Genomic DNA, 139,734 nt, shown 5'->3' on the forward strand with positions numbered 1-139,734 from the left:
TGTTGTGTGGGATGCACACATGGGTGTGGTGTCTGCAGAAGCCAGAGCGGGGCACTGGATTCTGAGCTGGAGTTACCAGCATTGTAGTGGGAACAGTGGGTGCTGGGAACCAGACCATTCCTCTGCAACGGCAGGAAGCAGTCAAATGCCAAATGATCACACAAACATATTATTTAAGTCACTGCTTGGCCTATTAGCTCTAGCTTTTTATTGGCTAACACTTACATCTTAATTTAACCCATTTCTTTTTTTTTTTTTTTTTTTTTTGGGTTTTCGAGACAGGGTTTCTCTGTGGTTTTGGAGCCTGTCCTGGAACTAGCTCTTGTAGACCAGGCTGGTCTTGAACTCACAGAGATCCGCCTGCCTCTGCCTCCCAAGTGCTGGGATTAAAGGCGTGCGCCACCACCGCCCGGCTAATTTAACCCATTTCTATTAATCTGTGTAGCACCACGTGGTTGTGGCTTACTGGCAAGACCCTGTTCTGCATCTGTCTCTGGCAGGGCTCCATGGCTTCTCCCTGACTCCGCCTTATTTCTCCCAGCATTGAGTTTAGTTTTCCCTGCCTACCTATGCTCTGCCCTGCCACAGGCCCAAAGCAGTTTCTTTATTCATTAACCATTAAAAGCAACACATAAACAGAAGGACTTCCCACACCAGTGGTGATTCAAGGTGTGTCCTGAAATCAAGTATTAGCATTTAAGAAATATCTTTTAGGTGCACAGAGCTTGTTTGAGCTGCCAAGGCACTAACAATGGATACCCAGAAAGATGTCCAACCCCCAAAGCAGCAGCCGATGATATATATTTGTGGAGAGTGTCACACCGAAAATGAAATAAAGTCCAGAGATCCAATCAGATGCAGAGAATGTGGATACAGAATAATGTACAAGAAAAGGACTAAAAGATTGGTGGTTTTCGATGCTCGGTGAAAACGTGAAATTCAGGAGTGTCTTCGTCAAACATTTGCCCCACTGATGCTTCTCTGTGTAGCTTTACGACTACAGCCGTGTACCTATGGCTTCACTTTAGAAATGTGATTGTATTTTAATACTTGTATAAAGGAAGTTTTGGTTTAGCATATGACTTTTAATTTATTGTGCCTATAATCTCTCACACAATGAAGATTAAAGTTGTTTCCCCCCCCCAAAAAAAGAAATATCTTTTAGATTTAGTTTATCTATTTACTTATGTGTGTGTGTAAGTGTGTGCGCGCATGTGCCCGTCCATTCATGCGTGTGTGTGCACTTATGCAGATGTCTCATGAAGCCTGAAGAAGGTTTTGGATCCCCTGGAGCTGGAGTTAGAGACAATGGGTGCTGGGAACTGAACTCAAGTTTACTGTAAGAGCAATGAGTGCTCTTAAAAGCTGAGCCATCTCTTCAGGCCTTAAGAAATATTTTAATCATGATCTTTGTGTTTTAAATTCCCTGAGCTTGTAAGTTAATTGCTCATATATTGGGGTGTGTAGGCCCACCCCCTGGCTTGGACAGCACTCACAAAAGTAGGAAAAATAATGCGTTTGTCATGGACCCAGGAAGAGGTCCAGGGCTCACCGACACGGGGAATGACCAGATGGTGCAGGGAATTCTGCTTGGGAGGTGCAAGGGGCGCATCACTAGGGAGGTGCCGTAGGAGAGTCATAGGACTCCAATGACGGGGGACGGGGACACAGGGTGGGGGAGGGGAGACGACTGACACTGGATGGGACGCAAGACTTTCAGTTCCCAAGCTCCTCTTCAAGAAAAAGCCTGCAGTTTAAAGCCGTGTCCACCAGGAGGCGCAGAGCCCCCTTTGTGTCGGTGTGGCATCCCATGGTTCTCTTCAATCCAGGCACACTTGGCAGTACTGGCCCTGGAGGGACCCTCTTGGTTGAAAGTGCGGAGGATACGGTGAGAGAGACACCTGCATGCCAGAAACTTCCCTGCCCTCTGTCAGCAGGCATCAGGAGAACTGAGGCCTTTCCTGCTGGCTGTGGTGAAGCCCGCCTTCTGGCCTCTGTGAAGTGAGTGCACCCTCCACCCTGCTGTCATGGGAAGCTGAAGAGAAACGTCAAGAGAAACAATGTGTCCATTGATTCAAGGAGTAGTTCTTATGCACCTATTATATAACAGGCATTGTCCTAGACAGTGTGGACATAGTGGGCATGGCAAGATAGACCTGAGATCCCAGCACTGGGAGGCTGAAGCAGGAGGATCAAAAGTTTCAGGCTAGCCTGGGCTACATATGGAGTCCTCAAAACAACAACGGCAACAAAAACAAGAGCAGCAAAGAGAAGCGAAAGGAGAAAGTGTGGGCCATAGAGGCGACCACGAAAGAACAGATAACCAAGTCTGGACTGTTATGTGAGCAGTAGTAAGCACTGAGCAGGAAGTGCCATGGGGCTGTGGCAGAGCTAGTGGTGCTCCCCCTGAGATGCGGAGCTTACAGCAGTGGGTTTCCACCAGGACCACTCCCCGCAGCCACAGTCCCCTTCCGCTTGGCCTGTGGTTCCCCGGCAAGTGACAGACGCTACTGTTGATCTCCACAGCAGGCAGTCAACTGTGGTCCTACTGAGTGTGCACCGTGGTCAGAAAGGCGCGGGGCGGGGGAGGGGGGACCACTGTCCACTTTCGGCTGGAATCTCCAGCTAGGGCCCATTCCAAACCCCGCCCTCTCAGAAAGACCACCATAAGTCCAGACTCCTTCCCCAAGCTGCTAGCTGTTCAAGATTGGCCTACAGGGTTTTTAAGCTCCCACCTCTAGGCCAGCCATGTGATTCTTTTTTTTTTTCTAAAGATTTTTATTTATTATGTATATAGGTTTCTTCCTTCATGTATCCCGCAGTACAGAAGAGGACACCAGATCTTATTACAGATGGTTGTGAGCCACCATGTGGTTGCTGGGAATTGAACTCAGGACCTCTGGAAGAGCAGCCAGTGCTCTGTTCCTCTGAGCCATCTCTCCAGCCCCCTCTAGGCCAGCCATATGATTCTTCTTCTACTCCCTTCCCTCACCTCATCTCTGGGACTGGAAAGACCACCCGGGAGTGCTTGGCCCAATAAACCCGGTCTTTTTAAATTCGGCTTGATCTGGCTTACTGTGTCAGGGGAGAAACTTGTTATTGGGTACAGAAACATATTACTCCACAGCCACGTCTCCCCTAGCATTTGAGAGCCTGACGTAGGGGGATTGCAAATTTGAAGCCGGCCTAGGCTACATACAGAGACGGTGCCAAAGGAAACCTCGGGCAGGGGGTGTGACCCCCAGAGCCTTGCTCTGTCTTCTGCACAGTAAATGAATGGACGAGTAAACAGAGAATTTCCCAGTTCCATAAGCTGGCTGATGCTCCAGTCGAGGAAATACAGAGCCTGGGGAAACGGAGCATCTGGAAAGTCCCCCGCCTCTGTTGTGACCCTTGAAATCCCAGCAGTTCTGAGAAAGAAGCCATTCCCCCTCAGTCACGGGGCACGTGCTCCTAGTAAGGTCAAGCTCAGGTTCTCAGCCTGGGACTGGGCATGGGGCTGCCCGACAGAGCCCTGGGGTGGAGGACTGGGGCTGCGCAAGGCGTGTGAATCACCAGAAACCTTCTGAACATCAGGGACTCGCCAGAGAGGAGGAAGAACAGAGACACCACGGGAGCTCAAGGGTCCAGCATCTGCCGTCACCCAGAACCCTTCAGAACGCGCCATCCTACCCCAGCTGAAGTTGAAAGTGATTGCAGTAAGGGCTATGTTTTCGCGGCAGGCGGTGACTCACCAACTCAGGTCTTATCAGTCACAAATGAAAGAAAGGACTTTGACAGCAGGTCCTGTCCTGAGCCAGGGCCAGAAGGTCCCAGTGAAACAGAAACAGGGCTGGATGTGTGGCCCAGTTGGTAGAGTTCTCGTCTAGCGCTCAGGAGACCCTGGGTTCAGGCCACACAAACGGGGCACTGAAGCACATATCTGCCAGCCCAGCACTCCAGGGGTGGAGGCGGAAGGACCAGAAGTTCAAGGTCCTCCTCAGTTATAAGACAAGTTATAGGCTAGCCTGAGCTACTGTGCCTTCTTTTGGGCAGGGAGATATCTCAGACATGCTTGTTCCTCCATTCCACCCCGCAGACAGGGCAACGTGCCCACACCAGAATCCCGCTTCCACGTCGTCTCCTCAGGGCCAGCCAGCAGAGGTCAGGCACATTGCTTATTTCTCAACCTCGTAAGGTTCATCCAGGGCCTCCATGAGCCAGCAGGTGGGGAGAGAACCCGTGAGGACGGATGGTTTGAGGGCCTCTGGCTTCTGGTACGTTCCGACAGGCACTACCATTGCCAAAGTGTCTATTGTTCCCAGTTCCCCTCGTTGGCTCCCACAGGCTGGCCACATGCCTTTCATTAAGACTTTCTTACCCAAGCGGTGGTGGCGCACGCCTTGAATCCCAACACTCAGGAGGCAGTGCAGGCAGATCTCTGTGAGTTTGAGGCCAACCAGGTCTACAGAGCGAGTTCCAGGACAGTCCAGCTACACAGAGAAATCCTGTCTTAAACAACAACAAAAGACTCAGTTTCTCCTGCCCATGGCCCCATCCACACAATCTTTCCAAGTTTCTCCTGTCCTAGGACCATCTAGGGGTTGTGACAACCTAAGGACAGGAACGTCACTGTCCACGTCTGCACACCCACACCTGCTTCCTTGTAAATGCTCTTGTTAGTGGAGTTGCTCAACGGGCTGCAAAAAGGGCCTGTTTATCTGGCAATCAGCGGCAAACGGTGTCTGCCCAGAGATTTCTGGCTGTCCATCTGTGGGCTCAAAAGTGGACTCCTTCTTCCTTCAGGCCCAGGAGAGAACTGCTCTGTAGTTTGCCATCTGAAATACATTTCTCAATTTCCCACCCAACTGTCTTCATCTTGGGCTCCACCCTTTAGACTTCTCTGTGAAGGTGGCAATGAGTGAGTTCCCTTAAGATTCCCCAGCACGGCCGGGCTGTGGTGGCGCACTCCCATAATCCCAGCACTCGGGAGGCAGAGGCAGGCGGATCTCTGAGACTGAGGCCAGCCTGGTCAACGGAGTGAGTTCCAGGACAGCCAGGGCTTCCCTAGCCCCAGTTCTGGGGGATTTTTCTAAGAGGAGCTGATGGTGGCTGTCCTCTGCAGGGAGGGGGGTACAGGGTTGAGGGGCCTGCTCTCCTTTTCCAGTCTGTGAGCCAATCTGTGCGGCATTTCTCACAATTCCAGCTGACACATTTTCTCATGTAAGTCAGCTGGAGTTGGCGTCTCTCCTATAGGATGGAGAGGGGCAGGTTATATGTGTAGCCTTGTTGTTGTTTGGTGTCCTTCAAGTTCCCTCCTGAGCCATTTCTCCCTGTTCGTCCTGTGACTAAAAGTTCCCAGAAGGAGAGAGTTGCCCTTTGCCTGGGATGAGACAGAGGGATTGATGCCTTGAAGCCCAGGTTTGAGTGGGAGGAGTCAGGCTGCCCAGGAATAATTGAAGTTTCTCCCTGGTTGAGGTTAAAGACCTGGCATTCACATGAGGGTCTAGTCTTAGTTTTAATCCATAGATCAAGAGTTTAAGAGTTGGGTGTGGCCGGGCGGTGGTGGCGCACGCCTTTAATCCCAGCACTTGGGAGGCAGAGGCAGGCGGATCTCTGTGAGTTCGAGACCAGCCTGGTCTACAAGAGCTAGTTCCAGGACAGGCTCCAAAACCACAGAGAAACCCTGTCTCAAAAAACCAAAAAAAAAAAAAAAAAAAAGAGTTGGGTGTGGTGGCTCATACCTGTAATCACAGCACTTGTGAGGCTGAGGATTGCTGCCAGTTTGAAGCTCTGTCTCAAAACAGCAAGAGTTGATGGGTATCTGTGTACCATTGTACCACTGAGAAACTAAGCTCAGATGAATGACCTCAATAGACATCGTGTCCCCTTTAGTTAATCCTTTTTCTTCTGTATGTGTGTTTGTCTGTGTCAGCGCATGCCACAAGTGGAGGAGCAGAGATTCCGTCTGCAGCCTACCACGTTAGCCGTTAGCCGCAGGGGATGCTGGGACTGGGTTGCAGGAAGCCATGGGTTCCACCAAGAGCACCGAATTACATCAGGTGCAATAGTGCTGACCTCTAATCCCAGCACTCACAGGGTGGACGCGGGGTGAAGAGACCGCCAGAGTGATATGATGAAGGGTTTTACTGTGGCTGAGAGAGAGAGAGAACAGCCAGAGGCGTCTGGAAGAGCCCAGAGCAGAGAGAAAAGTCGGCTGAACGTGGCCAGCAGAGTGGACCTGGCCAGGGCGAGAGAAGAGTGGAGCTATCGAGACAGCAGGAGACAGAGCAGGAGAGTAAGAGGGAACAGGCAGGACTAGCAGAGAACAGAGGAGGGCAAGCAGCTGGGGCGGGGTGGATGGAGCTCTGGAGAAGACTAGGAGAGGGGTCTTCAAACTGTCTAACAAGTGCTTGTGAGAAGGAACTGGGGAGCCTAGAGGCAGCATGGGCTTTGGCAGGCAGCCACAGGTACCCGTCAATGGAGAGTCGTATGTCCCTTCTGCCAGAGGTGAGGGAAATGACTTCCTGCAGATGGGAGCAGTGTTCACAGGTACCCAGGGAATGCTGGCTTTTATCCAACCCAGAAATCCTCCTATAGTTCAGACTGAACTCTTTTCCGAGTATTTGGACTCAACCATCAGAAGTTCAAGGTCATCCTCTGCTATACTCTGAGTTTGAGGCCAACCTAGGCTATTAGAGACCTTGTTTCAAAAAAAAAGGTGAGCCTCAAGTCAGCCAGGTCCCCCACCAGTGGAGTCCCTGCTCTGTAAGATGCCGCATGGCTGGCCTGGCACTGGTGAGCCAGGTTTATTCTTTGTGTACTTTCCAGAGATGAGGCATGTGGTTAAAATATTATTAGAAAATTCACAACAAGCTGAGTCACAGCTGAGCTGCCCTCGGTGGCTTTGCTTTCCCTTATCTCAGGGGGAGACACATGACCTTGGTGGACTGACCAGCCAGCTGCAGTTGTTGGAAGTCTGATGGGTTCCAGCTATCCCACCGGGAGGAGTCAGAGTGGGAGGAACTAGAGGCAGCTTCAGATAGATAGGGTTCCAGAAAGAGGCAGACTGGCTCCCCGTAGTTGTGACGCAGACAGTGCGGAGCCACTGGGGCCGTGTCCTGGCTGAGAATAAAGGGTTTCTCCTTAACCCTGCCCGTTCCAGCAGGAAACTGTTCCTGCCTCATCTCTTCCCTAGAAAACAGGGTCGCCCTCCCCCCACCCCCGCCAGAGCCCGAGTCACACCTGAAACTCCAGCTGCAAAGGATTTGGGAAATGGACTCCCTGATCCCCAGGTCCTGAGGCGGAGCAAGGAAGCTCCACAGAGGCGGAGTGGTCTTGATGGAAGCGACAGCTGAACTGGTAGAGTGTGCTTACCACTCACAGAGCCCTGGGTTCCATGACTTGAAGCCCCTAAACTGGGCGTGGTGTCCTCACCTGTAATCCCAGCACTCCAGATGCGGAGGCTGGGGATCAGGAATGCAAGGTCGTCCTCAGCAGCTTAGCGGTCTGGGCTAGCCTGGGCTAGTAGAGACCCTGTCCGAACAACAAAACAAACAACAAAATTTACTTTTGACAGTATTTCTGTAAGCATGGTTTTAGGATTTGTGTTAGTCAAACCTGCCATTCCTTCCTTGCGTGAGGCATCCAAGTGCTCTACCCACCGAGCCATCTCACCCACCGTAGAGTGCAGAGAGAGGCAGCAGAGACAAACCTAGGAAGCCTTGTGATGGAAGAACAGATGGTTTGCTTGTTTATTTGGGGCGGTCTCACGTAGCCCAGGCTAGCCTTGAGCTTATAGCTGAGTCTGACCTTGAATTCTGATCTTCTCTGGGATTACAGAAGTATGCTCCCTGTTCATGTCATTGGAGCATTTTATGTTTTTGAGCCTCGATTTCTTGATGTGTGTTCTAGCAAGGAGCGCTTCGTGCCTTTTACAGTAAGCGTTAAGAGAGCAGTCACTGTTGGGAACCAGGTATTCCCCCAGGATGCCTTCAGCGGCTCAGCACCAACAGCTGCGTCATCACTAGCCACCAAAGGCAACACTCGTCCCCTTAAAAAAGTCCCCACAGGCCGGAGGGATGGCTCAATCGTTAAAAGCCAGGCTCACTATATATATACATATATATGTATATGAAGTCCCCACCATCACGCCTGTCTCTCTCTTGTCCCAGATTGAGATGGGCTTTCGTAACTGCCCCCCCACCCACAGTGAATCTCTTATGCGGTGAGATTTGATCCACCAAGGTGCTCTTCCTCAGAAACCCACACCCTATCTATCTATCTATCTATCTATCTATCTATCTATCTATCTATCTATCTATTTATATTTATTTGGTTTTTCGAGACAGGGTTTCTCTATAGCTTTGGAGCCTGTCCTGGAACTAGCTCTTGTAGACCAGGCTGGTCTTGAACTCACTGAGATCTGCCTGCCTCTGCCTTCTGAGCGCTGGGATTAAAGGTGTGCGCCACCACCGCCCGGCTCTTTTATTTTTTTTTTAACAATTGATTTATTTGTACTTTATGAGCATTGACGTTTTGCCCGCATGCGTGTCTGTGTGAGAGTGTCGGATTCCCTGGGACAGGAGTGACGAACAGTTGTGAGCTGCCTTGTGGGTGCTGGGTCCTCTGGAAGAGCAGTCTGCCATCTTAACCGCTGAGCCGCTGAGCCATGTCTCCAGCCCCCACGGTCACACCCTTTTAAACCCAGCAGTTGGAGACAGAGACCGGAGGGTCTCCGGGAATTCAAAGCCAGCCTCGTCCACATAGCAAGTTCCAGGCGAGCCAGGGATGTTAGACAGAGAAACACTGTCTCAAAATAAAACAAAACCCCAAATTCAAAACAAAACAGTCCTGGATAGACAGACTGGAGTCACGGTCTGACTGACGAACTTGAGCATTTGGCAAACGCCTCTTGTTACTGGGACCAGTGTCACAGTGTGGCTCTGCCCAGCTTGCCAAAGGCCACACACCCACAAGCAGCTGAGGGACGGACATTCTGGAAGCCCCTGAAGGGGAGGGGGAAGCAGCGGGGAAGGAACATTCACTCTGGGACACCTCTGGGCAGGAGTGTACGGTCACTGTCTTCAGGTCCCCTTGGTCACTGTCCTCAGGTCCTCTTGCTAAGGACTAAGGACGAGGCGGGCACTGGTTGCTGAAGGTAGGTGGCTTAGACAACCCAGTGAGAGCTAGACCTTGAGTCTGAGAAGTTCAGGAAAAGGGTGTGGCCCTGGGAGGAGGACATATTGTCAGGTAGCTCTTTGCTCGGAGGTCATGGAGGGGCCCAGGCTCATTTCTATATGCAAATTCCTCTGCTGGGATGTGGACAGACATTTGGCCAGCCGCGCCGCGCTCACACACAACAGTTTCTTCTTATCTTTGTTCCTCAGCACTGGCCCGAGACAAGCCTCTTCATTTCACTCAGGACCAAGTTTACTAGGTGCCCTGTGCTCAGGGCTGCACAGCCATGCCACACAGAGGGTACATGTCCACAGGGAGAAAAGAATTCTTTATTTATGAATATACTGTTGCTTGTTCACTTTCCTGACTGGGTATTTCAATAACTGCAAGTTTTTGACTATTACAAATTGTGCTGACGAGACATCCTTGTGGGTGTCGCTTGAGGCCCTTCTTGTGGGCGCTGGTGGCATTCAAGAATACCTTGTTTCTGAGGTGATATGGTTCCTGCTCCTGGTAGCATCAGCATTGGGCTGGGACTGGTCCCCATCTGAGTCCGTCCATGTGGTGGGCTTCAGGATGAGAGGCCAGGACTATAGTTTGCTGAGTTAGAAAAGCTGGACCAAAAGAAACCACCCAGGCACCCATGACCTGTTTACACCAAGCTTGGAAACAGCCAGGACCACCCAGGCACCCATGACCTGTTTACACCAAGGTTGGAAACAGCCAGAACCACCTAAGCTGCTGTGGTCATGCGGGGAGCAGAGGAAGAGTTCTGGGGACTTTGTCTTCTTCATCCCTCTCTCCATCCCCCACTTTTATCCCTTCCTTTCCCCATTCTTCCCTCTCCACTTCCTTCTGATCAGGGTGAAATTCTAGCTGTTAGACAAACGCCAGCATTCCTCAGGAACTCGGGAAGCGGGTTCCCTCTACCAAAGGAGCCATTTCTCTTACCCCTGGCAGAAGGGACAAACGGCTTCTGGAGTGCCTATTAGCCAACCAAAGTGCATGTGGACCCCAGGCTCCTCGCCATCACAGGTACCTGCTACACATTTCCGAGTTCATGCCAGCACCTGTCTCTTCTTACCTCCTCCCTTACTCCAGACTCCCCTGGTTCAGGAGCCCCTTCCCCCAGGCACTCATCCTCCTTATAACCCTGCTACCCCAGCCAGGTTCCTCCTTTCATCTCAGTCCCCTCTTGTTGCGCTCTCCTGCTCCTCACTGTTCCTCTCTGTCCTCCTCTCTCACCCCCCCGCCCCCGGTCTCTCATGACAAGTCCAGTCTGCTGGCCATGGTCGTCCACTGCTTCCTCCCTCTGCTCTGGACTCTTCCAGAGACCCCTGACTGTTCTCTTCCTCATATCTACGATTGAAAACCTTCCGCTCAGCAATATCTCGGGTCAGTCGTGTTGTCCATTTATACACTTCCTATTTCTTTTCTCCGTTGTAGGGTGCGGGGCTCATTGTTGTTGTTTATTTGTTCGTTTGAGACAGGAGCTCACTGTGTAGCCCTGCTTGGCCAGGAGCTCACTGTGTAGCCCTGCTTGGCACAGAACTCACAGACACCTGTACCTCTAAAATTAAAGGCACAAACCACCACCTTTGGATTTTGAGACAGGTTCTCGTTACTACAGCCCAGGTTAGTTTTGAACTCTTGATCTTATATTAACCTCTTACATATGAGATTATAGGGGTACGCCACCTGGCCTGTTCTATTCTGTACATAGGTTAGCAAGCTGTGTTCTTTTTGTTGTTGTTGTTGTTTGTTTTGTTTTGTTTTTCAAGACAGGGTTTCTCTGTAGCTTTTGGAGCCTGTCCTGGATCTAGTTCTTGTAGACCGGGCTGGCCTCGAACTCACAAAGATCCACCTGCCTCTGCCTTCCAGGTGCTGGGGCTAAAGGTGTGCACCACCACCGCCTAGCTGCAAGCTGTGTTCTTATTTGTGCATGTTGGGCTTTGTTTTTTAGATTTTTATATATATGTGCTTGCCTGCATGTGTATCTGCACACCATATGCCTGTGTGATGCCCATGAAGGTCAGAAGACAGTGTCAGATCCCCTGGAGCCTGGGTTACAGATGGTTGTGAGCCACTACATGTGGGTGCTGGGAATTGAACCTGGGTCCTCCGGAAGAGCAGCCGGTGCCTCTATCTCTGGCATGCTGGGCTTGAGGGTGTGCACACTGTGATGTCTTAATGCCTTTGAACAAGGGGTCCTTGGTGCTCATTTGTATTGTCCCTAGACATGCCCTGTGGCTGGCCCTGCTCCTCAGACCCCCAACTCTGTCTCTAGGGCTGTAGAGTAGGACTTGGTCTTGGGGGCCTTGGACTCTGATGGGCGGTGCAGTCCCACGGCAGCCCCCTCTCGTGGGCACTGACAAGCAGGCATGTCTGCGGCAGCATCGCTGAGTTGCAAGAAGACCCCAGCCCTGCCCCTCCATTGGCTTCTTTAGGATGTGATATGATACACACCAGAAAATTTATCATCGTAACCATTTTCTGGTTTTTGTGTTTTGGTTTTTCAAGACAGGCTTTCTCTGTGGAGTCCTGGCTGGCCTGGAACTTGCTCTGCAGGCCTGGCTGCACTTGTAAAGGTGCACACCATAAACATGGCCAAAGCTAGTGCGTGTGTCTAAAGCACGTTTATGCATATAAGTGTTTTGCTTACATATGTGTGTGTTTATACATGTGTATGCACATGTGTGTGTATGCACATGTGTGTGTATGCATGGTGCCAGCGAGGTCAGAAGAGGGCGTTAGATCCCTCAAATTGGGATTATGGGTGATTTGTAAGTCACCACATGGGTGCTAGGAACGAAACCCAAGTTCTCTGCAAGAGCAGCCAAATCTCCAGTCCCCAGAGCTGGTTTTTTTTTTTCCTTTGTTTTAATTTTTAAGGTAAGATAAAATGACAGGAAAGAGCCAGGTATGATCGGGCAAGCCCTTCTCTCCAAAAAAACCCAAACGGTAACAAATCCCTACTGAGGAACTATTTGAATTCAGTTATGGCTGCCAGGGTGGGGGGTCACTTTAGGGGGGTTGTGCTGGTGGGCTGATGGCCCTTGGACACAAAGGCAGCACTACTTACAGTGGGAGGGGCACACGATGGTGGGGTGCGGAGGGGAGTGGAGGGGTGGAAGGGGAGATTCGGGCAGGAATGTGGTCAAGATACAGTGTAGTGTATGTATGTACATGTGTATGTCAAAGAATTAAATACAAATATTAGAAACAAAAACAGAAAAATCCATGGTGACCCCATTCTCTGCAGAAGGGTCTGGACACACGGCTTCCACCATCAGTGCCGTGTCCAGGGACGCACGGCACACATCCCCTCCTGTTCTTCTAGCTCCTTCCATCTCCAGGGACCCTCGCCATGGCCAAGGGGGGCTGTGGAGGAGATACCACCCCCCACAATCCAGTGTTTCCCGCCAGGCTTTGCTTTCGGTTTCATCTACCGGTCAGACATGTGGCTCGGGGACTCAGGTATAATAAGGAAGTTGTCAACTGAAACTGTGCTTGTTTCTCCTCCTCGCTCCCGGTAGCTGAACCAAGCTTCCTATCTCCGGCACTGCCCAGAGGAGCGGGAAGCAGCCTGGGCGGGCAGCGACAGGTGGAGCAGTTGGGCCAGCCCTGCCCTCTGGTTGGCTACCTGTGAGCTCAGCTCTGGGAAGCAATGACATATATAACCCAGAGTTCTGAGCCCCTCTGAACATTTCCAGCCGCCTCTAGCAGCTGCTTCTTCTCCCTGGAGACATCAGACCCAAGCCTCAAAGGACTTCTACTTAACAGGGGGCAATGCCCCGCTCCAGGAATCCCAGCCTGGGGAAGTCCCGGGACAGTGGCGACTTCCGTGGTTTGAGGTGGGTTGAATCCTCTCCTTGTGAACCTGAGTGATGGGGTGGATATTTCAGGGACCCAAAGGAAGCTAGACATAAGAGTAATAGACCCTAAGTCCAGACCTGGCTCTGCTTCTAGCTTGCTGATCCTCCTAGAATCTTCTTTCTTTCTTTCTTTCTTTCTTTCTTTCTTTCTTTCTTTCTTTCTTTCTTTCTTTCTTTCTTCCTTCCTTCCTTCCTTCCTTCCTTCCTTTCTTTCTTTCTCTCTTTCTCTTTCTTTTTTCTCTTTTTTTTAATTTTTGGTTTTTGTTTTGTTTTGTTTTTTCAAGACAGGATTTCTCTATGTAACAGTTTTGGCTGTCCTGGAACTCACTCTGTAGACCAGGCTGGTCTTGAACTCACAGAGATCCACTTGCCTCTGCCTCCCATGTGCTGGGGTTAAAAGTGTATGCCATTACCGCTGGGCTCTTTTTTCTTATTTTTATAAAGATGGAAAAGGGGCCAGCAGGATGGCTCAGCAGGTACAGGTGCTTGCTGCCTGACAGACAGCCTGAGTCCAGTCCCTGGAATCACAGAAAGGAGAAAGGAAGGATGGCCCCTCTGACCACCACATACGTGTCCCATGTGCCATGGCACCCCCCCACATACCCGCACCCCTCCACCCGACACATACAGTGCCTACCTCACATCACACCCCGCACACACAGACATACACACACACACACATACACACACAGATACATGTACACACATGATCACATACATACACATGTAAGAGAGAATTCAGGCCAGTCTAGCTGACCCACCACAGTGCTCTGGGTTTTCTGAGGGATCTCCTGGGATCTTCGTGTGTTCAGGAAAGCACTGTGTGCTGATCTCTCTGGAACTGCAGAGGTTGAAGCCCTGGCAGGAGCCCCTGCCCACCCGCCTCTGCCCCTGGCCCCCACAATGTACTAGGACCAGCTGGGAGCATCAGAGAAGGATGCTCCGATGTGAGGGATCCAGAAATCGCCAATAGATCTGGGGTAATTGGGGTTTGGGGGCTTTCTTTCAGTTACGTAAAGGAAGGGAGTGGAACTACCACAACCCTGGTTGAGTTCCCTCAGACTCCGCCCCTGTGCAGGAAGGGTCCTCAGTTTCAGGAAAACCTGCCAGGATGGGTCTGGAGGATTCCCACGCTACAGTGGGTGGACTTGGCACTTTGCAGGGCCTGTGTGTTGTAGGAACCCAAGAAAGACCCCACAGAAAAGATGGAGACCTTGAACTGTCACATTTGACAAGTGGGGCCAGGCGTGGCGCAGGACAGGCCCGGTGTTTCAGGAGAATGAGACCATCATGTGTCCCATCCCGGGCACAGCAGCGGAGGCTCAGGGGTCTCTGATGAATGTGGAAGGCGGGAGCTGTGAGAGGAGCCGCACCGTTGCAAGAGTCCAAATGATGGATGCACAGTTAGCTTCTCCTGGCTCTTGCTTGGAGGGTTCAGAGCCGACTGAGAGCTGCAGGCCGCAGGGACCCATGAGAGACAGCGTGAGCTCAGCCTAGCCACTGGCCGTGGGGTTGTGAGGCCCGCTCTGGGTTCACAGTCTTGTGTCTGGGGTGCATGTGTCCATTGCAGACACGTGTGTGTTTAGAAGATGTTGCGTGGTGTAGGAGAAGACAGGGTGTGGAATGGGATGGTGGCTGGGGGTGGGGAGGGGTGGGGGTGAGAAATATTCAGGCCTAGCTCTCTGTTCCCAGCATGGGGACTTTGGCCTTGTGTCAGTGGCCCAGGACCTCAGTCCCTCATGTCAGACCGTCTGATTCATGGGGCACTGAGGTCACAGAGGTGAAAGGGCTCACAGTGTGTTTGTGTATAATTATGTATTTGTTCTGTAAATCCCCAGGACCTGCCTGGCCAGGGGTGGGAACAGCAGGGAAGCTGCTGGCCAGGCATCACTATGGATCTTAGCTGTAGGCCAACAGCAAGCTTGGTCGTGCGATTTCAGCCTCTTACACTCGAAACAGACGGTATCAGACGTTCTGAGTTAGGGCAGGCTGACAGTGTGCACGCTGTGTTTCTCAAGACCTTCCGTGGCTTCTGCGAGGCGACATGTGTCGAATTCCTAGAGGGGCGGAGGAGGGAGCACTTTGTGGCATGAGAGAAACCGGCCAGGCAAATATAACGATGAGGTCAGAGTTCAGATTAGAAAATATGCCAAACACAGCCTCGTGCTGGGGACAACCATGCCAGCTTGGTGTGACTTCTCTGGTCCTTTGCGGCTGTGAAATGAGTCACAGGAGCCATTTTCCTACTATAAGCTCTGGGATCTGTGCATCACCAGGCATTTCTGGCTAGAGTGGACTTTGTTCTGAAGTCTCCTCTCAGCCATGCCAATAAATGTGCTTACACCAACGGCTGGGTTTCTCTGTAATATCGCTGGCTTGTTATGGGCTCCTGGTCTGGGCCAGGGCAGGATTCCTACAGTCAGGCCAGACTTGGGTGCAAAACTAAGAAACAGGGAAGGAGAGAGTCAGTTGTCCGTGATGACCACACTGAGAACACCTAGAAAGATGAGTGGCCGTGTAACATGGGAGGTGGGTCGCTGCCTTCTCAGGGAAACAGACTATCCCCAGAAGAAGGCCTCTCTGGGCAAACAGGCTCTCTGGACAGCCTGGATCTGGAAGAGTGTTTCTAGAACATTCCAAAGAAGGAGCAGGCAGAGGGGCCAGGGGAGAGTAGAGACCAGTTCAGTCAGTTGAAACCACCTGAAAAAAGCTGCCGGGAGGTGGTCATGGCGCCAAAGGCCTGGACACCTTGGGCAGGATGCTGGCAAGTAAGAAGAGGGCCTGGGCTTGAAGGTCAGGAGGTCTTAGGGACCCTGGAGGGTCCTTCACTGGGAAACTTGGGAAGCATTGTGGGATTGTGTGGATGCAGTGAAGTCAGGCAGCAGGAAGAGGCTGGGTTCATCTCCACCGCTGGGGAAAACTGTTTCCATAGCAACCGTCCCTTCTTTCAGCTGAGTGGGGATGCTCTCCTACTTGCTGTGGGATGGAGCCCTGGGCCAGCCACCTCAGGGAAGAAGAGGGGCCTGAGCCGAATAGTGTGTCCTATCAGTGACTGCTTCCATGGTTTGGTCGACCAGCTTGATTTTTCTCTGCGGGCTGCAGTTCTGGCCTTTGAGTATCAGGTCAACCACAGTTGCGGTTGCACACAGTGTGGGCAAGGAGGAGCGCGGGGGTCCAGTTTCTGCTGCAGGCAAAGGTCTCCTGACCAGTTAGCTATTTTAGAGTCGCAAACCCAAAGTCTTCTGGGGATGTGCTCCTCTGGGCTGCTCCGGCGGTGCTACAAGCCAGCTGGAGAATCTGGTTCCATTTCCTTCTCTGAAAAATGGGGGTGGTGACCCCCTTCCTTGTGGGGTTGTCGTTAAACAAGATGGAAGTTTTAAAGCATCACCAGGGGAGGGTGGCCACACAGCATGGGAGGTGCGTGAGTGCAGGGGGGCACGGGTCAGTCTTCCACTGAACTCTCCTGAGCAAGCTGTTTGCTTTGGTTGTAGCCCAGTGGAGACCCGGAGGGGCCCGAAGAAGCCTCCCACAGACAAGAGAACCCAATCCTTGGACCGGCAGGTTCTCAAGGACTCTGAGTCCGCGAACTCCAAGTACTCCTCTGGGCCCACCCACAGGAAGGTGCTTCGCAGGACAGCGAGCGATGAGACCAGAGGTTCTGGGAGCCCCTATCACGTTGCAGAGGCCCAGGAAGCTGTGGTCGCAGCGCCCCCTCTAGGAGAAGGGAGCGAATTTCTCCCCTGTGAGCAGGGGCCCCTAGAAGGCACTAAGAAAGAGAGGCCCCCAAAGCAAGCCCAGCAGAGCTGGGTTAGCATGTTCCTGAATATCTTATTCCTGAGGTTTGATCTAGAGGAGCCCAGAGAAAAGGCCAGCAAGAAATCAAAGGGGAAAGGAGAGACCAAGCTCCCAGAGGCAACGGAGGAGCCAGCCGTCAGGAAGAAATCCCAGGAGAAGAGGACCAGCCGCAAGAAATCCACTCACAAGAAGCCTGCTCCTGAAGAGCCTACAGGGCCCCAGAACTCAGAGGCAGAAGGCCACGAGAACTTACTGCCCAGCATAGCTGCCTCCCACGCCGCCGAGGAGGCTAACCTGGGGCTGATCTGCAGGGGTGAGCAGACTAGGGTAACCCTATTGTCCCACCCTCAAGGACCAGGGTGCCCCAAGTTTGTCTACTAAATGTCCTCCACTGAGGTCAGATGTGGACAGTGGGGGACATTCCTGTGAGGTTGAACGGCTGAACACTTGAGACCAACCCATCGGGGTGCCACCATTCCATATACTGCAAGGCTAAGGGCTGGTGACACCCCTCTGGGCCTTAATATGCCCTCCGTCCCTTCTACAAAAACAGATAAAATGGTCGCTGTCTCATGGGTCGACGCAGCTCATACAAAAGCAAGTGCAATGAGATTTGGGGAGGAGTGGAAGTAGCTGATCTCTTGCCCCACAGGTCTATGGGTGCCGGCCAGGTGCTCTGTCTAGACCCTGCCCCTGAAGAATAAATCTGCTATTGTGGTTTTTGCAATGGCCACCCCTGGAGCCTTTGATTCCTCCGTGGTGAAGGAGAGAGCAGGCATCCCTGCCCCAGGCATCCCTGCCGCTGGGGATGGGGAGTGACGTCTCCTTCACTCCCAGAGGCCTCAGCTGTGTGCTGGAGGCTTCTGTGTAGCCACAAACTCTGATGGGAAGAAGACTCCGGGGAGAGCTGGAGGGAGGGGATCCTGGCCTGAGACACCCCCCCTTCATTGGGAAATCCTAGCCAGTGTCTGATCGGGGTGAGGCTGGGGTCTGAACTGTCACTCGGTGGAATCCACGCCTCCTATGGGTTAACGAGGTCAGGAGAATGTCATTAACCCAGGCCTCTGCTCATCTGACTTCCAGAGAGACCAGAGTCTGAGATCCCCCAGGTCTTGCCCACCGAGGGAGGCCATGCTGAATCCTCAGAGAGCTCTGCCCAAGCCGCAGGTCCCCCATCAGAAGAGGACCCTCAGCAGCCGGACCGTGAGTTGCAAATGTCTAGGGTCCTTCTTTCCTTATGGGTAGGAGACTGCACCAAGAGGGGCCACTCAGGGCGAGACCTAACGGGGTGAGTCTAAACACACGCACCCCTTTCATGTCTATCTTGCTGCTTCTGGCACTGGGTGCTTATTTTCGAGTCTGAGAGGAAGGCAGAGGTTCCAGAAAGGCAGCTGGCAAGCACCCCTGCCTCCGAGTCAATGGGAATATGTCTTCGCTTTCAATCTCTCAAATGTACTTAAAAATATAGAAGAGAGTGCTGGAGAGATGGCTCAGAGGTTAAGAGCACTGACTGTTCTTCCAGAGGTCCTGAGTTCAATTCCCAGCACCCATATGGTGGCTCACAACCATCTGTAATGAGATCTGGCGCCCTCTTCTGGCATCCAAGGGTACATGTAGACATACACTGTGTACATAATAAATAGATAAAGATTTTTAAAAAAATATAGAGGAGAGGGGCCAGGAGTGTAGCTCAGTTGGTAGAGAGCTTGCAGGCACACACAAGGCTGGCATTGGGTCCCCAGCAGTGCATAAATGGGGTGTGGGGTGTACGTCTGTAAGACTAACACTGGGGAGGTGGAGGCAGGAGATTACGGATTCAAACCCACCCGGCAGTGGTGGCGCAGGCATTTAATCCCAGCACTTGGGAGGCAGAGACAGGCAGCTCTCTGTGAGTTTGAGGCCAGCCTGGTCTACAGAGCAAGTTCTAGGATAGCCAGGGCTAAGCAGAGAAACCTTAAGTAAAACAAAACAGAAAAAGAAGTTCAAGGTCACTTGTTACACAGTGCCTGCGGAAACCAGTTTGAGCTACAGGAGATCCTTCTCACCTATCACCTGTCCGTCCGTCTGTCTGTCTATCATCTATCTGCCATCTATCAATCATCTATCTAATCTATCTTATCTATTTGTCTATTTACTACACCTCTACCTACCTATCAAGTAGGCACTGAAGGTGTAGTTAGGCAGGGACTCTGCTTAGCACGTAAGAGGTCTTGGGCTTAAATAAATATAACAGATGTATGTAGTAACGTAAAGAATCATCCAGTGGCCACAGCTAGGAGCTGTCACACTGCTTTGAAACATTTTCTCTCGGAGCCATAGGGAATAAAAAGACATTTCATCTCTACGAACTTAAACAGTGCACAATCCAGACACCTTCAACTGCCCCTAACCGATCCTAACACACCCTCCTCATCTAATACTCTGAAAAGCCGGACCATGCAAGAGGCAGAAAGACTTTTCTGTGTCCAGTTTGTAAGGCATTTGGTTTATAGTTGCCTCATAGGCTGCATCAGGAAACTGGAAGCCAGGGGGACTGAGGGGCAGAGACTCTGCAGCTAGCCCAGGCACAGAGGCTCTCTTGGGCTTGACTTTCTGTGCAAGCAGACCTTTGGCACACGGCTAGTGGAGCGGGCACACCCCATCCCCGGGAATGTTCTCCCACGTGACATGCAGCGGAGGTGATTATGCGGCAGGGCCACTGTGACCCGATGTGCCAGCCTGTGTCTTCTTTGAGCCTTAGGCTGGGGATCTGCCATTTCTACAGACCCCTGGGAATGGTGTAGGCTGGAAGACTTGGGGTCAGCCTTGGGAAATGTTTCTAAGTCCTGTTTCTTGTTTGATGTCTGGACAACCTCTGAGAGAGACAGGGTGAAATTGTGATCCACATTTCACAGGGACCCCAGAGAGGGTAAAGAAACGTAGCCATCCCCAAACACAACACTGACATTCACAGATCTCTGAAGCTCAGTTAGCAGGGCAGACTGAATTCCTGGACATCTGGTCTTGAATCCCTGTGTAAAATGTCACGCTTTGGGCTGTTCCGCCAAGGCTGACGACCTGAGTTCAATTCCCGGAACCCACATAATAGAAGGGGAGAACAGAGTTCCCAAAATTGTGCCCTGACCCACATGTGAACTGCTTCTCTTCTCCTTAATAAAAAAAAATTAATTTTAAAAATGTAAAAAGTCATACTTTGGCTTCCCTGTGACTAGGGGTGGTCACTTGGGGGACATGGGGCTTTCCCCATTGCTACCCTTTAGTGAGTGTTTGTGGATGTCCGAGAGAACCAGACTGGCCTCGTTCACACTGGGGGTCCAGATCCCAACGCTGCCGGTGTACTTAGGAGTGGTGGGACCTGTGCTCTCTTGCAGAGGAGGAACTCATCTGGAAGATCGTGGAGTTGCTCAAGAGAGCAGGGGACCGTCTGGAGGAAGAGGTGAGGCGCTGGCATCAGAGACCGCCTGCAGGGCTCCTGCAGCTTCCGGTTCGTGCCCCGCCCGCCCTTCCCTGTTAGCCCCATTCCCACCCCGTCTGGGGCTGCCTTGACCCTCTCCCCAAGGTCAGGCTCCTGATTCGCATTCTGTCTCTGTCTGTCTGTCTGTCTGTCTGTCTGTCTGTCTGTCTCTCTCTCTCTCTCTCTCCTCCACAGCAAGCGCAAGTCCCTCAGCCGGAAGCGGCTCCACAAAAGCCAACACCGCCCCCCAGGAAGAAATCCCAGGAAAAAAAGTCCACCCTGAAGAAAGCCTTGTCCCTCAAGAAGCCTGCCTCCGAGGAACCCAAGAGAGTGGCTGTAGCCACTGCCCTTGGCCCAGAAACCCGACCCAAGAGGCCCAGCTTCCTACCCCTGTGTCTTAGTGGCCAGCGACTTTCCGCCTCCAGCAACCTTGGTGAGCAGGCAGTTGTCATAGCAACTGCGGCCTCCTTCCAGCTCTGAAATCTTCCCAGGGCTGGGATTGGCCAGTTTCGTTCTAACGTCCACACTCGGCCTTGAGCAGTGTGGAGAGGGTTGGGGATGGAGAAGGGACGGAAGCTGGTCACCTCCACACGGCCTCACTTGGGTGCAGACAGCACACCTGAGCCCTTGATGGGACTGTATGCCAAGACCTCAACCACTGCCATCTCTGAGCGGGGCTGGGGATGTTTTCGTGACAGAACTGGAGACAGAGGGCCTGGGTTCCCAGCTCCCTTTTCTTTTTCCCTCTTAATATGTGTGAATGTTTTGCCTACATGTATGTCTGGGTACCATGTGCATGTCTGGCATCTGTGGAGGCCAGAGGTGGCATCGGACACCCTGGAGCTGGGGTTACAGGTGTTTGTGTCTCAGATTGCCCTCTGTGTCCTACTATCTGTGTCTGTTTGTCTTAGGCAGTGAGGAAGCTGGGTACAGGGGTGAGGAAGCCGGGTGCAGGGGGTGAGGCGATGTGGTCATAGTCACGTGACTCATCAAAGCTGGAGCCAGAGTTACAGGAACAAGGACCGATCACATTGGTTCTTACGGGGGTAGGGGAGGGTGTGGGGGGGGATCAGGGAGCCAGTCTCCCAGACACGTGACTAGGAGAGTTTCTAGCTTAGAGAGCTTGCATCTGGAGTCATAAGAGGATAGATTTTCATGCAAGACTGTTTAGACCATGGACCGTCATTAATGTCATGGAGCCAGGCATCTTTTGTCCCCTAGTGAACCAAGCCGAACAGGAGCTCAGTAGAGAGACCCGTGGAAAGGGGAAAGGGCAGAGAAACAGGGGGAACACAGCTCTGGGGGCTGCAGAAAGCCAAGCAGAGCCCCTGACCTGGCACAGTCCAGAAGTTAACTGAGCCCAACAGAACCCGAGGGCAAAGTACACTGGCACCCGCCTGGGCTCAGCGCCAGCCGCTGGACATGGCCACACACTAACTGCTCTTTCTCCTTCCCAGACTCAGAGGAGCCTGGATTCTACGAGGTCCAGTCTCTAGACCTCGGATGCTCACATCCCCCTGAGTACCACACCCCAGCTGTGTGTCAAGGACCAGCAGAAAGGTCACCGAGGGACAGAGCCTATGAATCCAGTTAGTGCCCTGCCCCTCAGAGACCCCCTTAGAGACCCTGTTGTGACTCTGTCATCTGAAGAAGAGAAACTGAGGCAGAGGGGGAGGCTGAGGCCTGTATCAACCTCCCCTTGGGAAAGCAGCAGGCTGTGGGGACAGCATGGGCCCTGAGCACCCTTCCTCGGCTGGCCTCTGTTTCCTCATTTGGCAAGGGTGGGCTATGCAAGTTGCTGGGGTTCCTGAGCCATGGTCTGTGAGGAATGGGAGGTGGTGTGGACAGGCTGCATCAGCTACTGTGTGCTGCCATTCCTGATAGGTGGCCAGCTTGAGAGTTGGGCTGAGGACAGAAAGGGGAAGTATTTTTATCACGTTATCGTTGGCGGAGCCAGGCCTGGATGTGAAATACTGTCAGGTTCACACACTTGGAGACCTCTGGGGGGCTGGGGGAGCTGGGGAGATAGCAGGCAGTGTTAGTGCCTCAGAAGCACGAGGGCCCACGTTTGCACGCTAGAGTGTACGTGCAAAGAGGAACAACGGAAGGGCTGGGGTGTGCAGACCTGCACCGAGGACGTGAGTGCGGGTCACGGAGGCTTTTGTAAGAAACCCTGTCCTTTTCTTAGGAGAATTCAGGCGGAAGATCCTGGTCCTATTTAAAAACGCAGAGGAACAGAAGGGAGAGCAGGTAGACTCCTTCCCCCACTATCCTGCTCTTCGGGGGACCCCCACACCCCTTTGCTTCATTCTAAGCCCTGTACTGGCCTCCCCCAGACCTCACTCCCCAGTTCCAAATGCCATCACCCCCCTACTGGGTTACACTGTCTGTCTAGGCCATAGTTTACCTTTGACCTTTGACCTTCTCGAAGTCAGGGACCCTGCCTCAGTTTCTCTCTTCCTCCCCATAGCAAGTTCAAGTCCAGGAGGCAGAGGAGGCTGGAGAAAACTCCACTCCCAAGGTGAAGTCACACAGGAAGAAGTCAAATCTCCGGCGGGCCTTTTCCCTCAAGAAACATGGCTCCAAGGATTCCAAGAGAGCAGAGGCTTCGGGGACTCCTGGTGCTGCCAGCCCGGAGGCCCGGCCACCCAAGAAGCACGGCTTTCTGCCCACGTGTGTCAGTGGCCACAGAGCTTCCATCTCCGGGGACCCAGGTAAGCAGGCCTGGTGTCTTGACATTGGTTTCCTGCTGTGGGAAGAGTGGGGGCAGGCAATTTTCAGCAGGACACCCACTAAAAAACTCGGAGTTCCCTCTTCTTAAAAACAAAGGCGTTGCTAGATCTGTGATTGTCTTTAGATGTCTCCAGGGACACTGACAGAAACAGACCAGGGGACTGTTGGATGGGACCGCACTAAAGCATGAGGCCGGTTGCTGTGCCCTGATAGCCTGGTATTAGCCCAGTGCTGCTGTATATACCACTAACACAGTACCCTCTCATTTAACCCGGGAGGTCCGTCTTATGATTCCATTTGTCAGCCGGGGAAGGTGAAGTTCAGACTGACCGGGCTGTGATTTCGCTGGGTGGGAGCCATGGGCTTGTCCTTGTGCTTTTCCAACTGCAGACCGGAAGGCAGAGGCCAGAGAGGGAACACTGAGATCCCCTGAGGAGGAGGGCAGGGCCAGGGCCTCCCCAGGACTGGGATAGATGTCAAGTTCATCTACTTTTTCTGTGCAGAAGACCTGGAGTTCCAGAAGCTGGAGGCTGCAGGAGGGGAACCAGCCGGGTCCCCAGAAGCTCCTTTCCGGTCTAGAAGAGTCACACCAGATGAGCAGCCTCTACCTGTACCAGAGGGAGCCTCGGAATCTAGTCAGTATATCCTGCGTCCGCAGAGATAGCTTCTGCCAGCTCCTCTCGCACACGATAGCCCAGGCTAAGTAGGGATTGCTCTTAGGGGTAGAGAAAGCAGCTGAACCCCGCCTCCAGAGACCTTACAGTGGGGACAGGGACCATCCGTGTGCTCTTTAAACTGGGGCTCCTGGGTAAAGGTCCAGACGAGGCTTTGGGGTCATTAGTCCAGTTCACTGCTGTAGGCAGTTCCGCCTTGGTCCAACGTGAGCTCCCACGGCTTGTAATGACCTCCCCGTGGGTTTCCTACGTACCTCAGCCCAAACCGGCAACGAGGCCCTGAGGACCCAACTGAGTGGCTCTCCTGTTGTGGCAGCTAGTAGCTGGCCACCCCGAGCGCAAACCTCCATTCCCGACGTTAGGAGCCTTCAGTTTCCCTGAGTGTCAGGTTGGAGCCGAGTGCAGTCACAGGTGGAGGGAACATGGATCTTTATTTGGTCAGCTATACTGCTGTGGCAGGCAGTCTGTCATGGGCACCGGGTGCCGCAGGGACAGATTCTCATCCTTCTTCTCTTCCCTCAGAGGAGTCCATCATCCAGAAGTTGGTGGAAGGTCTCCAAGAGGTGGACGACGAGCTAGGAAGGCAGGTGAGTGCCCCTCAAACTCTCTAGGAGGATGCTGGGGCTCATGCACCCTCCTCTGAGACCCGTGTTCTCCTTCTCAGTGACCTTGGTTGTGTCCCTGAACCTCGCTGAGCCTCAGCTGCCTCTTCCGCAAAACAGGGATAATTCCTGCTTGCTCAGACAGTGCCTGTGTAGAGAATGCCTAAGGCACGCACGCACGCATGCAGGTGAAGAGAATGTTGATTTAAGATAACAGGATGCAGGCAGGCTAAGGTGTTGGCTCAGCAGTGAGAGCCTGAGTTCAAAGCCTGAGCACGCGTGTAAAAAAGCCAGACATGGCCGGGCGGTGGTGGCGCACGCCTTTAATCCCAGCACTCGGGAGGCAGAGGCTGGCGGATCTCTGTGAGTTCAAGGCCAGCCTGGTCTACAAGAGCTAGTTCCAGGACAGGAACAAAAAAGCTACGGAGAAACCCTGTCTCGGGAAAAAAAAAAAAAAAAAGCCAGACCTGGCCTCATGCCCTTGTAAGCCCAGAGCTGTATGGGGGTGACGACACACACACTAGAATGTCAGAATGTTCAGTGGCATCCCAAGCCAAATCCCCAGCATCCCAAGACCTTGCATCGTCCAACCCTTCAGATCCTGCTTCAAGGACACTTTCTGCCGTGGCAGCCACGCTGATGAGCAGCTTAGCTGAATCCAGTTCTTACAAGCTTGTAGCTTACCTGCCCGTGACCAGCAGTCTCCCTGAGAGCGACAGGCAGGTCCTGTGTGAGAGAGTGAAGGTACCTCAGCTTTCTAGCCCCAGGACACCTGCATTTCACCACCTAGTGACTCGGAGACCCTGCAATCATGTGCAGCAGGGAGAAATCAACACCGAGCAGCCTCCACCATGGTTGCCGGGAGTGAGGGTCTGAAGACCCCAGCCCTCCCTGAGATGCATCCACACACCCACTGTCTCGGTCTTTGTCCCAGGTCCTTATACCCCATCAGTGTGCCTCCAAATCTCAAACCACATGGGACCCAAGTCTTTGTCCCCCAGGAGACCCCGGCTGCCATATCCAGATATGAAGAGAAGGAAACTGACCAGAAGGGCCTTAGAGAGGTGCTAAGCGGCCATTAAATGTTCTGCATGAACTGTCTTGCTTCTACTCCTAATCTTTTGGAGAGGGGGATCTGGTCTCCCCCATTTTTATAGCCAAACAGAGGCTCAGAGGAACACATTCTTTGCGGAGCCATATGTATGTGACTTCAGTTTTTGCTGTGCCCTGCAGCTGTGGGACATTCTTGTACAGTGAGAGTGGGCGGTGAAGGGATTTAATGAAGGGGTGCTCACAACGGATGCTAGGGAGCAGGCTGGGGTGGCAGGGACTCTGCCAGCAGCACTGACGACCTCCACTCTTGTTCCAGATCCGGCAGTACCCCAGCTTCAGGGACTTTTTCAATCAGTTCTCAGAAGCCTCCCTCAGGAAGCTGGTGGCCACCTTAGAGAGACAGAAGGCCTACCTCTCAGAGGAAGACGGGAGCCTCGTCAACAGACCCCCACCGTGCGCCTTTGGCTCACTGAACAAGTTTGCTGCCAATCACAGCTGTGCCATCTGCACCCTCATGCAATCCAGAGGCCAATACCAGGGCCACAGTTATGCCCACTTCCTGTCCAGGAAGGCCCAGCAGGTGAGTCAGGGGAGAGGCATCAGTGGGACACAGGGACAAGCGGGGTCTTCTGACTTTTCTGATACGGTCAATCAGACTCTAAAGTCTTTTCTCAAAATAACATTTATTTGTGTGTGGGCATGTGCCCACGCACCGTGCGTGTGAGTGCCACAGGACACGTGTGGAGGTCAGGGGACAACTTGTAGGAATTGGCCCTCTCCTGCCGTGTGGGTCCAGGCTTAGAGGCAAGTACCTTTACCTGCCGAGACATCTTTCTGGCCCCTCAGACTGTTTAGGCTTCAGTTCAAATGCCACCTCCTTGACGCAAACTCCTGAGACAGTTCTAAACCTCAAGGACAGAATTAAGCGGTAGTCAAATGTCAAAGGACTGGCAGCCAAGGCAGGTGAAGCCAGCAGGTGGCGGATGCAGTGTGGATGATCAGACTTGGAGACTGTAGCTGAGGTGGAGGACTGGGGACAACGGGGTACGGTGGGGGAGGCTGCAAAGGCTAGTGGACCCAGCGTGGGTGTGGATGGGGCATAGGAAGCTTGCTGTTTGCAGAGTGGGGCCTGCTGACTGGTTGTGACTCTCTCCTCCCAGAACATCATGAGTCTGGATGGTCAGAGTCCAGACTGAAGGCCGCATCTCATACCCAAGTTCTTCCAGACTAGCCAGAGTCAGCAGCTTTGGCTAGAGACCCCGAGGACACTGCAATATGGCCCGGTTCTGTGCTTCCCCAACACACCTGGAGAAGAGCGTGGACAACGGCTCTCTGTGCAGTCACACCTCTGCAATACACCATCATGAAGGAGGCTGACTGCTGGGCGGCGGTGGCGCACGCCTTTAATCCCAGCTCTCGGGAGGCAGAGGCAGGTGGATCTCTGAGTTCGAGGCCAGCCTGGTCTATAGAGCAAGTTCCAGGACAGGCTCCAAAGCTACAGAGAAACCCTGTCTCGAAAACAAACAAAAAACAAAACAATGAAGGAGGCTGACTGCCACCTGCTAGATCCTGCCAGATCCAGCTTGCAATGAGTCTTAGCTGGGGCATGTGTGCATTGTCTGTGTGTGTGTGTCTATCTGTCTGCCTACATGTCTCTATGTCTCCGTGTGTCTATTTGTCTGTCTGTCTGTGTGTATCTGCCTGCCTGTCTGTATGTTTCTGTATATGTGTCTGTCTGTCTGTCTGCCTGTCTCTGTGTGTGTCTGCCTGAATGTCTGTATGTTTCTCTGTGTGTGTGTGTCTGTCTGCCTGTCTGTCTGTGTGGGACAAAGCTCAGGTGGAGAGGTTTTTTACTGGTGGAAAGTGAATGGGAAAAGGGGGAGATGAGAGGGGCCTCTGGGTACAGAAGAGGCAGAAGAGGAGAGGCAGAAAGAGAGAGAGAGGGCGGGGGAGGGAGGGAGGAAGGGAAGAAGGGAGGAGAGAGGGGGAGAGGGAGAGAGAGAGAGACAGAGAGGAAGAGACCAGAGATGGGAGGTGGGCAAGGCCCACCTTTTAAAAGGGGACCTAGGGGCTGGAGATCTGGCTCAGAGGTTAAGAGCATTGCAAAGGTCCTGAGTTCAATTCCCAGCAACCACATGGTGGCTCACAACCATCTGTAATGGGGGTCTGGTGCCCTCTTCTGGCCTGCAGGCATACACACAGACAGAATATTGTATACATAATAAATAAATAAATATTAAAAAAAATAAAAGGGGACCTAGTGAATGAGCACGGAGGTGCTCTTAGTGGCTGCAGCTGAGGATCCTTCCTGTCAGGACCTCAAGGGCAGGCTAGTGCAGATGCCTGAACACTAACACCCACAGACCTGCCTGCCTGCCTGCCTGTCTGTATGTCTCTCTGTGTGCGTTTATCTGTCTGCCTGCCTGTCTCTGTGTGTGTGTGTCTGCCTGTTTGCCTGTCTCTGTCTGTCTGTCTGTCTGTCTGCCCGTGTCTGTATCTTGTGGGTGTGCGGGGGAGGGTGTGTGGGTATAGGTCAGAGGTCAATCCCAGATTTCCTGCTCCAGTTCCATCTACCTTGTTTTCCAGACAAGGCCTGTCACTGGCACGGGGCTCACCAAGTAGGTTTGTGTAATGTTGAGAGCCCCAGGGATCCACCGTTTCTGCCTCTCCAGTGCTGACGTCACAAGCGTGTGCCACCACACCCCACCATAAATGAATCTTTGTTTTAAAAAATAATTTTTTTTAGTTCAGTCTCCAACCCAAAAAATGTACATGCATTCACACAGCTGGGTCTCCGCCATGTCCTTTACTCTGTTGGCCAAATAGTGTTCATGCTCCTGGATTGATGAACGACCCCTGGGGTCTCTGCAGGAGCCTGGGGTGAACTGGAGATAGGGGAACCCCTGATCTGCCAGAATCCTATCAGCTCTTGTGAAGATTCTGAACGTATCTAGTGTTATTTCTATAATTATTTTATTGTATGGAGACAAGGACTCACTGTGTAGCCTAGGCGGCCGCTTGAGTACTCTGAGTACAGATGCGTGCTACACCTGGGCTACTTTATCACGGTCACATCCGAGGTCGAGGAGGGCGTCAAGCTGGACTGCCCCGGATGGCTGTACAGGCGTGCACTGTTCCAGCGCCTATGGCCCGGGACTTGCAGCCTTCATCCTGTCCTGCACTCTGTGGGCGTGGCGAGAAGCTCCGAGCTGATGGCTATGAAGTGTCTTGAGATGGCTTCTCTTGTGGTTGTGTGTATTTGCACAACTGTGAGGTGTGGGTGCAAAAGGCCCTGCATCCGGGTGCAGCTGGTCAGTGACTCAGATGGGCAGTTTGTCACATGTCAGGTAACAGGGCCACTGACTCCCTGGGCCACCGGCAGGAAGGTGTGGCCGTGAGCATTAAAGCCTGGATGGCAGATGGAGTCTGGGAGTCTGGTCAGCTGGAGACTATTGGTGGCCACGACAGGTTCTTGGCAAGCACTACAGGCTGGAGACAGAGTGAGGTGGGGAGGCCTGGACTCTCAGGCGGGGCGGCCTCACACCTGAGGCATCCTTTCAGGAAGTCCAACTAAAACCATCCTTTTTTTTTTTTTTTTTTTTTTTATTGCTTCGAGGTGTTTTTGTTGGCACTTGGTGACCTCTTTATAGATTTATTCGGGCAGTATTCAGGGGTGTGTCACTGATGTGCAAGAATGAAGTTTTGAAATGAGGGTCAGGAACCTTTTGTACATAATTTATTTTTCTTTATTATTTTTATTATTAAGACAATCTCATACATAGTCCAGGCTGGCCTTGAATTTATGGCATTTCAGCTCTGCCTAATAATAGCTGGGATTACAGGTGTGTGCTGTCACACCCAACCGTACAGTTTCTTTTATCTATTTAAGGTTTGGCTTTTATTTTAAATTATGTATGTGTGGGTTTGTGCACATGAGTGCAGTGCCCTCAGAGGCCAGAAGGGGGCACTGTATCTCATGGTGCTGGGGTTGCTGGTGATTGCGAGCTGCCTGATGTGGCAGTTTCTCATCAGCAGCGACAACCTTCCGGGTGTGGAGGGTTTGGTATGAGTTTCCGATGCTGGCATCCAAGTCTCATTTTTGTACTGTGTTGTTTGATCTAATAAAGATACTGACTTTCTCAGAGAGTGAGTTGGGTCTTTCTTGGGAAGCCTGATGATCACCCCTTCGCTCTATGCAGTGCAAACAAAATGGCTGCCACCCCCCCCCCCCCCCCCCGTCCCATCCAGTAGATGCAAGATGGCCACCACCCTGCCCCATCCGGGACAATCAGAGGCCACTTGATAGGGGTACCAGGCTCCCTGTGCTTGCCCTGGGTTCTCTCTGGATATCTCTCAGGTGATGGCACAGTAACAAAGGGGTTATAGGTCGGTGGTCAGGAGCCCCAAGCTTCCCATCTGCAAGGTCAGGAACAAGACACTGCCCTCCTGACTTGACTCGCTACAACCCTGTGAATGTCAGGGCGACTGAACTGGGGCATTAGACAGGGGAGGCAGGGAAGAGGAGGTCAAGAGGGGGAGAGATGGCCGGGGGGGGAGGGGGGAGCAACAGACCAAGAGAAGAGCCACGAACTGAAAGGCCAAAGAACACCTGGACCAAGAGGAGACAGAGCCAAAATGGCTGGCTTATTTAGGAATCAAAGAAGCTAGGGCCAGGAGAGTGATGCTCATGGACTGGAGAGGTTGGGACCAGGGGATGTCTCTGTGAAGACTCAGTCTGTGACAGGTCCTTGTGAGTGGGAGCCAAGGGAAAGACCAGGGTCCACTCTGATGTGTTAAATAGGCACCTGATCTAGCTATTTGCCCCGGTTTTCTTTGAGAGCCAATAATATCCAGTCTGAGTTCAGCTAGATTAGACCTGGTCTGTCAACAAAAATCGGTGTCTGAGTGTGCTGATAAAGGAAGGGCCAGCACACCTTTTATCCCAGCACTCAGGAGGCAAAAGACGGTGGATCTCTGTGAGTTCAAGGTCAGCCTGGTCTTCCTAGTAAGTTCCAGGCCAGCTAAGACTATGTAATAAGACCCTGTGTTTAAAGGAAATAAACAAATGAGGGGAAAAAGGGATTAAAAGAGACTAATTTAAGTTACTAGAGACAGCAAATGAAAATACGGGTCACCCAGCAAATTTGAATTTCGGGTAAATGGTTGTAAGTCGGGCACACACCGCCGTGAAAACAACTGGTGCCTGTGTTTTACCTGCCAATCCTGGAACTATTACAAGGTCTCTCTTCATTAGTTCAAAACAGGAGACATTAACCCAAGCCAAGGGAATCTATTATAAGGGGCTCAGGATCCTTGGGACAATGGTGACACTGGAAGGCTTGATATTCTTACTCTGAGGGAAGACAGGGAACTGGCATTTCTGGGTTGAGATGGACTCTCCTGTAGATGAAGGTTCTCACACTTAGATGAAAGTTGTGCCGTGGGGACTTGAGACCATACACCAACCTCCAGGTTCTGCCCCTCATGGCTTACACTACTGGATCAGCCAGAGTAGCCCTGGCGACATCAGGAATCTTGTTTTTTTTTTTCTTTTCGAGACAGGGTTTCTCTGTGGCTTTGGAGCCTGTCCTGGAACTAGCTCTGTAGACCAGGCTGGTCTCGAACTCACAGAGCTTTTTTTTTTTTTTTTTTTTCCGAGGGATCTTGATTTTATGTTGGCAGTAGGTGGGTGGTAAGGAGGCTATCACATCTGAGACAGTCTTATGTAGCTCAGGCTAGTCCCTAACTCACTAGGATAGCCTTGAACTCTAGGATAGCCTTAGAGTTGAGCCACCACATCCCCCTCTGGACCTTGATTCTTCGTTAGCCTTTCAAAAACCCATTTCCCCCCTGAGATGCCTGTTTAGGCTCCTCCAAGGGCTTCTTGTCTGCTGACCTTTACCCCTGGGTCCTCAGTGGCCAAGTCCAGCTTGTAGCTGAGCATCAGCCCCGCTACAGCTTTTGCATCTGAGTATTTGTTAAGCAAATGCTGCTGGAGCCTGCGGGCAGCCTGGGCCTTCCTGCTGGGCCTGGCTGGGGTGATTTCCTTTCTATGGGGCCATGGGGCAGATCTTCTGCTAGAAAAGCTGGAAATGTTGAGGCTTATAGTGAGACCCGTCCTCGGATCCTAGCCACAGTGACTCCATCTTGCAGCAAGCCTTCGGCAAACTAGACCATCCTACCCACGGTCAGTGTTTGCAGAGACCACGAGACTCAGAGAATGCAGGCAAGCATGCAGCCCCAAAGTAGCCAGAGTCTGGTGACTCTGTGGTTCATGTCAGCCAGGCCAGGACCATCTGGACTGCGTCAGCTTGAGGTAGTGTTTCTTAGGTCTCAAACCGGGGTCACAGGGCTAAGATGCCTATCGGTCACCAGGATCTCCCAGCATTCCTCAGTGCCTATCTATTTCAGGGTCCTCCTGGCGGGCATACCCCGCCCCTGCCCTGAACACTCTGCCCAGGAGCTGGGCTACCCTTCCCCCAGTTGCTCTTCTCTATGCAGTCAAGACATTTGAGCTACTTGGTCCTTTTCCCCTTTTCCCTTGTGGCCTCTTTGCCTCTGGGCCTCTTGGCCCCTGGATTTCCCCTCTCCCCTCCCTCATCTCCTCTGTTGGCTTGGAATAAGGTCAGTTCGCTCTGACGCCTCTGGCTGTTTCCTCCTGTGCATCTACTATAACCGTCTCCTCTGTCATATCTAGGAGTGGTCGAGGCCTCCTTTTTATTTCTTTCTCATTCCGCGCTCTCATGGGGGTCTGCATCAATTCTGCTGGAGATTCAGAGTCTGAGAGCTACAGCTATGTTTAGGTTCAAATTACTTTTTTTTTTTTTTGGATTTTCGAGACAGGGTTTCTCAATTATTACTGTGTTTCAAACAGAACAAAAATGCCTCTGACCTGCAAGTCCCACTTGCCCGAGGACAGATAACTTCCTGAAATGCTGGGCTGCTGTGCCTGTAAGATAACGAGATAACGGGCCACGTGTTTTCAGTTCTGCAAACAAGGTTGGTTGCCCCAACCACACAGGATGTGCATGATCACACATAGATGGGAGGTATGTAGGCAGGAAGTACGTCAGGATGTATGCTTGCCTCTGATTGGACGAAGGCACGAAGTACATAGCCTTGTGGCTTTTGCCTTTATAGACATCGGACTAATAGTCATTCTCTGAAAAGCCCGGGTATGAACCTGGCCGATATCCACCATCCTGGCCTGTTTTTAATAAAGCTTGCTTCCCAGAACTCAGGAGGCAGAGGCAGACAGATCTCTGAGTTTGAGGCCAGCCTGGTCTACAGAGCAAGTTCCGGGACAGGCTCCAAAGCTACAGAGAAACCCTGTCTCAAAAACAAACAAACAAACAAACAAACAAACAAACAAACAAAATAATACTAAAATAAAGCTTGCTTCAATTTTAACTCAAAAATTGTGGTAGTGATCTTATTCTTGCCTAGATGGATTAACAAGAGTCACCCCACAGGAGTCGAACACCTCAGGAATGCAGCTCTCCAAAGTTCCCTTTTCTCAACTCATCATTACCCCTCAAGAACTTGAACAAGCCATTTTGGGGCTGCTGTACCACGCCGGCTTGAGAGCAGATGTTTAATTTTACATGTCCCCAGAGCATCACCCACGGTGGCTGGCGTTGTCTTCCGTGTGGCTCACTGTCATAGCGGTGTGAAGGATGCTCCGCCCTCACTGGTGTGGGGAAAGGGACATTTTGTCCTTGACATCCTCCCCGTACTTCAAGACTGGGAAAGCCCACAACTGCTGGTCTGCATGGCTGAGCCTTACTATTCCAGGGGGGTGGAGCTGGAAATCTCTGGAGCCCAGAATGCTACTCAGGTCCCTCCCTCCCTTGGGGGAGACTTTGGAGGGCAGGAGACTCCTCAGGCAGGGAAACAGACATGGGGAGGGGGAGCAGACCTTCTGCAGCACTGGACGGCTGAGAGCAACCCCCTGGTCCCAACCGGCCCACCTTGGGCGGGAAGCTGGACTCGACTCCAGGTCACTGGGGTCTCTCCTGCGTCAGTCAGCCTAGGTGCTCTGTCCACCCACTCCCTAAGAAAGGAGAAAGAGTCATTTTGAGAGCCCATTCCTAGGACATCCTGACCGCAGTTCCCCTTAGGTCTCTTTCCAGCGTTCCCTCTGCTATGCTTGCTCAAAACCAGGGATCTGGGATTGTCCCAAAAGCCAGTTAAGGGGTTCACTTTATTATCCCAGACCCCTTAGCTATTCTGCAAAGAGGATCCCTCATGAGGAAGTGATTAAAAAGGTGCTTGAAATATTATTCAGCTTATAAACGATTAATTGGTAGTTGTTTTCCAGGAGGTGGGGGTGGTCTCCAGTCTGCTCAGTTCAGTTGTGTGGTTAGCCTACTGCTCTGGGTACGGGCGCAGGTGGATCACAGACGCCCCGCGGGTGGATCACAGACACGGGTACCCTTTGGAGGTCATCTGCACACTTCTCTTCAGCGTTCTTCATTTTATTTTATTTTGAGAGAGAATTGTTTTGGTTTTGTTTTGTTTTTCAAGACGGTTTCTCTGTATAGCCCTAGCTGTCCTGGAACTAACTCTTGTAGACCCAGCTGGTCTGGAACTCACATAGAGATCCACCTGCCTCTGACTCCCAAGTGCTGGGATTAAAGGCATGTGCCACCACCTCCACCAGCGTCCCAACTTGCTCTCTCTCTCTCTCTCTCTCTCTCTCTCTCTCTCTCTCATGTGTGTGTGTGTGTGTGTGTGTGTGTGTGTGTCTTTCTCTTCCTTCTTTGGTTTTTGAGGCAGGGTCTCACTATACAGTATTGAGTGACCTTGAATTCATTATGCAGACCAGGCTGGCCTTGAACTCACAGAGATTTCCCCCACACACACACACACACTTGCTTCCACTTCCCAGGTGCTGGGGTTAAAGGCCTGCACCATGCCTGGCTCCCAGCTGTTCTCTAGAGCTGATTGTGGCTATGCCAGGAAGAAATGAGACTCAGGACATTGCTCAGGTCGACACACAGCCATCTGGAGAGGCAGGGACACCCCAGAGGGATTGCTTACCTCAGGGCAGCTGTATTCTTGGATCCGATCGGGATGAGGTTTGTAGGTGACCCAAACTGTCTTGGAAGTGGAGAGTACAGGAAAGTCCAGTGGACAAGGAACAGACCTGGATTCCAGAAGCCAAGGACGCATGCGTGAGGAGGAAAAAGAAGAGCAATTAGAGTTCCAAACCCTACTCTCACCTGTGGTGTGGCCCCAGGGGAGCCACTTGCCCTCTCTGGGAAATGACAAGATCCTGCTGAGCCCACCTCAGAGGTAAACTCGGTGTTTAGCCCTGCACCTTCACAAATAGGTTTTGTTGTTTTTCATCTAAATGTTATATTTAGGCTGGGCAGTGGTAACGCATGCTTTTAATCCCAGCACTTCGGAGGCAGAGGCAGGCCAATCTCTGCAAGTTTGAGGCCAGCCTGGTCTACAAGAGCTAGTTCCAGGACAGGCTCCAAAACCACAGAGAAACCCTGTCTCAAAAACCAAAAAAAAAAAAAAAAGTTATATTTATTTCTTTACGTGGTGACCACAGTTCCTTATTCAGGGGTCCCAACTGGACCCAAGGGGGTTTCTCCAGCTCCTGGTTAACATTGCTGTGGATGGAGCATCCACAGAAGGGACTCTGAATGTCAGCCCGCCGCCCTCTCTGCAGTCAATCATGAGTAGGTGGGTCCCAGCAACTATGTGAGAAGAGGAGCTACTTGATGCTTGAATAAAATACAAGTTCATGAACCCAAGAGGACGGGAAAGAAAAGTCTAGGACTAGTAAGATGGCTCCGTGGGTAGAGGCGTGTACCCCCAAGTCTGGCAGCCTGCATTCAATCCCAGGGACCCAAAGATGGAAGGTCAGAGCCAACGCCAGAATATTGTTCTTTGATCTCTGTGGCATATACTCAGATATGTGCCCAAACACAAACAGGAAGGAAATAAATGTCAAAACAAAAATTTAATTTCTACTGAATGGACTAAAGAATGGCCACAAGCAACGTCCTGTTGGTACAAGTAAGGTGTTTGCTTTCAGAAGAATGACATGAGCCAGGCATGTTGTCACGTGCTTATAATCCCAGGACCGGAGAGCTAGAAGCAGGAGGGGGTCAAGAGTTCAAAGTCAGGCCGGGCGGTGGTGGCGCACGCCTTTAATCCCAGCACTTGGGAGGCAGAGGCAGGTGAATCTCTGTGAGTTCGAGACCAGCCTGGTCTACAAGAGCTACTTCCAGGACAGGCTCCAAAGCCACAGAGAAACCCTGTCTCGAAAAACCAAAAAAAAAAAAAAAAAAAAAAAAAAAAAGAGTTCAAAGTCAGTTTTAGCTGCACACTGAGTCTGAGGCCAGCCTGCTCTACATGGTGAGTTCTAGGACAGTCAGGGCAACTCTGCTCAAAACAAAACAAAAACAAAAAAACAAAAAGGACCAACAGAGGGGCTGGAGAGATGGCTCAGTGGTTAAGAGCATTGCCTGTTCTTCCAAAGGTCCTGAATTCAATTCTCAGCAACCACATGGTGGCTCACAACCATCTGTAATGAGGTCTGGTGCCCTCTTCTGGCCTGCAGGCATACACACAGACAGAATATTGTATACATAATAAATAAATATTTGAAAAAAAAAAAGGACCAACAGAAACCAGCAGCTGAGCAAAAGCTGGCAAACCTCCAGGACCCCGCCCTGACACTTGCTGTTCTCTGGATGGCTTTCCCATTCACTGGGTGACTTGCGCTGTACCCTTAGCGGCTTATGAGCCGGGTCACCCCTATTTTTCAGGTCAGAAAATGGGAACTCCGAGAGCCCCGATGTCCTAACTGTAAGCTCTGAGCCTGCCCAGCAGAGAGGAACTTTCTGTCCATTAACCGCACATCTCAGACACTTACTGCAGCTTGCTGGCTGGCTTCCTGGAGCGAGGGTTTCTCTGGAAGACCTCTCTGGCGGCATTTGTCTTCTGTTTCTTCTTGAACATCTTGTCTGTCCTGTTTGAATCCACAGCAGGACTGTCCCTAGGCAAAGACAGTGTCTGTCACCACAGAGCCCTGCCCCAGCTCAGGAGACCCCCAGCAGCATTGACCAAGGTTGGCATTCCCCAGCAAACATCTCTGATTATTGTTAACTATTTATCCGGGCAATACCAGGCCAAGAGGGAAACAGAGCCCACACTTACACCTACTAAATGTAGACACAAAGAGGTTAAAATCACACAAACACAATATATACTTTATATATTTTAATTTACACAAACTGTGAAAGTTTTTTTTAAAAGATTTTCTTTTTTATGTATGTGTATGTGTGTCTACATGTAAGTATGCACACATGGAGATGAAAAGAGGGCTTCAGATCCCCTGGAGTTAGAGGTTTAGGCTGCTGTGAGCTGCCCAGTGCGGATGCTGGGACCGGAACTTGGGCCAGATCCTCTGTGAGAACGGTTTGTGTTCTCATCCACCATCTCTCGAGACACACACACACACAGTTATAGAGATGAAATTATACATAATGGGGAAGCAGGTGCATCTTAATAAACTTCAAAAGAGATTTGAGAGCTCATACACCATCAGGGGTTACCTAAGGTGCTGTTAGACTTTTCCAACCCTGGCTTCACTCAAAACGAGACCCTGGGTCAGGAGTGCACACACTCCCGCTGCCCTAGAACAGAGTGCAGCCAGTGTGTGCAGGAGGGAGGCAGAGGGATGGCATCACCCTCATCAACAGGCGCATTCCACATAGCCCTTCACTGAGGAGAGAAGAGGGCACAAAGGGTAAACTATTGTCTCACAGACAGGAAGAGCCTGTGGGACCCAGGCAGTCATAAGGGCGGAAACCTCACTTAACTGGCCCCCTCCCCTGAGCAAAGACGAGAACATGTCCCGGGGAACTTACACCAGAGGCTTGTGGGGGGCTTGCTTCCTGGTGCCCGGTGCTGCCAAGCTTGTCAGCTGTGGAGAGGCAGGAGGCCCTGCGGTCGAGTGAACACACAAGGAGGAGTGAGGCGACAGGTAGGGGTTCTGGGTCACTTTGCAGAGATAGCAGACTTTGTGGCACAGCACACTTTTAATCCCAGCACTCGGGAATCAGAGGCAGGTGTATCTCTGTGAACTTGAGGCCAGTCTGGTCTACAGAGCGAGTTCCAGGATAGCCAGAGACAAAATAGTGAGAAGCCGTTGTCAAGAAAACTAATTTTTAGAGTTATTTTTTTGTTTTCTGGTTTTTCACAAACAGGGTTTCTCTGTGTAACAGTCCTGGATGTCTGGGAATTCCCTTCGTAGACCAGGTTGGCCTTGAACTCACAGAGATCCGCCTGCCTCTGCCTCCCGAGTGCTGGGATTAAAGGTGTGCGCCACCACACTTAGCAAACATAATTTTCTTAATGTTTTAAAAAATTTTATGTGTATGTGTGTTTTACCTACATGTATGACCATTGTAGAATATTTAAGCATGTGAAGGCATGCTGCATTTGTTTAATGATGTAAGGATGTGTGTTTAGTTATGGAAAGCTGTGTTACTTTGCCTGCCCAAGGCACCTGATTGGTCTGATAAAAAGTTTAACAGCCAATAGTGAGGCAGGAGAGGAATAGGCGGGGCTTCCAGGTAAATAGAATAAATAGGATAGAAAAAAAAAGGAGAGGAGGGCAAAGAGCGGGAGCTGCCAGACAGAAGCAGTGAAAAAGTAGACATATAGAAGAAACGTAAAGGGCTGGAGAGGTGGCTCAGAGGTTAAGAGCACTGGCTGCTCTTCCAGAGGTCCTGAGTTCAATTCCAGCAACCACATGGTGGCTCACAACCATCTCTAATGAGATCTGGTGCCCTCTTCAGGGGTGCAGGTACACACGCAGGCAGAGTATTGTATTCATAATAAATAAATAAATCTTAAGAAAAAAAAGTAAAGTAAAAAGCCCCAAGGCAGAAGGTAGATAAAGAGAAACAAGCTAATTTAAGTTAAAAGAGCTAGCCGGCTAGCCAGTATTGAGCCTAAGCTAGGCTGAACATGAATAACTCAGAAGTCCACATGATTTGGGAGCTGGTTGGTGGCCTTAAAAGAAAAGGCCTGTGTGCAGTGACCCAGAGGCCAGACACCGTGTGGGTGCTGGAAGAGGAGCCAGGGCTCCTAAGCGCTGAGCCACCTCTCCGGTCTCTGGGAGGGGTTTTAAATCTTTTTTTTTTTTTTTTTTTGGTTTTTCGAGACAGGGTTTCTCTGTAGCTTTGGTGCCTGTCCCGGAACTAGCTCTTGTAGACCAGGCTGGCCTCGAACTCCCAGAGATCCGCCTGCCTCTGCCTCCCGAGTGCTGGGATTAAAGGCATGCGCCACCACCACCCGGCGGGTTTTTAAATCTTAAAAACGACAGCAAAAGAGACTGTTGGGACCATTTGTGGAGTCCTGGCCTCCAGCTGCTCTTCCCTGCTAGGGATCTTTCCTTTCCTTCTGATTTGAGTTACTGAAAGCTGTGTCAAAGTTGTTTACCAGCTCTGCTTCACGAGCACGTGTTGCCTTGGCCTTGAGGATCAGAGGATAAGGTTTTCACCTGTCAGCCCACCTGACTGTTGGGTATATAAGCCTCCGTGGTGCTATTGAATAAGGGGCTTCTTACCAGTGACTAGAGGTCCGTGTCTGTCTCTGTGTGTTTGTGTGTTTCAACCTCCAGCCCCTTGCCCGAAGCTCGGGAACTGTATGGTAGCGCATAGAGCACAGACAGGCGCTGTGTGCTGCAGAGACTCATCAAGATGGTTCAAGACATAAAAGCACCAAGCCTGACAAAGGCAGTTCTGTCCTTGGGACCCCTGTGGTTGAAGAAGGGAGTCAACTCCCCCAAGCTGTCGTCCAGCTTCCACACATGTACTGTGGGAGGCATCCCACTAGACCCAACAAATAAAAACACAAAATACACGCGTGCATCTACACGTGTGTGAACATTTCAAAGGATTAATAAAAGTATTATAAAATAATAAGGAAATGAGCTGGGCGATGGTGGTGCACGCCTTTAATCCCAGTACTCAGGAGGCAGAGGCAGGCGGATCTCTGAGTTCAAGGCCAGCCTGGTCTACAAGAGCTAGTTCCAGGCTCCAAAGCTACAGAGAAACCCTGTCTCAAAAAGCCAATAATAGGGCTGGAGAGATGGCTCAGTGGTTAAGAGCATTGCCTGCTCTTCCAAAGGTCCTGAGTTCAATTCCCAGCAACCACATGGTGGCTCACAACCATCTGTAATGAGGTTTGGTGCCCTCATTAATTATTAATAATAATAATGAAACAAGCAAACAGAATCAGCAAAGAGTGCTCTCAAGGGTAAGATCCAAGCTGTCACTCCAGGGGATCTGGTGGAGACCCAGGGCAGCAGCTGTGGAGGGCGGATGATGCTGGCTCCTGCGGTGACATCAGAGGCATCCCTGAATGTGCTACGCTAGAATTTCATAATGAATTCCCAGGGCTGAGGCCTGAACATCTACCAGTGCGAGCAAGCAGGCCTTCATCTTGAAATGGAGAATATTATTAGGACCACTGGTGTGTGTGTGTGTGTGTGTGTGTGTGTGCACGCGCGCATGTGTGTGCACTGAGTGTTAGTGTGGAGTTGGAGGTGGACGCTGGGTGTCGTCTTCAATTGAGATATATATATATATGTATATATGCATATATACGTGTATATATATATATATTATGTGCATTGGTGTTTTGCCTGTATGCCTGTGTGAGAGCATCGGGTCTCCTGCAACTAGAGTTACAGATGGCCATGAGCTGACATGTCTGTGCTGGGAACCGAAACCAGGTTCCCTGTAAGAACAGTCAGTGTTCTTAAGCATGAGCCATCTCTCCAGCCTCTCAATTACAATCTGCCTAGGCTCACTAGCCAGGGTCTCCATGGATCTGCCTGTCTTCGTGGCCTCAGTGATAGAATGCACAGGTGTCTGCTGCTGTACCCAGACTTTATGTGGGTTCTGGGAATCAAACTTGGGTCCTCATGGGTTTGTTTGTTGGTTAAACATTGTATAAATTGTGTGAGTTCTAAATATAGATGGCTTATTAGAGTGAGGCCTTTAATATCAATATTAACCTTATTAATATTTATTTAATTAATATTAATCAAAATTAATTAATTTGGTTTTTGAGAAAGGGTTTCTCTGTATAGTCTTGGCTGTCCTGGAACTTGATCTGTAGCCCAGGCTGGCTTCTGCCTCTTGAGTGCTGGGATTAAAGGCGGGCACCACCATTGCCTGGTTATTTTATTTCTTTTATTTTATTTTAGTCAGTCAATGGTGGTGCATGCCTTTAATTAACCAACTGGTGTTTCTCAGTTCCACACTGTTAAGTGCTAGTCTCGAGGGACAGAGCAAGGAGACTCATACCTGTGGGCCGCTCTGGGCTGGGCTCCTCCATGGGTGGCAGGGCAGGTGGTGTTGAAGGATCCGAGGGCGGAAGTCCAGAGGTTGCCCCGGCTGCTGTGGCTGCCTGGGGATGTCTGAGCAGCAGTCCAGAACAATGAGGGGATTCAGGTGATGATTCAGGCACTGAGGATCCAGCCTCTGAGCTGTGCGCGCCTGCCGCTGAGTCTGAGGTGTGCGACACGGGTGGCAGGCTCTTTGTGCCTCCGTTGTCGTCAGGGGCCGAGTCCGGTTGACAGCCATCCTTCACTCCTTCCTTCAGGCTTGGAGTTTGAGGATTCACTAGGTCAGTGTCCCTGGGGTCAGTGGGCAGCCCGGGACTCATTTCCGGGCATGGCTGGGATGGGGCCGACGGCGATGCTGGCGACTGCTTAGATGAGGAGCCTCCTGGTGACTCCACAACCCCGCTGGTCCTGGGTTCGGGTGTCTGCACTGGTGGGGAAGCTGGAGAATGGCCATCCTTCCTGTCCTCTTGGGGAGCCCCCTGAGCATGGGGTAGTGAGGAATCTTCAAGCTGGTCCCGCTGAGCTGGGGGCTCGTGGCCAAGGGCAACCTCTATCTGGCAGTACACTTCCACCCTGGGGAAAATCACTCTCTTGCTGGGGGAGTCGAGGTAGGCAGCGTCTAGAAGAAACAGCACAGCAGATTTGACATGCTCATAGTCTATTACGGGGGTGTGAGCGAAATCTGTATAAATATGATACATGGTGGCTCACGGTTAGTCCCCGCACTCAGGAGCTGAGCCGGAAAGACCGGAAGGACAGAGAACAAATGAAGGAGGATTTGGACATAAGGAGGAGGGGGAAGGTGGGGTTCATAGAAGGGCTCCAGGAAACTTCTGTTTTTTTTTTTTTTTTTTTCTTTTTTGAAATAAGGTTTCATGTAGTTCAGGTTGGTCTGGCCTCAAACTTACTACATAGCCAAGGATGACCTTGAACTTCTGATTCCCCACACACATACCACCGCTCCCATCTCCCCAGTTCTGGGATTACCTCATGTGCCACACTGCCGGGTTTATGAATACTGGAAATTAAATTTAGGCGTTTATGTATGCTAAGCCAGCACTCAGCCCCAGCCTCTCCAGAAAACCTTGGGGATGAGGGATGGCGCATGTGTAGGAGGGAGTGGGGGGCGGTTGGAGGGCTGCTGGCCACAGCTCGGTGCAGACTGGCCTCCTCCAGCTCCTGCGTCTTGTTTTCCACACCACGCGGGCAGCCAGCCGGGCCAGCAGCGTTCCAGCTGCGGGAGTAACTGTGTGGATGAGAGCTTTTGCTGGGGAGGGAGGAGAGAAAGGAGGCGGGGTTCAGGGTGGCACTATTCTATGTGCGATGACTACCTCCCCCGCAACAAACTGGGAGTAATCTGAGTGCTTCCAAGTGGCGGGTAGGGACTCATAGTGTGGCTCTGGGTACCAGAAGGAATTTCCCAGTAGCTCCTGATCACATCCGGTGCTAGAAGAAAAATTCAAGAGGCCTTGCGTGAGGAATTGGAAGGGACTCACGCGTGGACGCTGGCGCCACCTGGCGGGAGATGCGCGCATCACAGGGAGCCTGGGAAGAACCCAGGCAGGGGACTGGTAGGTGCAGGGAGTGTGCCCTGAGCTAGGGAAATGGAGTCGCCTTCAAAAATCTAAGTGTCAAATGATAGGATCTTCCTGACCTCAAGTCCCTGACAAACGCCATCACCCAGGAGAGAGTGAAGGGTTCCCCAGATTCTGGCCAAGGGATCCTGGCCAGCCCCTCATCCTCCAGGCTCTAGGAGACACAGGGTGTGACTCAGATGTAAACCACCATGGATGTACCTTCCACTCTCACAGTAAACCTCTAGGTAGGGTGGTCCCTGCCATTGCCCCCACACACAGATGGGGAAACTGAGCCCCCAGGAGACTCACTACTGCTCCATAGCACGAAGGTGTCAAGAGCTGGGGTACAAGCCCTTCTTTACAAAACTGGTATCAAGACTCGGAGAGCTGAAGTGACCTTTCCTAGGACTCACAGCTCCAGGGCGGGGCTGGGAACTCCTTGCCTCCAAAACCCAGGGTGCTCCCTCCCTCCCTCCCTCCCTCCCTCCCCCCTCCCCCCATCATGTTCCTGGATGTCTGGATAGGAGTAGGACACAGGAGAAGGTAAGGAAAGAAGATAAGGGAACTGGAGAAGGCAGGGAACAATGTGAAGAAAGAATGTGTTTTTAGTATACACTCTAGCATATATATTATAGAAAATATCATTCAACCCTTAGTTTCACCCCAAAATATTTCTTTTCCCAAAGTATTTTTTTTAAGTCACAGAGATGTATAGCCTTGTCAGAATAAGGCATGCTGGGAACTCAGAGCCAAGTGAGAATGGGATAGAAAATTATACAACGTCCCCGAAGGTCACAGGGAGGAAGGCTGGGCCAGCCGTGGGTGAGCGCCCTTTGCCCTGGACTTCCAAGGAGTTAGCCCTGAGTACAGACAGGTCTTCCCTCTCTCTCTCCCCAAAGACGCTTGCCACACCTCCGTGGGGTTTGAGCATTTTGTCTCTGTTCATCTGATAAAGACTAGAGGAGACAGGGGTTGGGTCCAGACCAGCTAAGGTTAATGGTTCTTCCCTCTGATCCGTTGATCAAGACGTTGCTCAACTGTGACTAGTCACATCTACTTGAGACAGGGTCCTGAGCTGCCCAGGCTGGCCTGGATGAAGCTGGATAGTCAAGGATGACCTTGAACTTCTGACCCTCCAGCCTTCTCCACCACTCCTGTTTTACAGAGCACTGGGGATTGAACCAGGGCTTTGAGCATGCCAGACAAGCACTCTACGAACCGAGCTGCATCTCCAACCCTCGCCTTGTTTTTAATTCCATAAACGTTTTAGAAACACTCTGGCCGGGCGGTGGTGGCGCACGCCTTTAATCCCAGCACTCGGGGGGCAGAGGCAGGTGTATCTCTGTGAGTTCGAGGTCAGCCTGGTCTACAAGAGCTAGTTCCAGGACAGGAACCAAAGCTTCGGAGAAACCCTGTCTCGAAAATTCAAAAAAAAAAAAAAAAAAAAGGGGGGCTGGAGAGATGGCTCAGAGGTTAAGAGCATTGCCTGCTCTTCCAAAGGTCCTGAGTTCAATTCCCAGCAACCACATGGTGGCTCACAGCCATCTGTAATGGGGTCTGGTGCCCTCTTCTGGCCTGTAGGTATATACACAGAATATTGTATACATAATAAATAAATAAATAAATATTTAAAAAAAAAAACAACAAAAAAAAAGCACTCTGAACACTGTCCCACATGTCACCCCACAGCCATTGTGGGTTGTCTAGGGCAGCGTAGGCTGCTGGGTCTCCTCGTGCCCAGCTTTCTCAGCTATGGCTACAGAACACTCCTCTACCCAGAATTCCATTCCCACCCCTGCCACCCTCCTTATCCTCCCTTCCTCAGGCTCCAGCTACTCACTCAGCCTCCGCAGGTATGAAACAGCGTCATCATAGCCCCGATAGTAGTAATCCTGCAGGACCTAGGTGGTGGCACAGGAGAATGAACGAGGGTCACTGTCCCCACCCACAGCCACGTTCTACAGGCTGACACCAACCCCCTCCTACACTGTCTCTGAGGAGGGCTGAATTGCAAACATTTTGGTCGTTTGCAATTTGGTCTGGGAATCAAACCCAGGGCTTCAAGCATGCTAGGCGAACTCTACCAACTGAGCCACGTCTTCAGCCCTGTTTGTCTTTTAGCAATCCTTTAATTATGGCAAAGGCCCAGGGGAACCCTTTGAAAGGGTCGCCTCTGGTCTGGACCCCACCCGGACCCTCCTGTCTCTCACCACCAGGTCTGGCGGGAAGAGCGCGTGTGTCATGCGGGTGATGTTCTCCAGGGAGAACTGGAAGGAGAAGTTGAACATCCGGAAGTCATGGAAGATGGCTGGGCAGTCTCTCGGACAGATGTCCTGCTGGCTGCTGAAGGTAGAGATGGTAATGGAGTCTGTCCAGAAGGCGCAGGGCTGCATGCTCGTGAAGCCACCATCGATGTACCGCTGCAGGGACAAGCAGACGCTCAATCAGAGAGCTGAGGTCCCCAAGAGAAATAGTGGGTGGTGTGGAACAAGGTCCCTTGCTGTGTCCACAGCAGCCTCGGGACTCCTAATTTAATGCTCTGACCCTGGACTTTCTCTGCCATCTTGGTGGTACTGGCCTCTGGGTGGTGTGTCCATCTTCCTGATGACTCAGGAGACCAAGCCCCTCCCACAGCCTCACAGTTCACCACTTCTGGTCCCATGGATGGGGTGGGGCTCCTGCTGGTTTCCTTACCTAGGAACTGAACGGGAGATGACAGGACAGAGGCTCTGTATCCCGTGGGAGCCAGAAGAAAGCTTGCTGACAGAGCATAATGTCTGGACCAGGGCTTACATCCCCGCTACTCAGACTGTAGCAGGAGACTGGTCGCTGGTCACCCTGAGGCCAGCCAGAGGCACAGGATCTTGGCCTGCCTATATCTACTGAAGCACAGTCCTGTTATCTTAGGTCTCCTCTGAGTTAATCATGGGCACAGGGAAGCCTGCGACCACTGGTCCAGATGGCCCCGAAGGCTTCCTCACTCAGGGTCTCGGGTCCTGTGTTCTGGTGCCTGTTTCGTCACACTGTCTTCTGGACAACACGGAAAGTCTTGGAACCCTGACTTGCTGGGTGCTCTACAGGGTGGGTGGGTCTAGAGAGGAGGCTCCCCTTAAGAACCCAGGTGTCTATCTACTTAGGAACTCTGAGTAGAAAATCTTTCTCCCCTTCAGATGCCGCAGGACCTCAGCTCACTCTCACTTACCTCACCCCGGTATGTCGGAGGAATGAAGCCGCAGTACACAGGAACGAAGCAGCTGCAGTACAGGGCCTGGAGAGAGACAGGGCTGAGATGCCGCTGACCCCGACCCCTGACCAGTCCGCAATTCCTTAAAGTAAGGGTACTGGCCTGGGAAACAATTTACACTCAATCCCCATGCTGTCCTTAGTAGGGTCCTTGGTAGTCTACTGGGTTAGCTGGACCGAATATCCTAAAGAGAGGTGGCTTTGACATACAGGGGTTCTGCTGGCCATCAGCCTTCCACGAACCAGCGGCTGCCCTGGACCAGGCCCTGTCCTCAAAGGACACTGAGAAGCCATCCTTGGGAGTGTCACATAGCAGAGGGGTGAAAGAGGTAAGCATGGCAGCTGTGGCCTCAGAGGAGGGGACCAGGCCCGGTGGGATGAAGGGACAGGAGTAAGATGAAGCAGGGGATGCCAGGCCAGAACTGAGGGGGAATAGCTCTCGGCAGACATGGCCTGATTTGGGTGTGGTGAGCTGTGTTGTCAGGGTAGGAGTGGGGGTTGGGAGAGGCTGGGAGGGAGACCGCAGCCATGAGCGTGAGGGGTGCACTAGTCGTCACCCCAGGGGCCTGCTGCTTGTTCACCCCAACCCCAGAGCTGGGCCAGGCTTGGGAGAGGGGTCTGGGAGCTGGGCACAGGCTTGGGGAGGGGCCTGGGAGCTGGGCACAGGCTTGGGGAGGGGCCTGGGAGCTGGGCACAGGCTTGGGGAGGGGCCTGGGAGCTGGGCACAGGCTTGGGGAAGGAGGAGAGTGGAGATAGCAGATGAAAGTCTTACGAAGGAAAGCTGAGCAAAGTCAGGGTCTGTTTAGCAGTAACAACTGGTCACTAAAATCTGTGCCCAGGAGCTCAGCACAGCCCCCTCAGGATGGGTGGGAACTGGAGGGGAACGTTCAGCCATTTGTTTGTTTACTTACTTATTTTTGTTTGTTTGTTGAGACAGGATTTCTCTGTGTAGCCCTGGCTGCCCTGAAACTCACTCTGTAGACCAGGCTGGCCTCGAGTGAGTTTTGCCTGCCTCTGCCTCCTAAGTGCCGGAATTAAAGGAGTGAGCCACCACGGCCTAACTTAATTTTAAAGATTTATTTTATATGTATGAATGTTTCATCAGCATTTATATCTGGGCGCAACTTACATGCCTGATGCCCATCCTCAGAAGAGGATGTCACTGTGGAAATGTGGTTACAGGTGGTTGTGAGCCACCATGTGGGTGCTGGGAACTGAACCCAGGTCTTCTGGAAGAGCAGCCAGTGCTCTTAAACTCTGAACCATCTCTCCAGACCTATTAATCCTTTTAAAAAATATTTATATCATGTGGTGGTGGCTCACGCCTTTAATCTCAGCACTGGGGAGGCAGAGGCAGGAGGATCTTTGAGTTCCAGACCAGCCTGGTCTGCAGAGTGAGTTCCAGGACAGCCAAGGCTACACAGAGAAACCCTGTCTCGAAAAAACCAAAATAAAATAAAAATATTTTTTTTATTTATGTGTATGTATATATATATGTGTGTGTGTGTCTGTCTGTCTGTCTGTGCCTTTTGTGTGAGTGTCCAAGAGACCAGAAAAGGGCACTGGACCCCTCGGATCCCCGGAGCTGACGTTACAGATATGGCGAATGCTCAATGTGGATTCGATGACTAAGCCGGGTGCTCTACAACAGGTGCTCTTAAAATGACCCCCACTTTTCTAGACAAGGTCTCCTGTGCTCAGGCTGGCCTCAGCCTCGCTGTGTAGCGGGTGACCTTGAACTTGATCACTTCTGCTAATCTGTGGCGGGAACCCAGGGCCTCCTGTGAGCTACAGCCCCAACTGGATGATTCAATCCTTGCCAAGGCTCCTGAGGACAGAGCGGGAGCACGGTGCCGTTCCTCATCCTCTCTAAACCTGGGATTGCACTGAGACCCAGGTCTGGAGGTCTCTGGACTCTGGGGGATGGGTACCACTAAGCTTCTGAGAAGCCCCAAGATTCAACCCAGAGGCTCTGCAGGGTGAAGGCAGAGGAAGGGGACAAAGTGTGGAAGTCATGGGGCTGGGGGCGGACTCTGACTGTTGGTGGGCCTCTCTGTGTCACCTCCTGTGGCACTGCTCCTGGCAGAGATGCTGGCATGAAGGAAGCAAAGGGCCAGGCAAGCAGAGAAGAGAAGAGAGGAGGAGGCTGGGGAGAGAGCGGCACTAGGCTGCCCGGGTTCCCCCGGGTGCTGGCACAGCCAGGGCCTTGCCTCGATGAGCTCTTCCTTGGACGTGTACTCTGAAACCACCACGCTCTCCCCGTCTGTGACTCTGGTGAGGCTCACGTGCAGCTTCCCGGTGGCAAACTTGTAGGCATCCTCGGGCAGGACGTCGTACAAAAACTGTCGCATCATCTGTACCATCTTACAGGACGGGGACAGAGGGCCCAGGAAGGACTTCTTCACCTCAGCCAGGCCCTTGTTCAGCACTCGGAGGTACTCCTCTGTGGGGGAAACAGGCGGGAGATGTACCATCAGCTGCAGTGCAGGACTCACGGGGACCTCCGTGATGTCACCACTGCATCCCACAACTCACAGTGACGAGGCCTGGGATCCAGATGCCTGGGGGACTCAGGAACAGGCCTGCCATTGTGGACAGGACAGAGGCAAGAAGGAGGAAGTCCTAGGTCCCCCACAGGACAGATAGCAAACAGCTTCCCCAGCCTCCTGTGCCCACGCCTGGGGACTGCCACCAGGCCGTGTTTCTGAAAGTCCTATAGGAGATTGATTGCTCTGCAAACACAAATAAGATTGGAAGTCTTTACCAAGCGACAAGGGCGCTTGCTTAGAGGCCACAGACCCTTGGCAGGCCTCACCCTCACTGAGTAGCAGAAGCTGACCTTGAACTCCTGATTCTACTGTCCCCCAATAGTCCAGGATTACAGTCTGTACCACAGGCTTGGTTTAATACTGTGCTGGAGAGAGAACCCAGGGTTTCATGCATGCTGGGCATGGACTCGGCTGGCTTAGCTGTAGTTCCTCCATGATAGCCAGCTTTTTAAAATTTATTTTTATTCATGTGTATGTATGTGCACATGTGTGTGTGTGACCACAAGAGCTAGAAGGGGGTGGTGAACCCCCTTGGAGCTGGGAACCATCTGACATGACTGCTGGGGACTGAACTCATGTCCTCTGCAAGAGCAGCAAGGGCTCTCAACAATCTCTCCAGCCTTCAAATATTGCTGTTTCTTGGTGCCAGGGATGGAACTCAGGACTTTGCACAGGACTTGGCCGCTGAACTACACCACCGGTCCTTACACAAACGTCTCATGTGGAAAATTTTGCTTCAAGCTAGAGTCATGAATATGGAACAGGGACTTGTGTAGTCATGAGCTCTGCCGTGGGAGGCGGCCAAGTGGAGGCTGCATAAGCACCTTTGTCAGAGCCTTATCAACAAGATCCGTGCGTGGGCAGAAGGGCCGAGTCTTGCTGGCTCACAGAGCCCGTGGCAGACACATTGAGAAGGTGACAGATTTGCCCAGAGTCACACACGGCAATTTGGAGACAAAAGGAGGGTTTCTTCCTGTCGTATTTTATAGAGCACAGATTATACGGCACCAGTCTAATCCCGGAGACCATTCTGCTAATGTTGGGGTACCATTGCACAGATAAGGAAACTAAGGCAGGGAAAGCATCTTTCCTGAAGCCACACAGGCAGAAAATGTTAGTTTAATGTTGTTGTTTTGTTGTTTTTTTCTGATTCCAGACCACCCTCACCAACACCCATACTATACCTGCATTAAGTCCTAGGGACCCCATACTGGTTGTGAACACACATCACTCATGCTCCTTCCTGGGCAGAGGAGGCCTGGAAGTTTCACGATTACATCCTTACCACGCACAGACATGAGCAAACAGCACTCCCCTCTGCGGGGGGGTGGTGACCAGCAGGCAAGTCTTCCTGGCGAGCGACTACCAAGTTCAGGCCAGAAGACAAGTTAGACCGGACATGTGGGCTTTGGTGAATTGGTTTCACGTGGCCCAGGTTGGCCTCGCACTGTGTAGCCAAGAATGACTTTGAACTCCCCATCCCTGTTCACTCAACTCCCAGATAACGTGTTTAAAAGCTGTGTATTATTACGCAAACGCCTGGACCAGTTGCGTGTACCATGTGTTTGCAGGTTCGCTCAGAGGTCGGAGTGGCGATAGATTCCCCAGAACTGGAGTTATAGGTGGCTGTGAGCCGCCAAGGTGGGCGCTGGGAATCGAACCTAGGACAACCGAGAGAGCAGCCAGTGCTCTTAGCTGCTGACTCAGCTCTCCAACCCTGTTTTTGAATTCTACACAGGCTGACGGAGTCACTGACCTCGCCTTCAGCGCTGCTTCAGCTTGTTCTACAGGTCTGGGGAGGAGCAGGCGGTGCCTGGGGACTGGAAGGGAAAATGCTCTGTCACCGGAAGCACACCTACTCATGTGGGGACACGCGCCAAACAAATCAGATACAGGCAGACGTGTAGCCACAAGTATACTGCGGTCCCAGTACTCGGGAGGTGGAGGCAGGAAGATAGTTTGAGGATAGCCTGGGCTATACGACCCTGCCTCAAAAAACCAAACCAAGGGCTGGAGAGATGGCTCAGAGGTTAAGAGCATTGCCTGCTCTTCCAAAGGTCCTGAGTTCAATTCCCAGCAACCACATGGTGGCTCACAACTATTTGTAACGACGTCTGGTGCCCTCTTCTGGCCTGCAGGCATATACACAGACAGAATATTGTATACATAATAAATAAATAAATATTTAAAAAAAAAAAACAAACAAACCAAGCAAGACAGAAATGAAGAGAAACAGAAAGTCTCGGAATTCCTCTACCCAGAAATGAATGACTGGCCTGTTTCCTTAGACGGCCTATTTCGTGTTTACGCTCACAGGGAGCTGTTCTGAGTATTACTGGACACACTCGTAAGTTACTGTTTAAACCTAATATATGCATGTGCCTTGCCAATAAACAACTACTTACGTACTGTTTACATGTTTTGGGGTGTGGGGTGTGTGTGTTGTAGATGCACCTCCCTTTGCCTGTGCATGTGGAGGCCATGATCTCTCACTGAACCTGGAGCTCACAGTGGTCTCCACCTGACCAGCCGGCCATCCAGACCCTCTTCTCTTTGCCCCGCCCCCACCCCAGGGCTGGTTTACAAGTTAACACCACCAATTCAGCTTTCAGTGTTGGTCCTGGGGACCTGAACCCAGGCCCTCCTGCCAGCACAGCAAGTTCTTTACTCACGGGAGCATTCCCTGTTCTGTGTGTGTGTGTGTGCACATGACACAGGATGCTTGTGGAGGTCAGAGGACAACTTCCTGGGGACTCAGTTTCCCCTTTCATGCGAGGTCCAGGAGTTGAACTCAGGTTGTCAGGCTCGGTAGCAAGACCTTTACCTACTGAGTCCTATTGTTGGCCCCTGGAGTTTTTGTTTCTTTTCTTTTCTTTTTCTTTTACCGAGGGTCTCACGTAGTTCAGGCTGGCCTTGAACTCACCACAAAGTAGATAATGACCTTGAACTCTAGATCCTGCTCTACCTCTTAAGTGCTAGAATTATAGACCTGTGTCACCAGGCCTGTCTAAATACAAATTTATAATGTCTTTTATAAAAAAATAAAACAAAACAGCCTATAAACAGGTGGTGGCAGCTCACACCTTTAATCCCAGCACTCAGGAGGCAGAGGCAGGTGGATCTCTGGAAGTTTGAGGACAGCCTGGTCTACAGAGCAAGTTCCAGGACAGGCGTCAAAGCTACAAAGAAACCCTGTCTTGAAAAACAAACAAACCTCACAAAAAAACAAAAAGAAAAAGAAAACAAAAGCCACTAAGCCTTTAAAGACCTGTGAGATGCCCAGTGAGCAAAGCTGCTTGCTGCCTCGCCTGACAGCCTGAGTTCTAGCCTCGTGACCTACAAGGCAGAAGGAGAGAACTGGCTCCTCCCGGCTGTCCTTGCTGTCCACATGTGCATGGACATCCACCAACAAGCACACTGGATTAGCTCCGTTTCTGCTGCTGTAAGCAGACACTGTGACCAAGGCAACGCATGGAAGGAAGGGTTCACTTGGGCTTCGGGCAGAGGGATAGGAGTCAGTCATGACATGGGAACACAGCAGCAAGCAGCAGACGTGGTGGCCGAAGCCGAAGCTGAGGACTCACTCAGAGCCGAGAGAGAGCTAACTGGGAATGACTCAGGCTTTTGAAACCTCAGTGCCCATCCCCAGTGAGACACCATCTCCAGCAAGGCTACCTTATACCTCCCGAGCCTGACAAACAGTTCAAACAACCTGGGACCAAGTATTCAAACATCTGATCCTATGGGGGATGTTCACATTCAAACAGCCCCCCTCCACACACACACACACACAATCTTAGAGAATAGCCTGCCACGAGACTGGAGAGATGACTCAGTGGATAAGAGCACTGGCTCCTCTTCCAGAGGACAAAGGTTCAATTCCCAACACCCACATAGTGACGCACAGCCATCTGTAACTCCAGTTCCCGGGCATTCAACGCCCTCTTCTGGCCTCTGTGGGCATTGCATGCTCATGGTGCACAGACATACATGCAAATACACACCAGGAGGAACAATAATTTACACTCATTTCTCTGCCCACACCCTGGATTCTCCTCTTTAGGACAAATTCCTAGAAGTGGGAAGGCAAGGTCAAAGGTCTGCACGTCTCAAGCATAACATGCCTATTTTAACCATGGCTTCAGAACTAGAACAGGATTGGTTCTCAGTCTATGCTCACCCACCCGCTAGGGAGGGGTGTGTCTGGGATGAACAGCAGCGGAGAGAATGAAAATAGTGTTGACATTTCCAGGGTCCTTCCGTCTGAACACAGTTCAGTCTGGGAATCAGCTGTGCACCGCCCAGACACACACAGCCAGGGAGGGAGGGGGCGGCTGTCTGGTTTCTCTCCGCCTAGCGTTTGGTTCACACTTCCCCCTTGCCGCTCAAGGCAGGCACACACTGAAAAGTCCCCGTCTTTCTGCGTCTTCTTGCTTCTCTCTTGCTTCCGTGTGTCCATCCTCAGGGACACACTCTCCCTCCCTCCTCTCTGACTCTATCTTTATGGTGATGGGAAGAGGAAGGGATAACTAACTCGCTTAAACAAGTCTCCTGTGGTGGAGATTCAGGCAGGTGTGATGGCTTGTGCCTGTTGGCCCAGAGTTCAAGAGGTAGAAGCAGGAGGATTGCTTCAAAGGTCAAAGCGAATCTGGTCTACACAGAAGTTCTTCAGCCATGCTCCCATGGTGAGACCCTGTCTCACTCAGTGAGAGAAGCAAGGGGGGAGTGAGGGAGAGAGGAGGGGGGGGGAGAGAGAGAGAGAGAATAGATTTAAGCACTGCCACTGCTGGGTTCAAAGCCTTCACTTTTTTGTTTCTTTGTTTTTCAAGACAGGGTTTCTCAGTGTAGCCCTGACTGTCCTGGAACTCACACTGTAGACCAGGCTGGCCTCAAACTCACAGAGATCCGCTTGTCTGTGCCTCCTGAGTGCTGGGATTAAAGGCCTGTGCCACCACCACCCAGACAGCCTTCACTTCTTTATAAGTCCTTGGCTTTCCAGCACTTTCTCCCATCCAGTGGCCTCTGTGGTGGGTGATTACTGTCGTCAACTAGAGAGGATCTAGAGTCACGCAGGAGATAAACTCCTGGGCATGTATGTCAGGGAAATTCTCGGTTGAATTCACTGAAGGGGAAAGATCCACTCTGAACGGGGGCAGCGCCCCTGCGAGCCCTGGGGTCCTGGGCTGGCTGAGAAGGAGGAAGGGAACCGAGCACCAGGGTCCACCTTCCTCCCTCTGCTTCCCGACCAGCTGGCTCAGGTCCCTGCCAGTCAGGATGGATGGAACCTCGCACTGTGAGGTCCGGTGCGCTCTGCTCAGCAAACTCCGGGTTAGCTGGCTGCCCCCACCCAGTCCCCACTAGCCGCCTATACTTCTGTTCTCCGGGGGTGGGGACTGTGAAGACTCCCCCCTCTTCTCGATGGCCTGTCAGGAGGCTGTCTCCACACAGGTGTCCAGGAGCCTCTCAAAGAGACTGGGAATCCTCCAGGGCCGACATCCTGCCACCCAGCCAGGCTTTAGGATGGTGGTGGGCACTTGCATTTGTCCAGCAGAGAGAACGCCAAGAGAAAAGGGACTGTTGCTTGACTCCACGGTGAAGACGCCCGGCAGGGAGGTCACCCGGGCAGACAGGTAACAGAACTGATTACGATATACAACACCATACATCCCAGGCTGGCCTCAAACTTACTATATTGCCAAGAATGCCCTTCAACCCTGATCCTCCACCCTGTATCTCCCAAGGGATGAGATTACTGGAGGAGGTACTATACCCAAGAATCAATTGTATTGACTCGTGTGGTCACCTCGGGCTTCATAAGTGCCAGGAGCTGCAACAGGCCATGAAGGCAATAGATGCGGAGCTGGGGAGTCTGGGAACGGCAGTGTGAAGCCGCAGCGCCAAGTTAAGGCTGCTCGGGAGTCATCGACATCTCTGTGACCACACACATGTACTGCAAAGCTTTGCCTCCAATCCCAGGGTCATACAGGCCATCTGGGCCATCGCTGGCTAGTTAAAGACATTTACCCAACCTCAGTTTCACTATCTACGAAAGAAGGGAGAAGAGGGTCCAGAGAGATGGCTCAGCAGGTAAAGGCGCTTGCCACTGAGCCTGAGGTCTATCCCTGGGACCAACGTGGGGGGAGAGAATTCATCGACCTCCACCAAGCACGCATGTCTTGTGTTCCGCCATAACCATGCACGCACACACACACAGAGAAAGTTGGTCCTGAAGGGACACCAGCCCACTAGAGCCTGTGGCTCTGGCAGGCCTCGCCCTTTCCTCTCATTCCCTCTGCCTTGCTAAAACCAGATGACAGTCCTAAAGCTAGCCACGAAGATCTAGTCCCTCATTTGGCCACTTCCTCCTGCTGAGGCTGACTACCAAGGTCCCGCTATCAACGTATTAAAGTCCAGCAATCAAAAGCTCCCTTTGTTTCCCCTAATTAGCACGCCCAGTTAAAATTAAACACCTCATCCTAACACAGGTTCCCCCTTCACCTTTATAAACCACCCCTTGCCTATAGCCACGTCTGTCTCCTCTCTATCCAGCAGCGTCCTTTGTCCAGGACAGATACCCCTGCCCCCTGCCTCTTGTCCTCTTCCACGCATCCCCCATCTCCTTTATCACCACATCCTAGCCCATCCTAACACAGACCTCCCCTGTTCACCTCTTAAAAAGCCACACCTGCAGGGGTACGTGCTGCTCTTTCTCCTTCTCTGCCGGAGCCAGAAAGCAGCTGCTTTAACTTTCTTTCCTCATTTAATAAAGAATCTCTCTGTGAAAACAGGTGTTTTATGTAGTTTGGGCCTAACCCAGGGTCTGGGAGGAAGCCACTGTTTGGGGATCTCCTCGATTGTTTGCTTGTTTTTTGTTTTTTTGAGACAGAGTTTATTTGTGTAACAGCCCTACCTGTCCTGGAACTCACTCTGTAGACCAGGCTGGCCTCGAACTCACAGAAATCTGCCTGCCTCTGCCTCCAGAGTGCTGGGATTAAAGGCGTGCACCACCACCTCCCGGCTAGGTTGTATATTTTAAATGTGGGTAAACATTTCTGCTTTGGAGCTAAGGATGTGGCCCAGTAGTTAGAGTGTTGCCTAGCACGCATGGACCCTGGTCCACTCCCAACACAGCACATACTGGATGTAGTGGTGATTACCAGTGACCCCAGCTCCCCTGGAAGTGGAGGTAGAAAGATGAGTTCAAGGCTAGCCTCTATTGCAAAGTATGTTGGAGGCCAGCCTGGACTACATGAAATTCTGTCTCAAACAAAAGAAAACAAGAACTAATAACCAAAAGAAAAATCTACTTTACTGAGTTATTAGATAGTTTGAAAGTTCCCTGCCTACGAGACAAAGTAGGGGCTGGAGAGATGGCTCAGTGCTTAAGAGAATTGGCTGTTCTTCCAGAGGACCCAGATTCAATATCCAGTATTCACATGGTAGAACCATCTGGAACTCTATCTAGTTCCAGGGGATCTGATACCCTCTTCTGGCCTCCATGAGCACTTCACATATGTGGTGTTCAGACACACATGCAGACAAAAGATACCTGGACATAGTAAAAGCATGGCCCATGGTCTGTGGAGGTACAGGGCCAACATGGCTCTTTAACGGGGGAGGGATAGAGGCTTAGTTTGAAAAAAAAAAGTTGGGGGCTAGAAAAGTTACTGAAGGAGAAGAAAAGAGATAATTTGATGCATGTATATGCTTTGATTAAGAAGTGGGAAATGGCCGGGCGATGGTGGTGCACGCCTTTAATCCCAGCACTCGGGAGGCAGAGGCAGGCGGATCTCTGTGAGTTCGAGACCAGCCTGGTCTACAGAGCTAGTTCCAGGACAGGCTCCAAAGCTCCAAAGCCACAGAGAAACCCTGTCTCGAAAAAAAAAAAAAAAAAATGTGGGAAATGTTTACCCCCTTCCCAAGAGCAAGAAGGTCTCACTAACCCTTAGTATTCGATGCAGTGTCTGGAATCCAGGCAGACACTAGGCACTGACTACATACAGAGATAATGAATAAATTAGTGATAGTGAACTTCAGAAATCACAAAGGGACACTGAGGCCCAAGGAGACAAAAGCTATAAAAGATGACGCAGAGTTAAACTTCAGCCTGCCTTCCTCCCCCACAGAGAGGGCAAGGGGCACTGGAGGCAGGCCCTCTAAGCAGCTGGGTCCTGCTCCCGGGTGTGCAGGAATTAGGCCTGCTGTGTGGGATGGATTTAGGTTGGAGGATGGGGCTGTACACACATACTCAAGCACCCGGTCTCAGTAGACTGGTAACCTAGCAACAGCCTCCATCCTAGCCAATCACAGTTGGCCAGCAAGCTCTCCCTCATATTGAGACGACTGCTCAGGGGAAGATGAGGTGCGGTGGTCTCTGGGGAGGCACAGGGGAGCAGATTCCCAGGGAAGCCCTGGCAAAGCTCAGCATCCCTGCACAGGGAACCTGTGAGCCTGAGACTCCTGTCTGGCTCCAAATTGCAGGCAGAAATCCCAGGTGTGTTTTCTCATGGGTCTAGTTTGACTAACTACATTCCAATAATAACTATTATTATTATCTTAATGAAAGCGGTCCACCCAAACAGGCTTTCCCATCCACAGTCTGTTTATCTTCACACAGACAGCTAGACCCTAGGGATTGTGACCCTGGCTTTTGCAGAAGCAGTGATAAAAGCATTTTGTTTTAAAGCTACGATGTCACTGTTGGAAACCCGTGGGGACCCCCTGGTACTGCCAGTTTTCAGCCAGGGTAGGTTTTGTGCCAGGCAAATCTAAAGTGGAAATCAAGTCTATAAAGCAACCAAACACATGGCTGCTAAGGGTTGAAGCCGATTAGTCTTGGACCCTGTGAGAATTTCCCGCCCCAACTTAGACAGGAAACCCCTCAAAATTCCTGGAAAAGGGTAGTTCTAAGATCCTGGGTCAGAACATTAGATGCAGGGAGGGTGATTCAGGGGTCAACACTCCCCAGGAAGTCATGAGACCCTGAGTTTGGTCCCAGAACCCATATAAAAGCTGAGTGCACTAATGAATAATAGTAACCCCAGTGCTGGGCAGGGAGTCAGCTAGATCAGGCTCAGCAGCCGGCCAGTCTAACTAGAGAGTCCCAGTTCCCTGTGGGGGAGACTGAAAAAGAAAAAGAAAAAAAAAACAAAACAACAGGTGGGTGGCTCCTGAGAAAGACATCCAAGGTTGACTTCTGACCCCTACACACAGGTACACACAAATGCATGTGTGCCTGCACATGTATGTACTGAAAGGCAGCCCCTCACACACAAACACCAGTCCAGACTCTATTTGTCTATTCTTACAGGTGGACATTCCAGTCCAGGGTAAGGTTGAAGCTGAGTAGATGGGTGGATGGACGGACGGACGGGTGGGTGGATGGGTGGATGGAAGGATGGTGGATGAACAGATGAGTAGATGGATAAGTGGGTTGGTGGGGTAGATGGATGGATAAGTGGTGAGTGGGTAAGGGTGTGAGTGGGTGGCAGATGAATAGGTGTGTGGGCACCCACTCTAAGTCACACACTGTAATTAGCGGAAAAAGACATTACAGGAAAACTCACACCTTCTACCTCTGCTCCGGACAAACTCAGCCAAAAACAAAAGCTCTGACCTGTGTAGTGCTTACGAGAAAGCAAGACAAAACAATGTTCCCAGATGGTAACAATCGCTGTGCAGAGCCTTCTAACCTCCCTGTTCTAGAAAACTGAGGTTGCAAGCGCACCCGGGGCGACACCTCTGTGCACCCTGACGGTGCTTTCAGACCCTTGGGGTTGTGCTTAGGGTCTTCTGAGGATGCTACACAGACCTTAGGGGACCTAGAACCCAGACGCACCATAGAGCAGCCTGTTCTGCTGCCTCCAATCAATACAGATCCCCCAGCAGCCTCCTGGGTTTTTGGAAGGCTCCAGAGCTCTGACTCCCAGAGGGCACTGTGCCGACAGGGAGGCTGGTTCTCTTGCAGTGTGCGGCAGATCTAGGAAAGTCACACACCGGCCAGATGATATCTGGGACCAGAGTGGGGGTGGGGATGGAGAGAGAGTGGTCAGACTAGCCTTGCCCTGAAGCCTTTTCCCTTCTTGCTAAACTCCACTCAGAAGGGTCACAGGAAAGCAAACCCTGGAGTGAGTCACCCAGCCACAGGGACTTCGTAGCTCCTGTTTTCAGGGTTGGTAAAGCTGTGACCCCATCAACATTCTCGCTAGGAGATTCCAGGCTCTGCCACTACCTATCTGAGAGCAGGCTAGGAACAGCAAGAACCGAGTGCCTGGTTATGCCGCGCTGGGGATCAGACCCACCTCCTGCCTGCGAGGCAAGCAGTCTGCCGACTGAGCCACGGCTCCAGCCCTAAAAGTTACTGTATACAGCCTTCTACGGTAACAGCGGTGTTAGGGCTGAGGTGGCATGCCCTTGGTCAGTGCTGCAATTAAATAGTGAGGTTTACTGTTAAAACATTTTTTTAATGGACAGGAAGGTTCATAGATGCACTACTCATAATAGCTCAAAATAAAAACCACCCAGATGTCTGCCACCAAATGAGTGAATAAATATTCTATAAGTAGATATACTATATCTACCTGGTAGGATATTATTCAGCCATTAAAAAAAAAAGATGACTGGGGCCAGGTGGCGGTGGTGGTGCACGCCTTTAACCCTAGCACTCGGGAGGCAGAGAGGCGGATCTCTGTGAGTTCGAGGACAGCCTGGTTTACAGAGCGAGTTCCAGGACAGGACAGGTTCCCAAGCTACAGAGAGAAACCTTGTCTCAAAAAACAAAAACAAGGGCTGGAGAGATGGCTCTGAAGTTAAGCCTGCTCTTCCAAAGGTCCTGAGTTCAATTCCCAGCAACCACATAGTGGCTCACAACCATCTGTAATGAGGTTGTGCCCTCTTCTGGCCTGCAGGCATACACACAGACAGAATATTGTATACATAATAAATAAAATATTAAAAAAAACAAAAACAAACAAACAAAAAGAGCTGGCCCTGCTACATCCTGGTGAATACTGATAACGTCATGCTGGGGAAAGAGGTCAGCCACAAACGAGCGCACACAATACAAGTCTCCTGCTATGTTAAAAACGAAGAATCAGGTTATGTTAAATGTGTCCCTCTGAAGAGACCGAAAGCGGATCAGTAACTTCAGGGGACTTGGGGGAACAGAGGAATTAGGAGGCAACAACTAAGAAGTAGAAAGTTCCTGTGGGGGTAATTAAAGCGTCCTGAAATTGTCTGTGGGACTTGTCACACAACTGATGAACCAAACAAACTTTAAGTCAGGTGAGCCGCATGGTAAGTAAACCATGTACCGATAAAGCGATAAAGCAAAGGGCTTTTGTTGGGTTTTTTTGTTTTGATTTTTTGTTTTTGTTGTTTTAAGGGGGGAGAAAAAGCTGTAGGCTTTGGGCCACACAGGCAGCTTTTCAAAGTGGGGTGACCTGGCCTCGGGCTAAAGGAACAGTGCCTTAGCCATGGGCAGCCTTCTGTGGCTCAGAGAAAGTACAGGCGTGAATACAGCCTATCCTGCTACTGGGAAATCATCATCATCATCATCATCATCATCATCGACAGATGTAACAGGGCCCCAGACCTTATCACAGCTGACTCCATTAAGGAAGGACCATTCATGCTGTAAAACTTGGCACTTAGAGCTCCACCGGTCAAAACTAAAACAAAGACCTAATCCATCAAAGTCCATTGTTCCCGGAAAGTCTCTAAATGTACTTGACCTCGGTTTTTAGCTTCTGTAGCTCTGCTTCTGGTTAACTGTTCTTGCTAACTGAAGTATGTCCAACCCAGAACATGGTTTTTGTGCTTAGAAGTTCACCCTGAGAAAAGCCCAGGACTTCACAGGATTCCCGAACACCCGGTGTAGGCCCCTGCTGGCTAATAAAGACTTTCCATCGGCATAAACCATGTGCAAGCAATCCTCTCTGGTGACTACCCCACAACACAGAGTCTCCGGAAGCCCAGGCTGGCTTCAAATGCACTGTGTAGCAGAGGCTACCCTTCAATTCCCTGATCGTCCTGCCTCTAGTCCTGGAGTTATAGGCTTGCTACACCATGGCCAGGCTTTTCTTCTACGCTTTCTTTGGGGAAACCAGGTCAGAACATCGATATATCTTTCTTTTCTTTACGTTGGGGGGTGGGGACACAGGGTCACAGGACAGTTCATCCAGGTCACTTCTTCTACCATGTCCTGGAGGTAACTCGGGTCACCAGTCTGGGCAGCACGTGCCTTCACCCGCTGAGTCACCTCTTCAACCTAGCTAATCTTTCTTACTGTGTTTTTGACCCATGACGTCAGTCCACAGTCCGCATACTCAGTAATGCAGGGAACACCAAGGCGGCCACCGGTTGGCTGGCCAGCCACCCTGCTTGGGCCTCCCTCAAAGCCAACTGTTCCTTTTCCTCAACTTGGCCTTTCCCACCTGAAAAGCCCTTGTGAACTGAAATCCCCATCTCTGAAGCTGTGACATTGGGGGCCTGTGCCCCCACCTTCTGGACACACAGGTTTCTCCACTTTGTCTCTGTCCTCCCACATCCTTGCTGGAGGCTTTAAATCCTGTCCAGCCTGTCTCTGTTGGCCCTGCTCATCCTGCAAGCACGGTCAGCTCCCTCAGGCAGTCCTGACTGGAGGACCCAGGTCACACTTCCTCTCGTGTTAGAGCTACAGCCAGGCGTGGTGAGACTGTGGTCCCAGAACACGCGAGGTGCAGACAGGGGAACATTAGGCCAAGGTCAGCCTTGGCTACATGGAGGCCAGCCTGGCCTACGTGAGACCCTATCTCAAGAAAAGGGTAAGAAAGACAGGGAAGGAAGCTCAGACGGTAGGAAGGAAGGCTAGCCATCAAGGCTTTTTTTTTTTGAGGGAGGGGAGGCTTTTTCTGTAGTAGCAGCTGAATAGGTGGGGTTGCTAAATCTTTATCCTTTGATAAGAAAAAGAAATTATTGGGGGAGGGGTGGGAGAGATGGCTCAGTGGTTAAAAGCACTGACTGCTCTTCCAGAGGACCCAGGTTCAATTCCCAGCACCCACATCGCAGCTCACAACTGTCTGTAACTCCTGTTCTAGGGGATCCAACACCCTCACACAGACATATACATGCAGGTAAAACACCAATATATATAAAATACAAATAAATTATTCAAAAAATAAGAAATTATTTTTGGGTTGGTGAGATAGGCCCTTGGTGCTAAGCCTGAAGACCTGAGTCTGATTCCTGGCACAAACATGGTGGAAAGCGAGAATAGGCTGCACAAGTTGCCCTCTGACCTCCACGGCTATGTCACGGTGCACCCGCACCCATCCACACACACACTGAAGAAATGGTGATGGAATTTTAAATGCCCTATAGAGAAACTGTTTTCGAACCACAGGAAATCTGGCGGTGTGAAAACGTGTCCCGCTTCTGGCCCCTCAGAAATTGTAGAACCCCGCTGGTTGTCATGGAGACTGCCTCTCCTCAAATAAACTTGAGGCATGGATGGTGACGTCGTCTCCGACGACAACCAGGCAGGGTGCTAAGTGCTTTTGCTCTGTCTTCACACAGGGTGAGGTAGACCCCCACCAGAAGGTGGACCCTCTGCAGCCTCTGCTTCCCCGGGGATAAAGCATGAAGCAGTTTCTGGTCAGAGAAGCCCTGAACGGGAGCAGCTCTGAGAAATAAGACTGAGCTTCAAAATTTGCTTAAAAACAAAAAAAGACAGGGTGCCAGTGGGATGGACCAGCAGGTAAGGTGCTCGCTGCCAAGCCTGAGGGCCCGTGTTTGATCCCCGGGACTGTGGGGAGCAGAGGACACCCAAGTGAATAAAGTTGAGAAATGTAGGCACTGCCAGGTCAAAGACCCAGTGCCTCAGCCTGATGGGACTGGCAAAGCCTTCTCTAGTCCGCATCTGGAAAATGTCCACCGTAGCTTTCCCCCCTGCTATCTCCAGCCTGCCCACTGCCTCCCTGCAGAGACTCCTCCTGCCATGATTAACTAAACCTGCCTCCTTGGCCGGCTGTATTAATGTCTTGTCTCTTGGTTCATCTGCAGGCAGTTACCCTGCCTCCATGTATAGAACAAACACACAGCGTCCAAGGTGCTGTGGCTTCCCCATAAGAAAGCGCAACCTACATCATCCTAGCCTGTTCCGTCTGTGTGTGTCTGTCATTTCTTTGTTCCCTTGATGCCCCTAGTCAGGGTTCGAGGACCCAGGCTGTGCAAGGACATGGCATAGGACATACATGGCAGAAGAGAACCAACTCCTGAAAAGTGTCCTCTGACTCCACACTTACTACAGCACCTGTGCCCCTACCCACGAACACACATGCATGCACGCACGCACATAAACCCATAATACATAAATGCAACAAAAGTCATTTCAAAAGCAACAGATCTCCAGTTAAATATACAGAGTTATCACACAAAATACAAGATAATGAGCGCACTTTCCAGCTACTCAGGATGCGTATCAAATCCAGGTGAGCAAGAGCAGCAGGGGAAACCCTCAGGCCGTCCTGTTTCAGTGCCGAGCCACCAGGAAATGCCGTGGGAAAGGAAATCCCCTCCCAGCAGTAAAAACTACAAGAGCCTTAGAAATAAATCTGGTACTGGAGATTGAAGCCGGAGAATCGCCATAAGTTCCAGGCTAGCCTCATTTATAGAGTAAGACCAAAACAAAGCAGAGCAAAACTCTTAAATCGCTAAACCCGATAAATGACACACAGTGTCTTTATTAGAGGGGGTAGTGGGTAGAGAGACGCGCTGTATTTATCATGGCAAGGTATAATTGCAGATAAAAATCACAGCTCTTCATGTTGGAGCAGGGAAGGAGCTGAGAATAGCTGAGGCACGATTAGAGGAAAATGGATGAAGAAGGGAGAGAAGGAGAGGGAAGAGGAGGAGGAGGAGGGAGAGGAGGAGGAAGAAGAGGAGGAAGAAGAGGAGGGAGAGGAGGAGAAAGAGGGGGAGGAAGAGGAGGAGGAGGAGGAAGAGGAGCAGGAAGAAGAGGGGGAGGAGGAAGAGGAAGAGGAGGAGGAAGAGGGGGAGGAGGAGGAGGGAAGCAGTTCTGTGGGCCCCAAACAGGCACCTGGAGTATAGACATGCCAAACTTCCATATACATAAAAATAAAAATAAATACACCATTCCTTTAAAGTTGTCTTGAAAATGCAGGGCAGGGTGGCACATCTGTGTATGTGTATGCGAATGCTTGAAATTCTGCCGCTGGATAGGCAGAGGCAGGAGGATTCCTGGGACTCCCTGGCCAGGACATCTAGCCTAATTGGTGAGTTCCAGGCCCCTGAGAGACTGACTCAGTAGAGGCAGATAAGGTTTCTGAGTATAATACCTGAGACTGTGGGAGCAGACACTCAGACGCACACACAGACACACACACTCACACAGAAGACACACACACACAGACGCACACTCCTGTGTCTCTAGGGATTAAGCTGTACAGTCACTTCAGCGAACCCTCTAACACAGTATAGCAGAGCCCATGCAGGCTCCCCGGAGTCTAGAAGGGCTTGCGTGCATTAGGGGCATGCCAGACACAGTGGCCCGCCCACCACAGCACTGCTTACAACCACAGGACTCAGGGCGGCCATCAACAAAGCGATGAGCTGCAGTCCGATGTTAATGGTATGTGGAGTCTTGGGTCCAGGCCCCTACTGGGCTTCCGATGATGGGTCAGCACCTTAATCGCTTGTTCTTCTGTCTACATAAAATGTTCCCTCCAAGATATTTCCTTTAAAAAATATTTTTTACAAAATTTTCCTTGTTTTTGTTTGTTGGTTTTGTTTTGTTTTTTTTTGAGACACAGAGATAGTGCCTATGGGAGCAGCGTCCCATGGGAGTCCACTACACAGCAGCGCCATGGTTTAAAAAGCATTATGTGTCCACTCTGGTCAAACTAGGTTCAAGTTGTGCCTTCCCGAGCACACTGTATCACCTCAGGCAAGTGGTCTAAGTGTCCTGTGACTCAGTTCCCTCCTCTGTCATGGAGATAATAATAGTTTTTACCTGTGAAGGTATGGTGAGGCCTGGATGAGTTGATAGCTAGAAACTCCGAATGGGGTCTGATACAAAGGACATGGTGCTTATCAGGACTTCACAGGGCAGTAAAATGACTGAGCTGGATGTCCACACCCCTGCTTCCATCCTGCCCTACTCATGAGCCATGCTGGGTCTAGGCCTTGGTCCCCCACAGAGGCTTTTTCGTGACATCCTTCCATTCCCCAAATTCTGTGATAGCCTCAGGCGGGCTAAGCAGGCTTCTCATTTCTCTGACGGAATGAACTGAGCTGATTCTCAAGTATTGCCATAAACTCACTGGGATGGTATATATTTAAGAACTTGCAGCAGGGGCCAAAACTGGGGATATGGCTCACTGGGTAGAGTACTTGCCTAGCATATACAAAGCCTTAGGTTCAATTCCCAGCACCACAAAAATGGGCATGGTATGCTGTGGGATAATGCTCTTGTACACTGTAAAGATTTGTCACTCATATTAGTTTAATAAAACACTGATTGGCCAGTAGCCAGGCATGAATTATAGGCAGGGCAGCCAGAATAAGAGAATTCTGGGAAGAGGAACAGCAGAGAGTCACTGGCCAGATGCAGAGGAAGCAAGATGAGAATGCCTCACTGAGAAAAGGTACCAAGACACGTGGCTAAACATAGACAAGAATTATGGGTTAATTTAAATGATAAGAGCTAGCTAATAATAAGCCTGAGCTAATAGGCCAAACAATTTATAATTAACACAAGCCTCTGTGTGTTGATTTGGAACTGAATGGCTATGAGACCAGGTGGGATGGAAACTTCCATCTACAAGGTGCCCAAATGTTTGGCAAGAATCTCCACATAAAGCCTGAAAAAGCTTTTTAAAAAAGATTCTAGACAGACAAGAACAAGTCAAGTGCAGCTTCTTGATAACCATCTTTTATCTGGTAGGCTCTGTTTGCTAGAGGCAAGCAGAGGAATAGCTCCTTTAAGAGAGGCTTCCTTAGTCAGCATTAGTGGCAAAAACCTTGCAGCTCTTTTAAGAGGCTCTGCCACCAAACACTTAAATGGTGTTTATGAGCAGCTGGTATCAGGCTTCTTGGTGGTGGCATAAACCCAGAAACTCCACAGAGTTGTGGCAATAAATGAGGCTCCTGTCAGTACCTCCACCATGAAGCTAACTTCTCAAAGTGCTAAGGAATGAGATGAAGTCAGCTGCCAAAGTTGCAGCTTTAATCCTAGCCAGGCCACTTAGCAGATTAAAGACTCACGTGATCCAAAAAAGATAGAAATATACAGTAAAGACAGATTCAGAAAAAAACAAAAACAAAAAACCCCAAAAACCTCTAAACAGCTTACAGTGTGTTTATAAATATATATAGGCTTGGGAGAGAAAAGAAAAAAGAATAAAGAAAATTCTTTAAAAAAGAAATAGAGTAGCTGGGCATGATGGTGCACGTCTTTAATCCCAGCACTTGGGAGGCAGAGGCAGGTGGATCTCTGTGAGTTTGAGGCCAGCCTGATTTACAGAGTGAGATCCAGGACAGCCAAAGATACACAAAAAAACCCTGTCTCAAAAAAACAAAAATTATGGGGCTGGAGAAATGGCTCAGCGGTTAAGAGCACTGACTGTTCTTCCAGAGGACCCAGGTTCAATTCCCAGAACCCACATGGCAGATCACAACTGTCTGAAAATCCAGTTCCAGGGGATCTGACACCTTCACACCAATGAACATAAAATAATAAATAAATAAATCATAAAAAAAATTAAAAAATTAAAAATAAGCCGGGCGGTGGTGGCACACGCCTATAATCCCAGCACTTGGGAGGCAGAGGCAGGCGGATCTCTGTGAGCTCGAGGCCAGCCTGGTCTACAATAACTAGTTTCAGGACAGGAACCAAAAAAAACTATGGAGAAACCCTGTCACGAAAAATCCAAAAAAATAAATAAATAAATAAAAAATAAAAGAAATAGTTTTTAAAAAGGCACATAAAGATGGAAAATACACAGAGGGTCTATATACTGTATGTTATTGCATTTCTTTGAATTGTTTTACTGCTGAGGAAGGAGCAACAGCTGCTAAAAAGACATTTGATTATAAATACTGCTGGATTAATCCAACTTATATACATTTTTAAAATGTCTTGACTTCAAAATTTAAGTCAAAAGAGATGTTGCTTTGAAGAAGAGGTTTTCTTTTATTTCCAAAGGAAATGAGAGGCTGTGGACTCATTCTGGGTTAAGAAAAATAAGGTTTGATTGAGGAAGACCCCCTGAGAAATCTCCAATGGGAAAGAATGGCCCAAATGAGCCAATGTCTCAGAGCACCACTGTTGCAGTTTCCTCTGAGTTCTGCATCCAGAACAGCTTCAAGGCTGCTGGCTGAAATAATCTAGTCTCACAGAATACTCCAGTCAGGACTTGACCATAATCCTAAATTTTCTTTGGGTTCCCAAAGATTACCAGCACTACCAATCAACAGGAAGTAGCCTAGAAAACTATGTCCACATTTAAAAAATGTATTATGAATGTTTGTTTTAGTTTAGAGTATTGGATACAAGTTGTTATGGATAATGGCCAGGAAAAAAGCTAAACAGAGGAGATTAGATTCATGGTTCTTGTTTTGAAAAGAAAAAAGGAGAAATGGTGTGGGATAATGTTCATGTACACTATAAAGATTTGCCACTTGTATTGGTTTAATAAAATGCTGATTGGCCAGTAGCCAGGCAGGAAGTATAGGAGGGGTGATCAGACTAAGAGAATTCTGGGAAAAGGAAAGGCAGAGGGTCAGTTACCAGTCAAATGCAGGGGAAGCAAGATGAGAATGCCTCATTGAGAAAAGGTACCAAGACACGTGGCTAAACATAGACAAGAATTGTGGGTTAACTTAAGTTGTAAGAGCTAGTTAATAATAAGCCTGAGCTAATAGGCCAAACAGTTTATAATTAATACAAGCCTCTGTGTGTTTATTTGGTACTGGATGGCTATGGGACTGGGCAGGACAGAAAGTTCTGTCTATAGAAATGCACAGCTGTAACCCCTGGAAGAAGAAGGCAGGAAGATCAGTAGAAGTTAAGGTCATCCTCAGCTACATGGAGAGTTCAAGGCCAGGGCCTTCCCTCGGAGGGAGCACTGTCTCCAGGGTGAGGAGTCTGCAACCCCAAACGGGGCTAACTCTTACTCCAGGCCCCTTCCGAAGGCCTGACGTCCTTTCCACTAGACAGAAAGACATTGAGAGCTTACCCACTGAGGACCCTGAGCCTAAGAAAGATCCCGAAAATCTTTGCTCCTCTCTGCCCCAGCCGGGGGAGGAACAGGAGACTAGGGGCTGTAACATGGGTAGGAATTTTAACTCTCTTTTCCCATTGTCTCTTGCAGACTATTAAAAAGACAGAGGTACCTTGCACATTTGTGGTACTTAGTGAGCCCTCTATGGCCATGCTCTGGGAGCCCCACCCCCAATGCAGAGGTCCAGGCAGCGAGGCGCTGGGTGCGGCCTCCTCCTCAGAGAGAACTAACAGCAGACACTTCAGCTGGTCTCGTCAGCTCTACCTTCTAGCACATTCTCAACCCAACCTCCTATCCATCCCCATCCACACAGCACACTCATCTTCTACCTCCAACCCAAGCTGCCTAGTCGCTGGGGATCCTTAAAACCCCCCAAATTAGATGGTTGGCCGTGTACAGAACTTCTGGGCTCCGGTCACCAAACAGTTCATGCCGGGCAGTACAGCTCCTGCTTTGAACACCCCGGGTCAGGGCACCGTGGGATTGCCCTGATGGAGGACACCGAGGCACAGCCAGCTTAGCGACGGGCCTCTGTTTCCACCGAAGGGAATACCAGGGCTAGGACTCAGTCTGCGGGCACACTCTCAGCACCCCGCAGGTGTCAGCACCAGGTAGGAGCTGGCCTCTGTCGTCTCGGGTCACCTGCCTCCACCTCTGACCTCCCTCAGGTCCATCACCCAGGGCTCCAGGAAGTTTCTTTCTCTGTGCGTCCCCTTCTTTATGTGACCTCCTCTTGGAGGCCACCTCCTCAGCATGGCCCTCCCTGAACATCTTCCAAACACAGTCCACCTTTCTCCCTTCATCCCAGCTAACTTCAGTTTGTTCACAGGTCCCTGCCCCTTCCCCTCACGACAGGAGAGACATCCCTATTTAATTTTATCTGTCTTTCTTTCTAAAACGTTCTAGAACTTCAGTTCCACAAAGGCCTGCATCCCGGCCTAGCACTGAGCAGGTAGGGGTGGTCGGGACTGTGCTCTACACTGATGGACTAGGAGCCTGTTGCTCATAGCCCAGGGTCAGCACTGAGGCTCCTGACCCACCAGGGCGGAGGCGAAGCTCCTACACTGTGCCCACTTCCGTCCCTGGCTTCTCCTGCCACCTCAAATCTCAGACTTACGTCTTTCCAGTGGGAATCCCCTCCACGCTAGAAAGTGAGAAGCATTTCCCCTCCCTAGGTGTTTATAGAAGGAAACCTAACCCAGCCTCACTCATGACAGGCCTGAGGGAGGAGGAGTGTGTGAGTGTGTGTGCAAGAGTGTGTGTGTGTGCGCGCGCATGCATGTATGTGTGTGCATGTGTGTGTGATTGTGTGTGTGTGTGAGTATGCACAAGTGTGTACGTGTGTGTGTGCACATGTGCCTGCGTGCATGCGTGTGTGTGTGTGTCGGGGTAGGGGGCTATGCTTCTTTCCTTCTGGCTTGGGACACAGAGCAGCTCCCAGCTCAGGGTGCCGTGGAAGACCTCTGCTCACCAATGGGTACTCTGGCACACCTCAAGACTATCCACCATCTCCTGAGCATCTCGTGTCCTACCTGCCAGACCTGGCTCTGTTCCCAAAGCACTTCCAAAGTCACAAGGTCCTGCTCAGAGGAGTCCCTTTAGCAGCCCCCTGCTCTGGCCCCAGAGACCCCAGAATAAAGCTCTTACCCATTTCAATCCCACAGATGACCAGGGCAGCGATCACTGCACCAGCTGATGTCCCAGCAAAACGATGGGCTGTGTCCAGCATCCTCGGGGCCAGGTCTCGCAGAGCGTCCACAGCCCCAGCCTGGTAGTAGGAAAGGAACCCGCTCCCCGAGAAGGAGATGGAATGAGGGGTATCTGGATCCCCCTTGAACACCTGTTCCTCCATCTTCGGGGTCTCTGGCCTCCCAGGGAGGCGGAACCCGCACCCGTCTGTCTCCTTCTCAGCCAGCCAAGAGCCTGGAATCTGGCGACTCTACTGGCCCAGCCAGGCATCCACGGGTGGTTCGCCCAGTCACTGCCTGGGCCTGTTTAGCTTTGCTAAGAGGCACCCCAAAAGACTGATAAGGGCCTGGATGAAAGGCAGACAGCCCTCAGAGTCATGGGCAAGGTCTTGGTCCTACAGACCCCACGCTGTCTCCATGACCTAACTAGACTCAACTTCGGGCACAGGTTCCTCGCACTCTCTCCACCCATCCCAGGTGCACCTAGGAGTGGGGCATTCCCTGATCCCTGCTCCGGAGAGGCGGAGAGGCGGTGCCTCTCAGCCTTCAGCATCCAGTTGCAAAATCTCTGCCAGTGCCTCACCCGGTGCCTCCCTCCCTGACAGGCTGTTGCAGAGACAGAGTTACGAGCCACCCCCGCAGGGCTCCTGTGTCCCCCCACTTAAGCCCCAGGATGAACTGCTGGGTGGCTCTGGTTTTCCAAGGGGAGGAGTAACTCCCACCCGCACCCCTCCCCACCGTTCCCCAGACTGGAAATGTCCTTACATAAGTGCCTCTGTTTATTCTCATGTTAGGATTGGCTCTGGGTGAAACTGTACCGGAGAAGTCGGACTCTGGGGTGGGGGAGGGTGCGTGCCCTCGTTTGCTTTCTATTGCTGTGATAGCGCCATGACCAAAAGCTCACTGTTTAGGGTCCATCAGGAAGGAAGGTCAGGGTAAGAACTGGAACAGAGAAGTGGAGGAACGCTGCTTACTGGCTCACTTCCTAATACAACCCAGGACCAGCTGCCCACGGTGGGACTCTCCTCCGTGGACCCGGATCAATCATTCATCGAGAAAGTGCTGCCCCAACCCCCACCCCGACCCAGGTCTTGCACACAGCCCAATCTGATGGAAGCAAATCCTCAGAGGAGGCTCCCTTTTCACAGTGACTGTCAAGTTGACAAAATACTGGCGATGCTGTTTCCAACCATTGACCCACCCATCCTGTCATCTCCTTTCCTCTGGCCTGACCAAGGGACCTCTCACCGGCCTCCAAGTCCTGTGCTGCCTGTCCAGAGGCCAGAAGAGGGCATTGGATGCTCTGGAGCTGGAGTCACAGGCAGTCGTGAGCTGCCTGGTGTAGGTGCTGGGAACTGAACCCCGGGTCCTCTGGGAGAGCCAAGCACTGAGCCATCTCTCCAGCCAATGCGCTGTCTCTTAAGAGTCTAGGAAGGCAGGGAGCAGAACGCTAGGTCATGCCAAGATGATCATATGGATAACAGGTTGTGGGTGGGAGGAGCAGGCATGGGGTCCCATGTGGGGACATCAGGGTCAGGGCGAGAAGATGTTTCGGTAAGGGACAGGGGCTTAGGGGACCATGGTCAGTTCTAGGGCTGCCCAGCATAACTCCCGGGGAGGAGGAATTCTCTTCCCAGCCCAAAATGTTACTGATGATCACTAAGGCAACAAGAATGTCCCCGCTCCTCCTCCCTCTCCTCCTCTCCCCTCCTCCTCATTCTCCTCCTCCACCATCACAGCCATCGCCACATGGCAGCAGGACCAGAATTAGAACTGAGACATCAAGTTGTCCCGTCCCCCTCCTAGTCCCAATCGACCCCAGACTCTTTGTAGGTGGTAACATCAATGTCTCTCCAGGTCCCAGGAGCTCCCATCAGCTCTGATCCAAACTGGAATTACACAGTAAGGGCCGTGTCGAGCAGCCACTGACGAGGGGGTGCCCCAACGTTCCATCTTATGCAGATAGCTTCAGACAGCTAATTTCCAAATTTGGAGGGCAGCTTTTGATTAGGAGCGTGTGCGCACGTGCGCATGCACTCATGTGTGCGCGGGTGCAACCATGCGAACATGCTAAGAGGCAGAGGCCAATGACTTTTGGCAATGGGAACAAGGAGAAGTGCCCCTCCCCCCCTTCCGCAGCTTCCCCAAACCAGATACTAACAGGTTTCCTGGGAGTCTGACAGGCACATGTGAAATAACCAGAGACCCATCCAAGAGACTCTGTAATTAACTACTAAATTACGTAAGGCTAGATTGCTTCCAGAGGAGTTAAGGAGGGGGAGCCCTGTGAGCTGGAACATCAGAGAAGCTGGGGATGATGTGGGGAGACCAGGAGGATGCAGGGCAGGGGACAGCTCTGGTTTTCTTGGGAAGGGAGGCCTAATGGGTTCAGAGGTACAAGAGGAAGTTGACTCCTCAGCTCTGCCATTTACATGCCGTATGGCCCACACAATGTCTTTGCTGTTCTCCCTGTTGGCAAAGCAGGCTGTAGTCCCCGAGCTGGACACGGGTGCTGTAAAGACGACAGATAATGGCTGAGTGCCTGGCAGGCGGTGTGTCTGTCATTATCAGAAGGCAATAAAGTCCAAGACTTCTGGAGCAGACGGAGCCTGGAGTCCGCCTAGGAGAAAGGCAACGTCAGAAGGGAAACACGTGACCTTCGTGAAGCCCGGGAAGCCCGTGACCTCCGTGTAGCCCGGGAAGCACGTGACCTCCGTGAGCACACAGCCGGACTTGACCGCGCACCTCACTCAGCTGGCGAGTCTCGGAAGGCAGGTGAGGTCAGGGCTGATGATCCAAGAAAACAGGGTGGCCAGGCCAAGTGACGACTTGTCAGCAAAGCTGTTGCCACAGAGAGTTCCAGCCGTGGGACTGGTTGGATGAGCGACGTGATTCACAGGCAGATAACGCTTGGTTTTCAGCTTGAGGGTAGGGAGAGGCAGGCCGAGAAACTGGGACGCAGCTGAGGAAACTGGATGGAGGAAGATTTTATTTATTTAATTTACTATCTGGGGGTTGAAAACCACTGGCTTTCCTTGCAGAGGAACTGGATTTGAATTTCAGCACCAACATGGGGTCTTAAACCATCTGTAACTCCAGTTTCAAGGGATCTGGTGCCCTCTTCTGGCCTATAGGGGTACTGCATGCACATGGACCACAAGCCATACATGCTGGCAAAACAGCCCTACTCATAAAATAAAGAATTTCAAATAAAATATTTTTAGCCGGATGGGCATACCTAGATCTCTGAGTTTGAGGACACTTTGGTTTACTATAGAACAAGTTCCAGGACAGCCAGGGCTGCACAGAAAAACACTCCAGAAAAAAAATTTTTTTTTTTAAAGGTGGTTGCACACCTTTAATCCCAGCTCTCGGGAGGCAGAAGCAGGCGGATCTCCAGGAGTTTGAGGCCAGACTGGTCTACAGAGTGAGTTCCAGGCCAGGCAATGCTACACAGTCAGATTTTGTCTCAAAATGAAAATAATAAGTGCATGTTTGTGCTGTGAATTCGGTCTGATAGCCTTGTATTGGGGCAGCTTGGCCTAACGGGTGCGGTCTTCTCTGAGGATGTGTGACCTGAAACGGACCTGGGTGAAGGGTTACGCGGTCTCTTGGATGGTGTAGGAGCTGCCAGAGACACGGCCTTTTTGGGAAAGAGGGTGTTGCATCAGCAGTGCGGAGAGCTGGTCCCTGAGCGGGAAGAGCCAAGCAGCTGGTAACAAGTCTCGAATTTCTCATTATGTCTTGTAATCGTTGTGCACGGATTTTGACATTAATAAAAGGTAACACAATCTCTAGACTTCTCTTTTTTGCTTGTTTTTTTTTCAAGACAGGCTTTCTCTGTAGCTCTGGAGCCTGTACTGGAACTTGCTCTAGTAGACCAGGCTGGCCTCGAACTCGCAGAGATCCAGCTGCCTCTGCCTCCCGAACGCTGGGATTAAAGGCATGCGCCACCACTGCCGCCCAGTCTTCCCTCTTTATGTGTGTTTGAGCTGCCTGCACCCTAGGGAAATCCTGACCCAGATACCACAGATGCCCTAGAGAAACAATTACAGCACTCACAGCACCCGGTCCTACACCAGATGCCCTCAGTTACAGCAAGGACGCAATCGTGATGCCTCCCTAGAGTGGGACACAGGAGTGAACACCGTGTCACAGAAAGACACCCACGGCACTGACCCAAGGCCATTACTGTGGGCACAATAGAAAGCAACTGTAGCTGGACCTGGTGGTGCAGGGCTGCAAACCCAGAACGTGGGAGGCGGAGGCAGGGGGATCAGAAGTTCAAAGACAGCCTTGGCTATGAGGCAAATTTGAGTCCAGCCTGGACCAATGTGGAGATGAGGTTCAGGTGTGGGACTGGCAGAAGGTGGAGTGAGTAAATTGTGTGTGCTGCTGGCATGAGGCCCTGAGGTTCCAATCCCAGAACCGGCACGCACCTGTAATTCCGATGCTCCTGAAGTGAGATGCGGGGTAGAAACCGAAGAAAAGGACTTTCCTGGACTTGGAGTTCTGAACCACACAATCGCAAATTTAAAGCCCTACAAGCTAAGGAGGGAAGACAGAGGAGATGCGGTTGTAGAGGAGAACAACTGAAGTTGTGGAGGGTTGAAGGGTGGAGCCAGATGTCAGTCCCAGGAGAGGGAGGACCCACAGCCAACTGCACACCACAGAGGTGTCCGGTCCAAGGGTCCTCCAAAAGGACAGGCCCACTGACTTGGTCCAAAGTTGAGTTACCTGGTAAATACTCCGCTTTGCTTAGAAACCACGCAAAGTGGCTCTTGTTTGTCAGGAAAAGCCGCTCCTACAGCCCCCAGTCTCCAGGGGTTTCTAGTTCTCTCAACTCAAGGCTCCTATGGGTCAGAGCCCCACACCTACCTCCCACGCCATTGCAGCTAACCTGCCCCCTCCTGCCGCAGCGTAACCGGCAGGCTCTCCCGCCACTTTTGCTGCCTTTGTTCCCACAGCCCCAGGAACTGCCTGTCTGCTCTCCCCACCATTCCTCTCTCTCCCTCCGACCCGTTCCGAGAGGCAGCCACAGCAGATGCCTCTGGCTGTTCTCTCTCTTATCTCCAATAAAAACTTTCCCCTTAACCATAGAGTTCCAATGGTTTCTTTCCTGCGCCCCTCACATTCAGAGGCCCAAGTGTAGCCAACCCAGGACAGCCCCTGTGCTCTCCCCTCTGGGATCACACCTTAGTCTGAGTCCCAGCAGGGTCCGCAATCTTGTTTCCAGAACTTGGCTTCCGCACAAAGCTTCCACTCAGAGTCTGTCTCCCTGACCCTCATCTCTGATAACATCCACCCCAGCACTTTGAAGTCACTCCAGAGTCCTCTGTGCCTTCCTCACCCCAGGTGTGTGCAACACGCATCTGTGGACCAAGGCCAGCCAACCGCGGGTGGGCTTTTTTCTAGTTTCCTTTCAATGCTCGGGTGTTTCTTCTGAACCTGCCCTGTTCAACTAAAAGGGAAGTTAGGGACAGAACGTAGTGGCTCAGTGGCAGAGTACATGCCCGGCTTATACAAGATCCCGGGTTCACCCCAGCATGGCAAGAAATAAAAATAAATAAATAAATAAATAAATAAATAAATAGGAAGAAACCTGCTCTGACAGGGCTATTGTCCTTGCACTGTGAGTATGGTCTGGCAGAGGGTTACTCAAGCTTCCCTGGGACCCACGTAAGGGTCAGAATGAACTGACCTCCCAAAGTCGTCCTCCGATCTCCACGGTCACATCATGGCACTCAGATGCCTGCAAAAACACCACACATGCACACACACACACGAACAATTTAAAAATTACATTCACAGTCAGGCATTGGTGGCACATGCCTTAAATCCCAGCACTCGGGAGGCAGAGGCAGGTCTACAGAGTGAGTTCCATGACAGGCTCCAAAGCTACAGAGAAACACTAACAAACAAACAAACAAACAAAAGTTCACTAAGTTGGCTCAGGGTTAAAAGTAAAGCACTTGCCTACAAACCTGCTGACCCGAGTTCAATCCTGGGACCCACATGTAGAAAGAGAGGCCAACTCTCTAAGGCTGTCTTCTGATTAGCTATACTAAGCGGGCCATGGTGGCTCAAAGGAGAACACCCCCCTCCCATAGGCTCAGATAGTTGAGTGCTTAGTCACCAGCTAGTTGAATTGTTCAGGAAGAATGGGGAAATGTGGCTTTGTTGGAGGGGCTGTGTCACTGGGAGTGGGCTGAGCTTTCGAAAGCCCACATCAGGCCCACTAGCTCTCCCTCCACCTGCTGCCTACAGACAGCCCGTCTGCTTCCTGCCTTGATCATGGACTAATTCTCTGAAACTGTAAGCAAGCCCCGATTAAATACATGCTTATAAGAGTTGCCTTGTGCTCTTCCAGAGGTCCTGAGTTCAATTCCCAGCACCCACATGGCAGCTCACAACTGCCTGTGACTCCAGTTCCAGGGCATCTGACCCTCACACCAATGAACATAAAATAATAAAATAAAAATACGTTTTAAAAAAAGAGTTGCCTTGCCTGGGCACATCTTTAATCCCAGCATTTGAGAGACAGAGACAGGCAGATCTCTGTCCCCAGGAGGCCTGAGGACAGAAGTGCTGAAGGCTGGTGGCCTCCAGCCCAGAGACTCAGATGAGATGCAGATAAAGGGTATGCGCTACTCTGGACTACGAATGTGACCTATTTTACAGAAAACTGGTGTGGGGATCTGAGTGACATTGTGGCCAGGTGCGCATATCCAGGGCCTCTAGACAGAACCTGCAGGAACCCACCTCCAGGGAAGCTCTCCCTCGCCCACTTCTCCTTTCTCTCCCCTCCCTGGTCAGGGTTACAACCGTCCTTCCTGCAGATGTGAGCTTTGTGGAAGCAGCCAGCAAGCAGGTCTGCGGTGACACCATCAGTGTCAGCATGGTGGACAGCACAGGCCTCCGGCTGCTGTGGACTCACACATCAGAAGCATACACTGAACGATCCAAGGAATGATGGTAGAATCTATTGAAGCCAAACTTCATCCACCTCATGATGGAGCAGGTCACTCCTGTCAAAGGAACAATGACCATTTGTGCCCATCAAATAACATGGTAATGCCAGTTGTGGCGGTGCGCTCTGATCTTAGCATCTAGGAGGCAGAGACCTGCAGGTCTCAGCCAGGAACACATAGGAAAGCCAGGTGGTGGTGGCGCACGCCTTTAATCCCAGCACTTGGGAGGCAGAGGCAGGTGAATCTCTGTGAGTTCAAGACCAGCCTGATCTACAAGAGCTAGTTCCAGGACAGGCTCCAAAACCACAGAGAAACCCTGTCTCGAAAAACAAAACAAAACAAAAAACAAAACAAAACAAAAAAACCACATAGGAAAATTCTGCCTTTAATAAAATTAGTAATAGCTGCGCGGTGGTGCACACCTTTAATCCCAGCACTTGTTAGGCAGAGGCAGGCGGGTCTCAGTGAGTCTGAGGTCAGCCTGGTCTACAAAGCATTCCTAGTAGAGTTCTTTCCAATGCCCAAACTGGAAATAGCTCATCCATCCGCAGAATGGGCAAACTGTGTTCATATGATAAAATCCACTACGCAGTGACAGAGCAAATGGCTACATGAGCCACAGGACGGGATCAGAAACACAAAGTTGAAGGAGAGAAGCCAGACATGGAAATGTAGGTGGCACGCGACTCCACGTACATGAAATTCAGCAAAAGGCAGCCCCTGGGAAGCAGAGCAGGGCTCAGAAGGCAAGGGAAACGTCCTGTATTTTGACCTGGGTGGAGGTTTAGTGGCTGGATCCACTAGTGAAGATTCACGGGGACTCAAGCTGCATCTGTTGTATCTTAGCTACTTCTTGTAAAGCTGTACCTGAAACAATGCTGTTCAAGGCTTAGGGATGTATCTGTCGCCACTTTGACCCCATGGCCTTCGAGATGGCCTCAGAAGTGACATGTCCACCTGAGAGTGACTTCTCATCATTGACACTGGCATTTCTACCCAAAAGCAGAGACGGAAACTTTCCAAACGAGTGAAGAATTCTGTGGCCATTTTTTGAATCGTTCCTGGATATTTGCACAAGGGCTAGAAACTGGTCAGTGGCCCATGTTGTAGTTTGAATATGAAATGTTCCCTAACAGCTTACATGTTTAAACACTTGTTCTCTGGCGCGTGGTATGTTAGGGAAGGTTACAGATGTCAGGTCCAAAGGAAACTCCATTTCTCCAAATTCCAAATGGCTGTCTGTGATGTCTATTAGCATACCAGAGTACATGCTGACATCCTAGCCCTCCTCACCCCTCCGCTACCCTAAACTGCCCTGAAGCTATTCATTCTCCTTATAACCCTAGTTTGGCTGTGTTCTCGGACTCCCTTTTTCCTCTCTCCCTCTGCTAGGCTTCTCCTAAGGCCTCTCCTCTGTGCCCCTCGAACCTTGACCTCTCCTGGAGAAGGGTCAAGGTAGCCCGCCAAACCTTGATCCCTCCCCAGGAAAGGTCAAGACCACTCCCACAGGCTATTTAAACTGCTCCCCAGAAAACAAACACGTGGCTTTCCCTTTTCCTCTCCGTGGTTGCATTGGTGGCTTTGCGTTCCCCTCAGGGCTACCCTGGAGGGCAGGTGTCTAATTAAACCTGGATATCTTTTAATTTGGTCTGATTTGGCTTGATTTGGATTATTTTGCATTGGTGGAGTGGCTCAGTTAGGAAATATTCCTAACACCAAGAGTGGATGCAACATGATCAGACGGCTCCTCCCTCCTGCTGCTGCGTCCACGGTGGACTGTATCAGCTGGAACTGTGAGTCCAAATAAGCCGCTTCTCCCTCACACTGCTTCTGTCAAGACTATTCTAACACAGCCCTACGAAAGGGAGGAACAGGGGGCTGGAGGGATGGCTCAGAGGTTAGAGCACTGGCTCCTCAGCCAGAGGACCTGGGTTCACAACTGTCTGTAACTCCAAACCAGACACCCTCATACATACATGCAGGCAAAAACACCAACACACATGAAATAAATAAAAAGAAAAGAATAAACCCGTCTGTGAAAAGGTACCCCATAGCCTAGTTGCTGAAGGGAATATATTAGAGACCACTAATATTTTAACAAGACAGCAATAGGCAAAGTCTGGCTTAGTATCTTTGATAACAGGTTGAGGTCACACTGAAGCCAGCCTTGTAGGATAGGGGACAGCCACCCAGTACAACAAGCTGAAAAACATGATGTGGGCTGTCCACGGCTCAGTGGGTGAGGGCACAGGAAGGGCCTGACATGAGTTGGCCCAGGGACCCGCATGGCAGAAGGAGAAAACAGATCCCGCTGGATATTCTCTGATCTCCACACACCAATAAATGAAGATGGGGCTGGAGGGATGGCTCAGCAGTCAAAATGTAAAGAATTAGTAACTTTTTAAAATTAGGGAAGATTTTTGTAATAACACTAAAGTAGAGAAAGCAGTTACTTCTAGGTGCTTGGAACTTGGGCACTGTCTCCTACATGCTATTTAAAAGATATGCGTTATTTATTATGTGTATGTGTATGGAGGTGGGCATTGCGTGAGTGCAGTACCCTTGGAGGCCAGAAGAGGGCAATGGATCACAGGAGCTGGTTCAGGGTGCGTGTAGTCTCTAATATACAGGAGCTTCTCCCCACCCATCCCCAGAGACAGGGTTTCTCTGTGTAGCCCTGGCTGCCCTGGAACTCACTTTGTAGACCAGGCTGGCCTCAAACATGTAGCTCTGCCTGCCTCTACCTCTCAGGCAGAAGTTGCTTCTTTTAAGAAAATTATTCTCTGTGAGTTCGAGGCCAGCCTGGTCTACAAGAGCTAGTTCCAGGCCAGGCACCAAAGCTACAGAAAAACCCTGTCTCGAAAAACAAAACAAAACAAAACAAAAATTATTTATTTTGGTATATGAATGTTAACCTTGGAGGCCAGAAGAGGCAAGTTTGGATCCTCTGGAACTGGAGTTAGAGGTGGTTGGTTGCACGCTGCCGTGTCAGTGCTGGGGGCTGAAACAGATCCTCTGAAAGAACAAGTATCAGATGCTCTCCTGGGTCATTGCTCCAGCCCCTGGATAACCGTTAAGTTTAAAATTTGAGTGTTTTGCAGGGCGTGGTGTACATGCCTTTAATCCCAGCACTTGGGAGGCAGAGGCAGATGGATCTCTCTAAGTTCGAGACCAGCCTGGTCTTTAGAATGAGGTCCAGGACAGCTAGAGATACACAAAGAGACCTTGTCTTAAACAACAAAACAACAAGATTTGGGGCTGGAGAGATGGCTCAGTAGTTAAGAGCACTGGTTACTCTTCTAGGGGACCCAGGTTCAATTCCCAGCACCTACATGGCCATTCACACCAGTATGTAACTCACCAGTTCCAGGGAATCAATACCCTTACACAGACACACATGCAGGTAAAACACCAATGCATATAAAAGATTTATGTTCTTTTTAAAATTCCACAGAAGGCAGGTGTGATGGTGCATGCCTTTAATTCCAGCACTCTGGAGGCAGCAGCAGTCAGATCTCTAAGTTCAAGACCAGCCTGATTTATAGGGCGGGTTCTAGGATAGCCAGGGCTACACAGAAAAACCAAAAAAACAAAACAAAACAAAACAAAACAAAAAGATGAATATCTACAGAGGTTAGGTAATGAGAAGTGAATATAGGTGGAGGAAGGCATCTTTCAGGGAAGGGAAAATATATTGTGTTGTCCTATGCCAAATGAAATACCAGTACCAGCCAGGCGGTGGTGGCGCACGCCTTTAATCCCAGCACTCGGGAGGCAGAGGCAGGCAGATCTCTGGGAGTTCGAGGCCAACCTGGTCTACAAAAGCTAGTTCCGGAACAGGCCCCAAAGCTACAGAGAAACCCTGTCTCGAAAAACCAAAATAAATAAATAAATAAATAAATAAATAAATAAATAAATAAAAAATCCCAGTACCAGAAACAGGTAACCGCCTTCTAAGTTGTTGGCCAACGGTACCCTATAGATTCCGCACCCTCAAAAAAAAAAAAATTAAAGGCTATTGCCAATGTTATCCATTACCCTCCAAGGCTAAAGGTGCTGACTTGACATCACCCCACCCTGTGTCTTAGAGACTTTCTCTCTGCTGCGACCAAACACCCGAAGACATTTAAACGCTAGGCGTGGTGGCACATGCCTTTAAACTTAGCACTTGGGGAGGCAGAGGCAGGCGGATCTCTGAGTTGTAGGAACTTTGTGCCAGAATAAACCTCTTTTGTTTCTGGTTTTTTGAGACAGGGTTTTTCTGTGTAGCCCTGGCTGTCCTGAAATTCAATCTATAGACCAGGCTGACCTCAAAGATCTGCCTGCTTCCAGAGTTCTGGGATTAAAATCATGTGCCACTATGCCCAGCTAACATCTCTTTACTTAAACTGTTTGTCAAGCATTCTGTCAAAGCAATAAAAAAAGTAAATGACATACCCTCTGTATTTTTTTTCCTTCTTTGAGACAGGGTTTCTCTGTTGCTATGGAGTCTGTCCTGGAACTCTCTCTGTAGACCAGGCTGGCCTTGAACTCAGATCTGCCTGCCTCTGCCTCCTGAATGCTGAGTGCCGAGATTAAAAGCGTGCGTCACCACCACCCAGCTACCTTCTGTATTTTACAGTTGCCTTTGTAATTCAAAATACAATCCATAAGCCGGGCGGTGGTGGCGCACGCCTTTAATCCCAGCACTCGGGAGGCAGAGGCAGGCGGATCTCTGTGAGTTCGAGACCAGCCTGGTCTACAAGAGCTAGTTCCAGGACAGGCTCCAAAACCACAGAGAAACCCTGTCTCGAAAAACCAAAAAAAAAAAAATACAATCCATAAATAGGGATTTTTAAACCTGGTTCTCAAGGCTTGAATGAACTATTTCCTCCTCTCAAACTTTTAGCTATTGCCCAAACAAACCTATCTTCTTCCCAAACCCTCTTGGCATCAGGACCAGCTGGTCTCGGAGCTGTCGGCAGTGCCTTATAAGCCGGGTGTCTTTGCGTTGTTCGTACAACACACGGGTTATCCACACACTGGAAGCACTTCATAGATGGCAGAGAAGCTGGGCCCTGGGAAGGTGATCAAGAGCTGTGTTTCTACATCAGAAGACCCTGGCAGGAAGGGCAGCAGGAGATGGCTAAGTTGGCAAAATACTTCCATATAAGCACGAAGACCTGAGTCCAGACCCTCTAGAGCCATTAAGGCGGGGACGGGGGGTGGGGGGTGGGCACGGGGGGCGCGAGTGGGATGGGGGGGGAGTGGGATGGGGAGAGCCCCATGACATGCATTTGTAATCACACGGTGGGAGGGTGGGGGAGAGGAAGGAACCCGAGCTTGTTGGCCACTCAGAAGCTGAAGCCTGTCTCAACAGAGCGGGTAGAGAGCACCTGAGGAGACACCCAACATTAGCCTCCAGCTGCCACATGTACCACACACAATGTCCTTACAAGTCACAGCCAGACCATAAAGTCCTGGAAGCCGGTGACTTAGCTGACTGACCCTGCCCACGCCTTTTCATCTTGCTGGTCTGAGACCTCACTTCTGCAAAACGAAGGCCAGGCCAGTTGCAAGGATCCTTCAGTTATAGGCGGTGACACCAACCTGTGTCCCTGCTGCCCATCTACGGAAGGGACAGCAAAGGAGACTTGATCTTCCTAGTCTCCAGTCTGGTGGCTGCCGAGTGGGTGCCAGGATGCCAATGGAGTCACTTCTCCAGCATGGCACAAGAAAGCCAGGGAAGGTAACGGTGGAGGCGTAGCCACCCTCACGACCATCCTCAGCCCGAACTGTGCTGTCCTCACACCCACCCGTGAGGTCCAAAGCACAGACGAACCCATTCTTAATGGCTCAGCCTTCAGAGAAGTGGGTGGAGTTAGGACAGGAGGCCCCACCAAGGACACCAAATACAGCACAGCAAGCCACTGCCCATTAGAACATTTATTTCTCAGAGAGAAAATAAGACGTCATATTATAGTAGGTTAAAGTAACTCTTGTATTCTTTACAGGCATAGATTTTCTGTTTATTACCTCTTATAACCATCTGTTATAAACAACTCTAGAAGGCAAATAAAGTCACTTTCTACAATAAATAGAGCATCATGTGCTTCACAGCAGACGCGACAGAGGCGCGAGGCCCCATGCCACAGCAGGGTCTGAGCCGCCTTCTGTTCTAAAGGGAGCAGTTTTTTGAGTGGGACTCAGAGAGAGTGAAAGGTTCGGAGACTGAAAAATAGAAGATAAAGTGTCGGGGGAGGGAGAGAGATGGGGAGAAAGCCCCGAGATCTTACAACACAGGTTTAGACAAGGGTCACAGAGTCCACAGCTGACCAACTACCTGGGGAGAGGAGGACACATCGGCTCCTTTAGCTAAACCACACTGCATGGCTGCTCAGTGGAGGATTCCGATAACGGAGAGTATAGGCCTGAATAACTTAGCGACAGTATCTTACAGTTATATACACCACGCCTGTCCCAGCTGGTGCCGCGCTCTTTACTGGACAGAACCCCGCCCTCTCTGTGAGTTTTGTTGGCTCCCTTTTAAACTCTGGCTCAAGTACCAAATGTGGAAGAAGTTGGTGGTTGACTGGCTGCGTTTTTAAAAAGTCTGAGTATGTAAAAATGGCAGTGATCTTCCCAGTGACTTTGTTTTGCCCAAAACCCCCTATGAAAAATTGAAAACAATTAAAAATAACATCAAGATAGAAATCAACATGGCAATCAGCGGTCCGCAAACCCGCCTGCGGCTTTGGTGCTTAGGAGGTGAAAAGAAATGTCAAGAGCAGAAGCCTCTAAAGTTGCGTTGGTTTGTCAGTCAGCATTCCTCATTCACAGTTTGTTTTCCTTCCTTTGGGAGGTAAGGGAGGAAGTTGAGAAGGTGAAGGTGGGGAGAAGGTTGAAGACAGGGTATCAAAGAAAAAGGCCATGTCCCTGCTCTGGGCAGCAGGAGCAGAGCAAGGGGAGGGTGCTGGAGGGCAGCCCGTGCCCCTGCGGTGATGGCGCGCAGTAAGGCTTAAGTCTGCTGCAAGAGGAGGGACAAGCAGCATGCCAGCTGAAGGGCGTGTGCCACCCTCAATATCCATGTGGCCTTCTGCATGGACGGGGGCCCACCCTTGGCACTCCTCAGCCAGACAGAGGGCGGGAAGCCCACTCCATCCACAAGGCATGCGTACACAGCCGAGCTAGGCAAGTCAGCAGCACAAGTGGAAGTCTGTGGGTGTGGGGGAGACTGGGGTAGTTTCTACCTGGGACTCAGGTGGCTGGCAGACACCTAATCTAACATAGCAGCTGGCCAGAAAGGAAATGGGCATCAAAGAAAAAGATGGATTTGGTGATGTTGCTGTCAATTTGGCACGAGGGAGAGAGGAGAGCAATGGGAAAGGAGAGCCCCGGCTGGGTGTGGACGATGAGACAAGGAGGGGTGAGAATGGATGATGTGGGGGGAAGGGGAGCTCAGTGGGTTCCCGAGGGACCCTGGCACATCTCTGGGATCAGTGTCAGAACCTTGCCTGCCCTGAGGTATGGTTAGCTGGGAGAGGCATGGAGGAGGGAGCAGTTGGCCCCAGAAAAGCAGCCTAGGACCTGGTGCCCAGTGGCCCAGGTCCACTCCCCGGCTGGCCGAGACTCTCAGCTGTTTCTGCTTCTAAGTGTTCTTCAGTGGAATGTCCCCAGGGACCTTGGGTGGGAGTTTTTGGCACACAGTGGCCCTCCACGGGAACCATTTGATTGGTCAATTCTGGGCCTTGCCCTTGGAGACCCAGTCCAGTCAGGGCCTGCCATGAGAAAGAAGCTGCCGGTCAGACACTTGGCAGGGGCAGAAGAGGCTTCCCGTGCCTCAGGGACAGAGGAGAGGCAGAGCAGGCAGACACAGGCCCAGTTCCGCTCTTACAGGTAGCTGGAAGTGACAAAGGAGTGGGGTCCACGGACTCGGCTCAGGTGGATCATTGCACGGTCATAGGCCACCTGTACCGACTTTCGGATGCTGGTCTTGCGGCCTTCCAACATCTTGAGTTTGTCCACAGTGTCCTCCACACCCAGTGGCAGGACTTTGTCCCTTGGAAGCCACTGCCTGAAAGGCAAGCACAGCTGAGATGTGGCTACACTCCTGCAGTCCTACAGGGGCTCCTCCGGGTCACGGGGAAGGCAGACTGGAAGGCCTCAACTGTTCTCCAGCAGGCAGGCCTACCAACCCCACAGGCCTGAGCCTTGCCCTTGGGCATGTCTGTTACCAACAATTCTACCTCCTTTTGACAGTCAGGGACGATAACACTTTGTCAGCCACAAGCCCAGATTCCCTCACAACGGGAGGATGGAGACGTGTGTGTGTGCTGTGTTTGGCTTTCAGTTTAGTCTCTTTCTAGTAACTAGTTATCATGACAGCTGCCTACCCAAGGTCATGCCTGGCCCAAGAAACAGGTGGCATTTAGTGACTATTGGCTTAAGAGTGCAGAGATCCACAATTCTCAATACCTCTCCTGAGCTCTACAGAGAACAGCTGAGGCCTCTATTGGACACTGCCCACTGCCTGGGGCTGTGGACCTACCCTGCGGCTTTCTGGGCCACCTGGGGAAAGGCTCCTCTTGAGGAGCTCCCCCTTACTGGAAGCACCATTAGCTGGTGTTGTTAGGAACAGCTACCACAGGCAGCATGGGCCACTTACCAGGTGCGTTTGTTGTCAAAGAAGAGGACAAGGAAGAGCTTCTCTCCAGCCTCTGCCTGCTTCTGCTCGCCCAGCTTCAGCACGTCCAGTGGAGGGACAGGGATGGGGACGCCATTGTGCAGGAGGCCCTCCCGGGGCATCTTGGGATCGATGATCTGGAGGCAGAAAAGGAGACAGGCTCTGAGCAGGGGAGAATGGAAAGGCACAGGACCAACCATCAAGGCACTGAGAACCTAAGCACAAAGGGTTCAGGTCTACAGATAACCGGCGACGGAGGGGCTCGTCCACTGTTCTACTTTCTCCACAGACTGAGGGGACGGAGCAGGCGAACCCTCTCCTCACAGTGTCTATTAGGGAAGAACTACAGGCTGCTGCCATGTCCGTCTCTCTTCACCACCTTTTTTTTGTTGTTGTTTGTTTTTGTTTTTCGAGACAGGGTTTCTCTGTAGCTTTGGTTCCCGTCCCGGAACTAGCTCTTGTAGACCAGGCTGGCCTCGAACTCCCAGAGATCTGCCTGCCTCTGCCTCCCGAGTGCTGGAATTAAAGGTGTGCGCCACCACCACCCGGCATCTCTTCACCACCTTTGCAATTCACCTCCAGCACCCAGGGTCTTGCCCCATTGGGCACCGAGGCTGTGACTGCAGAAAGTTCAATGTGGCAACAGGGCAACCCCTGTGGTTCTATGTAACAGCCTCTGGCTACACACCCCCTTCCCAAGGGGTGTGAGGCAGACACCTCTGTGCTAAGACTGAAGAAGAGACAAAAAGATGGCTGAAAGGGTCAGGTTTGAGGGAGAACCAAAGCACTGGAGAGACTAATCTAGGCAGCAAGCTCCAGAAGGCAGAGCCATCTTATCCTGAGGGAGTGCACCACAGCACAGCAGCTCTCCAGTGAGCAGGAGCCAATCAGTGCACAGCACAGCAGCTCTCCATGAGCAGGAGCCAATCAGTGCACAGCAGCTCTCCAGTGAGCAGGAGCCAATCAGTGCACAGCAGAGCTCACAACCATCCACGCACCATCTCACTTTAATCTCTGACCAGTGTTGGCAGACGGGGGCAGCACCAGCACAGGAGGATGGCGCTAAACCATGGCTGAGACTGAAACCAGATGCTGGCAAAGGTGATTACAGGCTGGCAGCCTCCAACACAGCCCCCACTTCCAGAGCAGCTGGCTCATAACCTCTGTGCACAATGGCCAACGAGACTTGGAAACTGACAGAGGAAGCAGCCTCCTCTAGAGAGAGCAATCTTAATTCCTATGCCCTGTCCCAGGGGACCTCATCTCATAATACACTGCTCTCAGACCTTTGGGCATCTGCCAGCACCCCATATCCCTCAAGACAAGCAGTTGAAAGCAGGTGCTCAGGTAAAGAGTTTACCCTAAGGCACCAAGAGACGGCTTGGCAGTAAGAGCGCTTGCTGCTCTTCCAGAGGACCCAAGTTCGGCTCCTAGTACCCAAAGGGTGGCTAACAACCATCTGTAACTCGAGGTCCAGGAGAATTTGACACCTTCTGACCTCCTCGGGCACCAGACATGTACATGGTGCACATACATACATACACATAGGCAAAATACGCATACACACATTAATAAATCTAAAATGAAAAATTTAAAGACTCTAAGAACAACCGACTTCTAGTCCACCCACCAGCTATGCAGTGGTCTAAACCATCTCCCAGACTGTCACTCTTCCTGGGACTGAGACTGAAGATGTAATGAGAACAGAAACAGCCCTAAGCTACCAAAGAGACAGGGGATTACTTTCTTGTCTCCACTTGAACATGCTGGTCATCAAGAGTGAACTGTGGAAGACCTGCTGGGGGGCAAAAACAGGGAGGATGAGCCGACACCTGAGTTCAGCTGTCATACCCAGAATGGTAGCGGTCCATCCACTCAGTGGACTATGAGGTCTACAGAGCACAGACATGAAGCTGCTGGGAAGGTTCAACATGCCATACAACCAACATGCAGATACACTACCACAACCGCAACGCATGAACAGCAATGGAGTAAGATTTAGTCGACATGCTAGCATGGGGTGGTTTGCACTGCTGTTGCTTTTCTGTTATTGCAAAACACCCCTCCCCCACACACATTTATTTTAAAAAGATTAAAATACAGCATAACATGCAAAATCTACATGCACAGGAAAAGGGATGCAGGGCATGCACCAAAACAGAAACACAGGTTGTGTTCAGGTGGTGACTGAATTTCTTTTTATTTTTTGAGACAGGGTCTCACTACGTAGCCCTAGGTGGCCTGAACTATGTGGACCAGATTGGCCTGAAAAGCAGTGAAAACTACCTGTCTATGCTGGCATTAATGGTATGTGCCACTATGTCCCAGTGTTTTGTTTATATTTTAAAGAGTCTTGCATGGTGAGGTTTAAAAACAAAGAAAACAAATCAAAAGCCACTCCAAGCCTGCCAGCATTAGTCACTTCCTTAATGACTAAGCTGGGTCCTGTGGTCTCATTTTTACAGGACTTCCAGTTCAATGTCTCCAGCAACTGGATCAGTGCGGACTTTCCACACCTACCATAGTAAGAGGGAACAAGGCAGGCAAAATGAACCAATATGGCTCCAGGAAGTGGTATGACATCTTCGAGACAGGGTTTCCTCATCATCTCAAACAGGATCAGAGTTCCTGCCTTATCTTAGGAAGCTGCTGTTGGGCTCAAGAGTCACAGAGAGCCGGGCTGGAAAGCCCAGAGCTGTTCATGTGAGACAAGGTTGCTAGGTTCCCACCAGGGCTTCAGACCCTGAGAAATGTCTAAGAACGCTGAGGTCTCAGCCTGGTTTCTGGAAGGCTCATCTGGGTGGAGCTGACTATGTACACCTTAAATTCTACCAGATCCTTACAGGACTCAAAGGTTCCCAGCTTGTGGTGTCTTCAGGGTTTGTGGCCATTTCCTCCCAACTTGGGAGACCTTTAGGAGACCGCAGTCAAAGTGGTACATAGTTGTTATTAGCCACTAATAATGGGGGGATAAACCAGAACTATTTTCCAGGCAATTTGGCAACTTGTGCCAGAATTCTGTATAGATGTTAGCCCTAGTGGGTACTCCTAAGAAACGACCACAATTGTGCACCAAGATAAAGCTAAGATGCTCACTGACAACAGTGCAAAAAGTAAATCTAAACGGGGAACTGGGAACTGGTCAAAGCGCGGCACATGAGAGCAACTGAGGGGTGGTGTCACCATTAAAAATGACATGATGGAGGTTTTCATCACGTGGATGGACACATTCATGTATGTGGGGAAGTGACAAGGCTAAAAAGGCGGTACTGCCTCCATGCACAGGCTTATGCATGGGAGAAGGTGCCAAGTGCAGTCCTGAGGACAGCACAGGGCACGGTTTTTAATGCAGTGGCTCTGAACAAAGGCTTTGCATCCCATGTTGAGCTCTGGAATCAAATTCCAGCCCTGCTACTTATTAGCTGGCCAACAGAGCTAAAAGACCCTGCCCCTTCCCTACAAAACAAGATCAACCATTCTGCCCCGGGCAGGTCAAGGATTTAGTGCGGCAGATGTTTCATAACACAGCTAAGCATTGTTAGCAGCATCTTAAACTGCACCAGGCATGATCCTCCTACACAGAAGCAGATGAACGACGCTGTGAGGGCCCTGAGAACCTGCTCCCTGCGCTCCCTGCACACCTGGAGCCTTTTGTGTGTGTCGCGGGGAGGCCTGCTGGTTTGCCCCAGGAGCGCTATGGTAAAGCCCCCCACCCCTCTGCAGTTAAAGGTGCCTTGACTCCCATCAAACTCTGCCAGCTGGATCCGATCAGATAATCCCCCAAGGCAAGGCAGGGCCAGAGCCAACGGGGGAAGAGGGAACAGGAGGGTGTTGTCTGGGGCAGACTCACCAAGGCAGGGTAGGAGGGGTAGCCTCGGCACTTGGCCCACACCAGCTCCAGGGGCTCCAGGTCTCCGCGGTCTTCAAAGGGCATCAGGAGGCTTCTGCCTGGGGGTGGGGGAGGGGAGGAGACAGAGCCCAAAGGGGACTTGGCATGGTGCCCCAAAGCCTGCCTGTGGCTTCCGTCTAAGCGGGGCAGCCCAGGATCAAGTCAGCAACGCCCCTCCACCCTTCCTTTTCCTTGCCCTTTCCTCAGGAGTTCTTAGATTGGGTCAGGTGTCAAACTAACCCTCTAACTGGCCAAAAAGTAAATATTTCATCCTGTTAGGAGCCATGTGGTCTCTGCGGCTGCAGCAGGGAAATAAAGTCTAAACAATGAGTATGCCTACTCACCAATAAAACTAGTGTTTCTGACACAGACATTTGAATTTCATAGTCTTCATAACTGAAGATGTAAGCGTTCTTAGCTCACAACCCACATAAAAGCAGGTGACTACAGTTTACCAACCTCTGAACCTGAATTCTGGAACGGCTTCCTTCATTAAATATCAGGGCTTCATCTCCAGGGTGTCTTAGGGAGAAGGGCCATACCCCAGCCTGAGCAGCAGTGCTGCCTGCACCCAGGGTAAAAGTGCAGAGAACAACATCCTAGCAGAGCCATTTGCTAAGTATTTTCCTGACCAGGACACAGTGGGCCATCCAAGCACCTGGCTGCACCACAAACCAGCAAAGCCAAGCAGTTTGGCAGGTCTTTGGTGACCCTAGGTGTGCAGCCTCACCAATGCTCTGAGCACCACAGAAGCCTCTTTCTTGCCCCACACCTACAAACTGTGAACGGGGAGGTGAGCGCTCATCCAGCTAAGGAAAAAGGCTCGAATCTGAGAGAGATGTATAATTCTTTTTTTTTTGGGACAGGGTTTCTCTGTAGCTTTGGAGCCTGTCCTGGAGCTAGCTCTTGAAGACCAGGCTAGCATCGAATTCACAGAGATCTGCCTGCCTCTGCCTCCCGAGTGCTGGGATTAAAGGTGTGCACCACCACCACCTGGCTGAGATGTGTAATTCTTAACTAACAAGAAAGGTGCTGTTTCAACGCCAGTGAGTGCAGAATGTCAGCCATGAACGGATAAACCTACCACCGAAGAGGCTACGGAGAAGCCAGCGTAGCCACGCACTGGTGAGGCCACAGAGCAGGTCAGCCCTTTTGGAACGCACTTCCCCGCAGTGTCCCAGGAGCTTTAAAATAAATGTGCTCCAGTAACTTCCTCTTTGGCAACTTATAAGAAAAGTAATGAAAGGATTCTGGTCCAAAATGTGCATTCATTGCCTTGTGTGTGCTGGAAGCCGGAGCTAGCCAACACCCACCAGAACACACATCAGTCACGAAGCCCCGGTTGTTAGGAAGATGGTCCCAGTATCATAACGGCAAAGAAAGCTCATGAGCCAACAAGAAAAAGTATCCGAGCAAAACCTGGTGCATACAGAAGTGTGTGTATCAGATCTGCACTTGTTAAAGTATGCCGAAAAGAAACGGAAGCAACACAGAAATGGAGACAGCTATGTTCAGATGGTGAAGCTATGGAGTGCAATTCTTTTTAAATAACCTTTGGCACTGATTTTAGTACGGGGGTTTAAAAAGTAAAGGGAAAATGTCACCACCAGAAGCACAAAGTGTGTCAGATCCACTTCCTGGCTTCGAGCTTAGATGTACATTCGTCTGGACGGGAGACCTGTCGTCTGAGTGCAGACAGTCACGAAGTAATGGAACTCAAAGGCATGCATCCATCAACACACACTGGGAAAGGGGATGACATTAAGGCAGAAGGAAGCGGCTGGACCAGGGAAAGAGTCCTGTGCTTTATAGGGAACTTCAAAGACATGGCATCCACAGTGCATGTGACAGACAGCCTAGTTAAGAAGTATTCTGCTCTGGACCTGCTCCATCTGGGAACCACCCCAGCCTCACCCTTGCCCCTTGCCTTGTCCTCATTTCGTGAAGCTAAACAGGAATGACCTACAGAGCTAGAGGGGTCTGAGTGACACGTTATCACTGATGGCCCTAGAGAGCACAGCCAGGCAACACCAACCGAAACTATGAACACACCCTCCTTCAACCTGACAGCTCAAGAATGAAATGACCTCCGCACACAGGCTGCTCAGTGCAGCCCTGATGACGAAGACACGTTAAATGTCTGTCGTGGGAGAGCTACAGAGAAGAAATGAAGACTTCTCCCATACAGTGTGCCACCGGCAAGCTGGGAGAAAGCAAAGGATTCCTAGCGTACACCATGAACACGAAAGAAGGAATGAATGCTGGGCCCTCACACTTCTTTCCAACACACACAGGTTCCAGCTTGGATATACAGTAGGGAGCTCTGGAAAAACAACACAAAACATTGCAGCTGATGCTCCAGAGAGGAATGCGGGCATTCATTAAGCGCCCACTGGACTTCTGTTACCATGGGCATGCATGAAACTGTGCTCTCTAGTTTGTTTTTGTTTTGAGTTTTGTTTGTTTGTTTGGTCAACTTAGACACACGCTGGGGTCATCTGGGAAGAGGGACTCTTGGCTGAGAAAGGCTTCTATCACACTGGCCTGTGGGCAGGTCTGTGGGACATTTTCTTGACTAATGATTGATACGGCAGGGCGCAGCCCACTGTAAAGGATGCCACCCTGGGCATAGGGCCTTGGACTGTGTGAGAAGCGGGCTAACAAACCCCACACACAAGGCTCCTCTGCTTCGGCTCTGGCTGACCTCCCTTCGTGATGGACTACGAGCGGTGAGGAGAAGAGAACCTTACCCTCAAGCTGCTTGTGGTCATGATCATTATCACAGCGATATAAACTCAAAATACAACACAGCTGAAGAGTTTTAAAAGAAATGTTAGTGACAGGGAGCGAGGCCACCTCTCTAGCCAGTGTCTGTCTGGGGCCTGCAGACTGACGGCCAGGTCATGCGCCCCCGAAGTGCAGCGAGGCCACCTCTCTAGCCAGTGTCTGTCTGGGGCCTGCAGACTGATGGCCAGGTCGTGAGCCCCTGAAGTGCAGCAGTTCAGACAGCTTGCTCCTCAGAACGTTTCCCCAGCTCAGACTCAATGGTCTCCTCACCTGAGCCACTGTGGTCCGAGCCTCCGTTCACACCGTCCAGGAAGGGCACTCGGGACAGGGCTGGCTTCCCACGGCTGCGTTTGGGAGGTGTCAGGCCACTGCGTACAGAGAAGAGAGTTGAAGTGAGCAGTTTTAACTGGAACAAAGCTTCTCCTGCTTTTCCACCTCTGACACAAGGGAAAGACAGCGTCTCCATTCCTTCCTGGAAGTTTCTACCAGAAACCAGTCCACCCTTGTGGAGGGACAGCACAGTTCATTCAGAGGGAAGGTCACAGTGCTGGGCATGGCGGCCGGTGCACACCTTTAATCCCACAGGCAGAAGCAGGCAGATCTCTGTGAATTCCAGGCCAGTCTGGTCTACACCATGAGAGCCTGTCTCATCAAACGGCAGGAAGGTCACCACCCAGTCTCACCTCAGCCTCTCACTTGTTTGACTCTGCACTCTTGGGGCTGGAGAGATGGTTCAGTGACTGTTCCTCCAGAGGACCTGGGTTCAATTCCCAGCACCCATATGGCAGCTCACAACCAACTGTAGCTCCAGCTTCAGTGAACCCGACACGCATCATCATAAAACACCCATGCACATAAAATTAATATATGTGTATATGTATGTGTGTGTGTGTGTGTATATATATATATATATATATAAAACCTGCACTCTAGGCTCCACATGTTTCATCTTGACAAACCAATTTATTTTATTTTTGAGGTCCTCTTTTCCAAATGTTCTATAACAGGCATGTCTTCTTTCCAGAATTAGCAAAGACATTTTTAAATTGGGAAAAACAAAAAACACCACTTCTCACTTCCAAATGGTTTATGTGTGAAGTTTTCCTTGGGTAGGATTTTTTTTTTTAATTTGATTTTTACCAACTAAAAAGGAGAGCAGTTTCTTTCTTTACAGAAGGCTACTGCAGAGAGACGAAGTCTGGTGGGTGAGATGGGTTAGTGGGTAAAGGCTCTTGCTGCCGAGCCTGAGTGTGATCCCCGAGACCCACACGGAGCTGTCCTCTGACCTCCATAAACATGGTGGCACACATAAACACACATGCACGCAAAACGTAACAGGATACTTCTTAAAAGGAAGTTAAATGCTGGGCATGGAGGCGCAAGCCTTTAATCCTAGGCCTCAGGAGGCAGAGACAGGCAGAGCTCTGTGAGTCTGAGGCCAGGCTGGTCTATAGAGTGAGTTCTAAGACAGCCAGAGAGATATACAGTGAGACTTTGGCAAAAAAAAAAAAAAAAAAAAAAAAAAAAAAAAAAAGATGGGGGGAGGGAGGAAGGAAAGATAAACTATACATATATTGGACAAGAAAAGAAGTACTAACCATGGCCACCAGGGCACTGGCATTTTGGACCCCCCCACCCCCCCCCGTGCAGTTTTAATGCACAGTCTAGAGCTGAGAGCTTCTGGGCAAGGATCACGCGGCTGAGAACCTTAAAAACATTATGGCTGCCGAGTCTGGTGGCACATTTTTTTTTTTTTTTTTTTTTCGAGACAGGGTTTCTCTGTGGCTTTGGAGTGTGGCACATATTTTTAATCCCAGTACTAGGGAGGCAGAGGCAGATGAGTTGAGGCTAGACCGTCTACAGAGTGGTTTCAAACCAGATTAGCTATACAGTAAGTCTCTGTCTCAAAAATAAATAAAAAATATTGCTGATACATAATTTTCTGACCAGAAAAAAATGGTTAGAGAGTCAATTTTTTACAAAAAAGCCAAAATATTTAGAAAACCCTGGATGGGATAAAACGCAGCAAGGAGTGGGAATGGCTACAGTGCGGTACTCGATTTCACTGCGTCAGAACCGAGTTTATGCTAAGAAAATTCAGCTTAACCAAAACCATGACTCCCATTCCTTCAGTGAACCAAGTTGGCACCTGTTTGGGAAACAATGCCAGGAATCCCCAGTTCATACGGAGGATTCCGTGCACTCACCCATAAACCTGTCCGTGCACTCGATACTGAAGTGTAGTGGAGATGCTACTGATTTCACTAGAGGTCTCTAAGCTTACACCCTGACCTGGACAGGGCACACAAGGAGCAAGCAGGGCAAGGCAGCTGAGAAGACAGGTAAAGGCTACCTCGTCTCATCCCCTCTGCGACCCTGGCCACCCAGCGGTGCTGTGGAGAAGCCACGAGTTCACACACTGCACTCTGGGGATGGTTTTATGTTTTCAGACCACTACTGTTCTACACAGTGCCAGAACGGACAGGAAAGGCTTGGAAACTAGCCTGCAGAACAACTCTGTGTGTTCTGATGAGGCAGATGGACGCTGCATATAGAGTGGAATTTCCATCTATCTACCTCCTCTACAAGAGAAACTGCGGGACCTGGCGTGTACTTTAACAGTGACAACTCACACCACAGGTGTTGGAGGGACGACCCACAAAGGAGGGTGCAGCTGGGCGTGGTGTGGCGTGAGTGTCACCCTTGCGCTCGGGAGGTAGAGTTAGGGGGACCAGCAGTCTAAGGACCAGCCTCAGTCACAGTTCCCTGTCTGCAGTACATGAGACTGTCACGGAGTGCAACAATGAAAAAGAAGACCGTTTGAAAAGGCTGTGCACAGAACAAATGGGCAAAAGAGGCTGGGTATGGGCTAGACAGCAGCGCACGCCTTTAATCCCAGCTTTCAGGAGGCAGAGGCAGGAGGATCTCCATGAGCCTGAGGCCAGCCTGGAGTAGAGCAGAACAGCCAGTGCTAAAGTGAGACCCTGTCTCAAACAACAACAAAAAAGATAGTATGGCTTCCGTACAAAAGAAAAATACTTCCTTTATATTCTTCCTAGCGTACTGGAGAAGAAGGGGGGCTGGGATAGGGAGAACACTGCAGTCAGAACCCTTGAATCCCCAATTTTACTTTATCTTTCCTAAAATTTGTGTGTGTGTGTGTAGGTCAGAGGGCAACCTGGGGGGGTGGGGCTGGCTCTCTATCTCTACTGTGGTGTTCCTGGGGACTGAACCACATCATCAGGCTTGGCAACAGTGCCTTCACCTGTAAGGTCCCAATCCCTGTTTAAGCAGATTGAAAGAGGAAATACTGCAGTTGGGGACATGGCTCAGTAGTTAAGAGCACTGACTGCTCTTCCAGGGGATCGGGGTTCAATTCCCAGCACCCACGTGGCAGCTCACAACTGTCTGTAACTCAGCTCCAGGGAAATCAACACAGTCACAGACACACATGCTGACAAAACACACCAACGCACACCTGAACCAGCAGGCTATCCTGGTCTGCTCCTTATGGCTCACAGCTGGGAAGCGTGCCCTTTTTTTGTTTGTTTTTTTGGTTTTTTCGAGACAGGGTTTCTCTGTGGTTTTGGAGCCTGTCCTGGAACTAGCTCTTGTAGACCAAGCTGGTCTCGAACTCACAGAGATCCGCCTGCCTCTGCCTCCCGAGTGCTGGGAGGAAGCGTGCCCTTTGTAAGGTCAAACAGTGCCCTTTCCACCTTAGCCAAGGGCCGTAAGGGGACTGCTGGGTGACCTCACTCCTACCACCTCCAGTAAACTCAACTTCCAGGCACCTGCATACTTGCTCAGCTTAGGAGTTTTGCTTTTGTTTTTTAAGCAGAGCCATGCTATATAGCCTGGGCTGGTCTTGAGCTCATGGTTCTTTTGTCTCAGCTGCCTAAGTGTTGGTTTTACAGGTATGGGTCGCAAAGCTTGGCTTAAGCACCTATCTTTGAAGGAAGCCCGTGAGCAAGCAAGAAGCATTTCCTACCATTTTGAAATCTGTCTTCTTTAGTGCTGGTAAACTGTCTACTACCATCTACTCTGTGTCTTTGGAGGCTTCAACACAAAAGCAGCAAGCATAGGCAATTCTGGTTTCATGGGGAGGAAAAGCCCAGGGCCAGTGTGTAATTGGAGGCCCTCACAGCTCCAGCTGGAGGCTCAGCAGGCAAGCAAGCGTCAAGGGCACACACGCCAGCAAAGGCTGCTTTGGAAGCCTTCAGATACAGATCAGCCTTTCGGTGGATTCTTTCAGCAGCCACCACTCCCTGTGGCACCAGGGTCCTCTCATCCAAGCACCCCTCTCTACCCCGAGTTTGAAGAGCAGAAAACAGGGCAATGAGCTCAGTAAACTCCTAGACTGGGGAGAAATGAAAGCTATGGTCTCAGAAATCCTCCCTTCAGGTTAAAACAAACAAAACAAACAAACAAAAAACCTTTAGAAGCCCATCCCTTCTCAGCAGTGACAGGTAACCTGGAGTCTTTGAAAAGAGGGCCTTTTAAAGTCTCATACTTGCTCACCCCTTCAATCTCTCTGAAGAGGCCACTGCTGTGGGCACTGGGTGTAGCTGACAAATGCCTGTAAGCCCAGCACCTGGGAAGCGGGGGAACAAGGGTAGAGAGCTGGAAGCTAGCTTGAGCTACTTAGATTGATCCTATTTCAAAAAACCAAGGGCTAACTCCAGACATATTGGTAATATACACCTGCCATCTCAGCACCTGGGAGACGGAGGCAACAAAACCGCTGTGAATTCCAGTCCAGCCTGGGCCACACAGCAAGATCCTATTATCAAGAGACAAAACAAAACCAAAAAAGGCTCGGGCTGTGACTTGGTAGAGTACTTGCCTGGCACATGTGAGGCCCATGGCTCAATCCTCAGGGCCACAGAACAGAAGTCAAAACAATCCAGAGACTAACCCTATGAAACTCTAAGTGGCTTGCTTAGTCAAAACCACGTCTGCAACTAGCTAGGCTATCCACGTGTGTGCGCACCCGGGCGTGTGTCTCTCAGATGGTCACTTCCCTGGGCAAAAGGAGGCTGAGCCCCACAAACTCAGCAACATTTGAAGGCCGACCCCTTCCCTCAGGGCTCCCAGTTACAGACCAGAGACTGAGGAAACGGTAGTGAGAAGAAAGTCCAAACTGTTCCCGAATGCAGAAGGAAGGAAAAAGGTGGTCTCGAGGCTGCCCGAGCTTGGTGGATAAATATCCTTACCTGCCAGCTTCAAATGCCAGTCCTCCACTGAGACCCAAACTACATTCCGAGTCAGACCCGCTTTCAGTGTGCTTTCCGAAGCCGTTAGTCACACCTGCCAAGGACACATAGCGTGAGCCTGAGTGTAGAACCTCCCTTCCCTGACACACGCCTCAGAGGACTGGAGTGGGTAAGAGGCTGCTCCTCCCCTGTAAGGACAGCATCTTAGGTGGTCGTGAGCAGACTGTATTACCTGAGCAGCACACACCCGACTACCGAGGAAAAACGTAGGACTTCTCCACCCAGGCAGGCTCACAAGTCCCTGGCCTGCTCTAACTTCGAACCTGGATTACCAGTGAGTTCCTCTGCTGATACACATCACGAGCCCGCCCCATTCCAGCTGGCGGCAGCAGCCTCCTTCTTTGGGGATGATGCAGAAGCTGAGGTAGGATAAGGGCTCGGTATCATCTGCACCCAGAGATAGCTCACAGAGCTAGGGAGCATTGCAAAGGGCAGACTTTAAGAGCTACAGCAGCTCAGATCATTGCAGAATGGAGCATCAGAACCTTGGCTCCAGGCTGAGTTTGGCCCCTGCCTTCTGTGAAACAGAGGAAGCTGTTTGGTCTGAATCCTTTTGCAGCAAGACACCTCAGGTAGAGGGGGCTGCTTCATTGTGCTAGGGTCACCTTACCACAGAAGGCTTCCTTTTTTTGAATCTATTGAATTCTAATTCCAGAGTCCTCCAACTCTGACCACTGAACAAAGACTGAAGGAGGATCGGGCCCCTGATTTGAGAGCTGCGACAGAAGCCATGGCTAGAAAATTGTAAGGCCAGCCAGACCCATTGAGAGCAGGTGCCTGAGCCTAACTGGCCCTTCCTCCAATATGATGACCTCGATGTGAGTCCCAGAAGCCCACTGTGCCCTGCCTGCTTTCTGAGCTCCAACTACAGTTGTTTACAGAAATGTTCCTGAGCGCCTACATGTGAGGGCAAGGGAAGGAACGCTGCTGCAGTGCCCCAAGCACGAGAGCTGCAGGCGGACGGGCCTGGCGACCCCACTAGCAAAGGCCTTCATTTTTAGTGCAGTGTTCTCCATGCTGCTTGGCTGAGACAGAGCTGAAAAGATGACAGTAACTGCTACCGTGGGCTGCTATTTGCTGTGCTCATAATCTGCCCCAACCTCAGCACCGCAGGGTAGGAATCAGTAAGACGCAAACAGGCTCAGAGAGGGCACACAGCCAATACGAAGTCAGGATCTGAACTTCAAGCTCTTGCTCTCTATCCTAAATGTCTAGCCTACTACAGAGAAGCACAGGCAACAGGACGGACCTTCAGGAGGAGTCTTCTCAACTCCAGGTCAAGTTTCCTGAATGGCTCTGGCAGCATCACCCAACCCCATACTTTGGGCTCTGTGGTTTTTTAGCAACTCCGGGGACCTCTCTACTTTCTCCTGGACTGGAACTTTCGTGGAGCCAGAACTGGTACCTTCTCCCCACCAGGGACCAGCGCACAGGACTCCAGTGACCTCCTCTCCCACCCACCTCACTGCTGCAGCTGGCTCCTGTGCTGCTCTGTGGACATGCAACTGCATTCCCACCTCCAAGACATTTGCTCATCTGTCCTTCCTAGAATATTCTTCCCCTAGATGCCAGCAGCTCAGACCTTCAGCCCCTTCAAACCTTTACTCAAATGTCCCCTTCCCTGACTGCTGTGTCTCATTCCACCGGCGCCCTCTCTCCCTCTTCTCTAATGGTCTGACGTGTGGTTTTTTAATTGTCCCCACAGTTTCTAATACAAGACCCTCATTTGCCTTTCGTCTATTTCTTCTCTAAGAGAGATGTTCGTGTTCTGTTCACTAATTTTCCTCCAGGGCCTAAGGCAGTGTCTGATAAAAATATCAAGGGCAAACTGAAGTGAAGGCAGGAACCATTTTACCACATAAAACCTTACATCCCCCTCGAGGCCAGTGATAGCCCGGCATACAAGCTGGCCCTCTGAGAACAACTGCTCTAAGCCTGTTTTCTCACAGAGGCCACCAGAGATGACTGTCGGGGGAAGGTGGCCCGTGGCAAGGCAAGCGGGTAAACAGATGGGAAACAGCCAAAGTCACAGGCAGGATCACCTGTCTCTTCCTCTTGCTGAGGGGACCTCTCCCCGTCACTGTCACTACAGCTCCTGCTCCTTGGCCTCTTCCTGGAACAGTGTTCATCTTCCGTGCTGGCTGGAGAAGCTGGAGAGCCCACTGCACCATGGTCCTCGCCATTCTCCAGAGTCCCGTCTGGACTCCTCTGCAGCTTAACCCCATTCTTGGCCTTCTTGAAGAGGACTGATGTACGGCGGCCCACCCCACTGAGAGGGGTACCAGGAGGGCTGTCAGGGTTTATGAGAGACAGTCTGTCAATGCCATTGTCACTGAGCAAGCACTGCAAGGGCTCGCTCCCCAGCTGCAGAGCTGATTTCTCCAAGAGCTCATCGTCTTCCACCTTCCGGGACTTTAGGGACCGGCTTGAAGGCTTGCTGTCACTGATGGGTTTCAGGGTGGGGGGGTCTGGGGGGGACTCCTGCTCAGACAAGGACGGCGCGGGCCCAGTAGGCTCCAGGGTTGGTGGGGCAGGTATTTTGGAATCATCTGTTGAGAAAAAGAGAACCTGCTTGAACATTCTAGCAACGGTCTGCTCTCACCAGCCAGATAACGACTCTGATGGGCAAGAAAGTCTGAGAGAGCCACCTGTTTGGGCAGTAATCCGGTGAGGTTTCAACTGGACAGACTGGAGGACATCAGAGCTTTCTCACCCGTCCTCGGCTTTGTTTGTGGGCACACACAACAGACAGAAAAGGTGTTTGCAGATTTAGGGAACTCAGACCAAGCGCATTAAGTCAGAGCTTCCCAGATCAGTCTGCTCCACTTAGAACTTTACTCCCAAGCCTTAGCTCAGACCCTCCCCTGTGGACCTCTGTAACTTTACCCTGAAACCCTCTGAGTGATGCTGGGGCCACTGGCCATTGTGCACATGTCAAGGAGAGGAACTCTGATGACGTGCTGACTGCCACATGAACATTACAAACAGTCACAATGGTCACCTTATGTGGATTCTCAATCATGTACCTGACCTACACTAAAATGGACCCCATTCCTTCAGTGGGAGCCTTACCAAATAGAGGTAACTCCCTTGTTTAGGCCATGTGAGTGGCAGGCCTCCCCAAACCTCGGGCTCAGGGAAAGGGCAGGTACCAGTGAAATAATTCTGTCCTCACCAAAGGGAAGGCATGGGAAGCAGCTCAGCTCATAAACAGCTTCTGGGGTTTTTTAGAATCAGGTCCTCAATTCACTGAGGTAGGGGATGGTTTAAAAAGCTTACACGTGACTCTAATAAGAACGTTGATTGCAAATATCCCTTTACACTCGAGAAAGCCACCTGCTTAAATCAATTAGGCCTTTTATAGTCTGACACCTCTGTCTGGGATGGCCTACAGCCTTGGCCAGCTGAGATTAAAACCAAGAGTCAAGCCAGGTAGTGGTGGTGCACGCCTTTAATTCCAGCACGTGGGAGGCAGAGGCAGGTGGATCTCTGTGAATTTAAGGACAGTCTGGTCTACAGAGCAAATTCCAGGACAGCCTGGACTTCAGAGAAAACCTGTCTCAAAATACAAAGCAAAACAAAAAACCAAAAAGCCCAACCAAGCAATATCCCAAGAGTTCAGAAGAAGAGTCTTCACATCCCTTCCCCTCTCACATCCCAGGCTTCTCAGAGCTTCTCCAGAGTGGCAGAGTAAGCTGTTTAGCTGTACCATACAGTACCACTATATCAGGGGCTAAACTGCCTGATACCTACCTAGTACGTAGCTACTGGGCTCCGGCACCCTAATCTCTACAGCCCGCCCACAGCCCTGCACCTAACCGTTCCAGAACCTCTAGGTCCCCTGTGAACCCAGACCAATACAAGAGCATACATCTACTCTGACAAATAAATTTTATTCTCTACTGATTGCTAAATATTTGTTAATAGCATCCCAAATGAGATATGAAGGGAGACCCCCTCCAAGGGCTTTGTTTACCTTCAGGGTCAGACCAGACCTATACTCAGGGGAGGATACTCTCAAGAAATGCTAGCCTCTTACTCCTGACTACCCTACCCACTCGGCACCCTGCCTGTCTGTGACCCTCTCTCACCTCTGTCTCCATCATCTTCTGGCTCCGCTTGCAACGCCTGCTCCAAAACAGCTGCATGCCCCCGAGGTCCTGCTGGCAGCTCCCCACTGGACACGGCCTTGTTCAGTGACAGCAGCTGTGGGGGCGCCGGCTGTGCTAGCTTCTGCCGAAGAGCAGTGATCTCCCTGCGTAACATGCGGACACGACGGGTGCGGGCCCCGCTCGACCGCATCGCGCTCACCAGATCCAGTTTCTCTAGCAGTTCCTTCAGCTGCACCTCTGGGGACAGATGGGCCCGGTTCTCTGGGACGAGGATGTTGTCCACTGCCAGAGAAAAGGAAGGACAGAAGAGGCTGAATGACGAGCCCAGCACTGAGAAAGAGAAATCTTCTGGATGCAAAGTAAGGCCCTGGAATGCCCAGGCCAGTGCCTCCCAGCAGCGTCAGTGGGCCTTGGCCCCACAACACTACTGCCTAGAAATGGTGGATGGGAATGTGGGGAACAGCTCTAGGGAGCATTCAGTCACAGCGATGGCCATAGAGCAGGCATGCAGTGGTCTAGCAATCCCTAGCCAGAGATTTTCAGCAAGCAGAGACAGGTAGTGTGGCACTCACAGGCATTCTACTTTCTGGTCCTCCCAGCCCATGCTCCAGAGCTACACTTAGGGGTCCAGAGGTCCAAGTAGACAGCTCTGCCTTTTCTACCACTCAACAGGCACTCAGCGCACCAACTAAGCCTCAGAGTTATTTGAGCCGCACACCCATCTGCTCCCAACCACAGCTTTGCACCTCCAAGGCCCACCCAATCCTGGGCTCTCTGGGCCCTGTCCATGTGCTGCTCGTTCATCCTGGTCCTTCTCCTCCCTACCCACCCAAGCTTCTCACCATCCTCCCAGGAGAATCGGTAAAAGTCTTCCAATTTGGGTGACTCGGGCAAGTGGGTGCCCCTCTCGGGATCATAGCCGATGTTCTCTGCCTGCCGACGAGCGTGCCGCAGGATGGCCCCTCCCAGGTCCCGCAGGCGAACAGCTGCTCGGTGGAAAATTGTGTCTTTAGCGTTATACTTCATGCAGTTGGTAACTATAAGGTTAAAGTCCTCCTCAAACTCCTCCAAGGTGTGGTACAGGTGAGATTCCAGCTTCCGCCTCATAGTAGAAAAATCCATTGGCTTGGATATGAATTCCAGGTAATCTGGAACCTAAACATATAAAACCTGTACAATTACAACAACTATTTATGAGCCACGCAGGCGCACCCTTCACTGCTACTCTGACCTCCCAACTCTCAGCTGTGGCCATGTCAGGCTCACTAAGAGCCTCAGGGCATGGTCCACCCAAACAATGGGCAAGTCTATTAGCCTGCCAAGACACCACCCACCCTCACTTCTGGATGCCCTGTGGTTCAACCCCTTCCTTCCTTGGCCTACTCAGAGCTTATTTCCAGAGCAGACTTGCTGCTCGGAGGGACGACTTGCCTCATCCAGGCTGACAGGTTCAGCAAAGATGTGTGCTGGGTCCTTCTCCTGCAGCAGGTCCAGAGTTGTCCTCAGCAGGACTGTGAACGGCATCAGCTCCAGCTCCATGGCAGCCTGCTGCACCCTGACCTGTGATGAAAACAGGAGTAACCAGAATGCTCAGAGACTCACTGGGTCTTCAGCCTGATTGTCATTAATCACCTGCCACAGACCTTCACAAGGTATGAAGTTGCCCGCCCCACCCCAAGAGTAAGGACACCAAGAGGGCTAGATGACTTGAATGTCTCCCAAAAGTTCACGCGTCGGAATCTTAACTCCCAGTTGTGAGGGTGGAGAGGTGCTGGCATCCTGTGGGCTTCACCGTTAGGATGGGTTAGGGGTCCTGGAGCAGGCTGTCACAGGAGCCACCGCGGTGGAGACAAACTCTCCACTCGTGCATCCACAAGACGAGCTGTGGCATGGAGCCTTCTCACCAGTCTGTCACCATGCCCATACTTCCCAGCCTGCAGAGTTGGGAGCCTAACCAACTCTCCTTTGCAAATGACCCAGTCTGTGATAATCTATGATAGCAGCAGAGAATAGATGAGAACAAACAGCTACTTTATAAATGTTTTCTGTATATCAAGAACCAAACCAAAACATACAGAAGTAGTAACAATTATTGATTATAGTAATTAATAATCCATGTAAGGTCCCAAGTAATGGCCTAAGTATTTTTAAAAGATTTACTGTTGGGGACTATTACTTTAAGGTGTGTTACTTGTATTTATGTTGCATTTGTTTAACTCTGTGAAGCTGTGTGACTGTGCCTGTGTAAAACACCTGATGGTCTAATAAAGAGATGAACGGCCAATAGAAAGGCAGGAGCAAGGATAGGCAGGGCTAGCGGGCAGAGAGGATAAAAAAGAGAAAAGAGGAAGAGTCAGAGAAGGAGAGGAGGATGTCAGGGGCCACCCATCTGGCCACGGAGTAAGAATGAGAATAAGATATAAAGAAGTAAAAAAGATTTAAAAAAGCCGGGCGGTGGTGGCGCACGCCTTTAATCCCAGCACTCGGGAGGCAGAGGCAGGCGGATCTCTGTGAGTTCAAGGCCAGCCTGGTCTACAAAGGGAGTTCCAGGACAGGCTCCAAAACCACAGAGAAACCCTGTCTCGAAAAACCAAAACCAAAAACAAAACAAAACAAAAAAGATTTAAAAAGTCCAGAGGGAAAAGGTAGATGGGTTAATATAGGTTAAGAAAAGCTGGGAAGAAACAAGATAAGCTAAGGCGTGCATCCAAAACTAAGAATAAGCCTCCATGTGTGATTTGTCTGGGAGCTGGGTGGCAGTTCCCCCAAATGTCAAAAGAGTAAAATAGACAACAATTTACTTAACTTTTAGTTATGTGTATACGTTAGTGGGGTGGCCAGTCTAAACCTTTATGTAACACTGAGTGTGCCAGGTAGGTAGAGATAGACACTTCCACTTCTCAAAGAAGGGGAGACAGAGAGACCAGGTAACTGGTTCCAGGTCACACAGCTAATGGGATAAGTTAGCATGAAGCTCCAGTCAGCATCCACAGAGTGCTCCAGACCATAACGCCACTCTGCTCTTCTTCCTGTATTATCTCAATTAATGACATAATAACTGAAGCAGAAATTAATACCCCACTTTATAAATATGGTACATAAAGTTTAGCGACATGATTGAGTTGCCATGGGTTAGCTGGTTGGAAAATAACTGAGAAAGCATTTGAGCCTGGGCCTTAGTTCAAGCACACGGATGAAACTAAATGTGAGCACACGAGACTCTCACGAGCACTGAGCACTCTCGCTGAGAACATCTGTGTGGGCCCAGGGTGACCAGGGAGTCCAGGCTCATCACTCAAGCAGCACCTGCAGTGGTACGCTGGACAATGTTATTTTACACGTGTGCCTCTTGTCCACATCAACATCGACCTGCCTCCCTACCTAGAGCCGGGACCTCTCCCCCCTCCTCTCATTTGCCTGAACAATCTAAGCTACAGGACCTAGCCTGGATATAAATTATAGTTTGACCTGTGGAGATCTCAAGAGACGCCCACGGCCACTCATGCAAAGCACAGTGAGAGCTGCCCAGGACGCAGAGTGGACCTCAAGCTGTGGACCTAGGAAAGAAGGACTTGCGCTTAAACTGAACGAAAGGAGGAGGGCAGCTTGAACCCAGGCCTTGAAGGCAGGTGGGTAACAGCCACAATTCTTGGACTAGGGAAGTCTGGACTTGTCATCCATTCAATTAATAGTATTTGCTCTGTGCCATGTGTGGAGTGCTCCAGCAGGGCAGAGAATCGGTACGACCACTAATGATAGCAGCAGCTACCACCTTGCCAGCTCATGTGCCAGGCACTAGTCTCAACTTTTACATACATGAATTCATCTCTTTATGATGTCAGCTCTGCCATTATCACCATGCTAAAGACGAGGAGACGGAGGTATCCAGAGATTAGGCAGTTTAATGCCACAGGAATAGAAAGCAGCAGAGCCGGGCCTTAGACACGGTCTGGCTACACATCTCACGCTCTATGCACTATACCACCAACCTTATCACTCCCCGTGGGCAGGGACTTTTAGGACGTTCTTGAACTGAGTCTAGTCATTTTAAGTAACTCCAAATCCATAAATACTTCAGGCCCAGGAGAACCTCAGGCTAGAGGCTGTCATCTTGCAATGTCATGCAATGGCTCCAGCTTTTCAAAATGTTCAGGTCAATCTCCCTCCAAAAACCCCAAAAACAGGGATTCCAGTCATGGCCTCAGACAGGAGGGACTAGGTAAGCTTAGGCTCCAGGCCAAACGAGTTGAACCACAAAACAGAAGCCACCAGAAGCACTCCACCCAAAACCAAGGGGGCCGACCACAGAGCCCACAGAGCTCTCAGTACTGAGGGAAAAAGAACGCTGGCACCAGAGGTGCCACAGAGAAGAGAGGGACCTAGAGAGCCTGGCCGGGCGCCTGCTCACCTGCTCCCTCTTGAGTTTCTCCCTTTTGCGGATGAGCTCGATGAGCAGCCGCGCCCGCTCCAGGTCGTGCCGGAGTTTCTGCCAGTACTTCAGCTCCTCCTTCACCGCGCTTGTCTTCTCGTCCTGCTCCCGCTGAGCAAGGCAACAACAAGCGACTGTGGTCTCCTTCCTCCCACAGCCCCCGCTTCCCCCACCCCAACACCACCCGGGACCTTTCCTCCAAGCTTCCTGACACCAAGATGATTCTTTTTCTACTAAAGTAAAGCTGAAGCTTATTAAAAAGGTCTTTTTTTTTAAAAAGATTTATTTATTTATTGTACACTGGTGTATATATTCTGTGTGAGGGTGCCAATTCCCCAGAACTAAAATTACAGACAGGTGTGAACTGTCATGTGGGTGCTGGGAATTGAAGACAGGTTCTTTGGAAGAGCAGTTAGTGCTCTTAACCACTGAGCCATCTCCCCAGCCCCCACAGTGACTCTTTGGTGCTACACAAGAACAAACAGTGGCTGGGCGGTGGTGGTGCACACCTTTAATTCTCAGAAGGCAGAGGCAGGCGGATCTCAGTGAGTTTGAGGCCAGCCTGGTCTACAGAGTGAGTTCCAGGACAGCCAGGGCTACACAGAGAAACCCTGTCTCAAAAATCAACACAAAAAAAGAGGGGCCAGATAGAAGTTAGTACTTCAGTTTAGCTATGACGTGTAAACAGGATGTCTAGTAGCATGAGACCCAAGGACAGACAGACAGAGACAACTGAGGAAGGAATAACCAATGACATGAACATGGGAAGGGAACTAGAGCAGAAGACACTTAGCATGCAGTGACTGCTAGCACAGAACGGCTGCCACACCTGACAGGCCGCAGGCTACAGGGTAGACCATCAATCAATTCTATATTTAATAGGACATGTTTGAGGGCAAAAGGCACCTGCTCTTACTTTACACAGTGGGTCCACTCTGGCTCTCAGCCTAACATCTGGAGGATTTTGCCTATGTAATTGTGACATTGGACTGGACACTGCCCTAGAGTTTATCCTTAAGTCAAGCCTTGTAGTGATACTTTTTTTTTAAACAAAAATAGCTCTTAGCCTCAAAGAAACTGAACTTTTAGCAGATTCTACAGCCAAGTTAATAATATGTCTTGAGATCATTTAAGACTATGCACTTGGGAAGCAGAGGCAGGCAGATCTCTGAGTTCCAGGGCAGTCAGTGCTACACAGAGAAAAACTGTTTAAAAAGAAGAAGAGAAAGGAGACTGGGTACCCAATCCGCTGTCCTACTGTGCACTCTGCCTGCAAGAGAACAACAGCATCAGCCTTCTGGCCTGGGGTTCCCATGCGATCAGCTTTTCCTACCTAAGCACAGCTTTCAGTTAAGTTCTTTCAACATCTCTGCCCAGACTAGTGTCTGTGTGTGCACGTGTGCGCACCCGCGTCAGAGTGCGTGAGTGTTGTGATCATCATCTGTTGAAAGCCGTCAACAGATTAGAAGCGACCTTAAGACAAATTTCCACCATAAATTTTGGAAACAATGTGTGGATACATTTTGTTATGGTCTCTGCAGTATTGCATGTTTCTGGGTCAGCTGGGGTAAAATGACTGGAATCTGGGCTGGAGAGATGGTGCAGCAGTTAAGAGGACTGGCTGCTCTTGCAGAGGAACAGGGTTCAGCTCCCAGCACCCACATGGTGGATAACAACCAATTATAACTTCAGTGCCAGGCCACATAACACCCTCTTCTGGTCTTTGTGGGCAACAGACACCCACATGGTACATAGACATCCATGCACGTAAAATAAATCTAAAGCAAACAAAAAACCAGAATCCCTCATCAGTTCCCATTCCATGTTTTCTGTGCTGCAAAATTAATACAGAGGAAAGCCCTTTATTAGGGACAGGCATGAGACATCATACACAGGCACACCTCAGCGGCACGACAGATCTCACACACACAGAGTAGGCAACAGACAAACTACAGATAGGCCAGACAGATGGACGACACAGGGAGAGAAGTGGAGAATTAAAGTTTGGTCAAATTAATCCAAGAGGAATGGCCTCTCTGAAGCCCTTTAGTAGAGGAACCAATGCAAAGTGTCTCCTTCAGAAGGGGCAGCTGTCAGGTCTGAGGGTCTGGGTAGTTCCCGGACAGAGCACTCTGAGGAGATCCCTATAGGCCAAGGCTACTCAGGGGGCTCAGGGAGGAGGCATGCCGCCCATCTCCACATCATCCCTCCTCCTCTACTCCTCACCCTCCCTATACCTACCTGCTCGGCATTTCTCTGGGACTGTAAGTGGGAATGCAGGCGCCTGATGAGGGGGACACCATTCCGAGCCTGCCGTTTCAACAGCCAGTAGTTGTGAAGCCGCTGCATGAACTGGGTTTTCCTCTGAAAGGACAGACCACTACAGATCTTGTTCAACCTTGAGTAGAGGCAAGGGGAGAGAGACAGGTCAGCGGGAAGCTCGGGCTACACACAATAGCGCATCCTATCCAGACCTCGGTCCACTTCTGAACCTTCTAGAGGAAGCCAGAGAGTGACCAAACGCCTCACCTCGGGAGAGCCGAGAAAAGACAGCAGAGCTAAGCAGCTCAGGCTGAGCAGGATGGGTTCCACCTGCTCTTCCACAGCCCTCGCACAGCTGCCTGCTGTCACTCGCTGCCAGGGCAGTACAGAGAAACAGGCCTGCGCTCCTCAACCCATACCCCCTCTGATGAAAAGCAGCAAAAAGAAAACAGGAATTTGAGTAAGCCGTGTGCTATGTGGCCAGTTTCCTGCCTTTGGTGGCGGAGGATCTCACCAAACCTTGGGGTAGCTCACGACCAAACTCAAAGAAAGCATGCCAGGTTACTGCTTGCTGCACCCACATGGAATCCTCAGAGTAATCCAACCTTGGACGGGTTTTGTATGTGTACACGTATGTGAGAGAGATGGGTCTCACTGTATTATCCAGGCTGGCCTGGTACTTACGATCCTCCTGCCTCAGCCTCCGAACTAATGGGATTATAGGCAACACCCAGCTGACCTTTGATTTTTCATTTAAAAACTCTTAGCATCCCCAAAATGCCTAATTCTGAATCAAATGGAAAAAGGAGAAAACAACAACAAAAATCTAGACATATAAGAGGACGTGAGTTCTGATATTGTAGTCAGTAAAGGTTTGAGTTCAAACTAGGGATGCTGTGGGGCAGAGCAGGTAAGGGTCCAATGAACGCCTTCAGGAAGAGCAGCCCCACTCCCACATCTAACTAAAGGCAGGCACCTGACCAGCACTCCTAACGTAGCTAAGATGGTGGCCAAAGGGGGATCTGAATCCACGGCCCCTTCACTAGTACAGTACACGCCCACGGCAAGCAAGGCCCCGTGCTCTTGTATTCTCCTCTGCTTTATCTCTTCGTCCCACTCCACAGAAAGAGAGCTAAGTGTAGCTAATCGGGGTGAAGCTTAAGAAAGATAGGCATGTTCAGTGGGCACTGCCCATCAAAGCCTTCCCCATCTCCAGTCACATGTTCTTGCCCCAAAGCCAAGCTTACCTAGGCCTTTCCCCGAAGGCCAGCTCCCCACTGACACCCATGCCAAGCACACCTGCCCGCCTGCAGGCCAGCCCCCCTGCCCTCCCCTGCCTTGTGGCTATGGTGGGGTGGACAGCATTTGTGCAGGTAGGGAAGGAGTAACAGTAACAGAAGCAGCAGCAGCAGCCACCATTTATTGAGCGCTCACTATCTGCCAGGCACTGTGCTAAGTATTTGACTCACGTTGCCTCCTTTACTTCTCAGAGCTCCATCTGGTGAGTTTGCCCACATACCCTGGCTTAGAGCAATTCAACAGCTTACAAAGGTCACATGGGTATTAAATGGCTTGTTTGTTCTTAGACAGTAGAGCAGCTCCTCAGACAGCGCCATGACAACCAAAAGGTAGCCCCAGGGCACAGACACCCTACAAATGGGGACTAGGCACTGACCGCTACCTCAGGAGATGACTGAGGCCAGCTCTGTGTCTAGGAGACACACTCAGGAGTTGCCGAAGTTCTCCAGAGCCTCCCTGTCCTCATCTTGTTCTGCTATCTTCCCCGTGCAGCAAGTCGGGCCGCCTGTTCCCTCACACAGCTAATCTACAACCTACCAGTACTCCTCTGTCCCTAACCTTCTGGTGGAGACTTGGGCAGAAGGCAGCCTAGCACTTACAGCCCCAATCTGCCCTCTCCACCTAGCCCCACCCCTTAGAACAGGATGTGGCTTGTAGTAAGTGCTCAATAAACACCTCGTTGAATGAACAAAGGAGCCAACAACTTTACCTCCTGTGGCTGTGGCTTCTTCATCTGGGAATGTGGGAGAAGGTGCAAGGACTACATTAGATGAGCAGTCTCCAAGAGCCCTTCCTCCTCTAACCCCCGCCCCCCACTCTGGCCCTTTTTGGACAGGGTCGCACTGTGCAGCCCTGGCTGGCCTAGAACTTACTATGTAAAACAGGTTGGACTCAAACTCCCAGTAATTCAACTGACTCTGCCACCAGATGCTAGGACTAAAGATGTGCATCCCCATACCCAGCTACACTGTCTACTTTGAAAGGAGTCGCCCTGAAGTGGCCTCTGCTGGAAAAATCTTCCCTAAGTTGCCCACCCTCCAGCAGCCCCAGCTACTCACAGCACTGCCGGTTTAACACTGGCAGTGATCTCTCTGCAGACTCTCAGGGAGGGTCCTGGTGGCTTGGATAGAATGCTGAACTTACCCCTGAATTTAAAACTTCTCAAGGAGGACCATGCCTCCCACAGCCCTCGTGGATAAAAAGTCCCCATCTTTCCCAGGACAGTACTTGTGGGAAGGCAGGTGTTGAGCCCTTAGCACAGTAGCTCCCCATTTAGAATACTCTGTCCCCACATGGGTTTTGGGGAACCTCTGTGAGAGCCCTCAGGGTGGTCACAAAGATGAGGTGATGTGAAGGACACAGCCTGCATTTCCAAAGACCAGAGATGATAACCACCTAGAAATCCATTGACTAGTTAACAGTGTGGAGACAATCCTGTTCTCAACGCCATTCAGTGTCACTGTGACACCACCTAGGTGATACACTGCCACTCGAGTTTCTAAGCAAATAAGTGATTTATGTCACTCTGAACCAGAGCAAACACATTACTTGTAGGGCACGGCCAAAAACCACAAAACAAGCCTTGGTTCCAAAGGACAAGCTTGAATACAGGAGCCCAGAGGAGCTCAGGTATTCATCAACCATATTTGGAGAAGACCTGGCCTAGGGTGAGGACGAAACCAAGAGCCCTTGTGATGAGGCTCACCTGTAAGAGGGTATCTGTGGGACAGTGACCATGGGGACATTGGTGGAAGGTGTCTCTCGGCTAGCTTCCTCTGGCTCCTTCTTGATCTTCTGCTTTGAACTCATCTTATTCTTCTTGGACACCCCCTTGAGGGGGCTGCCCACCCCACCTTGGCCTTCCTGATCTTCCTCCCCTGTTTCTTCCTCTTCCTCCTCCCGGTCACCCTCTTTCAGCCCATCCTCGTCTCCTGCCTCACTGAGGCTTCTGGGTGAATCTCCCTTTCTCGGAGAGTGGGCCTCACAGTAGGCCGTCTTCCGCACAGTAAAGATGGTGCCGTTGAGGCTGGTTTCTCTCATGGGTTCAATCTTCATGAAGAGTCCAGCTCGCTGTGCACATGTCACGTGAAAGGCAGTGTAGCAGTTCACTTTATGGCACTGGATGGCAGCACCCAGCCCTTTCTGCTTGCAAATGTAACAGGTTAGTTTCCAGCGGGCAGGTGGAATGTTGTCGATGCCCTCAATAGGCTCCAGGAACACGGTATTGGCGAAGCAGACTTCAGGGATCCAGATGGCACAGACTACATGGGCCCAGTGACCATCACTGGTCTGTTTGAAGGCCCCACCTTTATTGGGGCAAAGGACACAATCCACCGGCCGAGAGGGAGACTGCAGGCAGCAGCGGCAGAGCCACTGGCCCTCAGGGATATAGGGGACGCCATAGCACTCCTGGTGCACGGCTAAGTTGCAGATGTCACAGAACAGGATGACATTGCTGTTGTGGCATTCATCGTCCAGGCACACACAGCAGAAGGCGTCTTCGTCAATTAGTGACTGCTGGGCGCCGCTGCTGCGGCTCTCCAAGTACGACTCTTTCTCCAGCCGGTCCACCAGCAGCTCGAAGGTATCTGCAGACACTGAGCTGTGCCCGTCTACGCGGCGCTTCTCGTTTACCATGTCTAGCCAGGCGAGGTCCTCCTCGTCCATGTCATATTCCACCTCTGCATCCAGCTCTTCGGGGGGCTTCTCAATGTAGCGGTAATAAGCAGCAGGCAATGGGGGTGCTTCCGGCTGGCTGCCTGTATCCACCACACGGAAGCTGGGCTGTGGGAGGTGGAAGGAGGTGCCAGACGCATGCTTGGAGCAGGACTCCTTCTTCTTGCCTTTAGACGAGGGTTTCTTGGACTTGGCGGGGAGCTGAGGCTGCTCACTGTTTTCCTTGTTGCTGTTGCACTCGGTGATATCCTGCGCGGTGAGCTCATCTTCAGTGATGATCTTGAGCGGGTCATAAATGCTGATGCGATGGAGGCGGCCATCGATGTCGACCTCCACAATCCTCTGGGCCTGGGCGTAGGTCAAAGTCTCTCGCGTGGGTGAGCACTTAAGACTGTACGGGGATGGGGACCTCCGGCCCTCGGCATTCTGCCGTGACTTTCGACGAGGCTTCCTCATGGCAACAGGAAACCGCAAAGATAAGCCTGAGGAAAAAAGACCACAAAAGTGTGAACTGGATATTCGGTGCGACACACACGCATTCACCCTTCCATCAAGGGGACACCAAGAGATCCGGCTGTTTCCTCCACACCACAGCACTGTGAAGCACCCTTGAGGCAGCGTCACCTTCTTTAAGTCTTTTTAAGTCTTATCAGTGAAATGGTTATTTTTGGTTTTTCAAGACATGGTTTCTCTATGTATCAGGCCTGTCATGGAACTAGCTCTTACAGTCCAGGCTGGCCTTGAACTCACAGAGATCTATCTACCTCTGCCCCCGAGAAGGCTTGTGCCACTCCATCCCTGCCCCCGGCTAGTCAGTGAAACTTTGTTTCTGATTACTTTAAAATTGCAAACCTGAGCCAGGCACCTTTAATCTCAGCACTCAGGAGGCAGATATCTGTAAGTTCGAGGACAGCCTGGTCTACACAGTGGGGTCCCAGGACAGCCAGGGCTACACAGAAACCCTGTCTCAAAAAACAAACAAACAAAAAAGAAAAAAACAAGCAAACTGGCAGTGGTGGCCCACACCTTTAATCCCAGTACTGGGGAGGCAGAGGCAGGTGGATCTCTGTGAGTTCAAGGCCAGCCTGGTTTACAGAGCTAGCTCCAGGATAGCTATGACTATTGCAGAGAAACCCTATCTCAAAAAAGAAAAAAAAAAAAAAAGCAAAATCCCTCAGCTCATCAAGCAACGAGCTATTCCTCCTTCTTTTCTTTTTCATCTAAGTCACGTAATTTACTGTGTTATTTCCTACGTCTTCCAGCTAAAATGTGAACTCCACGGAGGAAGGAATCGCCTGCCTATCTCTTTGGCTGCTGCGCCCTCAGTGTCTGGAAGGATACCTAGATAAGTGAACACCCGCAAGTGCTAGGTGATTGAATCTAAATACTGTTTGTGTGTGTGGTGTGTGTATAGACATGTGTGCATGTGTACCTGCCCACCCAAGCACACGTCAAAGCCAGAGACTGAAGTCAGGTTCCACGAATCTTTTGAGACAAATGCGCACTGGAGCTGGAAGTTTGTGGCTTCAGTTAGATTGCCCGTCTCTGTCCCCGAGTGGTAGGGGTTAGGGATCAATCTCAGGTAGGTCTTCATGCTTGCGCAGTAAGCCCTTCACCCAATGAGCCCTCTCCCCAGCCCTGAAATTAAACACTATGACCCCTGTCCTCGAGGAGCCCTAGCTAACTAAAAGGTCAGAACATAGACAGATATTTATAATATGATACAAGGTGAGATATAACCTCCTCAGGATACATGCAACGCTGGGACAGTTGATGGTAAGAGAGGATGGTTAAGGGTTCCGAGAACAAGACACTAAATCAGAAGGAATGCTTGAGACCAGGAGCTCAAAGCCAGCAAAAAAGTAAGACCACGCCTTGTTTGTGTGTTTGCTTGTTTGAGAAGGGAATTCTCTATATGCCCTGGTTGTCGTGAAATTCAGTGTGTAGGCTACTATGCCCAGCTAAGGTCAAGTTTGTGTTTTTTGTTTTAAAAGAAGGAGGCAGAGACAGTAACAGTGACAAACATCTACTTTCTAACAACAACAAAAAAAGAAAAAAGAAAGAAAGAAACAAATAAAAGAAAAGAAAAGGCAAGGCAGAGGCGGGCAAACCTCTGAGTTCAAGGACAGCCAGGGCTATATAGTGAGATCTTGTAAGAAATAAATAAAATCACAGGTCTAAGGCCTCTCCCAAGTTATCTTACCATGGTTAGAAATCCTATCTCTTGGTCCTATCCAGAGTAAAGACATATGAAATGCTTCAAACTTTAATTCCCAGGGGACTCCCTGCAGAAAGCTGTACCGAAACTGCTCAGGACATTTCCAACTACAAACCCTGCAAGCTACAGGAATGTCTCTAAATTTAAGTACCTCAGAAATCTCTATGCCGTGACCCTTCCATCTAATCTACCCTCAGGTAGCAGAGAAAGCCCTATGCTTCCCACAGCATTCTCTGGACTAGGGAACCACACCAAGCCCCTAAGGAGAATGAGTGACAGGCAGTTCCCAAGACCACCATGGCCAGGAAGACACTCGGCACACTTTAACAAACTACAATGGCCTTTCCTTTTTACTATTTCTCACAACTACCTCGGGAGGCTGTGCAGACATTATCTCCACTTCAGGCATGAAGAAAAGCTCAGAAAACTGACTCAGCCGAAGCTGACGTGACTCCAGATCTCCCGTTCACGCTGGAGGGTAAAGAACACCAGTGAGGTGCCGCGATCTTTACAAAGATGTTCTGTACAATCTACGTTCTAATCTTGGTCCTACGTAACTGACAAAGTTTCTCATGTCCCCATATCTCCACATTTCACCCACAGGTCGAGGGCAGTGCTGGCTGTAGTGGCATACTTTGAATCCCAGCATTCGGGAGGGAGAAACAAGCCTATCTGTGGAATTTGAGGCCAGCAATGTCTACACGATTTTTCAGACCAGCCATAGCACAGAGTGAGGCTCTCCCTTAAAAAACAAATATATAAGGGCTGGAAAGATAGCTCAGCAGTTAAGAGGACCTAGCTTTGGTTCCCAGCTCCCACACTGTGGATCACAAACACCTGTAACTCCAGTTCCAAGGTATTGGTATCTAAACTCTCAGGGGGACCAGGAATAATATACATCAGGCAAAATACACATACAATAAAAAAATTAAAAATAAATAAAAGCAAGAACAAAAATATCTACTTTTTGTCTGTCTATTGTTCTCTCTCTCTTTTTTTTTTTTTTTGCTTTGTTTTTCGAGACAAAGTTTTCTGTAGCTTTGGAGCCTGTCCTGGAACTAGATCTTGCAGACCAGGCTGGCCTTGAACTCCAAGCGTTCGCCACCACCCGCCTGTCACACACTAACTTTTTAAGAGTTATCACTGACAACCATAGTGATAGGCCCTTTAAATCCCAAGGTGTGACTTAAACTAACCTGGCTGAGGAGCCAAATGAGGCAGGCACACAACACCATTTGGAGCCAAAGGCAACAGAACCGTGACAGCAACTCCGTTCTGGTTCCCGAAGCCCTGGGGGCACTAGACCGGTCAAGGTCTCAGAAGCTGCCCCAGCCAAGAGCGACACACTCCCCAAGCCTCCAGGGACAAGGCGCCTCTGGGGAGGGAACGCACACTTCAGAGTCGACAGTGCCGGCCTCTACCCTCACTGCAGTCCCAGGAACCGCCTCTCAACCCACCCCCAACTTCCAGTCCCTGTCCCCGGGAGCAAACGGCGGGCAGGGCTGCGGCCGCAGGGAAACAGTTTCGCCTACAAGGAGCTAACAGCTAGACCAGGTTATTTTTGGCGGGAGTTTCCGTACGTACACAACTCTTACCTTACACACACTCCCTCGTATCCCCAACACCCCCTCCAGAGCCGTCCTGAGCGGCCCCTGAACCCCAACTCGCCCACCTCACCCTCGCCCCCGAATGGGGAGTTTTCAACAACTGGACCGAGCCCGCCCTGCACGCCACACGGGAGACTCAGGAGACTAGGTAAGACCCCCAGACCAGGTCCCTGCCCCGTAAAAGGGGCGCCTCTTCCAGAACAATCTTCACCGCCCCGGCCCCCGAAGGAGGAAGGAGAGAAACGTCTCCCCCAAAGCCCAGAGGGTGAGCGCACCACAGCCTGACGCCGAGCCCGACCCTCACAGAAAAAGCGAGCGCCACCGAACGAGGGGGTGGGGGCGGAGAGGCGAGCCCTCATTGGCTGCCCGACCTGCCTGTCAAGCGGGAACCCGGGCGCCCAGAGCGGCCGCCCAAAGGCGGAACTCTCCTCTAGCCTGGCCAATAGGAGGGCACGGGGAGGGCGGGGCTTAGCCGCTCGGCTGCCAGGACCGGGGAGAAACAAGATGGCGGGTGCGGGAGGGGGTCCTCGCTTTGCAGCTCCCCCTCGCGCGCCTTCCCCGGCTCCGCCGCCGCCCTCGCTGCAGGGCAGAGCTCGCGCGTCGCCCCCGCGCCCCGTGGGGAAGCCCCTGTGCGCCCTGGCCGCCCCCCCCTCCGTGCGCAGCGCTCGGTCCCCGTCGGCCCCCGCCGCCCCCGCTCGCTCCGGCCCCCGCCGCCGCCGCCCCCACGTTACCTCAGCCGCCGGCCGGGCCCCGGGCTTCTGGGGGGCCCCCTGGGCGCGGGCGGGCGGGCGTGCGGGCCGGGCTACCGAGCAGGTCCGAGCGCGGCCCGGCTGAGGCAGCGCGGCCTCCTCCCCGCGCCGGCCCCTCCGCTCCGTCTCCCCCGGCCCGGCCGCCGCTCCCGGGGGAGGAGGAGGGGGAATGGAGCAGCCGCCGCCGCCACCGCTGCCGCCACGGAGCCCGGCCGAGGGGAGGGAGGGATCAGCCCCCAGGCAGGATCCGCCCCTCGGCCTCCCCCCCGCCACCTCCACCCCTTCCCTCGCTCCCTCCCCGGCTCGAGCCGCCGCACGCGAAGCGGGAGCGCGAAAGCGCGGGGAGACCGGAGCGGATGCCCCCGCCCGAGCCCGGCGCGGCGGCGGTGGCGGCGGTGGGGAGACGGAGCCGGAGCGGCGGCGCCACCGCGACGGGCCACCCGTCCCCGGCTCGGCCTCACGGGCCTGCCCCGGAGCTGAGCTAGTCGGGGTTCCCGCTCTGCATTCAGGGAGCCATGGCCTTCCCCCATCCCGGGTGGCGGGGTGGGGGTCCCGACGGTGTGTGGTGTCCACGGGCGGGCGCAGGTGGCTGCGCGGCTCCCGGAAAGTCGTCCCTCCCCAGGTCCCCAGGACAAAGGTCTAGCGATGTCCACCCCATCCCCTCCCCCAGGGAAGGCAGCCCGGGAAAGACCCCTCTGTTGTGTGCACAGGTGAGCCTCTTGTTCCACACAAGGCTGCAACAGACCTGACTTTGCCATCTCTGGGTTTTTGTTTTTCTCTTTTTAAAGTAAACATAAAAGTTTGACAGTCTGCTTAAGCGTGTCTCGTAATTCCGTTTGTCACTCTAGGCATGGGAAATACTTTTCTCCATGAATCTGATTTGTCCAGGAGTCGGATAATTTAATGCACTACGCGGCTTTCTAAAAGAAGCCTGCCTGACAAGCAGTCACTCCAGAGTTGAGTTGGACTCAAGCTGGCTTTTGTTTTAATAAAAGTAAAATAAGAGGGAAGGCCCCTTTGCCACCCCCTTGTACCTATAAATTTAAAAGCTTACCTCTCATGACTGAGGTAATGATGCTTATAAAGGATATATGGACAAGCTGTCATCGAATATGAAGATGAATGACATATTTTGAAAGCGTTTCCTCTGCCCGCACGGCTGATGAGACTTTCACAATTGCTTGCTTGGCTCTGATATCCAGGACATGGGTGCAACCGTTGGAAGGATAGAGAATAAACTCTTAGGGCCCAAATATGGAAGTATAGGTACCATAAGTAAATAATTCAGAATTTACCAGTTCAGTAAAGCAAGGAAATTAGTTTTCGTTACAGGGATGTTTTCTCGATAGATAGGAATAACGTACTGCAAAAATAACCAATTTTTAAGAAGAAAAGGGCGGGTCTTACGGAGCTGAGCAAGAGCAGGGCAATGTTTTGAAAGCTTTGAAGCTGAAATGCTTTGTGTGAATTAATTAAGTGTTCTAAAGCTTGGGGGAATAAACATGGGGGGGTAGAAAGATTGATTGTGGAAGGAAAGCCCTGGAGGAAGAGAATATTGCAATTACTTTAGAGTTAAAAAAAAATCTTGAACAGGGATCAGAATTTCATGTCTTGTTCTTTTGCACTATGAAACAAAACATTTATATATGACATGTTTCCTTTTTATTTTTTATTCTTCGACAGTTTCATGCCTGTGTTCATCAGGCACTCGCCTCTGGAACGGTGTTCTTGAAGTTATTTAGCATGACCTCGTTTGCATGATTGGGAGTGATCATTTCCCACTAAGATGAACAAATAAATACTTTGCGACGACATCCCAGTTTGCACTTACAGTGATTTAAGTGCTGTTGAAAACACATGGCAGCTTAATCATGCAATCACTCGCTTCCCTTGTTCATTTTCTGAAGACCTCTCTCGTCTCACGTTTCTTCTCCCCTCACCCCCACGTTTAAAGAGGTAGCATTACAGCCACCCTCATTTGCCGACTTGACGTGGGAAATTGGCTTCCTGTAGCACTAACCTCACCCATAACCAGTTCTCTGGGACATAATCTCAGACGTAACATGCAACAATTATGTCATTAAAAACAAATTTAGATCAGACATCCCAGAGGCACTACATTTAATTCCCTCTAATCTTTAGCTATTTTAAAGAATTTGAATTCATCAGTCCCTGGCCTGTCCATTAAACAGTGCTACAATTAAGTTCAACAAAACAAAGACTGCCTTCCAGTCTAAATGTTTGTTTTCATCTTTCTTCTTTTCTACTAAAGCTACGTGAGCCCTGCACTCAGGAGGCAGAGCTCTGAGTTCCAGACCACCCAGGGCTTCACCATGAAGAACTTGTCTCAACTAACAAAGCAAAAGACTTTAGTGTGAAGAACTTGTAATCTCTCACACACACCCCAAAATTAACCAGACCCAGAGTTCACTGAGAGAGTAGACTTCTCTAAAGCTATGATAACCATTTTGAAACTGTGGAGAAAAATATTGGATTTTACAGTATCACCATCAAATATATATTTAATGCATTTATCCCACAAGAAAGGAGAAAGAGCCACGAGAGACACAGTTACCCGTGCACCGCCTTCATGACTCCTGTCCGTCTGCAGTCAGCCCTTCCTCATCACCTAACGGTTAGCCTCTCGTTCTCCGTGTTTCCCTGTACCCACATGTACACTTGTTTGCACATGAACATAGCTGTTAAAGGCTAGGATCAGAATAGTAGGGTAAATAAATTTTCTTTTTTCCCCTTTCTGAGACCGTTAAACCCCCTTAATTTATATTCTAAGTTCTTCGATTCTTCTACAATTTGACCTCATCTTTTTAATTTGTTGTGTAATTGTAGTTATTTATTGAGCACCCTCATACCCCATTGCCCAGGGTGGAGGTCAGGGGACAACCTGTAGGAGCTGGTTGTCGCCTACAGTGTAGTTCAAAGGGTCTAACTCTCAGGCCTTGGTAGCAAGTGCCTTTACCCACTGAGCCACTCCACTGCCACCAGTATTTGTTTTTACTACGAGTCAAAACAGGCCAGGTAGGGGGAGGGAAATGGGAGGCGGTGGCGGGGAGGAGACAGAAATCACAAATAAATAAATAAATAAATAAACAAAAAACAGTCCAGGCTGTGATGGCGCACACCTTTACCCCAGCACTGGGGAGACAGAGGCAAGCTTGGCCTACAGAGAAAGTTCCAGGACAGCCAGAGTTACACAGGGAAACCCTGTCTCCAAAAACAAAAAGTTTTCAAAAAAGACAAGACCACATGAGATTGGATGTAGCAAATATTTTAGTAACTTTTAGTAACATGCCTCAGAATACAAGAGATGCTAGCCAGCTTTAGAGGCAAGAGAGGGTGTGCATTCAAATAGGGAGGAAGGCTCTGGGGAAGGAACATCTGAGCAGCATCCTAGCTAGTTGAGGGAAGCCGGACCCGGGCATACACCAGCGTGAGTGAACAGAAGTGGGTACCCAAGAACAGAGTTTCAGATGTCTAACTGGCTCTGATTCACAAACTGTATAGCATCCGGTCTGTAAAAGGGGAAGGCCCTCCAGTCAGCAGGAGGGCTGGATGGTAAGAGAATTCAGTCCAACGTGACCTAGAATTTACAAGGCTGACCTTGAACTCACAGAGATTTCTCTGCCTCTCCCTCCTGAGCACTGGGAAAGCACGTGCCACCACACCAAGTTTCTACAACAAATTCTAACCTGGAATGTGACCCGAGTAAGGATCAGACTCCAGCTTGTGCAGGCCCTTATTCCTCACCCTTTCTCTCAAGCGGTCAGTCCACACAGGACCCCACAGGACTGGGTTATCACAGTACCCTCTAGTGAGATGGTCTAGGTTGGACTATCTGTTCCTGCAGGGCACAGGAGCGTTCCATTAGCTTCTCCACTGGTAAGGCCAGAGCAACAACCGCTTCATCCGAGACTCCCCACACTCACCGTGAAGCAGCAACCTTCCTCCTCCTCTTTTTTGAGATGGGATTTCTCTGTTACAGTCCTAGCTGTCCTGGAAATAGCTCTTGTAGTTCAGGCTGACCTCGAACTCCCACCTCAGCCTTCGGAGTGCTGGGATTAAAGGCATGCGCCTTCACCACCCAGCTTGTATGTTCTTTCTTCTTAATGGACAAGATTAGTTAGTATCTATCATCCTAGTCAACATTGGGACCCTCTTTTCTCCCCCTTATCATGTGATATGGACTCAAAATCAGGACTGGAGAGAAGGCTCAGCAGTTAGGAAAAATGGCTGCTTCAACAGAGGACCTGAGTTCTACATACCTACATACATACACATACCTACATACATACACACATAAATAAAAATACAGCCAAGCTGTGGTGGTGCACATCTTTAATCCCAGTACTTGGGAGGCAGGCAAAAGCAGGTGGATCTCTGTGAGTTAAAGGCCAGTCTGGTCTAAAGAGTGAGTTCCAGAACAGACAAAGCTACACAGAGAAACCCTGTCTCGAAAAACCAAAACCAAAAGAACAAAACAAAACAAAAATCTAATAAAAAATTGAAGACTCACAATGACCAGCGGGGAAAACACCGCTCCATCTTTTTCTAGAGGCAGTACCCCTTGGATCCCAAGCAGGCGAGCCCCAAGTCATGGAGGCGAGAGGCACTTATTTGGTGAGTACAGTCATTAGGGTCAACCCTGAAAGGTGATGTCCCTCTCTGTCCCTTTGTCTCCGTGGCGATCTAGTCTAATTACAGAGGCAGCTGCAATCCTGCCTTCATTGTTTTGTGACTCAGAGCTCTCGATGCTCCCTGAATGCCAGCGCCACAGCCACACAAGGTGTTGTCCCAGTCAGTCAGAAGCCCAGCTCTTCTCCCTAGGGCTTTCTGCCTGCCGTGCGCTGAGACCAGCATTGGACTGGAGTGGAGGAGGTATGAGTAACTCGTTCCTATAACCTGTCCTGTTTTCAGGAATGACGACTACACTCTTGTGGGCAGCTTCCTTGCCGAGTAGCTCAGACAAAGGAGTTTCCCCAGGTCCTAGGGGCAAGGTTAGAACAGGTTTTCCTGATAAATATAATCACTTGTGAGCCTGGCGGTCGGTGGTGGTGCACGCCTTTAATCCCAGTGCTTGCGAGGGAGAGGCTGCCAGACCTCTGTGAGTTCAAGGCCAGCCTAGTCTGCAGAGAGAGTTCCAGGACAGTCAGGACTATTTCACAGGGAACCTGTCTCAAAAAAAAAAGATAAATAAATAATTTTTATTTACATGTGTGTAGAAGAGGGTAAGTGGTTCCCCTGGTACTGGAGTTGCAGGCAGAGGTGAGCTACCACGTATGTACTGGGAGTCTAACCCGGATCCTCTTAACTGCCGAGGCGCCTCTCTAGCATTAGCCAAGTAGTTCTTCATGCGGCTTTCCTGCCTCTCTGCGGGGTGGCCTTCCTCTCAGGGATGCCTCCCTCAGTCACAAATGACTGTAACGAAGTCACCGATGATGACTTAGTTATCATAATGTCTACAGGAGAAAGAATGTCTCCACCAGCTCCCAGGGTAGGAGTAGTTTTACGGTTCAGGTGACATCACCTAAAAGCGTCTAGAAGAATTTCTTTAAGATCTTCCTGTCTAGAATGGATGATGTGTTCATTCCTGAGTCAGTCACTGGAAAAAGAAAAAAATGTTTGAGTGGAGACGGTTTCTAGTGTTTGTCACCTGACATACTCCAGAGGGAACCTCCACTGAGGAATTGCCACCGAGACTGGCTTGTGAGCATACCTCTGCCTAATTTTTTTTAACATAAAAACTTTTTTTTTTTTTTGGATTTTTCGAGACAGGGTTTCTCCGTAGCTTTTTTTTTTTTTTTTTTTTTTGGTTTTTTTTTTTTTTTGAGACAGGGTTTCTCTGTGGCTTTGGAGCCTGTCCTGGAACTAGCTCTGTAGACCAGGCTGATCTCGAACTCACAGAGATCCGCCTGCCTCTGCCTCCCAAGTGCTGGGATTAAAGGCGTGCGCCACCACCGCCAGGCTCATAAAAACTTTTTTACATTTATTTTTATTTTATGCATATGGCTGTTTTGCCTGCATGTGTGTCTGTGTACCATGTGCAAGTCTGGGACTTCCAGAAACCTAACAGAAGAGGGCGTCAGATCCTCTGGAGCTGGAGGTACAGACAGCTGTGCGCTGCCGTGTGGGTGCTGGGAACTGAACCCAGGTTCTCTGGAAGAGCAGCCAATGCTCTTAAGCCACGGATCCATCTCTCCATAACCCCCATTTTTTTGATGAATAATTGATGTGGGTCCCAGAGAACTTAGACAACAATGCAGACACTAAGAGAGACTTACATAGATATAATCTACATGAGAAGTAGAAAGTAGAAAAAGACAAGATCTCCTGAGTAAATTGAGAGCATGGGGACCTTGGGGGAGAATGGGAGGGGGAGGGGAGAGGCAGGGAGGGGAGCAGAGAAAATGTAAAGCTCAATAAATATCAAAAAATAATAATAAGCCGGGCGGTGGTGGCGCATGCCTTTAATCCCAGCACTCGGGAGGCAGAGGCAGGTGGATCTCTGGGAGTTCGAGGCCGGCCTGGTCTACAAGAGCTAGTTCCAGGACCAGCACCAAAGCTACAGAGAAACCCTGTCTCGAAAAACCAAAAAAAATAAAAATAAAGCCAGGCGGTGGTGGCGCACGCCTTTAATCCCAGCACTCGGGATGCAGAGGCAGGCGGATCTCTGTGAGTTTGAGACCAGCCTGGTCTACAGAGCTAGTTCCAGGACAGGCTCCAAAGCCACAGAGAAACCCTGTCTCGGAAAACCAAAAAATAAATAAATAAATAAATAAATAAATAAATATAAAAAATAAAAAATATAAATAAATAAATAATAATAATAATTGATGTGGGAAGATGCAGCCCGTTGTGGGCAGTGCCTGTCTGTGGCAGGCAGTCCTGGAGAGCATAAGAAAGCAGGCCATAGCGAACAAATCAATAAGTAGCATTTCTCCACGGTCTCTGCTTCAGCTCTTGCCTTGAGTTCCTGCCCTGACTCCCCTGCGTGATGGATGGGCGCTCAAAACTGTGAGATGAAATCAACACTTGCTTCCCCCAGTTGCTTTCGCTGTGGTTGTTATAACAGCAATGGAGAAGTAAACTAGAGAGAGAGTCATCATCCGGGTGGGACAGGTGCTGAAGACGTCACACCATACAACTTACCCTTTTATTATGTTTTGTGTCTTGAATCTTCGTTCATTTGCAATTGATGTCTTCCAGATGCAAGGCCCCAAAACTCAATAATGCTGTCTACAGAAAGCCAGGTGTTGACTGTGTCCTCGGACAAGAGCTAAGTCACTCCAGCCCCTGGCCCGGACATCATCCCTCCCCCCTCTCCTCAGCATGAACCCGAGGGCAGATCCACCTGACTGATGCCCCTTTTCATCTAGAAGCAGCCAGAGCAGGTCGCCCGGTACCCTCATGAGTTGGGCCCAGATCCCTGAGGAAGCGATGTTATGGTTAAAATAAGTGTCTGGGTTAAAAACCTTTTAAGACATTAGGGTGAAAGGATCTGAATGACAGCCAGGAAGGTGGTGCCCACTTTTAATCCCAGCTCTTGGGAGGCCGAGGCAAGCCAGCCTGGTCTACACAGTGAGTTTGAGGCCAGCACAGGGACATGGTGAAAAATAAGAAAAAGTCTTGCAGCTGGGTTTGGGTGTGAGATGACCGTGGGGACCCTCTTAGTTCAGCTCCAGTTCTGCACAGCGGGCATTGTGCACACCCAACTCCAGTCTTGCTACTGCAACAGTTCCTCCAAGGCCTCATCGTAGCCCGACAGACACAGACAGCTTCCACCCACCAATGCCAAGCCAGGTGAGGCCTGCCCTAGGATGTCCTGGTCCCTGAGGTCCATCCAGACACGGGAGTTGCGGCACCGTGCGAGGATGTCTTTCAACGGCATGAGAGGGAAGATAGGGAGGATACCGCTGTTGTTGGGGACTGTCCCTGGCCTGGGGTGAGTGAGGCTTGCTTGTCTCTGTGCTTGTTTTCCGAGGAGTCACCCTCCACTGCTGAGAACAAGGCTCAGTTCACCCACCAAGGTCAGGAGCACAGGGCCTGCCAACATTCACTTCACTCCTTCCAGGCACCAACAGGGCCCCAGTGCATGACGCTCAAGGCCATGCAGTCTTCTGCACTGATATTCACCTCCCTGTTTCACTGGAAAAACAGCCTCGGTTTGAGATGCTGGATTTTTGTTTGTTTGTTTGATTGTTTTGTATTTTGAGGGGCTGCTGTTTGGGGATAGGGAGTTTCTCACAGTGCAGCTTGGTGCCGCCTCTTCTGCACCATGGCCTGTCTCTCTGTGGTTACCAAAGGGTGGACTAGACAGAGAAACAGTCTTGGGACCTGGGGACATCAATAACGCCTTCATTCACTTGCCCATGGCCATGGGTATTTGCTCCCAGCAGAGGCTCACAGGTTCAGGGAAGAGGAGACCGAGGCGCATGCATCATCTGCCTGGGGAACAGTGTGTGTCCCCTGCACTGGGCAGACGGCTGTGTGACCCTGTCTAGAGAAAAGGGTCTCCTGTGGTTAAGTGTGTTTAGGAAGGTCTGGGTTATATCAAACAGAATTATTGGAGGGTGTGTGGTATCCGCTTTTAATCCCAGCAATCCGGAGGCAGGGGCAGGAGGATGTCTGTGAATTCAAGGACAGCTTGGCCTACAGAGAGAGCTCCAGGACAGCCAACGCTACATTGTGAAACCTTGTCTCAAATAAATAAACAAATATTTTTTCCTTCAGGACTTGTTGGAGGTCTATGCTGATAATGTGCACACTGAGTCTTGTGGCTGGCCGCCCTGGCATAAGAAATATGAAAGCAAAGACATTGATAAAAATCTGAGAAAATAATAAATGACTGAGGTGTGAATGCCAAGGTAAGAAGACTGAACTTCTTTCTTGAGACCAAGATGGAGGCTCAGAAGGATTTAAAATGAGGAACCCTGAAGGCCGGGCATTCATAAGTAAAAATAAGTCTCCGGATATTTATTTGGGAGCTTGGTGGTTGGCCCCCAAAGAGTAAAGAATAATAATAATATAAAGGAACCCTTAAAAAAAAAAAGCCAGGTGTGTTGGTGCACGCCTATACCCTAAAAAAAAAAAAAAGCCAGGTGTGTTGGTGCATGCCTTTAATCCCAGCACTCTGGAGGGAGAGGCAGTGAATCTCTGTGAGTTCGAGGTCAGCTTGGTCTTCAGAGTGAGTTCCAGGACAGCCAGAGCTACACAAACCCTGAACCAGCATTGCAACTTTATGTTCAGGGTGATGGGGTGATGGCTAGCCACCAGCCAGTCCCAGCCGAAGCCGAAGCCTCCTCCTGACATGCAACATAGCTGCTCAGATGTGAGGAGACAGGATAGACCTAGGGAGGCAGTGCTGAAGAGGGTATCCAGGTTCAGCAGAAGCCTGCCGTCAAGACCCCTGGGGCCCAATCCTGCCTCCATCCTGCTGTGACATCTAATGTCAGTTCTCAGAGGCCTCAGAGTGTTTGTTGTTTTCAAATAGACTTGATTTTCAGCGTGTTGTTTCCAGACAGTAGGGAGGATCCTTGGACACTGCTCCTACTCTCGGGAGTCCCCCGCTACAGTCTTGCACGAGCATGGTACACTGGTTACACACGGTGGCTAACTGGTACATTCTGGGTAATCTGCAGCCACCATTCACTTGTGAGTGTCTTTTTGTTTGTTTGTTTGTTTTTTGGTTTTCCAAGACAGGGTTTCTCTGTAACTTTGGAGCCTATCCTGCCTGGAACTTGCTCTATAGACCAGGATGGCCTCGAACTCACAGAGATCCGCCTGCCTCTGCCTCCCGAGTGCTGGGATTAAAGGCGTGCGCCACCACTGCCTGACTTGTGAGTTCTAAAGGGCACAGATTCTAAGAAAATGCCTGTCACTAGAAGACCTTCACTGCTCTAAAAATACTCCATCTGAACTTGGGAGGCAGAGGCAGGTGGATCTCTGTGAGTTCGAGACCAGCCTGGTCTACAAGAGCTAGTTCCAGGAAAGGCTCCAAAACCACAGAGAAACCCTGTCTCGAAAAACCAAAAAAAAAAAAAAAAAAAAAAAAATACTCCATCTGAGCCACGAGGCATGTGAAGCTACACTGGAAAGCTCTGGAATAAACAAAACAGAACAGAAAGACCACAAGACTTCACAGAGCCTTTAGCCTGCTAATTCATAGGGCCAGCCTCACGGTGGATCCCAGGGCTAAGGCTCCATGGCAGGCCACACAGGGAAGAGAGACTACAGACAGTAGTGGGGTTCTGGTTTGACCTCCTGACACACTATTACGGAATCAGGCTCCTCCCTTCACCTACGTCTACATTTGGGCTGATACAACTTAGTCACTCTGCGGTCAGGGTGAGAGGTCGCTTACACGTTCAGACCTAGAAATGTGTATTTTATCAAGTCCCTTTGGTGCATATGATACCAGGTGTCAGAAACCCAAGGCAGGAATCCAGACAGGCTGACCACTGTCCTGCATAGGTGACTTTGTTCTACCAAGGCAGAGGGAGGAATCAAGAATTGCTGGCCATCTGGCTCTGAGATGCCTCTTGCCAGCGCAAAGCAATGTGGGAAGAACAGAGGTTTGCTATCTTAGCCAAGACAAGCCCACGTCTGCCTGCCGCAGCACTCGCTTGCCAGCCCGTGTAGTCTCATGTCTCTGCTTCTTATCAGGCACCCAAAATACACTGCCAGCAAAGCCGGCCACCTGCAGCTCTTGGGGCCCCAAGAGTGACCTGCTTTGTGCTCACCTGTAGCAAGTTAACTATCTCCTCATCTACATCCCTGGAACCTCAGAAGAGACTCTGTCTGGAAAGCTTTTGCTGCTGTAAGTAAGAGGGCATCTTGCTGACAGGCCCTAACTCCAAATGCTGCCACTCATGTTTTAGGCCCACTTCGGTGGTTGTGGTTCGAGACAGGGTCTCTCTCACTGTGTAGCCCAGGCTGACCTGACCTAGAACTTGAGATCTTCAACTTTTCAAGTGCTGATGTGGGCCACGCCTGGCATGCTGTGAGAAGGGTCATGCACACAGGAAGCGATGCCTGTAGTGATAGTTTGTGTTTTAACAAATAAAGCTTGCCTGAAGATCAGAGTGCAGAGCTAAGCCACTAGAGGGATCTCTATTAGTTAGAGGCCACACTGGGCTACATGAAATTGATCCAGTCTAAAAAGAGAGACAGAGCTCACACAAAGCTGATCCCAGCACTTGGGATCACAGCCTTTAATCCCAGCACTAGGGAGGTGGAGACAGGAGTGAATGGTTGGGCGGAGAGAGGACAGAAGGCAGGAGGAGACAGGAGCTCAGTGCAGGCTGAGAAGGACAGTCTGAGCATTGGTAGAGGTAAGAACTAGTGGCTGGCTGCTCTTCTCTGGTCCTTCAGCTCCCCCCCCCCCCCATAGCTGACTCTGAATTTTTATCATTAAGAACAATTAGAAGCCGCGTTACAGATCAGCCTGAAGGGAAGACACCACAAAGGTAAGAATCCCAGTACCTGGGAAGCTGAGGTAGGAAGAACGCCAAGTGTTCAAGCCTAGCCTGAGCTAGAGGGTGAGATCCTGTCTCAAAATCAACAAAAACAGGAATTCAGCTGGGTGATGGTGGCGCGTGCCTTTTATCCCAGCACTTGGGAATCAGCGTTAGGTGGATCTCTGAGTTTCAGGCCAGCCTGGTCTACGTGGTGAAACTCTGTCTCAAAAAGGGGGAGGGGAGGACTTGAGTCCTTCTTGGGCTACATGTGACCAATCTTAAATGTGTGTGTGTGCGCGCGCAAGAAATACTAAGGATGACTTTGGTACTTTAGCCAGTAGAGATAAAAGGAGAGAATGAAGGAAGGGAGGAAGGGAGGGAGGGAGGGAGGGAGAGAAGGAGGGAGAGAAGGAGGGATGGAAGGAAGGATTGTTTTCTGCAGCCTCTGAGGGAGCACAACCCTCCTGGCACCCTGGTCTTATGCTTCTGACCTCCAGAAATGTGAGGGCAGACATCTCTGTTGCTTTAAGCCCTGACCTGCCCCAGAAGCAGACCCCACCCATGACTGTTGAGGCCTCTGCCTGACTCACAAGTCCTCAGTCCCATCCCTCCAGGAAGGGAAGAACCCCACACCAGGCTGTTGCCCACACATGAGTTTTAATACAGCCTCCTGCCCATCATAGCTCCCCCACCCCCACCCCAACCCCACCCAGCAGGCTGGAATTCTGCTTCCTCAAGGCCTGATCCCTAGGCCTTTGGAAGACACTTCCTTCTGCTCAGGAGGCTCCATTCCCATAAGCCCTAAGACAGAAGTTGTGACAAAAGATATTGGTCCTGAGGCAGAGTGTGGTCCTGTCACAGCCCCCAGGCTCCGCTGTGGTCAGGCTGAGCGGTCACTGCAGCTTCATGCCACTCCGCCGCCGAGAGTCCTTCTGGGCGATGGGACTGAAGTTCAAGACCTCTTTGTAGATGTGCTCTGTGGGAAGCAAGTGCTGTAGGTGTGTGTGGGCTGGGGGTGTGGAGCGAGTGCACCCTCCAGAGCCCATGCAAAGAGAAAACCCTCCTGGACGTGGCTGTGCTGGAGGACACGTGTGCCAGTTAGGCCAACAAGGAGGGCGGGTGGGGGAGGACAGGCCATCTCTTACGTTTCCATTCATCCACAGTGAGCTTCTTGTGTTCCAAGGCATCGTCAAAGGGCTGCTGGGCCTCTGTCTCCTCCTCGGGGTCCCGGAAGGGCTCGAAGAAGGGGTGAGCGAGCGCCTGAGCAGCTGTCAGACGCTTGTCCACATCCAGTTCCAGCATCTTGTCCAGCAGGTCCGCAGCTGCAGGGACGTGAACGTGAGCATTGTGCCTGGCCCGGAATAGGAGGCTGCTGGGATGGGCGGCAAGCACTCTAGGGTGGGGGCCAGGACTCACCTTGGGGGCTGGCCCGTGGGAAGAGCTGGGTGAAATCCTTCTTGGGGCTCTGGGGTAGGGACTGGATGTAGGATTTGGCCTGGAAAACAGAAAAGCATAGAATTCTTTAGGCTCTGGCCTGAGGGGAGAAAGAATGGCTGAAGGGCTGTGGGAGTCTAAGGTGAGGACAAGAGGGTCCCCCAGGGCAGAGGGACCACACGGAAGGTGCCACTCACCGCCTTGTCCTTCAACTTCTGCACAAACTCAGCTCCTGGCACCCCGGTGACTTTCAGGATCTGGGTCAACTGGTCCAGGTCTTGGCAGTCAGTTAAGGCACAGCCTTGAACTCTGCAGTGCCGTGAGCCTGCCCTCCCCACTCCCAGTCCTGCTCTAGCCAGCTCTAGCTTGGCAGAGGCTCCTGGCTCCAGCCCCACCTAACCATGGCCGGTTTTTGGGACAGTTGGAGCAGGCCTCTAGAGGGTTTCCCCACAGCCCAGGAGAAGGCTGCCCAGGGTGTGTCTTTCTGAGACTCCTCCCACGAAATCCTTTTCATTCTGAGCTGGGTGGGCAGTCCCTTGTCTCTTTACAAGGAGTCCTTGGTAAGGAGACAAGGGACTGCCCATGAGGAAACCCCTCCTGCTATTGAGAGATTTCCTACCAGAGGTGGGGGCAGGAAGGACTCATTTTTATCATTTGATTATCTGCATTTTCAAACCATTCTAAGGAGCTGGTTCCTGCTTTTCCAGAGGACCCAGGTTCAGTTCCCAGAACCCATGCCAAGTGCCTTACAGCCAACCTGTAACTCCAGCTCCAGGGGCTCCAGCACCCTCTTCTGGCCTCCTCGGGGTACCTGCACACACACAGCATATACTCACACAGACACACATATACACACACATAATATTAAATCTTTAAGGGGCTGGAGAGATGGTTCAGTGTTTAAGAGAACTAGCTGTTCTTCTGGAGGAACTAGATTCAATTCCCAGAACCCACATGGCAGCTCACAACTGTCTATAGCTCCAGTTCCAGAGGATCCAACACCCTCACACAGACATGCATGCAGGCAAAACACCGATGCACATAAACAAATTAATTAATAAAAAAATTAAATCTTTAAAACCATTCTAGGAGCTGGGCTTCAGAAGACGGCTTGCCTAGCATGCATGAAACCCTGGGCTCCATCCCCAGCATGGTGACACACATCTGTGACCCTAGCACGTGGGAGATGGCAGGAAGAGGAACAGAACAAGGTCATCTTTGGCTACATAATGAGTTTGAGGACCTGAGACATAGAAGACCCTGTTTCAAAATGAAAAATAAAATAAGTCAGATGTGGTGGTGCACACCTTTAATCCCAGTACTCGGGAGGCAGAAGCAGGCAGATCTCTGTGGGTTCGAGGCCAGCTTGAACTACATAGCAAGTTCTAGGGCAGCCAGAGCTACATAGCGAGATCCTGTCTGAAAAATAAAATAAATAATTCCTTTCTTTTTCTTTTTTAATTTCTACATTTTTATTTTTGGAAACTACATTTTTATATTCTTATTCTTGGACCCTTCATTTATGGAAAAACACGCTCATTCCAGTCTATTCTGTTCTTTTTTTTTTTTTTCCTTTATACATTTTGTTTGAGATTTTTATTTATTTTTTTTATTTCTTTTTCTTCCCTCCCCCTCCCCCCACAAAATAAATAATTCTTGAGGGTGCCTGTCCTGCTACCTCACCGAGACACATTTAATTATCTTTGCTGGGGGAGCGGGTCCCCACATGGCCATCATCTGCTCTGGCAAAGGATACAGTCTTTCCCCTTGAATAGGGTCTTTCCCGTCAGCATTTCCGCCATGATGCAGCCAACGGACCAGATATCCACTGCAAGGAAGGAGGGTATGTGACCATCTGATGATCTCTAGAGCAGGTCACCAGGGCCACTCGGGGCAACTGACCACTGACCTGTCTGGTTGTAATGCATCCAGCTGAGAATCACCTCAGGGGCCCGGTACCAGCGGGTCACCACGTAGCCGGTCATCTCAGGGTCTGCATGGCGCGCCAGCCCAAAGTCCAGGATCTATGGCTCAAGGGACACAGAGAAACGAGCTGGCTGAGGAGAGGGGTTCCGAGGGACAGAACCCACCTCCCCCAGAATTCCGTCCACCTCCCCATCCGTGGGGGACCTGCTGTGACTCTTCACCTTCAGCTCACAGTCTTCGTTCACTGCCAGGTTGCCTGGCTTCAGGTCCTGGGGGGAGGACAGAGAGGGAGGGTCAGGCTGGAGCAGAACCAGCAGGTGGTCTTGGATCTGTCGCGCGCACGCACACGCACGCGCGCACACGTGCACGCACACATACACACACATGCACTCACACGTGCACGCACGCACACACATGCACACACACACACAGGTACACATACACACACACACTCCACTGCAACACAGCTGGGCCCCTTCACTTCACTCCAGGCCTGTCTCCTCATGTGTATGATGACATTGGACTTTGCATCCATTTCTACCATGTCCCTGTCTTTAAAGCCTGAAGTGCCAGCAACGGGTTCAGTGGGCAGCCACTGCCCAAAGTGTCTCCCTATCCCCATTCTACCACATTCACCTTCTCAAGGCCGAAACAGCCACAGCCCAGGTTCCTGAGAACTGTCATTGGCTACCAGAGCACCCAGTTCCTACTCTGAGGACCACGAGAGAGGAGGCACTCACCCTGTGGACGACACCAGCTGAGTGGATGTACTGAAAGGAAGAGAGAGAAGGAACGGTGAAGGCACCAGCTTGCACTCCAGCATCCAGCATCCGACCCTCTTCCTTCCCACCGCAGCGTGCTGGGTCTCAACACTGAGCAGCTCTTGGCCACTGTGCAGGCCACACTTACCTTCAGACCTTTGAGCATCTGGTATACCAAGTACTGGACTTTGTCCTCGCTGAACTCCATCCCCATGATCTTCTGCAGATCTGTCTGCATGAAGGGCATCACCAGGTAGCTGGAAAGCAGGGGGCTTTTTAGCACAGTTGCCTGCCAGCCTCCCATAGGCCCAGGTGTGTCCCCGGAGGGGCAGAAGTGGGGCACAGCAAGAGCCTGAGAGACAATCAATACCAGCAAGAAGGCAGAAGAGAGTCAGGTGTGATGGTCTATGCCTGTAATCCCAACATTTGCAGAGCTGAAGTGGGAGGATGTTAAAGTCCAGCCTGTGTTACATGGTGGATCCCAGGGCAGGCTGGTCTACACAGCATGACCTTGTCTACACGGTGGAGCCCAGGGCAGGCTGGGAAACATGACCTTGTCTCAGAAAAACAACAATCAGCCAGGCGGTGGTGGCGCAGCCTTTAATCCCAGCACTTGGCAGGGGAATGACCACAAACAATGATGACAATGGAAAACAGGATTGGAAAGCTGTGTAAGGTGACACAGAGCTTGCTTACATGAGCTCAAGCCTCAACACCCACATACAAAAGCTGGGTGTGATGGGGTTCAGTTGTGATCTGGTGCTGGGAAGGCAGAGACAGGAGGATGCCTGGGGCTCATTAGCCAATCAGCCTCACTTAGTTGTCAAGCCAATGAGACACCCTGCCTCAAAAATCAAGGGAGGGGACTGAAGAGACAGCTCGACGGTCAAGAGTGCTTGCTGGTCTTGCAGGTTCAGTTCCCAGCATCCACATCAGGAGGCTCACAACTGTCTGTAACTCCAGTTCCAGAGGATCTGATGCCCTCTTCTGGCCGCTATGGGCACCTGCACGCATGTGGTGCACATAAACTCTTGCAGGAGCACGGATGCTCACGAGCTCACAGGCACACACATGTGCTCACAAGCACTACAAACAATCATAAGGAAAAACAAGAAAACAGGGTAGACAGTGCCTGAGCAACAACATTAGAGGTTGACCTGTGACCTCTGGCCACACACACATACCTGTATCCACACACAAGAACACATCTACACAATACAAAATAAAGAAGATACATGAATAACCAGGAGAACCCAGACTGAGCTCCCCGCATCCACACCACAGCAGCCTGGTGGGCAGAGCTCAGGGTCACCCAGCCCTGGAGCACCCTCAGCAACACCAGATGGCTGTGTTCATACTCCTCAAAGGTACCCTGGCTCTGCCCCCCTCCACGCCTCCGAGCAGGCCAACTGTAAGCCAGCAGCACCTGCCAGCATTTCCTTCTGCTTCCATCCAAAGGTTTCTCTGGTAGGAGGGTCACGCCCAGCTCAGCAGGCTCCGAAAACTACAAATGTCTGCCTTTCCAGGAAGGAAACAGGAAATAATCTTCAGCAGGCAGAGGAAGGAGGGGCCAGTGCTATTAAGCACTCAAGCGGGATTTTGAAACAGATTAATGTCAGCAACCCGGAACTGTGACTCAAGGTGGTCACGGCAAGTTCAGGACAGAAAGCAGTAGATTATAAAAGGTGTGTGTACAATACACACACACCATTATATCTATAACTATGTAAAATATGTACAGACATTAAATATATAAATTTCCCTCTTAAGACAGGATCTCATATATCCAGACTCAACTCCAGTTCACTATGAGGCTGAGGATGACTTTGAACTTTTCATCCTCCTGCCTTCGTCCCTCCAACGTTGGCATTACTGGCATACACCACCATCCCCAATTTATTCAGGGCTAGGGATAGAGACAGGGTCATGCATTCTAGGCAATCACTCTGCCCACTGAGCTACAGCCTCAGCCCCCTAAAGTGAACGAACACTGTAGTAGCATTTCATTTGTATCTTAATAAATAAAGCTCGCCTGAGGACCAGAAAAGTAAAACAGCCACACTGACCAGGCAGCAATGACACACACCTTTAATCCCAGTAGCCACACTAACTTGCCATAGAAACCAGGCAGTAGTGGTGCATGCCCTTAATCCCAGAACTAGAGAGGATTATAAAACAGGAGGAGACAGCTCTCAGGCTCAGGCTCATTCTGAGATTCCTGGAGGCAGGACCACCATTTTCAGACTGAGGTTGAGATAAGAGTCTGTGGCTGGCTGCTTTGCTTTTCTGATCTTCGGGTTGAACTGCAATATCTGTCTCTGAGTTTTTATTAATCATGTTTCAACACACACACACACTTTCTTTTATTTTGAGATAGGGTCTCATTATGTAGCCCTATCTGGCCTGGAACTGAATATGCAGAAAAGGTTGACCTGGAACTCACAGGGCTCCTGGGTGCTGAGATTACACACATACGCCACTTTGCCTGTCACTTTGATTCTGTAAGCTGTTGCTGAGGGCTGGAGGGGGTCACTCAGCAGTTGAGGGCACTTGCTGCAGCTGGGCAGTGGCAGCGCACACCTTTAATCCCAGCACTTGGGAGGCAGAGGCAGGCGGATCTCTGTGAGTTCGAGACCAGCCTGGTCTGCAGAGCTAGTCCCAGGACAGGTTCCAAAGCTACACAGAGAGCTCTTCCTAGATGACCCAAGTTCAATTCCTAGCATCCTCATAAGGCAACTTGTAACTGCCTGTAATTTCAGGGGTACCTTCACTCATGTGCGTGTGCGCACGCGCACACACACACACACACAATTTTATTTTATTTATTTATTTTTTTTTGGTTTTTCGAGACAGGGTTTCTCTGTAGCTTTGGAGCCTGTCCTGGAACTAGCTCTATAGACCAGGCTGGCCTCGAACTCCCAGAGATCCACCTGCCTCTGCCTCCCGAGTGCTGGGATTAAAGGCGTGCGCCACCACCGCCCGGCACACACACAATTTTATTTTATTTTATTTTTATTTATTTTTTTTTTTTTTGGTTTTTCGAGACAGGGTTTCTCTGTGGCTTTGGAGCCTGTCCTGGAACTAGCTCTTGTAGACCAGGCTGGTCTCAAACTCACAGAGATCCGCCTACCTCTGCCTCCCAAGTGCTGGGATTAAAGGCGTGCGCCACCACCGCCCGGCACACACACAATTTTAAATAAATCTTTAAGCCTCTTCCTTCTCCAACCTTGGAGACGAGTTCACCTTCTTCACTGCCTTCATATACAGTCTCTCACAACCATACCATGCTTTCTGCTCCTGTCTTAAACTGCTGGCTTCAAGGTCGCCAGTGACCACCTCTCAAACACAAAGACTCACTGGGCAGGCGGTTGACATCAACGGTTGACTGCCAGGACTCCGGATCAGCATCACTGTATCCTACTTTGCCATGAGCTATCCCTGGGCTTCAGCTATCACCCACGGAGATGATTCTAGCCTGGTCTACACACATTCTCTCCTCTCCTATGGTTTCACAGGCTCTGTATGAATGCAGGACTAAAGGTGGAGTTCGGCATCTCTCGCTCCAGGCTTGTCTGTTCTACCTCGGGTTCCTGAATCACCTGCACCAACCTCCCTCAGCCACCATGTCTCAGCAGACGCAACGACTCCCATCAAGACAGCCTGAGTGGGTCTCAGATCTGCCCTCCGCATCCCACACTGTAAGGTCGATCAAAGCCGGGGTACTCAACACCGTTGTCTCTTCCTCCTCCCCGCCCCTTTCTTATCGCTGCTACTCATATCCCCCAAATGTGACAGACCGTCCCAGCATTCTGGTTAAAACCTCCATAGTTGGTGGGTTGGGGATGTGGCTCAGTTGTTAGAGCACCAGCCTAGCATGCACAAAGCTCTGAGTTCAAATCCTAGCACCAATGCTTGGAATCTGAGCACTTAGGAACCAGAGGCAGGAGGATCGCATGTTCAGTGTCATCCTCCATTGCTTAGGTAGCCATGGAATGGGATGGGGGACGACCTGTGATACCCGAGAGATTCTCTCTAAACACAGCACAGGGCACCAAACGGCTCCCACGACCTCTGTGGCACCGAGGAAGCCGAGCAGCTCGATGGAGACGGCTTTCAGCTGCCACTCACACACATCCTGATTCTCAGCATCGTTCAAGCCGTTCCTCCTTGTCCAGGCGTGTGGAGCGAAACCTGACACTTCGCAACTAAGTGTTCCGCTTGCTTTAACAGCCAAACTCCATTAGCCAGATTGTCCTGGCCCCAGATCCTCACCCTCCCGTTAGAAGAAAACTCTAGGTATCATGAGGTCCAAAGCCACACCTGGTCCCCAGGAACGGGGGTAGGGGTGGGGTGGGGGTAGTGCACACCCTGGGAGGGCCAGCTGTCCTCCTCGTGGAACCAGGGCCTGGTCATAAGGTGTAGGAGCCCTGCAGATAGCTCTGGGGGCCGGCACTCTACAGTCCTTCACTCAGAGCTGAGGTACCTTTCTAGAGAGGACCTCAGTGTAACAGCAAAGAGAAGTAAGATCCCCTTTCCACCCAACTCTGGAAGCCACCCTCCCCCAAAATATTTCCAAGCCGCCATTAAGATCTGACAATGCCCCAGCCCCCATGCAGCCCGACTCACAAATCGTGGAAGTTTCGAAGGGAAGAGGCGGGAGTGAAGACATCTAGGAGCCCAATGACCTGGGGAAAAGGTCGGCAGTGAGGCTAGATTGCCACCACCCCTCTTCCTACTCCCCGGGGCCTCGGCCACCCAGGGCCACCATCCAGGTCACCCTCTGCTACAGGAGGTAGCCCAAGTTGGCACGGAAAAAACAGGAGGGCCCAGGCAGAAAAGAAAGTTTGCGCTAACAATGATGGAAGTCAGAATGTAGCCAGCCCACTGCTCTCAAATTTGGGGTACAGGGTGAACAAACCTACTTCTGACTAACATGCCATGAGGGTCAATGTGGGGGGACAGGGAGGATGAAAAGCGTTGGGACCTTGGATCTCAGCTCCAGCCTTGGACCTTGGGTCTCCAGCTATGTCTGTCAGTCTGTCATTGCCTACGACAGAACTGGTTCAGAGCCAGGGGCAAGCCCACTTCACCTCACTGGGGAGACATTGGCTGACGGTTCAGGACTCACAGGGCACAAGGCTCTGAAATCACTGTCTGGACTTCTGAGTCCAGAGCTGGGTCCCTGTCTGTTCCCATCAGACAGAATGGTCAAATGCCCAGGCACCAGCCTGCCTTGACCTCCAATTTCTGCTCTGCCACTGATAAACCAATAACCCGGGACTCTTTCTGTGCCTCCTGTGCCACCGACAGTATGTGCTGGGAATTATATAAGTTAGCCAGCATTCGCATAAAGTAGCCTGGCATGCATTAAGTAAGTACTCAGTGTCTGTTGTCAGCCTTGGAGTCCCAGTATGGGGACAGCAGTCGCTCAAGTGTCCAGGCCCAGGAGGACTTGAGTTCTCAAGGAGCCAATCACGAAGGTCTCCTGTGTCTACTTCCTCCTCACAAGCCAGATAAGGTAGTGCTTTTTCTGGAAGTGAGTTGGGCAGGCCCTGGCACCTTCTCTAGGGCTAAGGACCTGAGAAGCCAGGGTGGAGCAAGGAAGATTCTTTCTCCTGCACCCTGCACCCTGGACCCTGAGCAGGCCACTCCTGGGCCTCTCATCCTGCCCCCTGATGCCCAACGCATCCACACCCCTGCGGCATCCTACGTTTTCATGGTGCATGTGCTTCAGCAGTAGGAGCTCGCGGTAAGCGCGCTTGGCAAAGATCTCCGACTGGAAGGGCCGGCTCAGCTTCTTGATGGCCACCTTCTCCCCTGTCCGCTTGTCGATGGCCGAGCTGCGGGGGTCACAGGCAGGTGAGGGGGACGGGCGGCGCAAAGAGCCCAGACTCGGGATCCCTCCCTCCCTGTCCTAGGCCACTCCGACTCCGTATTCCCCAGGCTGGTTGGAGACCAGGAATTTGGGGGCCAGCAGAGTATTGCGTCGCGAGGGTGGGGTGGGGGCACCGGGAAAGGGGCAGCAAGGCAGGGGCAGGAACAATTCACGCTGACAGGATGCAAAGCAGGCCGGGAGTCCCTACTCTGCGGATGTGGCAAGTTCCCCTCTTGGGGCCTCAACTGCCACTGCAGGGATCTGTCCCACGAACTCCGAGGTCCCTTTGAAAAGTTACAGACTTGGAGAACCAGATTCCGCAGCGACTCAACCCACAGGGGCCCGGATGCGGCCGTGTGAGCGCGGGGCGGCTGCCAAGAGGTGGCCCGCGTCTCCTCTGCCTCCTGGGGTCCCCGGGTCTCACCACACAGCTCCGTAGGCCCCGCTGCCGACGTGCGCCGGCTCCAGGTAGGTCTTGGGCAGCTCCCAGGCGGTCTTGTTGATGTCCTGCTTGTAGAAACCCCTTTTCCGGGTGAGGCTCATTCCGCACCCCGTGGTGGCGGCCCTGAGCGGCGGCTGCGGTGGCTGCCCGCGGGCTCCCGGCCCGGGTGTCCCGCCGCGGTCCCCTCCCGCCCCGCGCCCGCTCCTCCCCCGTGGGGCGGCGCACCTGCCGCCTCGCCCAGGTGCGTCCCCGCCCCGGCTCGCCCCGCCGCCCGCGCTCCGGACTCCGCCCATCCCCGGCGGAGGCCCCAGGCTCCACCGGCTACCTGCTGCAGGTGCGGGGTGCCCTGCAGGAAGGGGTGCCTGCGAGGCTGCCTGGATCCCTCCAGCCCTGTTGAAAGAGCTGGGGATGGGGCGGGCGGGGGGGGGGACGGGGGGACGGACGGTGCTGATAGTTTGAGAAATAAGACCCGACAGATCCAAGGCATGGTGGTTCAGATCTGTAATCTGTATATAGGAGAGGCAGAGGCAGGAGGATTGCTATGAGTCCAGTTTAGTGCTTAGTGAGTTCAAGGTCAGACGGGGTAAGACCCTGAGGAAGGAGGAGAGAAGGAAGGGAGAGAAAGAGGGGGGAGAGAATAGAGATGGAAGGAAGGAGGGAGGGAGGGAGGAAAGGAGGAAGAAAAGCAGGTTGGGAAACAATGTCATCCTTGGTGACAAAGTAAATTGGAGGCCAGCATAGGTTACATAGAGAAACCCTGACTCAAAACAACTTTGAAGACCTAAAGGTTTAAAAGCCTGTACCACTCTAGAAGAGGATCTGAGTTTGGTTCTCAGCACCTATGTCATTATATACATAGTTTTAAAAAAAGAAAGAAAGAAAGAAACGGATGTGATGGCAAACATCTTTAATCCCAGAGAAACCCTGTCTCAAAAAAAAAAAAAAATCAAAGGGGGAAAACACAGTAACAAACAAGAACCCTAAAACTCGTGGGATTCTAAATGAGTTCCTATGGCCCCAGATTTCTTTTCTTTTTTCTTGGTTTTTTAATGACGGGGTTTCTCTGTGTAGTCCTGGCTCTCCTGGAACTCTATCTGTACACCAGGCTGACCTCAAACTCACAGAGATCCACCTGCTTCTGCCTCCCGTGGACTGGGATTAAAGGCGTGCACCACCACTGTCTGGGGACTTTTTAAGAAAGATAATCGATGATGCCCAGATCCTAAGGTTCACCACTGGCCAGGGCTCAGCATCTGTTCCTCTTTCTCCATTTGTTCTGAATCAAAATCCAGGCATCAAATTGTTCATCGTATTAAAGTTCTTGTGTCTTACACCAAGAGTCAATCTCAGCTAGTTCTACAGTGCCCAGTATCCACAAAGATTCAAATGTCCAGGGGGAGTGTGTTTGTCATTGGTGGTGGCCGGTTTGAGACAAAGTCTCACTAGGTAGCCTTTAGCTGGCCCTGAACTTTCTATGCAGACCAGACTGGTCTCTAACTTATAAACTCCGCCTTCAGAGTGAACATCCAATTCTGAGTATAGGTTTTTGCTTGGTTTCTAAGGCCACATGAATGGCACTATCTTGTGTGGTTCTAGGGCGATTTTGTTCTCAAATAGAGTCTCACCTGCTCTGAAAGAAGAGCCCGTGCATGCCCTATAGGTACGTCCCACCCTCCCTGGCTTCCTGTGAAAGGAGGGGGGGCGAGACCCTGTCAGGCTGTGTGCAGACCTCAAATTACCCAACTGCTTCTTCCATGCAGTCTGCAGATCATTTTCAGGGGACCAACCCCGCAGAAATGCTTCACACGTGCTGTGGCTGTGGGC

The 139,734-nt window shown here is 51.0% G+C and overlaps 5 protein-coding genes across 10 annotated transcripts; 2 read left to right on the top strand and 3 right to left on the bottom strand.

Moving 5' to 3' along the window:
* Window positions 1-747: 747 nt before the first annotated feature.
* Window positions 748-1,074, top strand: LOC130862288 (DNA-directed RNA polymerases I, II, and III subunit RPABC4). Its single transcript, XM_057751831.1, has one exon. It carries the CDS (start codon window positions 752-754, stop codon window positions 926-928), a length of 177 nt encoding a protein of 58 aa, XP_057607814.1. The 5' UTR covers window positions 748-751; the 3' UTR covers window positions 929-1,074.
* Window positions 1,075-12,300: 11,226 nt separating this feature from the next.
* Bnip5 (BCL2 interacting protein 5) lies at window positions 12,301-27,264 on the top strand. The gene is made up of 12 exons (XM_057751334.1): window positions 12,301-13,013; window positions 16,526-17,146; window positions 17,917-18,032; window positions 20,201-20,265; window positions 20,479-20,716; window positions 21,741-21,872; window positions 22,472-22,533; window positions 22,754-22,997; window positions 23,520-23,651; window positions 24,213-24,277; window positions 25,662-25,925; window positions 26,506-27,264. The coding sequence occupies exons 1-12, from the start codon at window positions 12,949-12,951 to the stop codon at window positions 26,539-26,541; spliced, it is 2,040 nt and encodes a 679-aa protein (XP_057607317.1). The 5' UTR covers window positions 12,301-12,948; the 3' UTR covers window positions 26,542-27,264.
* Window positions 27,265-29,591: 2,327 nt separating this feature from the next.
* On the bottom strand, window positions 29,592-69,745 carry Pnpla1 (patatin like phospholipase domain containing 1). Of its 3 annotated transcripts, none has more exons than XM_057752042.1 (10): window positions 69,027-69,745; window positions 47,836-47,993; window positions 45,510-45,575; window positions 44,518-44,727; window positions 44,148-44,208; window positions 40,690-41,349; window positions 37,237-37,312; window positions 36,240-36,362; window positions 34,388-34,493; window positions 29,592-32,294 (listed from the first exon to the last, which is right to left on the bottom strand). In XM_057752042.1, the coding sequence occupies exons 1-10, from the start codon at window positions 69,229-69,231 to the stop codon at window positions 32,202-32,204; spliced, it is 1,758 nt and encodes a 585-aa protein (XP_057608025.1). In that variant the 5' UTR covers window positions 69,232-69,745; the 3' UTR covers window positions 29,592-32,201. The 3 variants fall into 3 exon arrangements, with proteins under 3 accessions (XP_057608025.1, XP_057608022.1, XP_057608023.1); XM_057752039.1 differs by having other exon boundaries at window positions 47,761-47,993; XM_057752040.1 differs by having other exon boundaries at window positions 29,592-33,398; window positions 47,761-47,993.
* Window positions 69,746-81,954: 12,209 nt separating this feature from the next.
* Brpf3 (bromodomain and PHD finger containing 3) lies at window positions 81,955-116,114 on the bottom strand. Of its 3 annotated transcripts, none has more exons than XM_057794823.1 (13): window positions 115,984-116,114; window positions 110,457-111,909; window positions 107,432-107,588; window positions 105,170-105,301; window positions 102,193-102,321; window positions 101,604-101,916; window positions 100,741-101,043; window positions 98,692-99,198; window positions 96,590-96,683; window positions 91,647-91,744; window positions 88,551-88,648; window positions 84,683-84,837; window positions 81,955-84,091 (listed from the first exon to the last, which is right to left on the bottom strand). In XM_057794823.1, the coding sequence occupies exons 2-13, from the start codon at window positions 111,881-111,883 to the stop codon at window positions 83,908-83,910; spliced, it is 3,597 nt and encodes a 1,198-aa protein (XP_057650806.1). In that variant the 5' UTR covers window positions 111,884-111,909; window positions 115,984-116,114; the 3' UTR covers window positions 81,955-83,907. The 3 variants fall into 3 exon arrangements, with proteins under 3 accessions (XP_057650806.1, XP_057650807.1, XP_057650808.1); XM_057794824.1 differs by lacking the exon at window positions 115,984-116,114 and adding an exon at window positions 114,842-115,020; XM_057794825.1 differs by lacking the exon at window positions 88,551-88,648 and having other exon boundaries at window positions 83,951-84,091.
* Window positions 116,115-128,181: 12,067 nt separating this feature from the next.
* Mapk13 (mitogen-activated protein kinase 13) lies at window positions 128,182-138,091 on the bottom strand. 2 transcript variants are annotated; one of them, XM_057794837.1, is made up of 12 exons: window positions 137,893-138,091; window positions 137,304-137,433; window positions 136,220-136,278; window positions 131,742-131,850; window positions 131,573-131,602; window positions 131,054-131,101; window positions 130,816-130,930; window positions 130,663-130,734; window positions 129,104-129,183; window positions 128,889-128,967; window positions 128,618-128,794; window positions 128,182-128,448 (listed from the first exon to the last, which is right to left on the bottom strand). In XM_057794837.1, the coding sequence occupies exons 1-12, from the start codon at window positions 138,009-138,011 to the stop codon at window positions 128,366-128,368; spliced, it is 1,101 nt and encodes a 366-aa protein (XP_057650820.1). In that variant the 5' UTR covers window positions 138,012-138,091; the 3' UTR covers window positions 128,182-128,365. The 2 variants fall into 2 exon arrangements, with proteins under 2 accessions (XP_057650820.1, XP_057650821.1); XM_057794838.1 differs by lacking the exons at window positions 131,573-131,602; window positions 131,742-131,850; window positions 136,220-136,278; window positions 137,304-137,433; window positions 137,893-138,091 and adding an exon at window positions 131,469-131,537.
* Between the last annotated feature and the right edge of the window lie 1,643 nt (window positions 138,092-139,734).

This window comes from Chionomys nivalis, chromosome 19, assembly GCF_950005125.1.
Source record: "Chionomys nivalis chromosome 19, mChiNiv1.1, whole genome shotgun sequence".
Classification (NCBI taxonomy): domain Eukaryota; kingdom Metazoa; phylum Chordata; class Mammalia; order Rodentia; family Cricetidae; genus Chionomys; species Chionomys nivalis.

Bases quoted from the DNA above. Each gene is read 5' to 3' on its own strand.
- Mapk13 (XM_057794837.1), bottom strand. From the start codon at position 138,011: ATGAGCCTCACCCGGAAAAGGGGTTTCTACAAGCAGGACATCAACAAG. The intron at 128,968-129,103 runs GTGAGTGGCACC...TCTGTTTTCCAG, and splicing joins AGAAGTTGAAGGACAAGGCG to GCCAAATCCTACATCCAGTC. The intron at 128,795-128,888 runs GTGAGTCCTGGC...ACGTCCCTGCAG, and splicing joins CCCACGGGCCAGCCCCCAAG to CTGCGGACCTGCTGGACAAG.
- Pnpla1 (XM_057752039.1), bottom strand. From the start codon at position 69,231: ATGGAGGAACAGGTGTTCAAGGGGGATCCAGATACCCCTCATTCCATC. The intron at 41,350-44,147 runs GTGAGTAGCTGG...TGTTTCTTCTAG, and splicing joins TTCATACCTGCGGAGGCTGA to ACGCTGCCTACCTCGACTCC. The intron at 37,313-40,689 runs GTATGAGTCTCC...ACTCGACCGCAG, and splicing joins CAGCCCAGAGCGGCCCACAG to GGCCTCCTGCCTCTCCACAG.
- LOC130862288 (XM_057751831.1), top strand. From the start codon at position 752: ATGGATACCCAGAAAGATGTCCAACCCCCAAAGCAGCAGCCGATGATA.
- Brpf3 (XM_057794823.1), bottom strand. From the start codon at position 111,883: ATGAGGAAGCCTCGTCGAAAGTCACGGCAGAATGCCGAGGGCCGGAGG. The intron at 107,589-110,456 runs GTGAGCCTCATC...CCTCTACTCAAG, and splicing joins CCACAGATACCCTCTTACAG to GTTGAACAAGATCTGTAGTG. The intron at 84,092-84,682 runs GTAAGTGGCCCA...CTTGCCTTTCAG, and splicing joins TTTGACAACAAACGCACCTG to GCAGTGGCTTCCAAGGGACA.
- Bnip5 (XM_057751334.1), top strand. From the start codon at position 12,949: ATGCCCCGCTCCAGGAATCCCAGCCTGGGGAAGTCCCGGGACAGTGGC. The intron at 22,534-22,753 runs GTAGACTCCTTC...TCCTCCCCATAG, and splicing joins AGGAACAGAAGGGAGAGCAG to CAAGTTCAAGTCCAGGAGGC. The intron at 25,926-26,505 runs GTGAGTCAGGGG...CTCTCCTCCCAG, and splicing joins TGTCCAGGAAGGCCCAGCAG to AACATCATGAGTCTGGATGG.